A 103,722-nucleotide genomic window follows, 5' to 3' on the forward strand; every position below is an offset into this window, starting at 1 on the left:
ATTCGAATCCTTCATTTTATCAAGCATGTATTTGGTTTCGTCATCACTCAGAAAGTGTTTTGCTGCGTCTCGCGGCAACGCTGCTCACTTATTTCCGGTCTGTTTTTACACATGCACGGACTGAGAAATCCGAAAGAAATCCTTGTAAGAGTTCACATGCAATGAGAAATCTGATTACTGAGCTAAAATCCAGCTCTCTTTATCAGATTTCTTAATCAGATTTCTAGACCTTACACCGATGTAAGAAGTCAGAGTGTGCTGTTTGCATGACAATTTGAATAATCAGATAACTGCAGAAATCTGATTGTGATCGGATTATTGAGTGCATGTAAACACACTCAGTATCTAAATGAGGGGCTCAGTAAAGACTTTAGGAGGCCCGGTCACCACAGTCGGTCTCCCTGCATTCAGTTTGTTTCAAATTAAATAAAGAAGCTGCTGTTGTTCTCAGAACAATGGACTGACCACCCCAGAGTCCAGACCTCATCATCACTGAATTTGTTTGATTACTTCAGAAAATGATCAACCAACTTCTAAGACTTCTAAAACTGAAAGCAGGTCTTCTGAAAAGAATGGAAGCTGTAATAAAGGAAAAGAGCGACACACTAAATACTAAATATTTGATATTATAATTAGTTGTTGAGGTTTCTGTGTAATTTTGTGTTAAATAGGTTTTCTGCTTTTTTTATGCTGAAACATGAATAACTTAATGGTTGTTTTGACTGGAATTAAATTAATAAATGGTGGTCTCTGACTTTTGCACAGCACAGTACATTCAAAAAGACTAACACACTAGAAGACACACACACACAACACGTACATTTAAAACAAACACACACAGCGTGCCGCCCCCTCCCCCTCGCTGCCGCTCAAGTGTTCTTCACTTTCAAAAAAAGTGTCACCTAAAAAATTGCTGTCACCATGGCAACGGCACACTCATTATCATTAATCCACTAATTGCCAGCTAGAGCCGTGATTGGTCGTAATTACCTCTGTGGTGGTGGGTGGGTGTGTGTGGGGGGGGTTAACCCTTCGTTCAGTGTACTGTACCCACACACACACACACACACACATGCACACACTGCTGATTTAACCCCCTCTAAACCCCTCCAAATCGCCCCCAACAGCCACACACACCCCTGCTCCACATACTCCAAACCCCATCAAGCATTTTGCAATTAAAGGGCTGGTTGCCATGGTGATTAATCGTCCCATTTTTCCATCACTGTTTTCCATGAGCAGGACGTCGCCTGCTTGTTTGTTTGTTTGTTGATGAAGCGTAAATAGTCCAGTAGATCCACCTTAACAACAAAAAGGGTTTTGCTTTTGAATATTACAGACTTTACAGACTCATGTAGGCACACTTATTTATTCCTAGACCACTTTGACCTAATTGTCCTACATAAGCTCCACCCACAAATGTGTTCTTTCACAGCCACTGTTACTAGATTGTGTTTATATCACAGTACCTACATTTAGAGCCAGTTATTCATTCAACCTAATGAGAAAATCAAGCTGCTTCAGATCTGAAAACGACTCAGCGCTGTGGGTCTGAAAGGATGTGTAGCTGTCAGGAAGAACCTCACTGAGAAAAGGAGACGGACACATCAAACAAAGAAGCTGAACAATGGACTGACCACCCCAGAGTCCAGACCTCAACACCACTGAATGTGTTTGATTACTACAGAAAATGATCAACCAGCTTCTAAGACTGAACTTTGGAGGTGTGTCTGCAGATTTCTTTAAGAAACTGACAGTGAGTCTCCTGAAAAGAGTGGAAGCTGTAATAAAGGTAAAGAGTGTCTCACTGAACACTCAAACATGTTATATTTAGATGTTGAGGCTTCTGTGTGTTTTTCCGTTAAATATTTTTTGCTGAAAAATTAGTAACTTGCACTTAATGGTTGTTTTCACAATAAATTAAATAGATGAAGAGGGGGCTCTGACTTTTGCACATACTGTACACACACATAACACATCTGACGGTAGTGAAGAGTGTGTTATTAGCCTTCATGATTGCAACCCCCCCAACGCAATCAGGAGCAGTGTGTCCATGATTGGAGATACACACAGTGTTCACCTGTGCGTGTGTGTGTGTTATTTAGAGAGTGTGTGAGTTTGAGAGATAGAGTGTTAATGCTGTCACACACCAAATGTGACACAAATCAACGGCATTAAAAAGCTAAATATTCTGACGCGATTTTTCTCCCAAAACTATACACACCGGAGGCGATGTAAATTTGAATTTTTCCGAATGTGCTATGTTTAGTTCAATCATCCAATCCCAAGCTCCACCTTATTTTCTCAGTCCTCCAATCACAGCTTAGCAACTGTTTCTTTTTGTCATTGCCTCAAGCCTTCGGTTCTTTATTAGTGCACCAGTATTTGAATATGAAGCCCCAGCTGCAGATTTTATTATTTGTGGCCTGACACTACATATTCCTGACCAATCAAAGGACAGTCACAAGTAACCAAACCAAAGTAAAAAGACAATGTCACAAGAACTCCAGTGCAAACTTTAGCAAACAAAACAACATAAATCTGATGAAATATGTCTCCATGCTAATACGTCATAAAAGGCATGCATGTTAAATCAGCTAAAATATGCATATCGATGATGCACATATGCAGTACAACTACAATCAGGGGGTGCAGATCAGGCACAACATGTCATCAGTTATATATGTTTTTGAATTCATTTATTGACGTCTGAATAAATGAGTGTGTAAAAACCTTTAGAGAATATAAGTGTATTTGTCTGTGTGTGTATGTGTGTGTGCCTTTTTGAAGCTCACACACACACACACACACACACACACACACACACACACATACACACACACACACACGGAAAATAGCCCTGAACCCAGAAGAGCACAATTTGGGTCCCATCTGTTCAGACACTTCCTATTAGAGAGAGAAAGAGAGAAAGAGATAGGAGAGAGAGAGAAAGAGAGAGTGAGAGAGAGAGAGGGGGGGAGAGAGAGAGATAGAGAAGCGAGAGAGAGAGGGAGATAAAGAAGAAGGAGAGAGAGAGGCTGAGGGCTGAATTGCTGTGATTTGCTTTTTTTGTGGGAACTCTTTGAACTCCAGGATTCAGCTCCAAATTCAATTATTTTATGGTGCTGCTGTGTTTTTCTATCTAAGGGCTGGCCTGCGTTTTTTTTCCCTTCTATCTTTCTGTCTCACTCTCAAGAGTGAACATCCTAAAGAGAGAGAAGACGAATGGCCGTGCTGTGATTCTGTAAACTCCGTCCAGCCAGCGCAAACTGGGCCAGATAGTCCATACAGGTGAATAGAAAAAGAAAGACTTCCTTGATGTTAAAAAGCCTTGATTCAACCATTATTAAGGGGAAATGCTATGATAAGTCACAGAGAACAAACATAGGGAGGAAAATTTAGTGTCATCTTAAACATCCAGCAAAGTTTGAAAGATATATAAGAAAACACTTGCTCAGACCAATCTGGACATTGTCTGGGCGTGGCCCAGTGTGTCCAAACTGGTAACTTTTCAGCAGAAGGAAAAAACCCACTTTACTTTTAATGTAAGTCAATGGAACCAGACTTTTTTCCAAGTAATTTTGGGCTGTTTCTTTTGGTCCATTTATCATGAGATTTATACACAGTGTAAAGGCCAACAGGCATTTTCAAATTATGTCAAGAACTGAAAAATGACAAAAAAGGAGATATGAGGTTTAATTCAGACAGCAGCGATATACAGGTGGCGTTGTAGGCCCTGCTGTGTCTGTTCACTTAAGACATTATCTAGATTTTATGTAGAAACATCTAACAGAAATTAAGGCTTGTATTCACTTCACTGCTGGACATGCATTGAGTGAATGTACATACATGCAACCTACAGACCAACAGACAGACATTAATAGCTCAGTTAGGCCTGCTTGGATAGCTTTCGCTTGGTTGTTAGCCTTTTTTCTGTTTCTCTGACTGTAAGAGATTACAGAACGAGCCACATCAGCCTTATGATGGGTGAGGGTAGGGGGGGGGTCACAACCCAAATGTTAAGAATAGCCATTTTGTCCTTTCAAAAAAAAAATAAAACCACCTTGGGAGCCACAACATTTTATGTCCATTTTATAGAAGTAACATTTTACCATCTTGGCTAAAAATATATCTTAATATGTGCTAATGTCCTATTATACACTAAAAAATCTAAATGAAAATGCAGACTTGCTTTGCTCTGCTTCAGCTCAGCTATAGCCAATTTTCTCGCATCTCCGGCAGGAAACTTTCCCTAAAAGTAGAACAGTTTCTTGTAAAATGTCTCTCAATGTTCGATTTTTACGAGGTTGAAGTCTCTTCTCATTCACCAGCTTCTTGTTTGAATTTTCCCGTTTCATCTTAACTGGTGCCTGAGGCGGCAGAATGTATCTGCTGCACCATTTTAGGTGGAACAGGACAATTAGAACAAGAAGCTGGCAAATAAGAAGTGACATCAGCTTCGCGTCTTTAGTGACAGTTACTCGTTGCAGATTAAACGTATCAAGAAACCAGCCGGAGTGATTATAAATGCAAATAAGTCCATTTGTCTCCAAACTATCGATGTTCGCCTTAAATCTTTCTCTTTGCCTTTTCGTTAGCTACTACCTAGGCGAGATTGTTGCTGTCTGCATTGCTATGGTGACCAGCAGTCTGTGCGCCAACCTTCAGAGTTAAATGGTGAATTAGCAGTTCTACATTAACTCCAGCGTTTAAGACCATTTATTGTTAAAACTGTGTTGAACGATCAGCAGAGATTTATTTTACTGCAAAGGAGGATTATTTTATTTTTACCTAAAAATCTAATTCTGCTGTGGAGCTGCATGTCGCTGACCCCTGGGGTAGGGCTTACGTAAGTGCTACGCAAGACTAGGCCCAACCAGTTTACATCAACGCTGGAGAATGCTGGTGAAATCCTTTCATTCTCAGTCCGGTTGATACGGTCCTCGTTTAATTTTGTTAAAGTTCATGCGTGGAAGGAGCTAGAGGAGCCCACCTGGCACAGACGCAAAAAAATAGGCATGAGTGAAACAGGCCTGCGGTATCATGTTCATAACAGAATTCACGAAGTGATGAAACAGTCAAGTTTCATTCATATTCTCTCTCTTTCTCTCTCTCTGTCATGCGCTGGTCTGAAATGGCTCTGCTTTCTTAACTTTTCACCTTTTTTTCTCTCCTCTGTGAATTAACATACCGCTGGCCAGGAGGGAAGTGGGTTGCCTGGGCAACAGATTGCCTCCATTCGCAGTTGGAGCAGAGGTGTTAATAGTGCTGACTGAAACTGTTAACATCGGGAAATAGCACAGGCCCAAAAGACCTGGTACTTGTTAGCCATTTGCATTAGCTTTGAGACGAGCCCAGGAGGCCTACTGCGCATTGGCCTTTAGCATCATATTAGAAACCAGCACAAAACTCCTAATGCTTACCTGTTAACCACCACTAATGTTTTAGCCCAAAAAGCCTGGCATCTCTCTTTTTGACATTTTAGGTTCCATGAAGTTGAACTAAGTTGGTCTAATGCAAAGATGATAGATCTATTCTTTTTAAATATTAAAAAATTAGACACATATTGGAGTTTTTCATGTATGCTAGCTAAACTGTCAGAAGCTGCTAATGAGTAAAGGTGACCCAGAGTCTTGTCAGCACCAACAGAGTGACCTTAAACAGGGCTGGAAGTATCTGAAGGGCTGAAACTCACCATTTTAGCACCTTCAGTTATTTTAGCGACAGTGACAGCACTGCCAGAATCCCGTGGGCTCCGAGTGTTCACAGCTTTTCTGACAGAAACATCAAAAACAGAAAGTCCATTAAGACCATCCTGGGTGAGTGTTGAGTGAATGTTGGGTAGATTCCTTCACAGCATCTTCACTGTTGAAAATCACTTATTAATTTATGGATGCTGTGTGGAAAAATGTAGACTGTTTTGAATTTAAAGAGCAATGCTAACATTAGCTAGTCTAGCAAGCACCTAGCAAAGTACCAGTGACAGCGATACTAGTGACACTTCCAAAATGGGCTCAACTGTTCAAACATCTAAGATAAATAACATTAGCTAGCTAACTCATGACACTAGCATGACGCTAACTCAACTCTGAGTTCAATGTCTGGTACTGAATTAACATGGCTGCTCAAAGCATCAATACTAGTAAAGAACAACTTTCATTTTAAATAAGATTTCAGATCCATCAACATACAGACACAGTACTTCATTAAATCTATAACACTGAACGCACAGTTAGCTGTTCTGAGCAGCTAAATACACCATGAAGGTTAAGTCTCTCATATCGCGAAGATTAGCTGGCTAGCCTGTTTCTAATAATACTCTCTTTCATCCCTGCTAGAAAAAACAGCATAGATTAGCATAGCTGTAATCGAGCTTATGTTGTGTTTTGGATGCTGGTATGCTTGTCAACTGGCTAAACCAGCACCAGACCATCATAAGCCAGCTGTTTTTTCAGTGGGGATGGTGCCCATGTTTTTTTGTACTTGAACATGGAGGTTGAAAATTATATAATTCGACTATAAATATATATATATATATATATATATGTATATATATATATATATATATTAAACACGACTTCCCACTTCCAATTGTGTGGTAGAAATAATAATAATAACTAATAACAAGTTAACTAATAACCAGTTAGCTACTACAATTAGCTAAAAGAACAAACTGATGCCTAACTAGTATTAGCAAGTTAGCTAAAGAAACATGATAGCTAAACCTAAAGTAGACCTAAAATTTCTAGTATATTTTAAACATATTAATGCTACATTAAAGTCTAACGCCACCCAAAAATGTTTTACAGAGATAGTCTGATGAAAGACATTATTAGACATACCAATCTATGCTTCAAATGATAAAAAATGACCAGATTGTGTTTTTGCTGCATTTTCCTGTAATGTCACTGCTAACGCTCTTTAACATTAGCAGTAAAATTACGGGAATTAGGACAGGAAAGTGAGTCATCTTGTGCTGCTGAGAAGAACTGGTCACTGATGCAGTGATCTGATGATGTCATGGGTCATCGCAATGCCCTCACGTCTGTTAGGGCCCAAATAGCAGAAGCTTATTCACTGTCCAGTTAGCATAGCATGACAGCATACCCCAACCAGCTTCCCCTCCAAATGACAGTGCGTTTGTGTCTGAGTGTGTGTGGCCTCTGTGTAAACCCAATTAAAGAGTGTGGATTGGGATGAGAGCAGGGCAGAGGCCCCCCGGCCCCACCTCCTCGCCCCCTGCCGCATTAGCGAATGATAATAGCGACAGAGAGAGGGACGCCACTCCTGACAAATTGATTTCTAGGTGTTAAACAGACAGAGGCCTCTGAGGCTGTGACACCTCCGCACCTCCTCAGGAAAGGAGACAGAAAGAGAGAGAGGGAGTTTTTTTTCTGTCAGAGATGCTAAACCAGAAACTAGGCTACTCGCTAAGATGCCACAGCATCTGGATTCTAAAGCTGGCTTGATAGAATCTACTGATATTTGTACAGATATAAGTGTGTATCGTAGAGTTGAACAGTTTGGTATGTAAAAAAGATGTATTTAAAAAAAAAACAGTTGTGAAATGAGGAGTACAAGACGCTAAAAGCTAAAGTTAGCAAGCTGGCTAGCTTTCTAGATGCACTACCTTGGTTTAGCTCCTTTTCTCTGGCTGAAGGAATAAAATCTTGGGGCTGGTGTTCATTCTGGGCTGAATAAAGATAGAAACACTGTTTTCCTTGCAGTTTTGTTTGAAGTCCAGGGTAAGAGTTACACTAATGCTAGCTTTGTTGTATTTAGTAGCCTGTAGATCAAGCTAGGCTAGCAGCCAGGATTGGTTGACACCACAGGGATTAGCAATGGTGGTACGCTGTGTTTGTGTAAAGCTTGCTGGGTATTGAGAGAAGATTAATGAAGGAAACACATGAAAATGATAAAAAAAAAACAATCAACTCTAGTTTTAGGCAAGAACGCTCCTTTAAAACCCTCCTTGCGCTGCGAGGCATGTCTGCTCTTCTGCCACTGGAATGGTAAAAGGTCTGATTAATTGTACAGTGCTTCATGGCATAAGCTCGCTAATTACACTCTATTTCCTTCAGCCGGGGTCTCCTCGGCCACTGATTGCACGCTTCGCCCCTGCAGAGACAGACGTGTGAGTGATTGTAGACTGCCCTCTTTTCTCTGCGGCCTTTTGAAAAGCCACATCCAGAGACTGAACGGTTTCCAAGATCATCTGTTAAATATAAATGTCGGGTATTTCTCATTATAGCCACTTTATTAGAAACCTCTCTCTTGTAGCTCCACCTTGCTCATGTGTGGTCAGTGTCTGATGACAGAGCTGCTCTTGGCTGGCTATTTTTGAGTGGTCAAGCTAGCAGTGACACTGACGTGTTTAAAAACTCCAGCAACACTGCTGGGTCTGATACACTTCTACCAGCACCAGCACCGTGTCAGCGTCACTGTTGTGCTGAGAATGAACCACCACCCAAATAATCTCTGGACAACAGTGATCCTGTGGTCAGAGACTGACCAGTGATTTAGACGGTAGAGGGGGCTGATAAACTGAGCAGCAACAGATGGACTACAGTCTGTAATTGTACACCCACTCAGGTAGGTGCTTACAGTGCTGTTTCAGCTTTTCTTGATTGGAGTTTGAATATAATAAGAATTCAGTTATTTATACAACATATATTATATTGTTTTAATTAGGGCTGTGATATGATTGAAATAATCAGAAAAATCTATAATCTATATCTACTTCTATATCTATCTATTCCTTTAAAAATCTAAAGAAATAAGCTTATCAGAATGTATTTACTACTTTCAGTAATTCAAAAACACTATTTTGTACAGGGTTCTCATAAACCTGACCTCGAAACATTGAGTGTATATATCATATATATAATATATATGCAAGAAGTGAATATATCGTATGTATTATGTAAATCATATACAGTAAATAAAAATATATTTCATATATACAGTTAATGAGTGTATATATCATGTATATACATCATATATACAGTTATTGAATATCATATGTATAATATAGCATATCATATAGAGTTAATGAGTGTATATGTTGTATATATCATATGGAGTCAATGAGTATATATATATATATATATATATATATATATATATATATATATGTATAGTATAGTATAGTGTAGTATAGACATAGTCAATGAGTGTATATATCATACGTCATATATACAATCAATAATTGCATATCTCATGTATATCATACATACAGTCAATGAGTTCTTACAGTGGAGATCGTCAAGGGGAACTGGAGCTCCACTTTGCTGTTGCTTTTGTTAGTTTGCTACTCGTTGATTTATCCATAGTTCTCCTGCCCAGCAAAGTCTGCTGAGTGTGTCCTCCGGTGCTAACGTTACTGATACTGCAGCATCAGCACTGCTAGTAAATGATACTTCAGACTTGATGTACCTCAGTGATAAACAAACAGACAGCCCCTGGAAGTAGCTTTTCCATCATCTCACCGAGCCATCAGTGAAACCTGCCAAATGAAAGTTTAACGAGTTGAAGCCCAACTGCAGCTGGGCTTCAGCCTGCACTACTACGAATTGGTCAAAGGGTCAAACTAGGAAAATGTGTTAACCACATGAAAAAAACTAATGGCATTAATAATTTGTGTTAACGTCTTATTGGCTCATTAACTACTTTTAACATAAAATAGCCAATACGCTATCATAAAGTGTAGGATTGTAACATAATGTCATATCACGTTGGCCATAATGACATTTCAGAGTTGTCTTTTCAGTCGTGATGCAGTGCGAAGAGGGTCTAGTGAAGCTGTCAGAGGCACCAGTGTGTCAGCGTCAGTTTGAAAGCTCAGCTCTATTGTAGAGTGGAGTGTGATGCTGACACCATCTCACACTGTGAATAAGGTCACAGGCGTGTGTCTGGCAGCCCTGTCCACCCCAGCTGCTGCTGAGAGCCCAGAACGACAAAGACATAACCACTCATTCAGTCATGGCTTATGATCAGAAGTAGAAAGTAACAAATTAACTAGCTCATTATGGTTATTACCACTACAATATGTGTACATATTTTCCTGTTAGTGTACTTTTCTTAGTGTAATTTAATTATAATACTTTTATTTGGGTTTATATAGTACAGTGTTGTCAGTTTTTTTAAGCCAGAATAACTTAAATATATATATATATATTGCTGTTGTCAGAGGAAAACCTCGTAGCTCCAAAATGGTAACTTTACAGGAAAAAGAAAAAGCCTACTTTCATAGCCTTCCATATATATATGTTAAATTCAACAAATAAACAGTTTATTGCAGATTAAATGTGTATTCTCTGTACTTATTTTCACTTAGAAAATCAACAAATACATGTGATTTGACCAGGGTTTTTGCACACAAAAGTACAGAGCTCAGAAGTGGTCGTAGGACACTCTGAATATAACTTATGTCATGTTTATTTGGTAACACCTTACCTACTATGGGAAATGGACACTCAACTCCGTCGCGCATAGTTCGGGTTCGGATTGGTAATCGTGTAGCGCTGTAACCGGCTAATGCCCGGTGGAAAAATGTCACCAGTGACCAACTAATTCATAAAATGAATTGTGAGAATGCTAAACTGGGCCATGCTGTGGTCTTCCACGGCTGAGCGCCAGGAAACCAAAAGATTTAGAACTAGTTGAAGACGTAAATGCAGGTGTTTCGGTCTTTTGTGAAGATCTCAGTGCCTGCTGAAGGGTACAGATGGAGCCTTGTGATTCCTCTCAGGAGTTCAAATGTTAATTAGTATTTTTCAAGTCTATCTCCAAACCGTGTGGCCACAGTTCCTCCTACATTCAGAGATTAAGTAAATCCAAGATGAGGTTTGAGTCGCCTCTTGACACCAGGTAGACTTATCTCACCTGCGTCTATTGTCAGGCAAATAAGGAGTGTGAAGAACAAATCTGGCTAACACACAGAGGGGCTCCCGAGATAAGAGCTAAGCTCAGGTGGGCCTCTGTAGATTTCACACCATCATCCAATGGGTTTTATGGACCCGAGCCACTAGGGGGCCCCCATGAGTAAATCTAAAACAAGTGTTTTGACTCGTAGTGGGGGATGAGAGCAAGAACAACAAAACCAAAACACTTTCATTATAGTCAGTGATGATACCTACAGTAGCTGCGAGCGGCAGAGTCCGATGCGATGCGCCATTTTTGACAGACGTTTTCTATTTTTATCGCATGTTGTTGCTCTGTGGCTGATCAAAATCTACGTCTTTCCTAAATGTCAGCTTAATTTTTTCCTCCCATCACTGCTTAGCGACCGTTACACGATCCACCATTACCTCAGTGAAGCTTTCAGGGTGTCAGCAGTGAGCTTGTGTTCCTTTGAATGTATGTTGATTTTGAAGCTCCAGATATTCAAAAAATCTTTCTGGGGACAGAGCAGAAGACGCCCATTTCCAAGGCCAAATATAAAATACATGTCACCATGTGGTGCTCCACAGACTTTGTGAAACCCACCGTGATATCATAAAATCACTGACCACCCAAAAAAGGCAGCCACATAGGCACCCACCAAACATTTGTGCCCAGGGGCTACTAACTTGATGATCTGGGCCTGGCCTACAATCAGCACCTTAGAGAGGTAGATTAATATATTGCTTCATATAAAAATATTCTTGCTAATGAAGAATGAAAGCTGTTGGGAAAGCAGTTGGCATTAATGACCTCATGCTGACTGCTGTTGGCTAAGATTTGCTAATCACCATTAGCCACATTAGCCTTTTCCTCTTGGCCACATATCAGGTTGTTGCTAATAAAGTATAAAAGGTACTGGACATGCTGTGTGACACAAATGAGATCATGCTGACTGATCTCCATTGGTCTTTCTATGTTAGCATGTTTAGCATGTGTCCACCATTATTGCAGATGAAACTGCTGGAGAAGTTCTACAGAATATTTCTCAATTCTGCTAATGTTTTTTTCTCCTCAGGACTTGGGAAACTGCTTTCTCACTGAGGAAAGAGATGAGACAAGAAGATAATGTGATAATAGATGATGTTTGCTGAAAGTATTTGGTCACTTCTGTGGGTTAATTTAACAAAGGACTACGGAAAATTGCATAGCATTGCAGTTGCGTAGAGAGTTTCATCATTCATGTAGGGCCTGGTTACAGGTTCACAGCGCCAGCTATGTGGGGAAGCATTATGTCCCATTGCTATAGTGAAGATGACAATCAACTAGCCTACCTCACTGTAGCCATGTCAGTAGAAAAGTACCATAACCAGAGTTAACAGCTCACAGCACAATGGTGGGTAAAGGCTAATCAACCTCGGGCCTAACTTTTACTAAGCTAGGACCGGATGTCTTGTTAAATTTTTAACAGTACTGAACTTTGTTTTCTTCCCACAGTGAACTTTATTACTCAGCTAGCACACTAGCTAGGTTAAGCACTCACTTACCCAAGGAGCTAGCACAACTCAGCTAAGCTCCCACAGCCTGCAGAAACAGTCCTGTGGGCTAATACTGTGTTTCTATGTTGAAAAACAAGGGTCATTTCATGCCTTCCTGATGAATAAAACAGCGACGGTATGTGACCAATGATAGCATGCAGCCATGCAAATGCCATCTTGGTGATGAATGCCTGTTTTAAAGTGAGAATGGTAGCGTTAAACCCAGTGTGGATGTAACTGAGTGACTGTAAGTGACTGTAAACTATTAGTGAGGCTCTTATATAAAAAAAAACTGCATAAGGGCGCTAGTGAAAATTAGCATTATTGCAGCAAAAGCTGTATATAAAATGACACAAAATGCTGCCATAGAAGTATTATAATGTGGAGCAGTTGCTTGCTTGTAAGACAAAAAGTCAAACACTTCATGAAATGACTGGCTCTAAGCCCCAGTGGGCCCCACTTGACCTTTATTAGCTATATATATAAAGAGAAACAGGATTGAGCCCATGTGGGGCCAGTAGATAATGACTTACATGGGCCCCACTTGCAGCCACTTGTACATTAGTGGCCCATAATAATAACACACATGGATCCAATGGACAAATCTTTGTGGACCCTACCTGGGCTGCCCAACTGCCAGTCTATTTTTAACCCATGTGGGGCTGACATTGACATACTGGCTGGGACCTGCTGAGAATTTGGTAACAGGAAAGCTTTAATGGTCACTTTATTTTGTTTAAGGCACAAGGAAACAAGAAATCAGCATCTTTGGATTCATCTAGTATTATAAGAACATGAAATTAACATTTTTATTGGCACTGGATGTTTGTTTTATTTTGAGCAGTCAGAAATGTGTGGAAACCTGGCTTTCATTTGAGACAGCCTAGGCCCTCCAGCACCCCCCATAGCTACACATCTGCTGCATTATTAAACACGTTGCTAATGCTAAGCTAGAGCGCTAAACTCAAAGTATGAACATTCTGCCTCAGCAAAACTTTGAGATGAGGTGGTTGCCACATTTTCCAAAGAGCTGAGCAAGAGAGAAGTCGATTGTGTTTCATTAATGCTGAAAGCTCCGGGCTTCACTTTTAATCACGGCTAATATTGGCCCTGAACGTCTGGCACTAGCTACGCTAGCAATACTGATGACCGCACCGGGGTGTTCACGGCATTTTTGACCTTCATTGCTGGGCCCCGGGCCAGGCAGCTAGAACTGCTGTAACCCCAAACCTGACTCCTATCTCCACAGTCTCATCAGATCACATCCACACCTCGTTTTTTTCCTCTCCCTTTCATATCTTTCTGCGTCCCCTGTGCCCTCCACTGCCACTTCCCCTGCTCTCCGTCATGCTTTATCTCCCCCTCTCTCCATCTTTCTCTGCCTGTCTCCCTCTCACTCTTTCTCTCTTTCTCTCCATGTCCTCTACCCACTTGACACTTCGCAGCGGCTCCCCCTCGCCGACTTTGGCAGACAGCACACGTTCCACCCGCGGGCTCGGAGACAGGGATCCGGCCCTATCGATGGCAGATAAATCAATGTTATCTCTTTTTCCCATGCCTCCGCCGCCATCGATTTCCTCGCCTGTTACCTTGCTGTTTGCGAAGGCCTGAACTCCGCTCAATTAAACGCGCCTCGCTCTGGCCTGGGAGCCAATTGAAATAGGACACGGCTCAGGGCTTCGGAGAAGACAGAGCGCATATTAGCCTGAGACAGATGAGCACTTCTTATGAAGCTGTCGGTGAAAGAAAGGGAAATTGTGGGCGAGAGAGCAAGGGAGGGAGCAAAAGTGAGCGAGAGAGAGACAAGTGCCTCTAATTCAGCGTCTGCATCGAGAGCCTCATTTTCCCGTAAGTGCTGGCAGGGCTTCGGCGAGCAGCACCGGTGCAGCCAGCATCGGGCTTTCAAGTGCCAGTTTAGCTCGGAATTAGCGTTTCATCCTCACCGCAGATGAACCAGCCCGTTATTATGTGTCTTGGAACCCGATGCATCGTGTTAAACTGCGATTGCGGAGACGCCGGGCCAGTTCTTGTAAAAAGCCAACAAAACCCAAAGCAGCAGTGCTTAGAGAAGACCAATGCAATCTCACACAGCAGATGTCTCAGAAGAAGCAGAGCGATATCATCTATACAGAAACCGAGCACTTCGGCCAAAAAGCTAATCCACTCATTTTTCGCCTTTACTCCGAATGTGGCTGATCAAGACGTGTTTGGTGTCTGAAGTTTGCGTCTTTAGTTTTGCACCGGAGCAATGAGGCTAACATTGCTAACAAGCTTATGTGGTTTCTGACTCTGTCCCAGGTAGCAATAAACTCAGTCTATCTCCAAAGACTTTAATAAAATCTGTATTTAAAATATCTCCTCAGTACAGGGCAATCAGGTTTCTCGCAGGGCAGGTGCTGCTAAAATTAGCACTTCAACTTTTTTGGCTCTTCAATGCTGCCATGTGAAGCCCCGCCCCCTCTGAGATCAATGCACGACAATGCAATGAGGCCACGAGTTAAGTTTCTCATAGCCACAAATTAACATATTAAGGCCACGAGTTAAGTTTCTTGTGGCCACAAATTAACGTATTGAGGCCGCGAGTTAAGTTTCTTGTGGCCACAAATTAACATATTAAGGCCACAAGTCAAGTTTCTCATGGCGACATGCATTAATTTGTGGCCTCAAGAAACTTACCTCATGGCCTTAATATATTATATAATATATATTATGTATTCACTCGTGGCTTCAATATGTTAACTTGTGACCTCAATAAACTTAACTAATGGCCTTGATATATAAATTTGTGGCCTCAATATGTTCATTTGTGGCCACAAGAAACTTAACTCATGACCACAATATATTAATTCGTCACCACAAGAAACTTAACTTGTGGCCTCAACATATTAACTTGTGGCCTCAATATATTAATTTGTGGCCTTATTAAAAAATAATCACAGTGTCACCATGTCAGGGGCTCTGTAGTTGATACGTATCAAACTGATAAGTTATCTTCAAGATCTGATTCTGTGTTATTTCTCATGATTAAATATGATGAAATATCCTGACACCTATTATTACTTTGTAAATGCTGTATCTGTGAATCACAGGATACAACACAAACACACAAACAGCTGAAACCATATGATTAATTGTCTGTGTAAAGGTGAGTGATATTCTGTTTATCAGCTACACTATCAAACGCCATTGTGATCATAAAAGCGAGTAATAGCTCTGTATCAACGTTTGCAGGGGTTAATCAGTGTTAGTTTGACATTAGCTTAAGTTAATGAGCCCAGCTATACTAAACGATCACAATAACTATGATAATTTCAATTTAATATAAAATATCTAAAACCTAGTGTAACTAGATCTGTAGAAGTAGCCCTAAAGCGGTCATTCAGAAGCCTCTACTGGTGAAGGCCTGCCTGGTTGGAGTTTTGACCAGCGTTTCTGTATTATTGGTCTTCTGAAATCTTTCTTCGCTGTAGCAAACCTTTAGCTGAATCATTTCTGCTGCAGGGCACGAGCTGGTCATAATCCTTCGACGGGCGGCGAGCGCTGCTGTGTTGGTCTTCCATTAGCTGGCCTGATAGGAAGTGGAGGAGCATTAGCCAGAGCAGCAGCCTGCAGCCGCAGATCCGTCTTAAGCCACATCATCAATTCCTCCTATCTGATCCTCCTGCTTCCTGCATCTCCGCTCACACAGCTGCTCCATTCACACGCCTCGCGCTCCGCAGGCTTCAGAACTCAACTGTGCGCGTGTAATAAATTGGAGGATTCAGGAGGCTTAAAATAAAACGATTATGAAAATTACAACAAGGCATAAGCATGAATGTATATGCGGTACTGTGTACACATTTCATTTATATATTATAGTATCAGAAAAAAGCAAAATAAACATGATCAGCATAAAACTAAAGAGAAGTAAGTACAATATCATATTATAAGACCAAAGTTCAGTCTTTTTGCCTTTGCTGATCCAAGTAATCCCAAACACATTCAGTGAGGTAGAGGTCTGGACTCTAGGGTGGTCAGTCCATCATTATGGGAACATTCATTAGTGTGCGTTGTGCTGGTGCGAGTGGATCAGACACAGCAGTGCTGCTGGAGTTTTTAAACACTGTGTCCACTCACTGTCCACTCTATTAGACACTCCTACCTTGTCAGTCCACCTTGTAGATGTAAAGTCAGAGACGATGGCTCATCTGCTGCTGCACGGTTTGTGTTGGTCATCCTCTAGTCCTTCATCAGTGGTCACAGGACGCTGCCCACAGGACACTGTTGGCTGGATATTTTTGGTTGGTGGACTATTCTCAGTCCAGCAGTGACACTGAGGTGTTTAAAAACTCCAGCAGCACTGCTGTGTCTGATCCACTCAGACCAGCACAACACACTAACACACCTCCACCACGTCAGTGTTACTGCAGTGCTGAGAATGATCCACTGCCCAAATAGTACCTGCTCTGTGGGGGTCCATGGGGGTCCTGACCACTGAAGAACAGGGTAAAAGGGGGCTAACAAAGTATGCAGAGAAACAGATGGACTACAGTCTGTAATTGTAGAACTACAAAGTGCACCTATATAGTAAGTGGAGCTGATAAAATGGACAATGAGCATAGAGACAAGGAGATGGTGACAATGTTATGCCTGATCGGTGTATATGTACGTATTTTGTGTGTGTGTACATATAATATATATATATATATATATATATATATATATATATATATATATATATATATATAAAGCAGTTTAAGCTGCTACATGTATGAATGTATTAATATAGATATATAAATGTATATTATAAATATTTGATGATGAAAATGGCCTGTGCAAATATAAAATGGCACATTTTATGTTATATACTTTTTTTTACAATTTATTTCTAACATGTCAACCTTAGCAAACAAATAGGAATTATGCTCTCTAAGTTGCACAAAAGTGCAATATTTAAGGTTATTTCCTGTAGAGGATAAAATTATTCTCATTTTAATTATTTCTTTCAAAACTACATACGAATACCAAATAACCATTAAATATTTTTATATTAAATAATGTAATAACTATAAAAAGAACATACAGAAGTACAACACATGAGCTGTGAAGTGCCGAGATAGAGAGGCCTTCAGACAGACTGCTACTTCACAGAGCTGCTTTAGGTCTGGATGAGGATCAGGCTCAGTTTGGCAGATCTAAAGGTGCAGATTTGCACCTCAAAGAGTGTACAGTCGGAGTGTGAAAGGAGCCGAGGGCGGAACAGGGCTGGAGCTTTTTACCCCTGAGTGCTGTCGTTTTGTTTGATTCCGTTCACAGTCCATTCGGCTCCATCTGCGCCGCTGCTTTTCTGGTTAATTCAGCAGAACGTGTGATCTAGGTCCTCACGGATGGTGCTTTAGGTGATCTGATTTGATAAACAGGCGCCTGCTACGCCTGTTTATCCAGCTCTGATTGGAGTGGACTGGGTTTGTGGAGAGATCGGAGACTCTGCGGTGGTGAATTCTCTGCGGGCAGCGCAAAGGTTCACGAAACTCATGCATTATGTACTAGACTAAACAAATGTGTCAAATGCAATATCACACTGGGTAATTTCCCCTGGGCTGAGCTGGAGAGGCGACTGGGGGCCTTTAAAGGTGTGATAAGTAATATCTTGACTTTGTGTGAGACTCACTGTTTGTCACGAGCCTGGTCATCACAGCACTGTAGTAGGAAATGACCTTACCACTTTCACACCTAACGCGTGCTTCTAAGACCTACGGCTACTACTGCCATTTTTATCTTGATACTATAATGGAGCCTAAAATAACTTAGAAGTTTAAAAAAGTAACGTATAGACTTGGACTTATGGATGGCTGTGGCATCATCAAAAAAGCGAGAACTGAACTTGTATTTGTGGTTTGATTTGATTTTGATTAGTGGTATTGACAGCATGTTGAGACGGTTCCCAAATGTTAATGTTAAATGTTCCCAAAAAACTTCAGTGCTGTTGAAGTCTGGTGACAGCTTTCTCAAAAAAGACTTCTCAAACACTTCAGAAAAAAAACAAACAAAAAAGAAAATCAATGATAATTCAATATTTTTTACACTGCTGTATCATATGCCCATAATCTATAATACTTTCACCTCCAAATGACATTCCTGTAGTTCTGTTTTATAGTCATCTATTAAAAACTGCAATAATTCTTGTAGTGGTGCTATAGATACTCTGTAGAATTTCTCTAGGAATTCCTATCATAGTACTATAGATCTAATGTAATAAATTCTGTAAAATTTCTTTAGAAATTACACTAGATTTACAATAGATCCTATGTAGACATTCTGTATAAATTATGTAAAAAAAATCCTGTAGTATTACTATAAATCTACTGTTGAAATTCTGTAGAATTTCTGTACAAATTTCTCTAGTATTACTGTAGACATTCACTAGAAATTCTGTAGAATATCTTTAACAATTCATGCAATATTACTATAGCTTAGTTGTAGAAATTCTGTAGAATTTCTGTAAAAATTCCCATAGTATTACTACCGATTATCTGTAGAAATTCTAGAAATTCCTATAGTAATACTATAGATCTTCTGTGAAACTTTCTGCAAACATTCATGCAGTATTACTACAGATTATCTGTAGAAATTCTGTAAAAAAATTTTTGGATATATCTTCGGTAGAATTTCTGTAGAGTTTCTGTTGAAGTTCCTGTAGTATTAGTATAAAACATCTGTATAAATTCTGTGGAATCATAGAATCTTGTAGTTGTACTATAGATCTTCTGTAAAATTTCTGTAGAAATTCCTGTAGTAGTACTATAGTTCTTCTATAGAAATTTTGCAGAATTTCCTGTAGTATTACTACCAATTATCTGTAGAAATTCTGTAGATTTTTTTTTTTAGAAATTCCTATAGTAATGCTATAGATTTTACTGCAAAAATTCATGCAGTATTGTTACAGATTATCTGTAGAAATTCTGTAAAAAATTCTGGATATATGTTCAGTAGAATTTCTGTAGAGTTTCTGTTGAAACACCTGTAATATTAGTATAGATCTTCTGTAAAAATTCTGCAAAATTTCTGTTTTAATTCCAATATCCATATCTACTGTAGAATTTCCATAGAATTTCTGTAGAAATTCCTGTAGTATTACTATAGGTCTTCTGTAGAAGTTTTGCAGAATTTCTTTAAAAATTCCTGTAATATTACCATAGCACCTTCTGTATGAATTGTGTAGAATTGTAGAATCCTGTAGTTGTGCTATAGATCTTCTGTAGAAATGCTGTAACCTTTCTGTAAGAATTCCCATATTACTATAGATCATCTGTAGAGTCTCTGTAGAAATGATTGTAGTATCACTGTAGATCTTCTGTAGACATTTTGCAGAATTTTTGCAATATTACTATAAATCTCCTATAGAAATTCCTGTTAATTAATAATACTGCATTAAATTTATAAAAAGAGGAAACTATGTTACTATTTGCTTTTTGTTTTTGATAATCACCACAAATTAACAATTAAATCAATCGATAATGGATTTTTTTCATTTTTGTTCATATAATCATGAACGAAGCCAAGGACTTCATTAACTAGTATATTTTTGAATAGATTTGAATGTATTTTTCTAGTGCATACCCTCATTTTCTCCTAGTAATTTTGCTCTGGAACATTTGGAAGCTCGTTTCCAACAGATAGAGAGGACTTTTTCTCTGTTTCTGGCAGCAGTGTGTCAAAAATTTTGACTTAACATCTTGAACCGATGGCTTACTCTCTCAAAATACTGACCTACTATCCCAAAATAATTACCTACTTTTTGAAACATAATAATTCACTACCTGGACATTTTTTCAAAAGCATGAGAAAATAAGTGATTGTTTTGAGAAATGTCAATATTTTGATGAAATAAGTCTTTATTTTCTTAGATTAAGTCAATATTGTGAGAACATTAGTCATTTTTTTAATTTTAAGACAATATTTCAAGGTACAACATCAACATTTTGATTTAAAAATTCATTATTTTTTGAAAATGCTAAGCCATAAAAAGAAAAAGGGGGGAAAAGCAGACGATTTTCCCTGCTCTGTCTGGTGGGAATGAACTTCCACAGGCAAAAAATGATAAACCACAAGAGAAATCCAGGATATGAGCCCTTTAAATCCCCCTGCGCCCTGATTGGTCGGTGGGCGGGGCCCGGAGCAGCGAGACTCGGCTGCGCTCGGTCTTTATTGTCAGTGTGTCGCGAGGACGGACGGAGCGCGGGTGGAAGCTGCGCGCGCCCTACACTGTACTGCAACTGCGCTCGCGGACGGAACGCTCGCGAGCAGATTCGAGTCGGTTAACCTAAACAGCGGACAGCAGGTCCCGCTCTGGAGCGGAGGATCTCATTTCTACAGAAACAGTAACCGGGCCGCGGAGTTTGATGTTTGTTTTTGAAAAATAACTGAGTCTCGCGCGGCGGTTATTTTTTTTGAACAGCCGTTGGGAAAGTGAAGAAGCCCAACGGTCGATTCTCCTCAGGATTACAGCGGAGCGGGCGGAGAAAAACGCCTGAAAAGCCCTCAGAACCGGAGGATACTGTTGTTTTGGGGTGTGTGCGGTGAGTTACGGCCGGCTGAAGCCACTTTAGTTCGGCGCTGTCTCGGGTAACGGCTATACCGGCGGACGGAGAGCAGATCTCCGGACAGGAACGCTTTTCTCTCTCTTTTCCAGGATTATCCGGGGTTTTCTGTCGGATTGGACTCTTTCTAAGCGGAGTAAAGTGAGAATTGTGGAGGAATTAAACGGTTATTTGTGCGGAATGAGAGGTGTCGGTCCCTCGCAGTGACGGAGCTGGATGTAATCGGCAATTTATGGTGAGTAAATGGCTTTTTTGTGTACGTTTTACCTTCATACACACACGAAGCTGAAGTCAGCTCTCTGTTCGCCAGCTTCTTGTTCGAATGACCCCGTTCCACCTTAAACGGTGCAGCAGTTGGGCGCCTGAATGTAACTGCTGCACCATTCAAGGTGGAACGGGAATATTCGAACAGGAACCCAACTTCGCTCGTATATATATGCTGAGTTCGTACATTTACACTTGTCTCGCGCACGCGCACGCTCATACACCGAGTACGACCACCGCACACGCGCGCGCCCGCGCTCTGTTGTGTGTAAACCAGAGGTGCGGGTGCTCGAATGGAGAACCAGCTCAGCGCGAGACGAATCGGTCGCGAGGGTCAGATAATGAATAAATAACAGGACACAAGATGACCGTTACGGCAGCGCGTGCTTAAAAAGCGCCGCGCATCTGTCCTCGCGCGGCCTCTGCGCGCGGGGATTATCAGAGCGGCTCCGTCTGCGCGCGCCATACGCAGCTGTGAGCGGCTTTACATCAGCGAACTGACACTTTTAACCCCTTTATTTTAGTCTCCCTCACCAAGTCTCAGACTTCCCTGTTCTTTTAAACGCTTCAGACTGTTTTGGGGCATAAACACTTAGTACAGTACTAGATACTACACTCTTATAAAAGATGGTTCTTCAAGGGTTCTTTAGTAACGAAAGTGGTTCTGTATAGAACCATGAATACTCAAAGAAGGCTTTGCTGAATAAAGGGTTCTTTGCATGGTAAAATGGTTCTTCAGTTTGATATTCTGTAAGGTTCTACATGGAACCTTTTTGAAAATGGTTCTATACAGCACCAAAAAGGCTTCTTCTATCTTTACAAGCTTGTCGTGGTAACAGTAGAAGACCCCTTTATGGTGCTATATAGAACTGTTTTCAAAAAGGTTCTATATAGAACTATATACAACATGTTCTTCATCAAATCGAAGAACTCTTTACTCATGTAGATGGTTCTTTAAGTGTTCATGGTGCTCATGCATGCTTAAAAGGTTCTTTGCATGGTTAAATTGTTCTTCAGATTGAAGGTCTATATGGTTCTACATAGAACCTTTTCCAAAATAGTTCTGTATAGCATCAAAAGGGGTTCTTCTATTTTTACATGCTTGACCTTATAACAATAGAAGAGCCCTTTTTAGTGCTATATAGAACCCGTTTCGAAAAGGTTCTAAATAGAACTATAGACAACATGTTCTCCATCGATCTGAAGAACACTTTACTAATGCAGAGGGTTCTTTGAGTATTCATGGTGCTCATGCATGCTTAAAAGGTTCTTTGCATTGTTAAATTGTTGTTTTGATTGATGGTCTATATGTTTCTATATAGAACCTTTTTCAAAATGGTTCTATATAGCACCAAAAAGGATTCTTCTGTTTTTACAAGCTTGACTTCGTAACAATAGAAGAACCCTTTTTGGTGCTATATAGAACCCTTTTCAAAAAGGTTCTAAATAGAACTATATAAATTACATTCTCCATCAAACTGAAGAACACTTTACTTGTGCAGAGGATTCTTGGTGCTCAGTCGTGCTTAAAAGGTTCTTTGCATGGTGAAATGGTTCTTCGGATTGAAGTTGTATATGGTTCTACATGGAACCTTTTTGAGAATGGTTCTATATAACACCAAAAAGGGTTCTGTATTTACAAGCTTGACATCTTAACAATAGAAGAACCCTTTTTGGTTCTATATAGAACTGTTTTCAAAAAGGTTCTAAATAGAACCATATACAACACATTCTCCATCAATCTGAAGAACGCTTTACTCATGCAGAGGGTTCTTTAAGTGTTCATGGTGCTCATGCATGCTTAAAAGGTTCTTTGCATGGTGAAATGGTTCTTCAGATTGATGTTGTACATGGTTCTACATAGAACCTTTTTCAAAATGGTTCTATATAACTCCAAAAAGGGTTATCCTATTTTTACAAGCTTGACATCTTAACAATAGTAGAACCCTTTTTTGGTGCTATGTAGAATAACACATTCCCCATCAATCTGAAGAACCATTTCACAATGTAAAGAACCCTTTAATCTTGCAAATCAGTGTTTATTGTTCTATATAGAACCATTTTCTGTACTAGAGGACTGATCTTTTTTAAGAGTGTAGTGTTTAAGCGTACTACACACTTGTTAGAGTGCTGTGTACAAAGTATGCACTTCATGTTACACAGTTAAGTGTGTTCTAAGTGTGTTACACGTTTTATTTTTAAAGTTACATTATCAGATGCTACGTTAATGTTTGCCTTGTCTTCTATGAAGGTTTTGTATTTCTGAGATATGAGGTTCTATTATGATGGAATATGTGAAGTGTGGAACGCCTTGCTGGGTCATTTCCCACAGACTCGGAGAGAACAGACTGTTATTAAAAGTGTCACACATCACCTGCTATGGGATACGTGGTCACATGCAGCCCTGACCAATGTAGACACTGTCAACACATTTCTGTACCTGCTGCCATTATGCAGCATATGTACTGCACTAATTTGACCACTACACATCTACTATGCTGTAATTTGATTACTGCACATCTGCTGTGGGCTTATTTGACTACTGTGCATCTACCACTCACTTACTTGACTACTGCACATTTATTTGACTGCTGCATATCTACCATGCACTTATTTGACCGCTGCGTATCTACTCTGCACTTATTTGGCTACTATGTATCTCCCATGCTCTTATTTGACTACTATGTGTCTACTGCGCTCTTATTTGATGACTGTGAATTTACTACTACTACCTATTTCATTACTAGGTGTTTACTACACATTTACTACAAATCTACAGTACATGTATCTGTCCACTGCAAACCTACCATTCTTTTAATTGACTAGTACATATTTACTATGCATTTATCTCACTACTATGAACCATTTAACCATTTTTTTATTGCTACGTATCAATCATGGATTTATTTGATCACAGTGTAGCTTTTAGGCACTAAGACTGAAAGATTAATCTGTTTTTTATGTCTAAATGGTTTTGAAAGTGTGCAGATTTCACATTGCAAGAGAAAAACATCTTGAGTTTGGATATTAAACCTAATGATAAGAAGCTTGTGACTTGACTGTAGATGAGTTGGACCAATCAGAAGCAACCAAACACCAGTGTTCTGTGTACGTGACAATACAACCACAGCTAACTGGCGGGCAGAAGTGGATTTTTTGGCCCTAATACTAGGCTTGGATCCTTAGTTTATTAAAAATATTTGCCTTTGTATTGATTGAAAAATTGCAGTTGGATGTTTTCACTTTAACTCTGTGTGTGCACTTTTGTACTTATTCAGGTGTTACGTTTATTATACATTCTGCACCTGCATAACGCCAATTTGCAATGCAAATAACCAAGTTTATGACATGGAGTATAATAATATATGTTAAGTTAGTAAAACCACTACCATATTCTCAAAGTTGACTGCGTACTGTGGTACACAGTACAGGATACAGGTACTCTCTGTGTCTTATGTGGTGAATATTGTGGCTGCAGAGTTCTGTTTCTGGCTCTGTATATGTAGATTTCGGACACAGCCCCTGACTCTCTATCCCAGATTTTTGCCTTAAATTAATGTGTTCGCATGTGTAACCGGCTCATGACCCCCAGCAGAGTTCCTCCTCTCGAGCCCCTCTGAGACAGCACCTGTCGAGCAGTAATGCTCGCTCACCGTTCTGCTGAATAAAACATCTCGTGATGCATGAGCGCAGGGGGCCTTCCGTGACCCGCTGAGCTAACTGGCCCAGTATTAGCTGTGTGCTCAACAAACAGGGCGTCTTGCATAATGCTAGCCTTAGCTCAACCTGTGTGTGTGTTAGCGGAGGAGATACGGCATGAGTTAATATGAAGGTCACTGAATTACCTTTTTCCTATCTTGTCCCTTGTCAGTCTCGCGTTTTTAAAACTCCTCCCCTCATACATTTCAGTTTCACCACTGACTCTGCCCTGAGCAATATAGTGAGGATGACCTACATGTTGGCTTTTTCTGGCCATTTGAGAGAAACACCACTGAAATTATAGAAAAGCAGAAACTGGAGTTTAAACATGTGTAGACCAAAAAAAAACTTTGAAAAAGGAAACGTGCACTGATGTTAGGCTAAAGTAAGGAAGAAGGCTAGCTAGACACTATTTCTACCACACTAGAATTAAATTAGCTAATATTAATGCTAGCCGAGCTAGTGTTACATCTTTCCACGATTGTATTGCCACGTCCAGTAGATGTTAACTCCAAAAGAGAGAGGTGGGGGGGGGGGGTTTCAAAAGATGATGTTTGTATTTTTCTTCAAAAGGAAGCTTTGTACTAAAATCTAGAGCTACAAGATCTTTTTCAAGAAAGAAAATGTGAAGAAACAAATCCCCAGACCAAGATTCCTGTATGATCCCTCAGCAGTTCAGCAGCATATGATGGTTGAGCTCAACTTAAATGCTAATATTGCACCAAAGCTAGCCCCGTTAGAATTATCCGAATGAGAGGATGTCAGCTGGTCTCCCTAAGTTTTATTGATTGCTGGCCGCATTAGCAAGTTTGAGTGAAGTGTTCCAAGTTTATGGAAATTGTCCTATTAATGCTGCAAGACGGGGAATGAGTAGGACAGCTAAAATCGAAGCTAATGATTGAATTTCCTGAGGTGAACGTCCTTTTTTCAGGATTTTCCTGCCTCTCTGGCAGCTATTGATGGATAGTTTAATTTTAGGAGGATATTATTAAAGAAGCTTCATTTGAATAGAGTGATAAATTCTCAGATTGATTGATTGATAGGCCTGGGGCGGATTCCACGCTTACTCTTCCCTTATTAAACTCCGAGCTGTAACTGGGGCAGAACGAGACGACTTCTCTCATGAATATCATTTATGGTGGTAAAACTCTAATTTCCTGCACTGCGTATTAATCTACATTTTTTTCCCCCTCGCTTTAATATTGAACCCACCATAGACTTACAGAGACGTATCAATGAACCTGACGGAGTGAGAAAATGTGCTTGTTCAAAAATAGCAGAATATTGTACATCCGAAATCAATAAGCACAGTGAGGGGGAAAATAAAAGTGCTACCATGCACTGGCCCCAAAGCCGGTCATTGTTTTTCAATTCCACGGCAGCTGGCCGTGATAAAAACAATCCGTTTTCTGGGCGCTTTTGGAGAGAACCTCACCAAGGTCAAACACAAGGCCTTCTTATCTGCTTGCTCCGCCTGGACCCCTCCACTGGATGGATGGATTGGGATGCGGTCCTTGAACTGATCGCTCTGAAGGGGGCTATCAGTGGGTAATTAGGTTCAGTGCCTGTCAGCCCTCACTCTGTCCCACAATGCACTTGGCCTCTACCTGAGAATGACTGTAATCAGTTTAAAGATCTACATCGTAATATTTTAACTCATCAAATTTGGCCGTATCATACCTCATCATTTTTTCTGTATTTTTACCCCTTTTAAATATGCAGCCTTTTTTCATGAAGAATGGACCAATAGACATTTCCAAAGCCATCCAGGTTGTTAAAGTTGCGTTAACAGATGCAGAGTTAATAGTGTTTGCTCTTTCTTCTATAAAGTTTTTATATTTCTGAGATACGAGGTTTTATTACAATGGAACGTGTGAAGTGCTGAGGGCCTTGCTTGGTCATTTCCAATGGACTCAGAGAGAACTGTGTTTTTTTTAAGTGCAATAGAGACATCTTTTACTTATAAGTCACATATTACTAGCTGGGGGTTGGTGACATGCTGTCCTGACCAATGTAGAGACTGTCCAGATATTTCTCTACCTACTGCTTGACTGTAGAGCATTGTTTACTTTGTGATACTGCACTGCAGGTTTTTTCTATAAGAACTCTACTGGTAGAAAGAGGCCTCTTTTTCGGACACAGATCAGGCCAGGTCCTGAACTAAATTACTCTGTCTACAGGGATTCTCCTTTTTAGTGTACGTCCAGAGTTGAAAGTGTGTCAGGGAAGATAAGTAGGAAGAATCTCCCCAAGAGTTTTTGAGGGTCAGCTGAACTTCAGCAGAGCTGATAAGGGGGGGGATAAAAAAGTGTTTAATGTTGACCTTGTCCTGAAGGCTGTTTTCCATTGTGTTACTCTGAACCTACCTGCCACCGTTTTCTCCCATTGGAGTAGCCAGTTTCTTTTGCCCTGTAATGCTTTAGATGGAAGTGGATTTGGCTCAATCCAGAGTCAATGAAAAGTATTGTTGCTTTATTACATTAAACGATGGTTCAAGTAACCGTAAAAGTAGCGTAGCAAAAACAACTCAGATCAGAGAGACATTTATGTACTGAGTGTACGGCAGTAGAACTGCATCCAGCATTAATCAGCATAGAAACTGAAGTTTGTTAGGTTCTATTGTTCTCTTTTTGGATCACACTGGTCTAGAATAAAATGCTAAAGCTCCAGTGTGAGAGGTGTGAGCAACAGTAGATCAGTCCAGGAGCTGAACCAACACCACAGAATGAAATTAAACCTAAAATAGAGAATTAGGAACTCAGTTTGAATGAGTAGAGAAGTACAAAACCATCGAAACTGAACTTGAGTACTTGTAACTGAGTGATTGTAGCTAGTTTCTACCCACATCTGGACTGACTGCGCTGATTACTTGCCTAATTGATTAGCTGGCTTCACTTTTTTCCAAACCTATAATAAATGGTTCCTAAGAAATCCTTTCATGTAGGGGGTTAAGAGGCGAGAGAATGGCTCCCAGCTGGGGTCTGTCTGCTCTGCTTTAAGAAGGTTGGAGTTTGTGGCCGGCAGGAGATTATCAGCTAGGTATATTGTCAGCATGTGAAAGGGTCTTAATGGCTAGCAGGTCCATTTCTGTACACATTTCTGTTTTTTCTTAATGCATTACAGAAATGGTCACCTTTGATTTTTTTTATCAAATGAGTTTAATGTAGTATGTAAAAGCTACAAAACCAGCCACAAAAAACACATTTGCGCACGTCCTCCTACCTGACAGCAGTTTAGCTCCACTCATTCAGACTGAAGTTATAAGAAGTGTTTCAGCCTGGACTGTTATTTTAAAAGAGGCATATCACAGGGCAGCCAGGGCAGGATATGGTCCCTTTAACTTAAGTCACGCAGACGAATGCTCAAAGGCTGCATGGGCTCGTTTAAAAAGTTTAAAAAGATTTCTCCCATGAAACACAAACAGGCGGTAGATTCTCTGTGGTTAAACAGAAGCCGAGCGAGAGAACAGAGCGAGCGAGAGAAATAGAGGGAGAGAGAAACAGCTCTGCTGGTTGTGAAAGTGGCAGTAAATGGATTACAGCTCTGCTCTCTCAGCCCCCCTGCGGAGCTCCTCCTGTAAGCGTGACACGGCGAGGCAGTGCCATTGTTCGGGAAGTGTTATTATTATTTCTGTGCCCCTGCTAATCCTGCACACCCCCCCACCCCACACCCCCTCCTTTCCACACAGCTCGGCCCTGGAGCCATGGGTACAATGCCAGCCGTGCCTGCAGCATCTGTTAACACGCTGCACCTGCACCAGGAGCTGTTTGATTTTTCCCTCTTTATGGCTTTCCTCATTCCCCCGTCACCACATAAAAGACCATGAGTGTGTGCACATCTGTGTGTGTGTGTGTGTGTGTGTGTCAGCTTTTGTATGTATGTATGTGTTTGTATATCCAGCTCAACTCAATTTATTTGTATAGTGCTTTTTATAACGGCAGCTTTACAAATTCAGGCCCCAAATGAGCAAGCCAAGGGCGACAGTGGCAAAAAGGGGGTCAACACTGGATAACAAAACAATAATACAAGAGCAATATGAATAAAAAGTGAAGAATATACAGTAGAAAAAAATGAGAAATGTCAGTGGACAGAAGTATTTAAGTAAACCAGTGATAACTGATCAAAGAAGTATGTTTGAATGGTGCCTTCATGGCTGTTTGTGCGGTTCTTCAGGGGAAGATTGATTAGAATTGTCGCAGTGAAGTTCTAAGCAGGGAAGCAGATGGTAGCAGCTGGTGTATGTTGGCGTTTTGGGGTAGTGAGGTCGTGCCGCATTTAAAACGATAGTCTGGCTTTTGTAGTTTTGTGCTGAAGCTATGAGGTTAATGAAGCTAACAAGTGATGGAAGCTTACGTACACCAATTAGCCCTGTCATCACATGCTTGACATAAAAAAATGCTGTCGAGTTGTTGAGCAATCTCTAGTAGACTTGTTAGTGCATTCTGTAGTATGCTGTCTTCTACAAACAAGGGCAAAAGTCAAGCTTCTAGATGGCTGCTGATACTGCATTTAGATATGTGATGTACTTTTCTGTGTTTGTGTCGATAAAGGCGCCAACATGTCTGACTGACCACATTTGAAGCAGCGGAAAGAGTACATTTCGTTTTTTGGCCAAGCTGTTGCACAAAGGTCACTGACACCCTGCTGTTTTTGCAGGTCATGATCTGTCAAAGGAGCTTATCAGTGGAGTTTTGTGGTTATCAATGCTTGATTACTTCTGTGTTGTTTTTGTATTTATTTGAATGGTTTAATTTAAGTCAACCTGAATGGGTGGTAACATTCTTTCCTTCAGTACTGTAACATGGACACGAGACAGAGTTGAATTTCAGATTGAATTCAGTGACGGTGTGAGGATTTGCAGGTTTGATGGTACAACTGTACGGAGAAAGGCTACTGAATTATGGCCACTTTTAAAACGTACAGGCTGTATGATTACCATGCTTTCCGTTATTCATAATCCAATACACTTTAGGCTCTTTTCGATTAGAGCTCCTCGTTTGACTACGCTGTGCTTCTGTAGCTTCAGAACCTCTGGTAAAGATGACAGAAGGAAACCTAACCTGCAAGTAGAAAAGATCCAGCCGGCAGTGACGGGTAATTCACAGGTCACAGTTATTTTACAGGTTAATTACTCCGCTAGCAGCCGTATTTCTATGGTGATACCATTCATCATGTCTGCCATGCGTGGCAATTTACGTGTGCAAACAAGATAATTGCCCGGGTTTTTTTTTACATTATGCCAGTGCTCAGTGTAGCACCCCTGTTTTATCTGAGTTACTACCTCATTTGTTTAATGTACACAGATCAGTCCAGTTTGTACCTGCTTTATGATGACGGGCAGAAACGCTGCTGCTCAGAAACCCATCAAGCTGTCCACAAGCAGCCTTGTGTGTGTGTGTGTGTGTGTGTTTGTGTGTGTGTGTGTGTGTGTGTGTGTGTGTTTGTGTGTGTGTGGTGTGCAGGATCTGCGTGAGCTGCAGATTAAATGGCATATGAGTTAAACTCCACTTGTGACGAGCAATAAGACACGTTGGCGGCTTTATGGCTAATGGGCCGAGAGGGGAAAGAGAGAGCATGAGCGAGCGAGCCTCATTTGAAGGACAGATTGCTCTCTCTATCTCTCAAAACAAACGCTTGGGTAACCGGCGTCCTGTCCTCATTGATTTACTGGTTGTGACTGTCTTGCATGCTGGGAAGGAGTCCCAGCTGGCTGCCATTGATCCAGCGGAGCTGCTGACAAGTCCGACTCTGTGCTAACCTTACGGCATTGTGGGAAATATTAGTCTGGTGATCATTTCCTCATAATGCACTAGTATGACCACACGGCATTATATTAGGTCTCACTTAGTCTTATGGGAAATGCTGGACCATGACGACACAACTTTATGGGAATTTAACATTTGGCTCAGCTAAAGCCACACGGAATTATGGGAAACGTTCAGCTGTGGCTAAAAAGCATTATGGGAAATTAATGTTTACCTTAACCATGACCTTGCTTTGTTATGGGAAGTGTAGGCAAGGCCATACAGTGCGACAGCACAAATTTGCAGTTAGGAAATATTGTTCAACCATAAATAGTGTGTGCAGTGATGAATACTAACTCACATGTGCAGTCCTTTGAATTGCTATCATTGAATTTTGATAAATATGCAACAGCAAACTTTATGAATATTGTCGACAGAGTTTCTACAAGCATCGAGATTGCTGTAGGATGTTACCTTTCTACTACAAAACACTTAATGAGAGTGCATGACCAAGGACAAGTTGTCAAGGAGCAACTGAGAAGTTTAAGGTGCAGCTGTATTGATAGCCTAGTTGTGATAGCTGGCGTAGCTAGTGAGGGCCAAAAACAATGCAAAGATATTTCTGCGTTCTCATGTTTACCTCAGAAAGGCAACATGTTGGCACATCATCTACTGAGGAGAGGAGCTCTTGTGTAGATTTTGAGTTCCTCTGACTGTCTAACGTTGCTTCATCTAGTATTAGCTTTGTGCATCTAGTGTTAGTTTTAGTGTCATCTCTGGTGTTAGCTTTAATGTTAGCTCTGCTGTTAGCTTTAGCGTTAGCTATGAGGTTACTTAGCTCATCTGAAGGCCTAACCCTCAATGAGTAAAACCCACAGGGGCTAATGTAATGTTCTAGTGGCAACACATGAATGGAAATTGAAATATTGAATAGTCATATTTATTATAAGATTAGCTTACCAAAAAGGCTTCTGCATTTTCTGTGTTGTGCTGTACTGTTCAGTATAAATGTTTCTCTGTGCTAATGATTGTTTTAGCCTGCTAGCACCAGTGCTATTACCGAAGAAAGCAACCGAACAGCTCTTATTCAGGCTTGTTCTGTTGAGAGTTTGTGTGCGGTGGGTACAATGATGAGACCCCATTGCCTCATTTGGACCAGAGCTCTTGATGTTTGTCTGTGTCTTTCTTCTGAGTTCTTTGACTGTCGTTTCAGACTAGTTCATCACTTCCTGCCTGCCGCTCTTTCCTCCAGTTCTGCAAGAGATTTCGCCAGTGTTTCATCACTAGCACTCTCCAGTGGAGCCAGCATTGCAGCCTAAAGTTGAGAAAGCAGGCTTGGGCGATTGTGATCGTCTGACTTTCATTGTTCATTGTGATTGTTCTGCGTTTATGCCCTGATCCGATTCAAACAGCAACTTCGTTTAGGCATTCAGCTCAGGCTTCGTAATCCTGTTCGGGATCATTATCAAGCAGAGGCCACAGCTGATTCTTAAATTACAACAAATTCCTCCTTACAGGCAACAGCGTTTGTTGTTTCAACACTCTGACCTTTCCAGCAGGACACATTACGTTCTTAAAACTGCACAGCACAAACCAGATTATGTCCACTGTGTTCTCAGTCAGCTGAACGATTGCTTCTCCAATTTCTCATGACCTTTGGTTTTTGTTCTGTATTGGAGAACACAAATAAGTTAAATGACCATTGAAAATCTAGCCAAGCTTTAAATATAAAGCATGTAACTAATGCACAAGTCCTGGAATATTTCCTGCTTTAGTCAGTAATGAGGTTTCTCTGCATAACTGTGGCTTCCAGACGTTATTTATTAGCGTCATATTGAACTAAGTGAACAAGTGTGTGCTTGCTGTTCTGTTGCAGGGTGTTAAGGCCAGAGCGTCTCTCAGTGAAAAGCTATAGTCTGTGACCTGTTTACAGCACTGCTGCTTCCTTTACTGCCAGGAACAATGAGCTTTGACACGCACCATGGTGCAAAGTTTACTGCATTTAATTGCGTTCTCGTACATGGCCAGAGAAACAACTGCAGGGTCACTTTGTTCTTTCCTTTTTTGCAGCTCATTCAGAACCACACGGCTGGAGGTTTCTGTGCGTATCAGCTTAGACTGCACAGTCTATGTGGTGCTGGACAGCTTTGATAATATTCTCAAATATTGTGTAGTATCATTGTTTCAGGTGAGCTGAAAGTTAGCATTAATTAAGTTAATACATTAGCATCAATTAATGAGCTCATGCTTTCTAGGTGCTGCTGCTCTGCTACTGCTGAAAATGTCTTACAAATCTGATACCTGTTTTGATTGGACTGTTTTTTTGTTTTCTTCTCTTACAACTACACCAAAAGAAACCTTACATGTTCTGAGAAATTAATCAAGACATTTCTAGAAAGGAAACTCATTATATACTATATTTTAGACTTTTTTTTAAATACATACATGCAAACTCATTGCCTGTCATCAAAACTCTACCACTTCGTTTTTGTCTGAAATTCATTTAGTTGAGTTGAGTTTGTGTGGACGTTCTTACCTGCAGTTAGAGTTTATCGACTGTCTACAAATTACATTGCGAATAGCAATTTTCAGGGTCCAAGCATGACATGCCATTTTGAAGCTAGCAGAACACAAATGATGGGCAAAGTGGTCTTAGAAGTGGGGTCCCAAAAGACATCTGCCAGTTTTTTTACACATTGAAGTTTTGACTTTGGCATGGGAAGGAAGAGATTTTTAACAAACAAGTTTACCTCGTTTACGAAATACCTGGCAAACAGTGCACGACTTGTATTTGCATAGCTGTTGAATTCCTCGAACTAAATAATTCCGCTGGAATTACCCCTGTTTCATAGTTTCCCGAATTTCCATAAAAAGACAACATTTTTTTCCTGGAAACAACTGCACTGTACCTGTATGCAGGGGATTGGTTTCGTAACTTGTCACCTTTGTTGCTGCTCATGAGATTTCATGTCTGAAAACAATCTGAAGCAACCAATAAATGACACTGCAGTTAGTTATGTTTTTATTAATTATACTATTCAAATTGAAATTCAGTAAAATCAATAACAGAATACTGGTATAGATTATGGTATTATATAATATAAGCTATAATAAGCATATGAGCACTTTAACCAATTACAGTGGTTTTTACTGTGCGCTGTGGTCATCCTGACCAGTCATGGTTCCAGATGAGTGTTTATGTTGTTGTTTTGATGAATTGAGGCAGTCGTGAAATCCAACAAAAGTCAAGTTTGGTCAAAATAATGCAGGATAATTTATAACCATGTCACGTTAATAATTCTCTATATATGGCAGTCGCAATATATAGCAGTATAATCGCAAAAGGGTATTTTGTCCATGTCATGATGCTCTAATCTCTGCCACAGCAGCAAAAGGCAACAAGGCCAACTCCGATGACTCAGATGGGGGGTGACATATGCACACAATGCACACACACACACAGTTGGTATTAGCTGTGCCTCACTGATGCTCTTTCCCAATCCTGGTCACTGTGCTGTAATGGAATTTCTACTGGCTGGTGAAACAATGGGTCCAGACTGAGTTATGGATGGTGTCTGCACCCCTCCTCCAAAACTCTGCCTAGTGAAAACAGTGCAGCAGGCTTATGACAAACTCTAAAGCCCTTTAGCCAGGAGCCAGAAAATCACCACGAAGCCCTGCAAGCTTAGATTAGACCGCTGGCCCTAGTCTACCACTGCCCGGCACATTTTAGCATTTTTGTGCTGTAAACACACACTGTAAACAAGATCTGTTATAATGAAAAGAAAAGTAATCTGGCTGCCTTAGAATTCTTAGTTCACTGAAATCTTGACACTGAAGAGTTTTATTCGTTATGTAAACATTCTTAAAATGTCCATACGGTCACATGCGGCAAAAACAGCCTGTTTTAAAGTTATTGTGTTTGTGATATCACAAAAACAACACATTTGCATGTCCACCTATTCAGCGGACCGCACTTTCACATTGAAGTTCTGCAACAGCTTAAAAACAAGCATACAAAATCTTAGGGACCAGATGTCCACGCTCCCACGCAGACAGTTATTATACGAAATTGTGAATACACCGCTTGATGACTGAGACACTGTTTTATGATCGATTTTTCAGATTTCCCACTATGTTACCCTCAGTATTCCATATAAAGCTCAGAAGACGTGTGTAGGTTGACTGGTGGTTTTGGATAGTAGATAAAATGTCTGTATTTGTGTTGTAGACATTGTGACCCCTGGTTCCTTTCACCACCACTGTAAAGAAATTTGAGTCTCTACAATCAACCATTTCACACCAAACCACTCTGAATGACTCTGTTTACATCTTAAACACTGAATTACGCAGAAACATCTGTGCATTTACTAAGTCATTAGTTATTACTGTAAACCTGCATCTGTGGAGAACAAGGCTTTTATGACAATAATGCTGATTTTGGTTTTGTTGGAGGGCGAGTGTGTTGCAGAGAGAGAGTGTAAATGGGTAGAGGCACACACACACACACAAACACAGGCACTCACAGTTTATTGACCTGGCTGTAGTGAGGAATGTGTCACTGCCGGTCAGTGTTAGAGCTCCTGTCAGCGGCTCCAAACCCCACTGATCCTCCACCCTCAGGCACCACCGCACACTCTGCTGCTCACATACAGACAAAACACACACTCTCAGGTGCAAATACACACCAATACATAAACATTTATGAAAATCTACGGCATCGTATAGAAATATAACATTTATGCCTGTAGGTTTACAAATATATTAAAATGAATAAAATGCAGACATTTTAACACCGGTGAACCCAGCATCCTCCAAACATTCTGCTCTGACAGACTACAGTAAATCAGATCTCCAGGTTTTTCGTCATATAGCCAATCATTGGACACCCTCTCCCCGCCAAAGTGTATTGACACCCTACCAAATATATTTGCGCTGTTTTAACAATATCTAATTACAACAGGTTCCAAAAAGAGAATATTGTATATTGTTATGTATAAACAAAGGTACATAGTGTCACTGAAGTTACTCCAGCACCCTCTGCGACCCAGAAGGAGAAGCGGCTTAGAAGCTGTGTGTGTGTGTGTGTGTGTGTGTGTGTGTGTGAATAATTCATAGCAGTTACTGAATAGTTCATAATAGTTATTGGGTGATTTTCAGTAGTTACTGAAAGATTCACAATAGTTACTGGATAGTTTGTGGTAGTTACTGAATAATACATAATGATTACTGAATAATGTATAGTAGTTATTGAATAATTCATAATAGTTACTGATTTTGTAGTAGTTACCTAATAGTTCATAATAGATACTAAATAATTTATAGTAGTTACTGAATGATTCATGATAGTTACTGGATAATTTATAATAGTTACTAAATAATTTGTAATGGTTACTGAATAATGTCTAGTAGTTATTGAATAATTCATAATAGTTACTGAATAATTTATAGCAGTTACTGAATAATTCATAATAGTTACTGAATAATTCATAATAGTTACTGAATAATTTATAATACTGATTAATTTTCACTTTAGCCAAGTCTATGAAGAGCCTCACATCTCAAAACCAAAGAGGACGTGAACGATGGAAGGTTGGAAGGGTTAACAGTCGCTCATTTGAAGCCTTAATAAGTGAACAAATACCTACATTACAATAACCTGGACTCCTTCAGCAGTGGAGTGAGACAAGCCTGGACTGTGGACTGTATGTGTGTGTGTTGGGTGGGGGGGGTCGGGGTGTAGACGGTCACTTCGTTGCTCTCTGTGGGATAATGACTGGTTGCTAAGTGATTTTAGCCCCACCCCATAACACCCCTTCATCTGTCTGATTTAATATCACTCTGAGGCGGAGTGTGTAATTACAGCCATCAGCTGAACACACACTAATGTGTGCGTGTTAATGGACTCTTCATTTGTATTGTACATGCCGGGAGGTGGACAGCATGAGTGTGCGTTTGGGGTATGAAGAGGAGGAGGGGGTCTAACATTCCTAGATTACCCAGCAAACCCTGTGCTGAAATACCCTGTGACTGCCTCTGTGTGCTGGTATTATCTGCTTTACTGAGTTGAGCGGATGCAGCAGGTCAGCTCAGATTATCCCTCGTTTCCTCTCTCTCTCTCTCTCTCTCTCTCTCTCTCTCTCTCTCAGGGGTTGAAAGTAAGTGATTGGGTTGGTTGTAATTGCTGTATGTAAGGACATAGGCACAGAGGGAGGGCACTTTTGGAGCAAATTAATGTACTTTTATTTGAGTTTCACTTCTCCCTCCTGTCAACAGCTATAAATGTTGCATACACTTGAGAGATTATGCTAATTTAAGATGATTCTTAATTCTTCTCTGAAGTAGATACTGAATAATTGATAGTAGTTACTGAATAATTTATAACAGATACTGAACAGTTTGTAGTAGGAATTGAATATATTGCAGTAGATATGAGCAGTGTCCAACACTATGTGCCATAAGCCAAGCACTGTGCAACTTAAGGCCGGATTTCATCAGAGACGACTGAATTTCTTGATCGGGCCGAGTTTCAGCTTCATCGGCCGTTGTTTGGCTTGCAGTGCGAGAGTGGAAACGATGCCCGATCAACTGCCTAAACGAGCTTCGATTGAGGAGACAGACGATCCGATTGATTTTGGACATGTCTGAGCAGCCTCATGAACCGTTTTCTAGTTTCAGTGCACAGTGTGGCACAAGTTAGCAAATCTGTTGTCATTGGCTGAATCTTAAACAGCTCACTCCTTTCAGTGTAGCGCAGTATGTACGTTCTGGCTTCTACGTCAAAATAGTGCACTGTTTGTCCAGTACGGAAACAAATTGCGGAGGATCCAGCAGTTCTAGTGGATTGGTGACATCACACTTATAGTGTTTAGACGACAGAATCGGCTGTCGCACAGTAATGAGAACACCCACATGACGTAGTGTCCATAATCATTCACTACCATCACAAATTCTGTACCCAGTAACAATGTTCTATTTAATGTTCCCGACTCTGCAATAAGGTATAGTGATGGATTCTGTTGACTGTAGCTGCAAGCTGTGAACGATGATTCAGTTCCAGTCAAGCATTTAGCAAACAATTCAGTACTTTAGTCTCAAATTTTACCATCATCCCTTTCCACCATTCTAAGAAGTGACTGAAATTAAATTTCTTTAGGTACCTATAATACAAAACACACAATACACTTAGCCTTGTTTCATTCATTTTATTTTGGCAAAAGAAAAATATAATATTGTGATTAATTAGATCTGATTGTAAGAAAATTCTAAAATGAATGCAGTTGAATCACCACTTTACATTTTATATGCCTTTTTAGTTCCTTAATTAGCTTTTAAAGAGAAACTCAAGAGTGCAGCTGCATCTGCATAACCCAGTTTAGTGTCTGTCTGTCCGTCTGTCTGTGATGTAGCGTTAGTGAAGTCTTTGTGGGAGTGGGGGGTGTTTGGGGGGGTGTTTTGGAGCATCTGTACTGTGTTTGTTTAATGTGCTCAGTGCTCAGCTGTGACACACACTCTGTTTTGGGCTCCTGGAAGAAAACACACTGAAAACACTCCGCGCATGGCAGCCTCTGTACGACGGAGTCTGGGGAACATCTGTCCAGCTGTCAGCCAATCAGGAGCTCTCATGGGCAGCAGCTGTGGAAATGGAGCGGGGACGGTGTGTGTGTGCACCGTGCTCTGTTGGGAATAAGCGAGTGTGTGGGAACATCATGCTGCTCTTTTGTCTCAGAGATGCACACACATCCTTCAGAGCTGACGTGGAAATGTATCAGAGCAGTGGTCACCAACCTGGTCCTGGAGATCTACCGTCCTGTGGACTGTAGTTCCAACCCCAGTCTGCCACACCTGCTCCAGCTGATTAACATCTAATGAAGTTCCTGAATGCGTTAATGTTAGGTAAGGAGACGGGCAGCATTTTAGATGCAGGTTGGAACTAAACTCTGCAGGAAAGTAGATCTCCAGGAAGAAGGTTAGTGACCACTGCCTCTATATAAAGACCCATTCACTGAAAAAAAACAGATATGATTTGTAACGTAGTCTGACCTTCACAACAATTCCAATGTTGAATGGAGAAGATGAAAGAGGAAGAAGAAGTGGATTCCTTGAGAAGCAGCGACGATGAATTCATATTTCCTTTAAGCTCTGCAACTAAATGATGAACACACTGAATTCACCCTATTCTGTTCAAGGTTCTGCTTCTCCTTGTTGCTCCTCTCATTAAAAGGAACATTCATTAGCAAGAGAAGCATATAGTTTGCGGTTCTTCATGGGTATGAACAGACTAGGATACACCTAGATAAACTAAAAAATTGGCTATATACAGTCACTGTAAGGTACTCATCATCATAACCCAGCCTTTCAGCTCTGGTGCACCATATTTTCTTTAACCACATTTTATAGTCATTATAGTATAAGCTTTAGTCCAAGATGTACCATTCTGCCAACATCCATGCATACATCCATGAGCTCTGACTGGTTAGCCTGAGTTTTAATGCAGCATCGCAGTCCGTCACTTATAGACCCATGTGTGAATAGGCCTTAATTCAATGTTTGAGATGCAAACAGAGTCATTCAGAGTGGTTTGGTGTGAAATGGTTGATTGTAGAGACTCGCATTTCTTAACAGTGGTGATGATAGGAACCAGGGGTCACCATGACTACAATACGAAGATAGGCATTTTATCTACTATCCTGTTTTCTATCACTGTATAAAAGATGCAGGAGGCTTCCTTGATTGGTGGATGTAGCGAACGAGTGCACGAGCTCACTAAGCACCTAGTATTGATTTGTTTAACCAGATTAATGATCAAACACTACTGATGTAGGATTAATATTCCTGGTAAGAGTTTTCTTGTTCAAAAAGGTAGTTTGTGAGATAAACCAAATAAAAATCTACAAATGTCAGATGTCTGGTTCCTATCACCACCACCGTAAAGAAGTTTGGGTCTCTACAATGAACGAGTTCACCCCGAACCACTCTGAATGACTGAATGAAGAGTTGTTGAATTCTCATTTAATAAGCACCCCGACTCTCACACTCGAGCATTAACTCATGTGTGAACACACACAGGGCCCCACCTATCAGTGTTGTAGTGAGAGTCGGAGGTGGGTGTAATTCCCTCCTTTCACAGCGGTGAATGTGAAAGAACAAGAAGTGCAAGCAGTGCTGCTCATTATTAAAAAGTATTTTTCTTAAAGGGGATTATTGCTTATTATTACCAAAGCTTTAATGGAAGACTTGAAGCAAGAGCTGTAAATCCAGCCTGAATACACAGGAAGAAGAAGAAAAAGGGTGTTTTAGAAAAGCGCTCTGTAATATTTTGAACTGAAAGAGCAAAACAGTTTATTTTTGGTTCCTAAGGTTAACATATATGTTAACATATATGTATATATATATATGTATATACATATAGAACATAAGATTACATTTGTAGATACATAACACACAAAGAAAAGAAAAACAGAGAAACGGATGAAGATAGGTTTTGTTTCAACAGCGACGATATATTTAAAATGGCAGATTACTATTATATGTATTTTAATATAGATCCTTAAATATTTAATACATATGGGACGTGTTATTACATATAAATACTTACACATGTAATACACCTGGGATGTGTTATTACATATAAATGCTTACATATGTAATACACCTGGGATGTGTTATTACATATAAATATTACACATGTAATACATAAGGGATGTATTACTTGGCACTATTGGCCCATTCACACATGTAATACTTATACAGGTAATACACCTGGGATGTGTTATTACATATAGATACTAACATATATAATACATATGAGACATGTTATTACATATAAATATTTACACATGAAAGATATAAGGGAGGTGATATTACATATAAATTCTTACACATGTAATACATAAGGGACATGTTATTACATATAGGACTTATAGGTACTTGAACATATAATACAAATAGACATGTTATTAATATGTATATATATATACACCCTTTTTGATTAGGAACACATATTTGTGGTAATTCTGACAGCAGATGAAGGCAGTATTAGTTCAGAGTGGAGCTGATGGTGAAGGGAATTCTGGGATATTGTATCTGGCAGTAAACACTAAACGCGCTCCCTGAGAGAGACACACAGCTAATGGCCCAGAACTGAAGAACTCTACAGGGAACAACATTCCTCTCTCTCTTTTTCTATCTCTCTCTCTCTCTTCATCTGTCCCTCTTTCTGTTTCTCTCTCTCTCTCTATGGAGCTGTAGGAAGTTCTTATCTGATGCACTAGGGACTAATGACACAGAGAGAGACAGAGATCGAGAAAGAGAGAGGGGGGAGAGAGAAAAGGAAAGAGAAGATAGAGAAAGAATGAGACAGCGAAAGAAAGAAGAAAGAGAGAAGGAAAAGAAAGGGCAGGAGAGGAAGAATAGACAGACAGAGAGGAAATAGAAAGAACAGAGAGACAGAAAGAAAAGACAGAAAAGAAAAGAAAGAAAAGAGTGTGGTGATATGTTTTGAAGCAGGATGTGAGAAGAGAGGAGAGAAGGTTTCTCGAGGGAGGATGAGTGCGCACGCCGAAAACAGCTGTTCAGCATGTTCTCCCCTGTGTGTGTGTGTGTGTGTTTCATGTTTCATTTTTTTCAATCATGTAACAGTGTGTGTGTAACAGTGGAAGAGTGTGTGGAAGAGTGTGTTTAACAGTGTAACAGTATAAGAGTGTTTGTGTGTGTAACAGTGTAAGAGTGTGTGTGTAGCAGTGTATGAGTGTGTATAACAATGTAAGAGTGTGTGTAAGAGTGTAAGATTGTGTGTATAACAGTGTAAGATTGTGTGTGTGAGAGTGTAACAGTGTACGGTTGTGTGTGTAAGAGTGTGTAACTGTAAGACTGTGTGTGTAAGAGTGTAAGATTGTGTGTGTAACAGTGTAAGAGTGTGTGACAGTGTAAGAGTGTGTGCAACAGTGTAAGTGTTAGAGTGAATGTGTGTGTAACTGTAACAGTGTGTGTGTAACAGTGTATGATTGTGTGTAAGAGTGTGTGTGTAACAGTGTAAGAGTGTGTGACAGTGTAAGAGTGTGTGTGCAACAGTGTAAGGGTGTAACAGTGTGTGTGTAACAGTGTAAGAGTGTTACAGTGTAAGGGTGTAACTGTGTGTAACAGTGTAAGGGTGTAACAGTGTAACGGTGTAACAGTGTGTGTGTAACAGTGTAAGAGTGTAACAGTGTAAGGGTGTAACAGTGTGTGTGTAACAGTGTGTGTGTAACAGTGTGTGTTTAACACTGTAAGGGTGTAACAGTGTGTGTGTAACAGTGTAAGGATGTAACAGTGTGTTTGTAACCATGTAAGTGTGTAACAGTGTAAGGGTGTAACTGTAAGGGTGTAACTGTAAGGGTGTAACAGTGTAAGGGTGTAACAGTGTAAGAGTGTAAGAGTGTAACAGTGCATGTGTAACAGTGTAAGGGTGTAACAGTGTAAGAGTGTAACAGTGTGTTTGTAACTGTGTAACAGTGTGTTTGTAACCATGTAAGTGTGTAACAGTGTAAGGGTGTAACTGTAAGAGTGTAACAGTGTAAGAGTGTAACAGTGTAAGGGTGTAACAGTGTAAGAGTGTTACAGTGTAAGGGTGTAACAGTGTAAGGGTGTAACAGTGTGTGTGTAACTGTGTAACAGTGTAAGAGTGTTACAGTGTAAGGGTGTTACAGTGTAAGAGTGTTACAGTGTAAGGGTGTAACAGTGTAAGGGTGTAACAGTGTGTGTGTAACTGTGTAACAGTGTAAGAGTGTTACAGTGTAAGGGTGTTACAGTGTAAGAGTGTTACAGTGTAAGGGTGTTACAGTGTAAGGGTGTAACAGTGTGTGTGTAACTGTGTAACAGTGTAAGAGTGTTACAGTGTAAGGGTGTTACAGTGTAAGGGTGTAACTGTAAGAGTGTAACAGTGTAAGGGTGTAACAGTGTAAGGGTGTAACAGTGTAAGAGTGTTACAGTGTAAGGGTGTAACAGTGTAAGGGTGTAACAGTGTAAGAGTGTTACAGTGTAAGGGTGTAAGTGTGTGTGTGTAACAGTGTAAAAGTGTTACAGTGTAAGGGTGTAAGAGTGTAACAGTGCGTGTGTAACAGTGTAAGGGTGTTACAGTGTAAGGGTGTAACAGTGTAAGAGTGTTACAGTGTAAGGGTGTAAGAGTGTGTGTGTAACAGTGTAAAAGTGTTACAGTGTAAGGGTGTAAGAGTGTAACGGTGTAAGAGTGTAACAGTGCAGGTGTAACAGTGTAAGAGTGTAAGGGTGTTACAGTGTAAGGGTGTTACAGTGTAAGGGTGTAACAGTGTAAGAGTGTGTGATTTGTGTGAACTGTGTTGTTAAACTGAACTGAATCTGACTGGATATGAGCACTGATGACAGAACAGAGGGAAACAGGCCTGTTAATGTACAGATGAATAAACGAATGAGTAAAGTGTCTTAATTTGAACTGGTCCCAGATGGATGCGGTGTGTTTGTGCTCATTTGCTTCATACACACTCGTTTGTTCAGATTAATTACCGTCTTTATTTAGAAGTGTGACTGTTGATTGACGTTTTCTCCACACTGACAGCTGCTGTGAACTCTGTGGATTTTCCTGGAAACTCTGATTGATCCAGACTGACGGAGCAGAGAAACGACAAGAAGCAGTTCACATCTCTCTCTCTCTCTCTCTGTGTATCTCTCTCTCTCTCTCTCTGTATTTCTCTCTTTCTTTTCTTCTCTTTTTTCAGTTTCCATCTCTGTCTCTCATTCTCTCTTTTTCTCTTTTACTGTTTTCTTTTCCCATTCCCTCATTCTTTTTTCCCTTGCTCTCTTTCTTCACCTCACTTTTCCTGTTTCTACTTCCCTTTGTCTCTTTTCTCTCTCTTGCTCTCTTTCTTGTCCTCTTTCTCACCTCTCTCACCCCTCTCTGACTCGCTCTCACTCTTTTTCTTTCTCCATCTCTGTCTCATTCGCTCTTTCTTTTTCCATCTTTTACTTTCTTGTTTTCCATTCCCTCATTCTCTCTTTTCTATCACTCTCTTTCTTGCCCTCTCTTTCTTTCTCTCCCCCTCTCTCACTCCTTTCTCTCTTTCTCTCTTGTTCTCTTTTTTGCTTTCTTTCTCTTTTTATTAGTCTCCATCTCTCTATCTCTCACTCTTTTTCTCGCTCCGTCTCTCACTCGCTCTCTTTTCCTTTCTCCTTTTCTCTGTCGCTCTCCTTATTTTTTCTTTCTCCATGACTTTCTGTCTCCCTCTTTTACATCTCTCTCTTCTTCTTGCCCTCCCTTTCTGTCTCTTTTTTTCTTTCTCTTTCTTGTGCTTTCTTTCTTTCCCTCTCTTTTTCTCCTCCTTACCTCTCTCTCTCTCTCTGTCAGGTTTCTGAGCTCGTCTCTTTATCGTTTTATCATTTAAATTCCCTCCATTGACGCTGCTGCCTGTGATTGACAGGACGATGTGAAGGAGTGGTGATAGTAATCGGCATTCATCAGCAGCGTTTGTGAAGCAGGACAATAGATTCCTCTCTTCTTCTCCTCCCCTCGTTTTCACACTCGTTTTTCCTCCCCCCCCCCTCCACTGGCTGTCACTGAAAGCTCCGGCGATTGCGTTTCTGTCCTATTAATCTTTTAACTGGGCGCTGGAGCGGGGCGTGTATTGTGGAGAGAAAGCTGAGAGTGGGTCGAGGAGAACCCACTCTGTATGGAGGAAAAGAACGAGGGAGCGCAACCTTCTCGTTTTCATTGTGGGAGCAGAAATCTGAGCTTCCTGAACACACTCACTGTTAGAAATCCAATCCAGCAGCAAAACACTCACACACTCAGACACGGCCACTTTATTGGAAACACCTACTTTGTGCTTCCACTCACTGGCCACTTAGTTAGAAACACCTACCTTGTACTTCCACTTACTGGCCACTTTATTAGAAACACCTACTTTGTACTTCCATTTACTGGCCACTTTATTAGAAACACCCACCTTGTGCCTCCACTCACTGGCCACTTTATTAGAAACACCCACCTTGTGCCTCCACTCACTGGCCACTTTATTAGAAACACCTACCTTGTGCTTCCACTCACTGGACACTTTATTAGAAACACCCACCTTGTGCTTCCACTCACTGGTCGCTTTATTAGAAACACCTACCTTGTGCTTCCACTCACTGACTACTTTGTTAGAAACACCTACCTGGTACCTTCACTCACTGGCTGCTTTAGCATGGTGGCTAATTTGTTCACGTCTTCAACCTTCCTAGTTTTGATTAGCTTGTCGAGCTCTGTAGCGTAGATTTAAAATGTCATTGTAGTCCATATTGCCCACTCCTAGTAAGTTGGGTAGTTCTTAGCTTTATTTTTTGTTTATTTTAAGGTGGAGTTGCTCATATCAGAATGGCTTGCTCTGCCAAACTCACCTTTACCCTCTGCTAACGCAGAAAAGCTAGCAAAACCTTCACCACTAATAAACTGTGCTGTAATAATGTATGTACTATTCGCCAACTAGCTGTGAGTCAGATGGAGCTGGTTGGGGGTGGGTTATTGTGTGTGAAAGCAGACCTATTAGGCCCACTTTGGAATGCTGCTTACATTGGAGCTTTAATTGCCTTAGTCAAAAGTAATTGGTGTCTGATTTCACATAAAAAATAATGCTCCATTTCCTCACTTTTATTTGCCTTTGTAAATTGCTTTGTGTCATGAAAAACTGCAGGGAAACAGATCATTCTCGTTTACAGCTGGGTAAACATTTCCTCCAACAAGAACTCCCAGACCTGAGTCTAAACAAGCTGTCCTGTTCTGCCCTGTTGGCCTCTTTCCTCCAGTTAGCCTGAGCTGTTTAGGTTCATGCTTAGAGAAACCTGATCAGACCAGAATTACTCAACAGGGGGTGGGAGGGGGTCTCCTGAGGCTCTAAAGCTCATTCATTCCTTCATTTATATCAACAGTTATGGGAGCTCTGAGGCCCTCTTAACAAAGACCCAACCCCTTAGAATATGGACAATAACATTTTGATGGGAGCTCTGAGTACAAGACTCAGGGCCTTGTACCCAAACCCAACCCTTTAGACTTGTAGACTTGGTAGAAAGAAAATTGCAAGGAGCTGTGACGTCTAGGCAAGGTAGGTCTGCACCATTTAGCTTTGAAAGAAAAAAACTTGAGATGGGAGATTTGAGGCCCAAGCCTAGAATTATCTTACAGAGAGTCTAGGGTCTGGTACTCCAAACCAAGCCCTTTGTACTGGGTAAAAAAGAAATTCCAGTGAAAGCTCTGAGGCAGAGGCAAGAGTCCATTACCAATACCCAGCCATTTTGTCTGGAAAGAATAAAGTGCTCAACATAAAGTTCGGGAGGGTTACGCAAGGCTGAAAGCGCCTTTGCAAACTTACAAGCTCTCATACTTTCTCTGGTTTTGTTTTGCCTGTCGCCTACCACTACATACCACTACTGTGACATTTTATAAGTGATCCATGACTACTGGAAAATGATTCTATCACAGGTGTAGCTATGGCGACGTGCGAATCAGAATGCAGCACCATTTAAGGTGGAACTGGAAACTTCCTGGTGAATAGGAGGCCAACTTTAGCCTCGTCCTTTGGTGAACCTAAATACATGATAACCTGTATGTTTTGGTGCTTGATATGAGTACTACCAAATAACAGACCTAACGTCTTACATGTAGGGAGTATTCATTGTTTATTTAACAGTTGCGCATTTAACAGTAAAATATTGGTGTCTCTGCCGAGGCACTCAGCACACTTCTTGTGAAACGAAGCTCCTCAAAGTCATCCATCTTTGTTTCATGGCACACCCCTTTTTTACCGACCAATCACAGGCTTTGTTGCATAGTGTCTTTGTCCATGGAGTTTCTCAGAGTTGCCATGTGCAAGACATGGCAAGCAAAGCCTCAACGCGACGTCTGCTGTTGTTCGTTTTGGCCGCAGTTGTGTCATATTGTTCGCGAGTGTTGGCGAAAGTCGACTCTGCAAGAAGTATTCTGAGGCCTTAAGGTTTTGATGGGAGCTCTGAGGCCCAGGCCAAAGATTCTCTAACCAAGACCCACCCACTTAAAATAGGAAATTTGGATGGAAGCTCTGACGCCCAGAGTCTACTGCCCACCACTCAGCCATTTTGCCTTGAAGTATAAACTAACTTGATGAAACAAACTCAGATGGTCCTCTAGGTGAAGTTCTACCTGAAAGTGGTAGTTTTGAAAATGAAATGTACACAGCTCCCCCAGCACTTACTCCATGTGTAGCCAATTGGCCTGTTTAGTGTCTGTGGTTTTACACTGGAGCAACAAGGCTAATGTAGCTAATTTGGTAATCTCTGACTTGCTTATGTAGTTTCTGATGCTATATAACAAGTTGTTCTCTATGAAAATAGACTAAAGCATGTTAGCATGGCTAAAAACAGTAGCAGCAGCTTATTGAAGCCTGAATTCTGCTTAAACTTCTGTCCGTGTTTATAGACAATATAGACAAAATGAAGCTGAATTGATTTTCCTCAACAAATATTTGCTAATACTTCTCTAAAAATGTGTTTTAATACAAAATGAATAAATGTGAGATTGCATCTGCTCATTATAAGGCAGGTGTTTGGTTTTCTTCATCCGTTTACACATTCACATGTCCACTCTTTAAACAGCTGTTTGCTTTACTGATTGTCTTTTTGACATGTTTATATTGTCTGTCTCTGACTCCAGATGGTGCTTTAGACGCTGGTATGCTTTAGCTGTTGTTGTGGTTGTTGAGAGGTTTGAGGACACGTTGATTTCTTTTGAAATTGAATTTTACGGCAAACACAAGAAAACAGTTACTTTTGTCAGTTAATGTAAGTCGCTAGTAAACAACATGATCTAACAAATCAAACATTTGTAAAATTTTATTTTATTTGTGTCTTTTTGATTATGTAAACACATGAATATGAATATACTCTTCAGTGGCCTTGTTACTTGTTACTCTGATGAAACAAATCAATAGTAAGCGGTTCCGTAGCGATGTAGCATTTTGAAATTGTGCACACACTTTATCGTTATCGTACTGCTTACAGCATGGAGCTTCTTTTGTACAGTCATAGAAAACACAGTAGGCACTGATGTTTGATTAGAAGGTCTGGCTCGCAATCAATGTTCTAGTTCATCCCAAAGGTCTTCAGTAGGGTTGAGGTCAGGGGTTCTTTGCAGACCACTGGAGTTCCTCCACTTCAGACTCATGTGCTTGTGGAGCTCGCCTTGTGCACAGGGCAACAGTCATGCTGGAACAAACTGCTGCCACAAAGTTGGAAGCAGTATAATTGTCTAAAATGTTTTCCTCTAAATAAACTTAAATAGTCTTCAATATTATTGTAAAATGACAAAGAAAACATGATCATTTCTATTAAGGCATACTGGAAAGCTTGGTGTCTGCTAGATTTACATGCTTGCTGCATAGCTGCACTCTTTGTCCTAATATGTGTGCTGTCTCGACTTCAGCGGCCTCTGTAGTGCTGTGTCGGGGGGTCTTATAAAGGGGACATGTTGCTTAAGTGGGGGGAAAAGGGCTTTAGGAAGAACACTGAACACTTTCACACCCCTGTCTCATTCCTCTAGCAGCTAGCAGAGATTCAGCCAGCTGGCATGTGTGTGTGTGTGTGTGTGTGTGCATGTCTGGGTCTCTGTGGATTCTATTGTAGTTGTTCAGAGACCCCCAGGAGACGGGGGTCACCTTGTCTCTAAACAAACGTGTGTGCGTGTGTGTAGGATTGTCCTTCTTTCAGTCTATAGAGGCAGCCTGTCTGAGGTCAGAGATGTTTTCACTCGTCGTCATTTTTCTTGTCAGACACAATGAAGCTGGAGCTGTGGGAGAAATGCAGCTAAAACCATGGAGAGAATGGGAGTCAATGCTATCCAACAATATGAGAATAGTGGGACATTATATCCATATCCATTATGTGCATATCTGTATATCTGCTGTTGGTGACATGATCCATGATCCACTGATGCTGCTGCTTCTGCTGCATGAACTGAACTATTCAAATTAATTGTTTCCTTCACGTTTTACCCTGTTTTTTGTACTATAATACTTTATACTAACAATGTTTACTATCCGGTGTCGACCAGAGGAGGATGGGTTCCCCTTCTGAGTCCTGGTTCCTCTCAAGGTTTCTTCCTGTTTCTCTTAGGGAGTTTTTCCTTGCCACTGTCGCCACTGGCTTGCTCATGGGGGCTCGGACCCGGACTTCTTTTTGTAATGCTCATTTCCTTGTAAAGCTGCTTTGTGACAACACCTGTTGTAAAAAGCGCTATATAAATAAACTTTACTTACTTACTTACTTACATCTGGAATAGCATGATGGAAATGTGTAGCATTTATTTGTATAGTGTTACAACCAGTCTGATCATTTTTAGAAGCAGTTAACTGCTAATACCAGTATCACTGTGCATCCTTACTAGTTTGCTAGTAAGCCATAACTTGACAACCACAAATGAGCGTTCTGTAATTTTGGTAACATTGTTATTGGCCCATTATATCTCTGCTTATCTGTTTTATAGCTCTGACTCATGGGTAGCTACAATAACTTAATAATATACTTTAGCTATTAGCCATTGCTTGGTTGAGACAGTGAGTGTGTTTACATGCACTCAAAAATCCAATCATAATCAGATTTCTGTAGTTAGCTGTTTATTCAAATGTTAACGGCACACTACGATTTCTTAGGTCCGGTGTGAGGTCTGGAAATCTGATAAAGAGAGCTGGATTTTAGTTCAGTAATCGGATTTCTCAGTGCATGTAAACTCTTATTTCTCATGTCTGTGCATGTGCGAAAACAGACGGCGGTACCGGAAATAAGCGAGCAGCGTTGGCGTGAGAGTGCAAAACACTTTTGGAGCGACGCTGAAACCAAATTACTTGTTTGACGAGATGAAGGATTTAAATATTCTTCATCTTCTAGATGATGTATGTTCATATTTCCAGGTAAAGTGACGTAAAAAAAAACCAAAAAAAAACGCAGCATGAAGTTTGAGTTTTTCGTTACGTTTATGTCTCATCTTCTTCTGTGAGTTTATTGGCTGGTTGCAAAGCAGAAATCTGATTACTGTCTGACTCATGTAGACCTGGAGTTTCCCCATTATCTGATTACTCAAGTGCATGTAAACGCATTGATCGGATTACTGACAAAATCTGATTTTCTGCAGTTATCAGACTATTACGTGTATGTTTTCTCGTGAACAGGTAAGCATTGAGCTTCAGCTAAGGTTAGCTAGGAGCTACCAGTAGGGATGGGCTTTTGTTTTTGGGATAAGAGGCATAGCTTTGGCCAGCATTTAACACCTGCTGGCCGAAGGTGTTAAAGACGCAGAAGCATTGAAAGCGTTCAGCTTGTTTTGAGTCAAGTTGAGCACACGCTGTTTGAAGTGGAACAGGGTGGAAGTGTTTCTGAGGTTTGAATGAATGTAAAACATTGCTTTTGTTCAGCTAACCTGTTTCTTTGCTGGGCATCGTTTAATTCCAAGTATTTATTTGAAAAGCTTGCTGGCCCAGAATCTGAGATACATTCACATTAGGTCTTGTCATCACATGTATGATTCATACATATATTCTAGTGTCCTTATGCGTAGGACATCTGAAGTGCTACAAGATGCAATGTTTGGATCTGTGCTGCCGTGGCGACATGTCATTTAAATCTCAATTAACTGCGGCCGCAGCCATCAGAGCTGGCAGCGTCTTTAAATAACTCGTTATTACCTCGTAACGAAGTGCCAAGCTTGTTAAAGACGCAGGTAATTAATGCGAGGAACTAGGACATCATATCCTGTGGCAGGACGACGTGACACTCTGCTCAAATCAGGAACTTACTTCACTGTATGAGTGTGGGCTTATGGGTAATATGGTGTGTGAGCTCTAAAACTGCATAGTTAAACACTAACCAGCAGTGTGATAAACACACTGAAGATTCGGTTTAAGCAGTGGAGCACTGGAGAATAAGATCATGACTGTGATTTGGTCCCAGCAGATCAGCTGTATGATATTTTTCACCAAAAAAATACGGCTGAGCAATTATTTAAATTCATTTAAATTTAAATTCAGTGACGATTTCGTCTTGCAACAATTATGAAAACAAGATAATCGAGATAAAACAATTACTGTGCCACATTCCATTTCGCATGCGCCTTTGCCCCTCCCCAAACTCATCTAATTTGTCTTTATTTATTATTGTTATATATGTTTAGTAGTTTTCAGTAGGTTGTGGTAGTGCTCCATATTATTGATATAGATTTATATATTATAGGGGCGCGAATCACCAAAGGCTCTGCGATACTATGTTATCACGATATTTAAATCACAATATGATATTATTGCAATTTGAAACATTTTGCGATATGCTAAGCATTGCGATAACGAATATAGCAATATAGCGAATAAACTGCGATTTATTATCTTTCCACTGCAAATTATGTCTCTAAAGGAAATCTTTTTCAACATGTTTTATCTAATAACCTAGTTATAGTAATAATCTAGTAACAAAAAGTTGAATTTGTATTTGCAGTTTATTTAATAAAATATCAGTACTTGGCATCTGTGTATCAATACAATATTGCCACAGAAAATATTGTGATAATATGATAATATGTATCGATTTTTCCCAATATATGTTCTATTTACTGTTTCTTTTAACATTTTTAAATTTGATTTTCAGTTGAATATTTGAATATTTAAAGTTAAAGGAAATCCACTGTTAAAAAGGGAATTTTTTTAAGTACAGTACATGCATGGCTTTCAAAGCCAATGAGTAATCGTGTTCAATAATCGTGAACCCAGTATTGCTTAGCATTCTCCACCTGGAACATTACATAACAAAAACAATAAAACAAATTAATCTGCTGTCGACCCTGAAGAGACAATTACACATCGTACCCGTATCTCATCTCCGTCAGAGACGCTCAGCAGAGGCACATCCTGACCAAATTCTGGCTGAGTGACCACAGCCTGGCCATAGAGCTGGGCAGACAGAGAAAAACCTGGCTGCCCAGAGAAGAGAGGCTGTGTAGTCACCTCCTTGCATACGACGTAACCAGCAAGCTGATTGGCTCTTTTTCTTGAAGGGCGAGACTTTATCCGCAATCATACACCATGTTGAGCATTATGAGCTCACCCATTCATATTTCAACCATATTTCGACCTCCTTCTTATAACAAGAGCTCAGTTTTGCCAGCTTATGCCATCAACTACAGTGGTGAAATAAACTAGACATTTACAAACCTTGGTGTGTGTTCAAAACACACTTTAGGCTAAAATAGTGGCTAACACGGTCACTCCGCGCACAGGCAGGAATGCCGCTGTTATTCTAGTAACGCTAGCACCAAGATGCCGCTTCTGGTTGCATACAGTCGCTGAGTACCCAGCACCAACATGCTAATGCAACATGAGTTCGACTGGTCAAACAGGACTCCAGTTCTCTCTTTCTTTGACCGAGGCAGGTAGTGCTGCTAAAGAGCCTGTCCTGTTTCTCGCGGTTTGTATTTGTGTTTGTGTTTTGTGAGGAGTTCCATGACTATCTGCTCTAACCAGACCTAAAGAGTTAGGAGAATGCACTGAGGCCTGCTCTCTCACTCTCTCTCTCTCTCTCTCTCTCTCTCCCTCTCTCTCCATTCACAGTTTTATCACATTTCTCCAGCAGTAGACTCAGGGGAGGGGGCGGATCTCCTCGTGTCTCCGCCCCCTGTGTCTCCCTCTTCAATTAAGAAGATTTAAGCTGCTAGTGTTTGCTTTGCGCTATGCTAAATAGAGTGCCTCAGCAGGTGTGTGTCTGGTTTTGTGTGTGTGTGTGTGTGTGTGTGTGTGCGTGTGTGTGTGTGTGTTAAGGGGTAAGACAAACTGCGGTGAGAGCAGGATGAATAAATTAAAGTGGGTTTGTGCTATAAATCGTCTGTGTTTGCGGTGTATAAGCAGCCTGTCTGTGCTCTGCTTGCCCCCAGACTTGGTCTAACTCTTAAAGCGATAGTTTGAGGAAACATCAAATGTACAGTTTCCACTTTTATTTCAGATGTATTCAATCAGCCAAGACTTGTTTGGTGTCTGAAGTTTGTCCGGAGCTACAAGGCTAATGTTGCTAACAATTACTGGAACTTTATAACGAAGCAATTATCATGTATGATATACTGTAATCTATAAAGATAGACAGAAGTTCATTACACAGCGAAAGACAGTAGCAGCATCTTAAAGCCTGACATTTGTCCGTGTTCATAGATAAGATAGAGAGGATGCTAGGTTTCTTCATGTCTTTCTACATAAAAGCTCTCTTCTTCCCTGAGCTAATAGAAAGGGATTTCTGGGAAATGTAGTTTCTCAGAGGCTGATCTGTTTTCATGAAACTGGAGCAGCTGTGTTGAAGCAACAGTTTAGTGAAAAATCGAATTTACACACTTCTCCTCTTAGCCCAAACATAGTCCATCAGCCAAGACATGTTTGGTGTCTGAAGTTGGCTCCTTTAGTTTTGAGCCACCAGGCTAATGTAGCTAATAAGTAAAGGAAGCTGATATGTTAGCCCATCAAAGCACTTACTGTCCATGTTTATAGATCATCATATCATATCAGTATATCATACAGCACCTTCCCTCACCTCACATGGTTTGAGGGAAGCATGTGATGACTTAGGCATACAGTTAGCACTGAGGTAATTGGCTAATTCCATTATTTGTTAGGTATATTAGCCTCATAGCTGCAGTGCACAACTAAAGAGGCAAACGTCAGATTTGTAGAATTGCTGCCTTTGGAATTGTGTGGCATTAAGAGCTGTTCTGAATGGCTGATCATAAGTGGCTGGCATACTAAGGACAGGTATGAATGAGGCCTGTGAACATTAGGGCTGGTTTTCTAGACCCAGATTAAGCCTAAATTTAGATTAAATTGATTTTTGCTGGTGAATCACCATTTGGCATATGGATCACTTTCACAGTGTTCTGTTGTTTTTTCTATGTGTTTATCTTCACTGTGAAAATTCAAGATTAAACAGTTTAGATTTGGGTGACTATTGACTTCTAGTACAAAGTAAGTGGATAACTGTAAATTCGATATTTTGCTGAACCATTCATACTCAGCAGAAGTAAGTTTTTGGTATGTGTTAAAATCTGGCTTGTGCAGTGTTGGGCAAACTACAATCCAAAGCTCCTTTGCAGACCATTAGATGAATACAGTTTAATTGAACCAGTTAAAGAGTGAATAGCTTTATACCGACACTTGTTAAGCATAGAAAACAGCTAATGCTGTATAAATGTGCATTGCATGTGTTTGTGTGTATGAGTGCCTGGGTATATTGGTGGGGTTGGGCGGGGCGGTGTGTGATTTGTATACACAAATACACACACACATACAGCTCCTCTCTCCTTTTTTTCCCAGACAAGCTGTTTCAGTGGTGTCTGGGTCCGGCTGCCAATTATACAAACTATTAAAAATGTAAAGAGTTCCGTCTTTTATAATTTAATCCTTAAAAAATAGATTCTATTAAACATTCATGAGCTGAGCTTTATAGATATAACTGGAATTAAAGAGTCTATCAGAAAGAGAGAGAGAGGGAGAATAGGAAAAGTGGTAGAGAGACTAAAGGAGACAGAGATAGAGAAACAAACAGATGGAAGAAAAGAAAGAAAAGGAAAGAGACCAGAGAGAAAAAGACAGATTAGCTCAAACACAGTGTGGTTCAGTAGCGTAGCATTTTAAACTGTGTACTCAGCATTAAAGAGCTGCTCACTACAGCTTCTCATTAGACCGAATGGGATTTTCATCAGCTTGTCCAGCCTAGCAACAGTAACTGTAAAAGGACGGCCTTCGTGGGCGGAGCGGCAGACATGATTTTAGCCGTTAAAGTAGCCGTTTCAGAAGCTGTGGTTACTGAAAGCTGATCTGCTTTCCTTCAGCTCCTGAGCTCAGGACGGAGCTGAGTGTGTGTGTGTGTGTGTGTGTGTATGTGTGGTTGTGTATGAGTGTGTGTGTGTGTGTGTATGTGTGGATGTGGATGTGTGTGTGAGGAGTTAAGCGGTGTGTGTCCAGAGGTTAAACCTGAGCGATCACAGAGGGAGTCGTGTGTCTGCGGACGAAACCCTCTCACCCGGAACCTACACACTCCGTCTGTCTGATCTGCTTACTGCACACACACACACACACACACGGAGAGAGAAAGTTCAGCCAGTATCTAGTGTCCATCATGCAGTGTGCTACAGTTACCCCTATAGAAGTTAATGTTGTTTTCCTATACTGTTCAAACAGATTTAACAGAGAGAAAGTCTAAGGCCCAATCCCATTTCTTATTTTTACCCCTACCCCTTGTTTTTGAGTGTCCCCTTGAGTTACAAGGTGTAGTGGTCGAAATCTTCCGTATGAAATGGGACCCTCAAATAAAAAAGAACATCACTCCATTAACAGGCTACTAGCAGTGCTCTGTAGAAGAAATGGACCATAGTGCATTGAAACGACATTAAACTAAGATAATACGGTGGTTAGCGTAATTTTTTAACAGAGAAAATTCTCACGTTTGTGGGCTTCTTTGGTCTCTCGCGCAGCCGTCTTGCCGTCTGTTTGGAGTGTCTCTGAAAATAATCGGTTTGGAGGGCCAGGTAGCCCTAACACTTCGCCGTACCCCTCTATCTCAACAAATATCGAGACACCCTACCCCTAGATGTGAATACACAAAACAGAGGGATAAGGGCTAAGTGGGAGGGGTAAGAGGTGAAATGGGATTGGGCCTAAGAGAGAGAGAAAGAGAGAGAGAGAGACATGGTCTTAGAGCTCACACACAGCTACCTTCGACAAGCCTTAGAGCTCAGACCACATCTGCTGAACAAATTCAGTAAATAATGAATCAAACACACCATTCTTATCTGGAACATTACATAACAAAAACAATAAAACAAATTAATCTGCTGTCGACCCTGAAGAGACAATTACACATCGTACCCGTATCTCATCTCCGTCAGAGGCGCTCAGCAGAGGCACATCCTGACCAAATTCTGGCTGAGTGACCACAGCCTGGCCATAGAGCTGGGCAGAGAAAAACCTGGCTGCCCAGAGAAGAGAGGCTGTGAGGTCACTGAGAGTCGGGAAGGTGGAGTCAGAGACGCACTTTCTCTTTAACTGTAAAAATACAAACATATCAAAGATAAATACCACAATAAATTCACTAATGGAGTCCCTGAGTTCAGTGAACTCCCTGAATGAGAGAAGCTGAAAGGGCTTTTAGGAGAGGACCAAAAGCTGCTCTGGTGGGCAGATATGTAGAGGAGTGCCACAGCCTGAGGGAGACAGGGTCAGCACAGTGAGGGGGGGGCACCATCGGTGAAAAGCAGTGAAATATACAAAGTTAAATATGTCTAATATTTAATAATATAGTGTATATAATATCATTAATGTATCTTTATGAATTGTATGTGTATAAATTGTCTTTGTGTGTGTGGGTGTGGGTGTGGGTGTGTGTGTGTGTGTGTGAGAGTGTATATAACCTGTGAGTTTCTCATTAGGTTAAATGAATAACTGACTCTAAATGTAGGTATTGAGACATAAACTGAGTCTGTTCTACAGTTTCTCGTTAGGTTGAATGAATAACCGACTCTAAATGTAGGTATTGAGACATAAACTGAGTCTGTTCTACAGTTTCTCGTTAGGTTGAATGAATAACTGACTCTATTTTGATATAAATGTAAAAATGAGTTTCTCATTTGTACCAATGTTCTGTATACCTTGTTTAACGTAGCAACAGTAGCTATGAAAGAACACATTTGTGGGTGGAGCTTGGACAGGACAATCACAATTACTTATTTGATTGGGATAAACAGTGAAAATCACAGTCCTGCTTCAGAAAGGGTGAGAGACTGAAGGTTAAAACGGGATCTCTCTCTCTCTCTCTCTCTCTCTCTCTCTCTCTCTCTCTCTCTCTCTCTCTCTCTCTGAGCTGTGCGGATGGAGGGATTTAATCTGCGAGGGGAAGAGTGACCGGCGGGGGTGATTACAGAAGGAGAGGGTGACCGGGGGGCGTGATTTTGGGATATCTAAACCCTCTCTAATACACACACTCACGCTCACTCAGTTAAAGCCTCTCTAAGCTCTCTGGCCGAGTCCCAATCCACATTTTCAACAGAAATGCATATTAATAGATTAGAGGGAGGAATTTTACTCTTTAACTGCTCGCTGGGGTCAGAGCGGAGGGGGCTTTATCTCTCTCTCTCTCTCTCTCTCTCACTCTCTCTCACTCTCTCTCTTTCTCTGCCTCAGCTTTCTTTCTCTCCTATTTCTTCTCTCTTCTCTCTCTCTTTTTCTGTTTCTCTCTCTCCTCCCTCTCTCATTCTCTCCCTTTCCTGTTCTCTACTGCTCTCACTCCTCCCTCTCTCCTCCATCTCTCTTCTTTTTTGTCTTCTCTCTTTCTCTTTGCCCTCTCTGTCTTTTTCTCTTTTTCCTCTATCATCTTTCTCTATTTTTGTCTTCTTTTTCATTCTCATTTCTCTCTCCCCCTCTTTTCCACTCTCTCTTCCTTTCTCTCTCAGCGTTGCTTTATTGGCATGACAAATATTAGCACTTGTATTGACAAAATTCTACCTCTCTTTCTTTCTCATTCTTCCCTCTTCTCTCTCTACCTCCCTCCTCTCTCTCTTCTCTGTCTCTTCTCATTCGTTTGTCTTTCTCTCATATTCTCTCCTTTCTCTTTCCTTTTTTTCCCTTTTTCCTCTTCTCTCTCCCTTTTTCTCTTTACACTCTCTCTTTCTCTCTTTGAGCTTTGCAATCTTTTCTTTTTTTAAAACTTTTTAAATATTAATCCTGTTTTTCTGTCTGTTTTGCTCTGTCCACAGAGCAAAGACAATTAACGTTCTAATACAGTGACTGGGTAATCTTACTGTAACAGAGAGAGAGAGGTAGAGAGAGAGAGGTGAAGTAAGAATATTGTGAAATTAGAGTGTAGTATGGGCGTTTTTACATTTAATTATTAAGAGATTCTGAGCAGTGCAGTGAGGGTCAGTACAGGGTCAGCACAGAGAGAAATCACCACCACACTAATATAAAAGACTCTGTGTGTGTGTGTGTGTGTGTGTGTGTGTGTGTGTGTGCTCGCTAACATTGTCCTGCAGTCAGCAGCTTATAGTAAGTGTGCTGTAGACCTTTAGCTACTGCTACCGTTCACCTTAATGACAAATTAATATTTACACACAGCTCTATGCAAAACTGAGAGACGCTCTGAGAGACCACCCTGCACTTTCTAATTTCCAGTCAATTACAGGTTACTTATGCTTCAGAAAACAGAAAACAAACTGAACAGAAAATTCCACAAAAGCATCAACAACTAAAGTTCAGTCCCATAAGAATCCCATATTTCTGTACATTTATTGAGTTCTGGACTCCGGGGGGGTCAGTCCAGCAGCTTTTCTTTTCTCAGTGAGGGCTTTTTGCGAAGCCTGGCTCACAAGACTATTACCACAATAACTGACGCCTTCAAACAACAGGGCAGAGTCCTGTGTCCATATCTCAGATGTGTTATGTCCGTTCGTGACCTCAGCACAGTCTAGATTAGACGGGTGGAGTCCTCTGTGGCCCCCCCTGAGAGATCTGCCCAGGGCGGTTGGATGGTCATTTGATTACAGGAGTGTGTTTAGAGTGTGGGAATGGAGCGTGTGGTCGGGGATGCACCTGGTTTGCATCTGCTTTTGCAAAGCAGCTCGTCTTATCTGAGGCTAAGCCTTTTGCTGCAGGTCGACCACACACACACACAATGTGCTGAGATAATGATCAAATGAGCTGCTCCTGAACTGGCGACCTCACTGAGCCTCGAGACACGTCTAGTATGTGGGCTTGGAGTATCTGAGCATCTAGTTCTTTCTCTACAGCCAGAATTTGTTGGGTAAAGTTTGTTCACGCCTTCTTAAAATCCCAAGGAATAAAATATTAAAAATGTTTGTATGATACTAAACTTGTGTTATATTAAACATCCAGCAAAGCTTGAGCGAATAATAGAAGATATAAATATGATAAAACACGCTTAAAAAATGCTGATCAGACCTGTCTGAGAACTGTGTGGGCGTGGCTAATGAGCAGCTTGATTGACAGCTCTCTGTCCAACACTTCTAACCTGCTCCACCTCTCATATAGAACTAAAATCATTATCCAGTGTTTACGTTGATGACAGTTGGACGGAAAAAGTTGCAGACAGACAGACGGACAAAAGAACAAACGATGAAGGAACAACAAACAAACAACGTTTGTGTATGTATAAACGAACACACAGGCGACAGGCAGCTACAGACAGGTGGTCAGGCCTGCTAGCTTTTGTCTGTGCTGAGTTAGGTTTAGCCTGATAAGTTTCTGAAACTGTTTTGTTGGGCTCAGCAAGCGATATCAGCCTTGTGATTGGTCAGGGAGATGCTTACGGAAGCATTTCCCACAATTAGGACTGCCCAGTTTACATAGGGAACAGAGACGTGTGGTGAAATATATTGGTCATTTATTGGTCACTGGACTGTTATTCAGAGGGTTTACTTAGTACATGTTTACTGTTTGCCTGCAAGAACAAGATTAACCTAATTTGAGTCTTTAATAAATTGAACAAATGTACTTTGTGTTTCCTTCACAGCCCCCGCGAAGCTGTTTAGATCATTTGATTTCTTCTACAAGATTTATATCTTTAGCTAAAAAGTTATATTTTAGAACAATTAATATGCCCACCAAGTTAACATGATCATTCTAGCATTAGCTTGCTAAGGGTTCAAGTGTGTGGGGCACTGAACTGTAATTAGCTTGCTAATGGTAGCGTTGTTAGCCTTATAAGATGCCTACAACACTAGCGAAGTGTTGCACGCTTGATGTAGCTTATCAGTTAAATGGTATATCCTTTGTGAGGTGTGGTGGAAAACTTTGTTGGGAAGCTGTGTAGCGCGTCTGTCGGAGAAGCCCATCTAGTTATGTTCTCCTGTGCTTTGTCTTCAACGTTAGCAGTCAAAAATTTTCACAACACTGTGTAACCAAACATGGATGACATTAGGACGAGGACGAGAGTCAACATTGGATAATAAAGCTAAAAGTAGCCAGTTGGACTGAATCTTCAGCTAGCTATTTTAAGCATTACCTTTAACTTATAGTGGGACTTGTAATGTTTGTCATAGGCGACTTCACAACTTCACAACTTATAGTTCTTATGTCCAACTCAATTGCTTTATTTAGTAAATGGTTAGTCATTCTGTGAAGGTCTGGTTGTGGCTATGGAAAGGAATTCATGCCAGATGGAAAAGCAGTCACTACCATGAAAAAAGGTGAAATGCAGACTACATCCCAAAATTAAAAAAAAACAAAATTTCTGTTACATTGTTTTCACGTCGCTTCAGCTCTTTACTGAAAACAGTGCGTGAAGATTTGCATTTAAAGAATGAAATGCTGAATTCTTGCCAGAATTGAATACAAGCTGTTCTGAACTGTAATGAACGGTGAATGGTATTCCTTTTTACCGTGCAGTGCGTAAAAAACAATGTTAAATCAATGTTATGAATCTTTTACTTTTCATTTTGGCACATTTTTCACATTACTGTTTAAAAGCAATCTCACATGCATCGCATTTCACTGTTTGGGTTGCATTTCAATGAGGCAAATCCATTTGAATACAAAAAATGCGAAAACATTGTAGTGGGGGTTCTGCTTTTCATTTAGGCCCCTATTCTGCATGTCATCAGTGGAAAAATAATGTCATTTGTGCATTGCATTTCACTGTTTTCACTGTAATGTTTGCACTTCAGTGAGGAAAATGAGTTAAAATACCGCATAAAGGAAAGAAATAGAGTCGCATCCTCATTACATTATCATCCACTTAGTGGACTGTATTCAATTCTGACATAAATTCACCATTTAAAATGCATTGTTTTTCAGTAAAGAGGTAAAACGGTGTAATAGAGGGTTTGTTTTTCATTTTGGCACATATTCTTCATGTCGCTATGGAACAGTAACGTCATGTGTGCAGTGCATTTCACGTTTTTCCACTGTACTGACTGCTTTTCAATTTGGCACAAGTTCCTCTCTGTAGTGGCAGCCAGCTAGTCTTGTCATGCACTATTTCATACTTCCAGTACATCCAAAACCACATTGCACTACACTTTATGTACCAGGGATGCACAGTGTCAGTATCATATCAGTATCGACAACTATTTGCTTAAAAAAATGTTGCCTTGGACAAATTAAGATTAGTTTTGACTGATATTTCAAACCAATATTTGATGATGTGTTTATTGTACTCTGGAAGAGCTTAATGTTTAGACTATGCTGGGCTACTGCTGTGAAATATTCTTAATTTCAGTCATTACACTGCATTTATGAACTTATACAAATAAATTGAGGTACATTTCTTCATAATGCTAAATCCATTTTATAATTGTTTACATATATATCAGTATCAGCATCAGCATATACATGAAAAATATCAGGATCGGCCCAGAGTTTCCATATCGGTGCAGCCCTAATGAGTACAGTACTAATGACCGCACTGTTAATGGTGGTGTACTGTTGTTATAAATAGCCTTATGCAATAGTTTGGGTGCACTTCTGCACATTTTAATGCACCAATTATTAATTCCTTTTCATGAGTTTAACATATGTCGGGGGGGTTGAACATAAAATGTGGCCTGTGCAAAAGTTACGGCACATTTTATACTTTATGTTATACTTTTTTCCAGTGTGTTAAACTCAGCAAATAAATAGAAATTGTGCACAAAAATTTGCAGATAAACATCGTATTTAAGTTTGGTCTTTCTAGAGGATGTGTTTAAACGTTCGCATATGACTATCATTTGGTATCCGATATTGGACGCCACTGTTGATTCTCTTTTGTTTAGGGGAATATAAGGTCGGCTGATCCACTGGTGCCTTGTGGGATGCTGGAATGTAGAAATATCGTGAACTAGGCACTCAAATATTTGTAGATGTATTCATTCGGTATTTTAAGTATTTTGGGGAAAACAATGGGTTGTACCATTATAGATAATGTACTGTAATTATGTAGAGTCAATAATATACTTATTATATATCTATATTAATTTTGTGTCATTTTTGTCCATTTTTTGTGTGAGTGAATGAGTGTTTCCCTCAGTTCTGGATGTATTTAACTCGATTCGTTCCTTTTTTTGTCACCTGCAGCTTCACTCTGCGATAAAGACGGCACAGCAAACACAGAACAAAGCGCAGAGAGAGAGAAAGCGCAGCGTTTGAATATTCAAACCCGGGCATGAATGGACAGGGACGGGTGTGTGTGTAGAAAAGAGCTTTGTTGTATTGTCTCATTGTTGCATTGTGGCGTATTTAAGGGGAGTTTTTGTAGCGTGTGATGAATTTGAAACGCTCGACCCTGTTAGACAAGGCTAAACGCTGTTCCTGTGATTTTAAAAGGGCATTCTTTCAGAGACGGCTGCTCTTTATCCCTTTATCCCTTCTTTTATCAGCTGCTCTGCTCTGTATAGACAACAGCAAGTCTTATGCTTCATCATTTGCTAACAAACATTCAAACACTGTGGTCTGTAGTTTGTGAACATAGAGGCGAACACTAATCCCAGGTTAGGGGGAACATAAAGGAAACCATTGAGTTTGATAATGAAGCTTCCAGGAACATCAGACAGGTCGTGTTGGGTTTCTGTATTCGGTTTCAGAGATGGATTGTTTTATTGGCTTGTTTGTATTACTTGTTTAACTTAGGGAAGAATCTAGGACAAGAACAGGTGACAGAATAGACAGTACTTTTGCCCTCAGGTAGTGTTACGTATGCTTTGAATTGCATTGAACATATGCAGTTGTTTATGTATTTTTTAATAAAACTAACTTTTACACAGGAGTTCAATTAAATTAAACAGGGAGGGATTAAGTTGTTAATGAAAACCAGTGTTGAAACTGGCGCAATAAATTTACCTGCAACTGTGTGAACAAAAGCCAATACATTATCACTGAATTTTGTTTTCACAAGTGGAAAATGTCATTGAAGTGTAGTTTGTATGGTTGTAGTAGGGATGTTGATGGGAACATGAGTACTTGGTTAACCATTCAGTGTGTCAGTATTCAAATACCGAACTCACTTTTCTCAGTATTCGAGCATGTCATTAAGAAGACCACGTCGGCATTTTGGTAGGCAAGCTGTAACTCTGACTGCACTCAGGGCTCGTCTCATCACTGTTGCTGCAGCTACAGTCCTGCAGGTGGATAAAAATCAAGCAAAATAGACCAGCCTGACCACAAAAACATGAAAAGATGTGTGAACACTTTAGATGCAGTCTCCATTAAACACTATGAGGAGAAGATTAGCATTAGCTTTTTATTTGAATTTTCCGTTCCACCTTAAATGGTGCTGCAGTTACATTGAGGTTCCTTGAACATAAAATGAATTTCAGAAAAGAAGCCGATAAAGTTTGTGGTCCCGCAATATGCAGCCCGCTCCCACCTGCTCTCGGAGAAAATCTGAATCATGTGTCCCGCTCCCGCCCACAACCAAAACGTTTTGGCCCGCTCCCGCCCGCTTTTCCGTCAAGCCGAATTGACATCCAATATTTGACACAGTGTATTCGCAAATGCATTATCCTCTGCTGAAATAACATGGCAGTCATGGCCTTCAGGCTCACTGTGAAGTAACTTCATCATACGCCATTTATTCCCAATGACAACAAAGCAAGAATTAAAGCAAAAGAATTAAAGTATTTGCGGTCGAGTTTTCGTGTTTAATGAGAGAAAACTGCCACAAGAGTGTATTTTGTACATGACTCAGAAATAAGAGCTGTTGGCTCTTCATGATGGGAAATATAATTGATCACACCTCTAGTGTGAACATTCCTGAAAACTCAGATTGGTTCCTGTAACCTCACGATCCACTAACATTTAGGCACTGTAGCTCGGAAAACTCACAGAAAAATAAACATGGAAAACTCTGGGAAAATAATAGCGGATGCTGATACTGTGAAACGTCCATCTGCTCACTAAAGCAACAATGGCTGACCGCTGAGTGACCCGTCCACTGAGGCGGAATACTGAATATTTAGAGCTGAATGATAATACTGTTTATGCAGAGCATCTATAAATACAGTGTAATATGTGTTTAGCTGATGGTTGTGTGTTTGGGGGGCATTGTGTTTGTCCTGATGATCTGAATGTGTTTCTTTTATACTAGCTTGCATTGTATTATGTGTGTGTTTGTGTGTATGAGTGTGTGTGTGTGTGTGTGTGTGTGTGTGTGTAGCCTCATTAACAATGGTTAGATTTATGCGTGTGTGTCTGTCCTCTATAAAGCGTTGCTAGGCTTGTTTGTTAGTGTGTGCTATGAGAGTGTGTATAATTTGTGTCTGCCATTGTCTTTGTATGTTTGTGTGTGTACTTGTTTTGCTAACATTGTGAGAACCAAACATAGGACAACATGATATTTTGGAGAAGTGAGGACCTCACTTGAGCATGTGCTGTTTTTTCACCACAAAACGTTTTTTGGGAAAAACTAAAAATGCAGAGAGATTGACTTTCAGATACCAAGGTTAAGATTAGGTGTAGGTGTAGGTGTAGTGTTACTTGGGTACAGTAATCAACTGTAAAATCACAGAAATCAACGGAGGTCTTTCCAAGAAATGTAAGACAAATGCGTGTGTGTGTAAGTGTGAAATAAATAGCTCATTTGAGTTTCAGATACAGGCCCAGTGGCAGGATAAAACTGAGGCCCAATCACATTAGCATGTGCTAGCAAATTTCAAAAGCAAAATAATATTATTTTCAGTGGAATTCATCACTACGGCTTCCAGAGCAGATAAAAACATTTTTTTTAATATGCTTTTTCTTTATAAAACCTTTTGATTTCTAGTGTTAACAAAATGCTTCTTGTCGCTAGCGCCTCTATGGGAATCATAATATTATGAAGCTAACTGAGATATTATTGAAGGAGCATCTTAGCCTGTTAGCCGTCTGCCTACTGAGGTGGTCAGTCGGGAGCCGAACACAAGCACATTCTTGCATGAACATAATTAGTCGTTTTCATATATTTTGTTTTACATACAAGTTGCCCTCCGGCCCCCCTGGCTTTTTATTACACTTCGTTACCTACTATATGCTTGTGTGCACGTTTTAAGGGGCTTTCTCTGCCTCTGCTAATGAGCTTTCTCATTGGTCCCATTCAGTCCAGGAGTGTGTGTGAGGATTATATGTATGTGTATGTGTGTGTACCAGGTTTGCGCCACATTGTGGGGACCAGAACCTGTTATACACATTGTGGGGACCATTCTTCCTTAAAACATAAATCTTTGCATTTTAATTCCATTTTAAGGTGAAGACGTGTTAAGGTTAAGGTTAGGCTAAGGCTAGTAGTAGTTCTGGTTACGGTTTGATTTCTCCCAGAAAGTGAATGGAAGTCTATGTAATGTCCCGCAATTCACAGAAACACACATGGGTGTGCGTGTGCATGTGTGGATTAGGAGTGGTGCTCGTTAAAGACGAGGAGAAGCGTGAGGGTGTGTCGATTGGATTATCTTGTTTGGGCTTATTAAAGAGAAGACACGCACTGACCTTTTAAAAGCACACACACACAGGGCTGACAGGTCAGCGTCCACTCAGATAAAACATCCCGGGTCTGATCTCACAGACACACACAACACACACACACACATTCATTTACACTTAGTGTACGTTGCTACTGCTATTGTTCCATGTGCTAGGAGAACCTAATATTGCATGAATAGAAAAAAGATCACATGCATGCAAGAGAACCAGTACACTACGTGTGTAACATCGACCAGCTGCCCAAGCTGTCCTCTCAGCGTAGCCTTATATTTTGAAATAAACATTTTTAATCGATTATATTATTAAAAATATCCAAGTCGATTTCCATTCTGCCAGTGGAATGGTCACTAGGAGGCCTGCAGGGGTTAAATAACACTGAGCATTAACTTCAGATATCTCTCGCTCTCTCTCCCTCTCTCTCCGTATTTCGCTGTATTGATCGTCCACCCCCTGCGCTCTGATCTTGTGGAAGGAGCTTAATTCCCCCAGAGTGAATCTCACAGTGTGTGTGTACGAGGTGGTCCTCAGGTTTGTTTTTGTTGTTGTTGTTTGTTTTTTTCAGCAGCAGATTATATATTACTAAACAACACCCTTCAGAGAGAGAGAAGAGCTAAGAGTGAGAGAAGGAAAAAGAGAAGAGTGAGAAAAGGCAGAGAAGAAAAAGAGAGAAGGAGTATTAATAGTGAGCGAATAGAGAATTGATTTTAGAAATGAAACAGAAAGAAGATTCCAGTATGCAGTCCGTGTGCAGTCTGCTGTGGGTGGGTGAGCTGTAATAGAGACTGATGGAGGTATTTTTCTTGGAGGATGAGTAAAAATGAGGATATTTGGGGACATTTGGGGCACTGAGACCCTCACAGCTGAAAACAGAGGTGTGAAATTACTGTCCTTACATTCTACAGACAAAAGCCAACCTCAGTGAGCCAAAGCAGAGCTCTCTGTTTCTCCTGAGTGAGTGATGCTCAATGTGGGGCTGCTACGATGACCATATTCAGCTTGATTAGTCTATAAAATAATCAGCCGAAAGTGAACATACCTGCAAACTCACTGCCTTTTCAGTTTTGAGTGCTCAATTTACCATTCATATCAATTGTGCAGTTTCAGGAAGGGGGACCTGCTGCAATTGAATTGATGTGAGAAATAAGAAATCAGTACACAGCTTGACCGCTCACATTTCGTGGGTGGTCTTTCTTCAGCAGCTTTTGAATGGTGGGTGCGAAAAGGTGCATAATATCGTTAGCAACAAAGACGATCAGCACAGTTGATGCGCAAATTACTGTGCTTTATTAACCGGCTGTAGACAGCCACAGTCCCGCCATACAGTAAGCAAGGCTTTTGGCTAACAGCTTACTCTACACTCAGCTCAGGTCTGCACTCTGTCAGCACTCAGCTCCGTATAACCCTGTTCTATAGCGTAACTACAGCCAGCGGGCTAGCACCACCTTTCAGAATAAGAGTCCTGAAATGAACATGCCACACATTTCTTGAACATGCTATCATATATAGACACACACACACATATTTTTTTTTTCTTTTTAATAACATGTATATATTGTCACTGTCCAAAAAAAAATCTGTCATGATTGGACCAATAAAATGCCTTAAAATCACTTAGAATAAAATCTCTTACATTTACAGTTAAGGGCGTTTTTGCCCTCTCCTGTAAAGTTACTATTTTGAACATCGACAATATATAAAACATATATATACATATACATATGTATATATGTTTACATATCTATCCATCTATATATGTTGGGAGTAAACTTCATAAAGACCGGCCTCGCTGTTGTAAGGAACAGATTGTCAACACATTAATTCAGATGGCTAGAAAACAGTCAAATATTTGGACGTGATTTGTATTTGCAAAGTTGTTGAACCCAATGAACTAAACCAGTTGCCCTGTACTTTATTCTTAGAGTGCACCAGAATTTCACGTTAAAATCACTAAGCTTAAGTTTTTATGTCCGATAGTGATGACACAGTACCACGTTTTCTTTTCTTATGCTGATATCAAAACCTTTAATATTTGCCGATAGCGATACCAATCCATTATGTCCACAATAATCAGTAGATTACCAGATTACTAATATAACAGATAGTGACGGCTCTAAATGTAATGTATAGTGGTATTCTTCTCTGAACGGCGTTGAATAATGGATTAGCAGGTGTGCTATTTGCTATAAGTTATGCCTGACTGCTTTCATGTGTGTGTTGGGGGGAGTTGGCGGAGGAGTAGGGGGGGTGACATTGTCTCCAGGACCTGAAGGAGACACAGTTAACTCCTAATTACTGTAATGAATCTGCTTTTGTGTCTCTTGTGATCTCCATCAGTTACTCTGAGTAACGACCTCGCTGACTGAACACATCCACACCTGCACATAGATCACACCGCATCACAGTTAGGACTGGCCTTTCGCTATGCTTTTAAAATAGAATTACATGATTGATTAATCGATTACAGTGTCATTCATTACACAGAAGTATTCACATTCTCATTTGAATCTTCATCTCCGACTGCTTTTCTGTTTGTTGCAACGTCAAAACATGGCAAAAATGTAAAGGATGCTTATTGATCGATCGAAAGTTTTCGTATCTGCTCTTTCCACAAAATTTCCCCACTTGTTTCAATAAGTTACGAGTCATAAATCATTCATATTGTATTGTTTGCTGCTGTTGTTTTCCTCTGCAGAAGCTCCATCTCCTCCTTTTAGGCCCCTGTGTGTTCTCCCTAAGCTAATAGAAAGGGATTTCTGGGAAATGTAGTTCCTGAGAGGCTAATCTGTTTCCACGAAGCAGAAGCTGCTGTGTTTCCGTAAGGATTTAAGCAGTAGTTTAGTAAAACCAAATGTACGAAAGAGTCATGATGTCCTTACTCCAAACATAGTCCATCAGCCAAGACATGTTTGGTGTCTGAAGTTTGCTTCTTTAGTTTTGAGCCACGAGGCTAATGTAACTAACAAGTAATGCAATTTTACACCAAAGTCCTTATAGGAAATTCTGTTCACTTGGCAGCCATTTTTCCAACGCTGGGAGGCAGTTATTTTGAGCTATACAAGACAATCTGTTTGAATGAGGAGAGACCAAAATATTCGTAACAGAAGGTCAAATTAGTGTTTCAGAAACATATTTGAAGGCATCAGTAATATCTGACAAAAACCTCATAAATGGTTTGTAGCGTTTGGCTCAATAATGCACAAAAAAACATGATTTTTCAGGTTTTTCGGGCTACTGCACTTACACAGAACTTCACAAAGAGGTGGGGCCGTCCCCACTAGCGCCACAATATCGTCCACTCGCAGCGTAACCAGCAAGCTGACTGGCTCTTTTTCTTGAAAGGCGGGACTTTCTCTTTGAACAGATGCCATGTTTAGTGTTACAGGTGTTCACATTCATATTCCAACTAGTGACCAGTCTCTTCATTTATCATTTTTCTGGTTGTGCTCATCAGGTTAGCTAGCATTGTACCTACATCATTACATACCTGCCTCAAAGCTAATACCGTCCTTGTTTACAGATAACAGTGTGCCGTACAGTGTCAAAAACCACATAATTAAGGCTGTTAGAGATACTGAACAGCTCCACACAGTGTGATTTATTTAGGCAAACAGCATGATGCTATTTGGTGTAATACAAGCTTCCAGTTAAGGATGTAACAATACAACATATCGTATTGTATCAAACTGTATCATATTGGGCCAACAAATTGGCTTGAGACTAGATTAAATCAGGACGCTATAAAGCACAGTTTTGGTTTCCTGGTTTTTGATTTGGTTATAATGTGCATAATAATGTGTATAAAGCTGTGCTTCATAGTGTCCTGATTTTATCTAGCCCCAAGCTAATATGTTGGCCCCTAACTAACACAGTAGCCACAATCTAACATGCAGTTAGCATGGTGCTATTTGGTATGATATAAGCTTCCATTTAGGGATGTAACAATACAGCATCTCGTATCATATTGTATCATATTGTTGAACCGTAACTAGCAAGTTAGTTAGTGGCTAATGTGTTAGCTTGGGGCCAATATATGAGCTTGTGGATAGATTAAATCAGGACACTATAAAGCACAGTTTTTGTTTTGAATATTGTACTTGTATGATGTTAAATGCTCTAATAAACTGAAAATGGAAACATTAGACACATTTTCCGCCACTCCTTATTTTTGCTGTGTTGAAAAAAATATTGAATGTAATGTTATTTTGTTATTTGTTAGCTACATTTGCCTCATATTTTCAACTCGAAAAAGCATAAAGCACCTCAAAATGAAGAGAACGTTTCTCAAAATAATGACTTAGCATCTCAGAATAATGAGGTAGTATCTCAAAATAATGGGATAGTATCTAAAAATGATCACTTAGTATCACAAAAATGCAATTAATTTAAAAAAAAAAATAGGTGTTTATTTATTTTAAGTGGCGGTAATGGGTTTCCATACTTTGGTGTGAAGGACCAAAGGAGAGATGGGGGAACAAATGAAAAGATGAAATGTACAATGAAACATGCAATGTGCAAGTGACAGAGAGGAAGAGGAGTGGATGAAGAGGGGATGAAAGAGGAAGAGATGATGGATATGTGGATGGAGAAAGAGGGACGGAAGGATGATTGAGGAGTGCAGCAGAGATGTATGACCTGAGGAGAGATTGATTAGAGCTGTCACTGCACACACACGTACAGTACTGTGCATTAATTTATTTTATTTCCAGTTAAAATGCCCATTAAGTACTAGTTAATCATCTTTCAGCAGAAAAAAAATATTCAGCAGAAACTTAAACAGAAACCTCAACCATGAAATATAATATTACAGCTTTCATTCTTTTCACGAGGCTCACTTTCAGCTTTTCAAAGGAATCTGCAGGAATATTTTTCTACATCTTCAAAGCTGTCTTGGTGGTCTGCTAGCTGTTCCAGGTGGTTGCCAGGAGTCCGATTTTCTGTGTAGCTTTTAATCCTTTTTTGAACGTTTTGACCACCCCTGCTTTTCACTTATTTTGCTTTCCTTTTCCTTTCTTACACAAGCGGATTATCTTATATCTAACCACTCTTATCTTATATCATCTCCTTCAGCTGCATCTCTGTTTGTTTTGTTTATTTATGGTGCTGTTGTGTTTTGTTTTCCTGCAGGTCGGCCTGGGTAGCTCGGCGGCTGTAGAATCGCCCGTTTGCGTGCGAGAGGAGTGCGTGTGTGTGTGCAGAGATGCTGGCGTGTCTGCAGCGGAGGCAGAACCCGGCCCAGCACGGCCTGACCGGGCCTCAGCACGCCCTCCAGCCCTGCAGCACCAAGAGCCTGGACACACCTCAGCCCAGCACACGCAAATGTGAGTACACATATAATTGCTAATTCAAATATGACTTTTATTGTTTCATTTAAAAGCACTCTATAATGTTCATATGGTCCACACAGTCACTCTGACAGACTGTAATACACTACAGGAAGTGTAGGGGGCGATATGGCGTCTGTTGATTCATTTAAAAAGTGCTCTAATGTTCATATGATCCACACAGTCATTCTGACAGACTGAAATACACTACAGGAAATGTAGGGGGCGATATGGCTTCTACTGTTTCATTTAAAAAGCCTCTATAATGTTCATATGATCCACACAGTCATTCTGACAGACTGTAATACACTACAGGAAGTGTAGGGGGCGATATGGCTTCTACTGTTTCATTTAAAAAGTGCTCTATAATGTTCATATGATCCACACAGTCATTCTGACAGACTTTAATACACTACAGGAAGTGTAGGGGGCGATATGGCTTCTACTGTTTCATTTAAAAAGCATTCTGTGATGCACTTGACATGCATAGGATCATTCTGAATTTTTGACCTTGTATGGCATTTTTCCAGACATCCAGAGTCTTGGATGTGGAGACTTACTTTAATTTCACCCTCACCCTCAACTAATCATATCAGATCTATTTTATGGACATAACTTGAAGACACCGCCTTCCCTTTATGTTGTTTGAACATTTAATGACAAATGCACCGATAGAAATAGTCCTAAACCTTACAATAAAATCTCATTATATCAACATACATTGAAGATGTTTCATTCATTCTACTGTAAACTTTTCAGAGCCTTTCACAGATATGAAACTTCATGATACGGACACTATTTTTTACGTTGTGTTGCTTTAGGCTGCCAGATCCGAACTAACAATGTTTTGTTTTCTGAGAGGTGCGCGTCCTTGTCCCACAGCATGTGGGGGGTTCGGAGGGTTTATTTGTGCGTCCTTGTTGACTGGCGGTGTGGAGCGGACAGAGTGTGTTCAAGGTTTCTGCCCAGCTATGACCTTAAAGTTCAGTAAACATTTGCGGTACACAGACACATACACATATCCACCCACACCGTGTTCCACAGCAGATGCTAGCTGATCTGTGCTGGCTGTGTCTGGCGGTAAAATAAAGTACATCTCCCTGATCTTTTCTGAGAGGTTTCTTTCAAGTTAGAGAGAGCAAATATAAGAGTTTCGTGCTGTTAGAAAGCTCAGTCAGTTTACAGCAGGAGAAAGCTGATTAGCCTCAGGACAACCAGAATGCTAACGGCTGACAGCCAAAGTTGAACCTACAGTCTGTATCAGTAAGCAGGTAATAGAACGCTCTGCAGGTTGTTTCTGATTGGAAATGCATGTGGCACTTTATGGTGTGCTGATGGTCATTTGGCCATACTGGAAGTGGGTTTGCTTGTGATTGGTCTAGTAAAGCAAAGTATACTGAATTAGTTTACACTTTATCTGTAACATACATCATCCACTATACAGTCTGTTCTTGTAGCTCCACTTTGCTGGTGTGCTGTTATCTTCAACACTGGAAAAGGGCCACCATAGGATCAATTAGCTGGAAACTTAGTGTGTATAGTGGACCCATAAGGTAAACTTTACTTTTAGAATGGCCAGTTAGTGGAAGCACGAGGTGGGTGTTTCTAATAAAGTGGCCATTTAGTGGAAGTACAAGGTGGGTGTTTCTAATAAAGTGGCCAGTGAGTGGAAGCACAAAGTAGGTGTTTGTAATAAAGTGGCCAGTTAGTGGAGGCACAAAGTAGGTGTTTCTAATAAAGTGGCCAGTGAGTGGAAGCACAAAGTTGGTGTTTCTAATAAAGTGACCATTTAGTGGAAGTACAAGGTAAGTGTTTCTAATAAAGTGGCCAGTGCTGTAAGAAGGGCCTGATCCAAGAATCAGTTCATTTGTGAAGCATAATTTGAATCAGGTTGAATTGAGTTGATTTAGGTAAGTTTGAACTGAATTGAGTTGAATCAGGTTAGTTAGAGCAGGTTAGACTCTAAACTCAGCACTGCTGCAGCCCTGAGGCTCAGCTTCACACAGCTCCCTGCTAAACTGATGGAGAGGGATTAAGACTGATGGATGGATGGACGGATGGATGAAAGGCATGACAGATGATGATTGAATGAGACAGATGAGAAGTGCAGAGGGAGAGAGAGTGGTGGGCTGGTTGCCATGGCTAATTGAATCGATTCCCTCCCTCCAGTCTGAACAGGATTACAGCCACTTCCTCTCTGAGCTTTTATTGAGAGGCAGCCAGGAGGAGCCGGAATCGATAAAGAAAAGGAAAAAGAACAGAACTCTCTCTCCTCTCTATCCTTCCTCACTCTCTTTCTTTCTCTCTCCCTCTCATTTCTCCTTTCATCCGTCTTTCTTTTCAACTTTAACTACCCAGTTGTGTAAGGGATTTGATGGTGATGTTTTTGGGGCTTATGATCTCTGAGAATCACTGCCATATATTTGAGTTTAATATGTGATGAATTAAATACTGCCCACATCTTCAAGACACGCCCCCTCATTATCATATAAGCAGAGAAGTAGGAGAGATTAAACATGCTAGAAGTAAGAAAATAGGAAAAGTGAGACGGGGAAAAGTAACCCGAGCTGATAATTCATCACTTTAGTGGTATTTGTTATTTTTGGGACCTCACAATTTTGGATATTTATCTGAACACCCAGCTTTTAGTGTGGAGTAATTATTAACACTGATATACGTTCATTTTCCCTGATAAACACAGACACACACCCACACACACACACACACACTGTGACAGTCCTCATTAGGCAGTGTGTTAGCAGGCTAACAGCACTAATGGTCTGATCCGGATGTGAATACAGTGAGTGGAGCTGCTGACCTCACCTGACCTCAGTAACACTGTTCAATAGTTTGGAGTCACTGTTTTTAATGATATAAAAACTAGTCTGCCAGAAAAATGTGTAAAATGATTCTAATGCGCTGACCTGGACAAACACACCGACTTCAAATAATTAGTCTGATATAGAGACGCACCAATATGAGGATGACGATATCTGATATCAGTCATGGACGTATCTGTCAAAACCGATACATCAGATGATTTAAATATCTGTCAAATCAAAGAGAGGGAGCGAGAGATAAAGATAGAGAGGAGTAGAGAGAGAGACAGAAATAGAGAAGTAGAGAGAGACAGAAAGAGAGGAGTGGAGAGAGAGCAAGAGATAAAGACAGAGAGAGAGAACGAGAGGTAGAGGTACAGAGAAGTAAAGAGAGCGAGAACGAGAGATAAAGAGAAGTAGAGAGAGAGAACAAGAGACAAAGACAGACGTAGAGAGAGAGAACGAGAGGTAGAGGTACAGAGAAGTAGAGAGAGAGAACAAGAGACAAAGATAGAGAGACGTAGAGAGAGAGAACGAGAGGTAGAGGTACAGAGAAGTAGAGAGAGAGAGAATGAGAGATAAAGATAGAGACAGAAATAGAGAGGAAACGAAAGATAAAGATAGAGAGACGTAGAGAGAGAGAACGAGAGATAAAGATAGAGAGACGTGGAGAGAGAGAACGAGAGATAGAAATACAGAGAAGTGGAGAGAGAGAACGAGAGATAAAGATAGAGAGACGTAGAGAGAGAGAACGAGAGATAAAGATTGAGAGAGAGTGAGAGATAAAGATAGAGGAAGAGAGAGTGAGAGATAAAGATAGAGACAGAAAGAGAGAGAGAATGAGAGATAAAGATAGAGGGAGAGAGAGAGGAAGAGACAGTACGGGAGATAAAAATAGAAAGAGAGAAATAGAGAGAGACAGGAAAAAGAAAGAGGGAGAGAGAGACAGAGAGAGAATGTGAAATAGAGGGAGAGAGACAGAGGAAGAGAAATACAGATAGAGGGAGTGCAGCAGATAAAGATAGAAAGAGAGAGACAGTGAGAAAGAAGGAAGGGAACAGACAGAGTGTGAGAAAGGAGAGAGAGAGAATCAGAAATAAAAACAGAGGGAGAGTGAGAGAGAAAGAGAAATAAAGATAGAGAGTGCAGGAGATAAACATTGAAAAGAGAAGTAGAGAGAGACAGAGAGAGTGAGAAAGAAGGAGGGAGAGAGAGACAGAGTGTGATAAAGGAGAGAGAGAGGGGTGCTGTGGTCTTTGTGCTGTTAAAGAGGTGATATCAGACGATCTTCAGCAGGCCGGTCTGTGTGATATGCGCGTTTCCTGTGGAGGGACGAGGAGTTTAATCTGAATTATAAATCACACCACTCAGCTTTCAGCTCTCAGCATGAGCAGAACTCATACAGAACCACAGCCTGTCACTACTGCTTACGTCTGACCCCACAAACCCCACCACAGCGGCCTGACAGCGGCCTACATTACTGATGCGGAAAGCCCAGGACACCCCCACCCGAGAGAGAGAGAGAGAGAGAGAGAGAGAGAGAGAGAGAGAGAGACCCTGTGATATCTTGACCTATCTATTCTCCACCCACATGTACTTCTTCGATGGCTACGAGGGGAGTCAACGATAAATTGCCAGCCAAAACAGCCATGAAGTTCTTCAGTTGTGGGGAGATTAGATATAAGATAATTCACATGCATATAAGAAAGGAGAGAGTCAAAAAACAGGAGTTTCTAAAACTGGAGTTTTACGATTAGAAGCTGCAGAGAAAATGTGCCTCCTAACAACCACCTGGAAGACCTGGTAGACACCAAAACTGCCCCCATCAGATAAACAGCACTTAAAGCTTTCATCTTTGAGAGAGAGGAGAAAATCAAACTGCTTCAGATCTGAAAACATCCACAGGTGTTTCTGTCCATCCTTCCACTGTGAGAAGACGACTCAGCGCTGTGGATCTGAAAGGATGTGTAGCTGATCAAGAAGAACCTCACTGAGAAAAGGAGACGGACACATCAAACAAAGAAGCTGAACGATGGACTGACCACCCCAGAGTCCAGACCTCAACATCACAGAATGTGTTTGATTACTTCAAAAAATCATCAACCAGCTTCTAAGACTGAACTTTGGAGGTGTGTCTGTAGATTCTTTGAGAAACTGAAAGTGAGGCTCCTGAAAACAATGGAAGCTTTAATAGAGGAAAAGTAAATACAGTAAATGCTGACAATGTTGATATCATATTTAATCGTTTACGCTTCTATGTATATGTTATATATATTAATGGGCCTTTTGTACAGCACTGTATATGTGCTAGTTCACATCTATATGAGTGTAGTTCGTTCTCTCTCTCTCTCTCTCTTTCTCTTTCTCTCTCTGTCTCTGTCTCTCTCTCTCTTTCTCTCTCCGTGTCCTGAGCCTCAGCAGTTTCTGGCACCCAATCAGCTGCGCATATGGCACTATGACATCACTCACCGACTCACAGGAACCAATCGAGGAGAGACAGATTATCACCTTCAGGGGCATGCTGGGATACCCTGGAGCCTTATGTACAGGGCTGAGAAAGACATCAGGCATGGCCAAACGAGCCCAGAGTTTGTGCAGCTCTGTCACTTTCATGCATGTTTGACTACAGGCTGCGATTAGCAGATAGCATTAGCAGTTTGATATATGTATACATTTACACTTCATACTTCAGACGTCACAGTAGTTGCTCTAGCTAACAAAAGCATGCTGTAGTTTTAAATCGACCTTTTAAGGCCGAAGTAAATACATCCAGTTAATCTACTGTCATCACTACAAAAATGTGATCTTCGCGAGTGAAACCACCTTAAATCTAGTCAGTATATTTAATATTTGTCTTAATCCGATTGTTGTTAAAATATTATGAGATTAATCAGCCGATTTCAAACACTTTTTACTTGAGTTAATTCATCTAGTCAGACTGTCTTTCATTTGCTGGTAGTTTTGCTTATTTCAGGAAAAAATGTTTGAAATTATCTGTCAAAGGAATAAGACACTTTCTCTAGTAAGATTTACATAAAAATAGGGAAAGAGTTCATATTCACTCGTAACTCGTTAAAACAAGCAGCAAAACTGTGTAGAAAGTGCAGATTGTTAATTGTGTTTGTGAGTAGAAAAGGAGGTATTTTATTATGATTTGATTTGTTGAAACGTTATTGTCCCGTCACAAGTGCAGACTTGAACCTGACAATGCAAAGCATGAACAAATATGTCATTTATGTAAAATGAAAGTAATAACTTGTGAAGGTTAAAACTCTGGCAGTCTTTGTGATTTAGGCCAAACTGAAAGATCCTCATAAGTGAAACCAGGCACGTATCCAAGTGAAATATTTAAATGGGGTCATAAGTGGCAGCTATAATTACAGCCTTCAGCCCTTATTGCCTCTTAGTACTGCAGCAGTGGAGAAAGTGCATTAGAGGTAAAGATCCAGGAGGTGCCTCTCATTGCTGATTGAGTGGTGTTTGCTCTGCTGTGGATTTCCTGCTGTGTCCAATCATACGGTCCTGTTTTTCTACACTTGATTGACAGCTGTGCTCCGCCCCCTTTCTCCCTGTGCCTGTAGAGATTTTGATTAACGTCCACACATCTTTCTCTTGCCCTCTCTCTCTCTGTCGTTCTGTGCTGTCGGTTAGGGCCGTAACGGGAGGTTTGTATCGCGGTTGACTCCTGTAGTGCACGACTTAAGTTTCTGGGTCAGTGATGGGCTGATTGAATAGCACCTCCTCTCAGTAGGCCACTGTAAATCCTCCTGAAGCTCATTTCCGAACTTTGCAGGCAGCCGTGACTCCGCCCACGTGCTGCCTGTTAGTGCGCAGGTTGCTGGGTGAGTTGCCAGGGTGGTTGCCAGGGCGTTAGCCAGCAGGGCTGTAGTGGCTCAGGGCTGTTACTGTGGATAGATTTGGCAGGAGGAAGGATTGAGGGCCAAGAGCTTATAGAGGAATTACAGAGAGAGAGAGAGACAGACAGAGATAGTCCCATTGGTTCCAGTCATTGTCCCCATCCATGCCCACAACTCTATCACTTCCCCTTACAATACAAACAGCCCCACCCATAATATAAGCAGCCTCACCCACAATACAAACTGACCCAACCCACAATATAAGCAGCCTCCCCCAAAAATTCAGACTGACACATCCACAGTACAAACAGCCCCACCCACAATATAAATCGCCTCACCCACAATATAAACAGTCGCTCCCACAATATAAACAGCCCACCTACAATATAAGCAGCCTCACCCACAATATAAACAGCCCCACCTACAATATAAGCAGTCCCTCCCAAAATATAAACAGCCCCACCCACATTATAACAGGCTCACCCACAATATAAACAGCGCCACCCACAATGTAAACCGACCCACCTACAATATAAACAGTACCTCCCACAATATAAACAGGCCCACCGACCAATATAAGCAGCCTCACCCACAATATAAACAGCTCCACCCATAATAAAAAGAGTCCCACCCATAATATAAACAGTCCCTCCCACAATACAAACAGCCCCACTGACAATATTAACAACCCCACCCACAATACAAACAGCCCCACCCACAATATAAATTGCGTCACCCACAATATAAACAGTCCCTCCCACAATATAAACAGCCCACCTACAATATAAGCAGCCTCACCCACAATATAAACAGCCCCACCTACAATATAAGCAGTCCCTCCCAAAATATAAACAGCCCCACCCACATTATAACAGGCTCACCCACAATATAAACAGCGCCACCCACAATGTAAACCGACCCACCTACAATATAAACAGTACCTCCCACAATATAAACAGGCCCACCGACCAATATAAGCAGCCTCACCCACAATATAAACAGCTCCACCCATAATAAAAACAGTCCCACCCATAATATAAACAGTCCCTCCCACAATACAAACAGCCCCACTGACAATATTAACAACCCCACCCACAATACAAACAGTCCCACCCACAATACAGGCAGCTCCACCCACAATATAAGCAGCCCCACCCACAGTATAAGCAGCCCCACCCATAATGCGAACAGACCTACCCACAATATGAACAGTCGCCCCAGAACAATTATCATTACGTCACTGGGATGCTAATTTTACAGGAAAAGATGAAAATGATAAATTTTGTTGTACATTAATATAAAAACATTTTATTAATTTGAGATCATTTCCATTGGTCCATTATTCATGAAGTGTTCAATATAAAGAACAGCTGGTTTTAAGATTTGTTCAAAACACTAAAAAACAAAATTAGGAATTACAAGAAATGTATTAATGAAGTTTTGTTATAATGTTGACTTATAAATTGTATTATTTATTTCTCTGGTATGTTGGTACAGATATCGATACAGTCCTGAAACTGTAAAATATTGTGATAGAAACTGTGAAATATGCATAGACACACATAGAGGTGTCTGAATTGCAGCCCCTCACTGATGTAATCTTTAATCAGGATTTAGGGCTGCGATCAGAGTGACATCATGCCTTCATCTCTCATTACACTAATATCTCTGCTAGCAAATCCTCACTGACACACGCAGACACAATGCAGCGTTTGTTAAGCATGTCATCTTTAAGTGCTGTAGAGAAGCTTCCTTTAAAAGACTCTTTACTCTGCTGTCAGTCACTTCTGTTCCTACTGAGAAAACGCTTTGCTTTGCTTTCTTCTTCAAATCAGGCTTTAAAAGAGAGTGTAGAAAAAGAAAAGAGAGTGAGTTGATGGCTGAGTCAGAAGAGAACGCACACATCCTTCTGATCAGCGTCCATGAAATTATTTGCAGCTCATCTGCAGTGTGGATCTTTAAGAGATCAATAGGATGTTCCTGCAGAACAGTGGGAGATATGGAATGTGTTCAGAAGAAACTGGTTGTGTCAGACCTTTAGCATTAGCATCATTTAGCATGCCGTGTCACAGGGTTCCATACATGAGACGTACGTCTTTGTGCATCGCAAAGCAACAAAAGGGCGTATGCCCCACCAATTAGCATCAAGCTGTGGAGTATCTCTAATAGACTTGCTTATGCTGTTTGATGTACTGTTATCCATGAAAATGGACAAAAGTATACACATTTAGAGTCAGTTATTCATTCAACCTAACGAGAAACTGTAGAACAGACTCAGTTTATATCACAATACCTACATTTAGAGCCAGTTATTCATTCAACCTAATGAGAAACTGTAGAACAGACTCAGTTTATAACACAATACCTACATTTAGAGTCAGTTATTCATTCAACCTAATGAGAAACTGTAGAACAGACTCAGTTTATATCACAATACCTACATTTAGAGTCAGTTATTCATTCAACCTAATGAGAAACTGTAGAACAGACTCAGTTTATATCACAATACCTACATTTAGAGCTGGTTATTCATTCAACCTAATGAGAAACTGTAGAACAGACTCAGTTTATATCACAATACCTACATTTAGAGCTGGTTATTCATTCAACCTAATGAGAAACTGTAGAACAGACTCAGTTTATATCACAATACCTACATTTAGAGTCGGTTATTCATTCAACCTAATGAGAAACTGTAGAAAAGACTCAGTTTATAACACAATACCTACATTTAGAGCCAGTTATTCATTCAGCCTAATGAGAAACTGTAGAACAGACTCAGTTTATATCACAATACCTACATTTAGAGTCGGTTATTCATTCAACCTATTTTGTTTAATGTTATGCAGGTGAGTTTGTCACATTATTGATTCATGAATGCATTTTTATTGATTTGCAAGGCGTATTGCATTTACTGTATATTACAACATAATGACAGCAGACGAATGATCCATACTGTGCAGCCCTACTGTCTGTTTGTGTGTAGTGTTTAATATTAATGGTAGAACAGTGTAGGTCTTGTCTTCTAAATGATGGAGCAGACGCTTTGAGTTGCTCCAGGCAGTCCTACAGGCAACACACACACACACTCACACACACACACACACACACACATACCTGCCTTGTCCTGTCAGGACACACTCACATATCGTCCCTGTCAGATGAAAACCAATTTTTTCCTTTTTTACACCATGTGAAAAGCTGCTCTATACATTGAGCGAACACTGTGTGATAAATGGGCCGATGGAAATGATAAAAATGGACATAATAGGATAATCTTGCATAATTAAGAAAAAACACAAGTTCAAAAAATGAGCAAAAGAGAAAATGGGACTCCTAACAACCACCTGGGACCCTTACAAACAAATTCACATCTGAATAAACATGATTTCTGCACACCTCCCACGTTAAAAAAATTGTTCTCGCCTGAGAAATAAATGTTTTCACATTTGAAAACATATTCACGTGTGAAAAAACACGATTGCTTGTAAACACGTGTGGTTTTTGCACACTTCACATGTGGACACGTTTTTCAGGTCTGGTAGATCACCACAACTGTGCCCATCAGATAAACAGCACTTAAAGCTTTCATCTTTGAGAGAGAGGAGAAAATCAAGCTGCTTCAGATCTGAAAACATCCACAGGTGTTTCTGTCCATCCTTCCACTGTGAGAAGACGACTCAGCGCTACGGGTCTGAAAGGATGTGTAGCTGTCAAGAAGAACCTCACTGAGAAAAGGAGATGGACACATCAAAGATATATATATATATGTATATATATGTATGCAAATTATCTAAATTAAGTCTCGAACAGATCTACATAAACACACACACACACACACACACACACAGCTCTTCATGACTCTTCCTCTGGGTGTGTTATCTGTTCCTCTGAGATGCTGTTTATTCTCATAATCTCAAACCCTCATCTCTGCTCTCTCCTCCACATTCATCAGCGTGAGCGCAAGTGTGCTTTCTCGATAGTAATCGCTCGAATGGGAAATGGGTCATCGTTTTAATCCCACAGTATTATAAATTGGGGTTTTTTTGTTTTGTTTGCTTCTTCAGTTCTAGGCTTTCAGTCAGTGAATGTCTTCTATCAGTGCTTTCCCACAAAGCCAAGTACGTTGTTTATTATTCATTATCACAATATTGGCCTCTTTAGTGTAATTACTGTAGTCCTCGGTGATGAAACGATAACAGTAATTATCGAAATCAACATTTTTCCAATGCTGATACACTTAGAGATGATGATTATGGTATTGCGTTTGTCAGTCCAGCATTAGCAACTTGGAACAGTTTTTACCTCTGTGCACTAGAGGGCGATGTGCACTAGCTAGCTCTTTTCAGTGTTGAACATGGTGTTTAAATAATGGACTATTTCTGTATTACAGAATTAGTGCAATGTATAATCTGTCAGCCATATTGTAGAGCTCTAATTCTCAGTGGTGGGTGTTTTATTGTTGTGGTTATTCTCTAGGTAGTTAACTATGTAGTAAACATTAAGTGGAGAATAGTGAATGAGTGGCATGTTGTCGGAAAACTCGCCAGGAAACGTCGTGGAATTGGTTGTCTTTTTAGATGATGTGTGTTGTGTTTTTTAGGTTCAAAACACTATGCAGACTAAAAATTGAATTTTCCGAATAATAAATAATCTTAGCAAGACCTACTTCAGCTTTACTACTGAGTGATACTAGAAAAGTGTATTTCCTGAAGATGGTTGCTAAGGTGCTACCTAATGTTACTATGGTATTTTAGGTGGTCCCAAAGGTGTTGATAAAGCTTTTTGTTACTGTATAACAGATGGTTGCTAGGTGGTTGCCGTGGTATCAAATGGTTGCTATGGTGTTGCCAGGTGGTTGCTAGGGTGTTGCTAGGTCTGTTTTGTTGCTATGGTACCCCAAAAATGTACTAAGTTGTTTCTAATGGACTTGGAGTCATTGTGATTTAAGCTGGGTAAATAAACTTTCCTACGGGGAAAAATTGTACTTTAACTATGACAGTACAAAAACCGTACATCCAATCAAAAAGCTCTACACAAGCACACCATTTTTGATCAAATGGAACATTCTGGAGTTGGAACGGTGTTGATATTTAAAAAACTGCAGGACGAGTTAGCGGTCAGAAATCTGGCAGAATAAGAACAATATATCGTTGGATGACAGTATAATATTGAATGAACAAATAATTGTGATATAACTATGACTTTTACCGTGAAAGGTCATAACGTAATGTGAACCAACATAGAGAAGCCCAGCCATCGGGACGATGGGTGTCCTGATGAATCACAGAGTCAGAGGGAGGGAGAGAGAGAGAGAAAGGGAGGGAGGGAGAGAGAGAGAGAGAGAGAGAGAGAGGGGGAGAGAGAGAGAGAGAAGGATGAGATGCAAGTGGATGTTGTGATTTGGTGATTTATTTGCCGGGGGTGCTGTGTTTCAGACTCACAGATGTAATCCCTCACGACATCACGGCTGGTGCTGCAGTCACAGAGCTGTCTCTGCAATCTGCTGATGCAGGAATTCACCCATAACGCTTTCTACAGCAGAGCGAGAAAGAGAGGATAACTGAAAAGCAAAAGTGTGGGGGGAGCGCTGAGCTAGGCCTATAACCCTGCGATGACTGAGGAAAGCCTTGGATAAACTACACAACTTAAAATTTAAAGCTAGTTTTATATCCCTGCTTTCGGAAGAAAACCTCATATCTCCATTTTTGTCATGTTTCAGTTTTTGACATATTTTGAAAATGCCTTTTGCTCTTTACATTGAATGTAAATCTCATGAAGAATGGACCAAAAGAAACGGCCCAGAATGACTTGGATAAATTCTGGTTCCATTGACTTAAAAGTAAAAAGCAGGTTATAAAGCAGGTTTTTTCCTTCTCCTTTGAAGTCATTTTGGAGATACGAGGTTTTCTTCTGACGACAGCGATATGTTGAAACTGTAGCAGTCTACGAGTTCCATGAAAAATTATTTGCGTGCTAATTGGCAGTAACATAAACACACTCAGCAGCAGTTTCTGGAGTGGCTCATTTGTCTAAAAATTAGCAGTTAGCAATTTTCAAAATCACACTTTCTAATCACTTAGCATGGAGCTAGCCAACGTCTGTTAGCTGACGTAGCAGAAGCAGTCACCATTTTCTTCCGAGCATGTTGAGCTGAACAATGACGTTGTTAGCTTGGTAGCATCCTGTGATTAGCAGGCAATGACTAAAATTGGGCAGAGAAAAAGATTTACAGCATATTAGAGCATTCCACTGGTTAGCATGATTAGTAGCTAGCATTTAAAACCATCTGCACTGTCTTATTTACATCAACAATATTTTCCAGAATCTTCACTGAGTCCAAAAAAGCCTCTAGATAGATAGATAAAAATAATTTATCTATGTAGATTGTAAAACAGCAAGCTAGCAAAGCAGAAGAAGCTAGCAAGAGCAGTTTAAATAGCTGTCATGTTAACATCAGCTAGCTAGCTAGTTAATCTCACTGACAGCTAGCAAATAAGCAATGTCATTTCTTAACTCATTAGCTTAATAAATAAGTTCATAAACGTTACAATGCTCATGTGCTTTTGTTGTCAGTATTACGTGAAAGTTTCACCATGTGAAACTTATTTTAGCCTGAGCTACAAAACTGTGAACTGATAAATTTACTGCACGACACAACGGTATGCATGACAGTGGCTTATCCAATTCAAGTTCTAATAAATTATTTCCTCTTCTACTTACAAACTCAAGCGTTTTATGGATTGAAATTTTAGAACCTGCGCTTTAAACACAATTTCTCCAGTGAGCTCTGAGTCAGAAATAATTCATAGAAAATTTCTACATTACCTAAGGCTTGTCAGCATAAAGAAAATGGCATATACAGACATCATTTTGAACAGCACACGCACATGTTCTTTGTTCTCCATCTCCTCTTTTTACTGTCCTCTCTCTCTCTTTCTCTTTCTCCTCAGGGCTATAGCTCTTTATTGTCTGTAGTCAAAGCGTCGCCGCTAATATGCTTCTACACACACTTCTACACACGCGCGTCAGCTTCCATTTATCTGCTCACTGTGAGCACCACACACACACACACACTCACACATTCAATAGCACTGATTCCACCCTCATATCACTGCAGGTAATAATAAAGAAAATGGATATACCAATATACCAAAAAATCTGCAGCATTTTGTAATAAGAGGCCCCTATAAACTGCATTATAATCATGATTTAATACTTTGTTACTGATAATTGATAGTTAATAATCATATAGTAGTTATTATTAAACATTTACAACGTGACATACGATAATTAAAGCACTATAAATGGATTTTAAAAATTTATTATGCAGGAATTAAGTGTAATAAATAAAATTACATGCAGTCAAATGCAAAATAGGCTTCTGGTCTATTAAATTTAAAAATAAAAACTATACAACAAAAGTTTGAAGTGGTACCGAAGTTAAGATTAGCATGATTAGACTAGTGTAGTGATATTTGGCTACAGTAGTACAGAAATCAGTGGAAATCAATAGAGGTCCTCACAAGTAATGTGAGGCAAATGTGTGTGTGTGTGTGAAGATCGTGTCTTGGTGAGTAAACATCTGAGCTGTTGTCCACTCTGTGTCCTGTCAGGGCCACCATACTGATGACTCTTTATTTACCCTACGCCTTGCAGCCTGCTGACAAACAAAAACAAACAACAGATCAAACAAAGGCCAGGCGAATCACACTCTCCATGAACTCACACACACACACACACACACACATGCACATACACACACTATTCTGTGTTTGCAGCTGTTCAGGACACTTTTTGAACAATAAAAGCCATTTTCAAAAGCAAGTGATGGGAGATGTTAGACTTAATTCCCTAAAAAACTCCTTATGATGATGCACGTTTGTTGTGACAGCAGCATTAATGCTTCATACATTTTTACCATAAAGTCTACACATTTTAAACACTGAGAGTGAGAATAGTCATTACGTTTTAAGCATTTTTACAGAGTTCAGGAAAGTGACGTTTTTGACCTGCACACGTGTTTTGCAGTTGTCTTTTCAGCTGAATGGATAATAATTGCTTTCTCCGCAGTGTCTACTGCAAAGCACTTGTTGGGCTTATAATGCTACGTTTCAACCAACCTGATTATGTCACTTTGGAACTGTGTGAGTGAGGTTGTGTCATCACATTATAACGATGTGTTTATCGTGGAAACTCATATCGCGATAACGATAACGATATAATTTATCGTGCAGCCCTAGAAGTATAACAACTGTAGGGTGGAATCCAACAATAAATGGAGACACTGCAACTTTCTGATGTCTTAGTCATTGTGGAAAAGCATTTACATATTGATCAGGGCTGAGTGGACAGGAAGTAGGCTACAAATTACAGGAAGTGCAGCAGGGCCGGTTGTGTCCAGGCAACGGTCACCAGGATGAAGTGGACTGGGCAAGAAAACAGAGAGGTAGAGAGATTGATCATGCAGGAAGAAAGCTCAGTGATATTTTATTACAGCTCAAGAAACAACAGATGAGAGTAAATATAATCGTATTACTCTTTCAGTCCCTTCATTGTCTTTGATTATGATTAACAACTTTCATTCCTTTCTTTCTTAATGAAGAACAGTTCATCTTGATTAATTGGTTATAACATCGCTGTATGTGCGTTTAATCTGGTCGCTTTGGCAGTTTACGACTTTCAATTCCAATGAAGCGCTGCTGAGTTGATTGTAGTAGACTCGAGGGAAAAGATGTGTGTTTACATAGTGTCTTTATGTAGTGCATTTTCTCTGGAATTTAACAAGTCCATTTAATGAGCTTCCATTAGTCAGTGATGTAAGCAGCAGAGACATGAGGCCTATTTTAAATATTAATTATTAACACAGCTTCTGTCAGGACTGGAAACCTGCAGAAACGGAACATTTGCAAAGCATCCGCAGGATGAAAGTGTGGAGCAGTTTTATTAGCGGGCTTTCACTACTCGTTGTTATAGTCTCAAACACATACACAGGCCCAATCCCATTTCTTATTTTTACCTCTATCCATTGTTTTCGAGTGTCACCTTGCCCCTTGGATCTGAGTTACAAGTTGTAGTGGTTGAAATGGGACCCTCAAATAAAAAGAGCATTACTTCATTAACAGCTACTAGTGCTGCTCTGTAGGCGACCCTGCCAGTCTGCAGTGATACCAGAGGAGGGTAAAGTTCAGCTCCTCACTGCTGGGCTTTAGTTACATTTAGGGCATCATATGCCTTCAAAAAGGGGGGATGCAATAATTATTATCGCCCTCCCCTAATTCTTCAGTGATATGAAGCTGAAGTCAGCTAATTGCCAGATTCTTGTTCAAATTTTCCTGTTCCACCTTAAATGGTGCAGCAGATACATTCTGGCGTTTTAGCTATCTAGCTACCAAGACATCAGCACACTACTAGTGATTTTGCCTGTTATGAAATAAATGACCATAATACACTGAAGTGATATTAAACTGAGATGAAACAATAGTTATAATTTTTTAACAGAGAAAATTCTCACATTTATGGGTTTCTTTGGTCTCTTGCACAGCATCTTTCTGGTTTTTCTTTTTTTCTCATAACACTCAGTTTAGAGTGTGTCTCTGAAAAACCTCTGTTTGGAGGGTCATGCAGCCCCAACACTTCACCCTGGCCCTCTATCTCAACAAAAATCATAACACCCTACCACTAGACGTGAACGTGTAACCCGGGGGGTAGGGGTGAGGTGTGGCATGGGATTGGGCCTTACAAACACAAATGTGATATCAATTGAAAGACTGCACCTTTCAGAACATAAAGAACTACATGTTTGATGTTGAAGTTTAGCTGGAGCTACAAGGCTAATGTTGCAACAAACACTGGAGGTCAATAGTCACCCAAATCTTTTTCTGTAAGTACATCCCTAAAACTTCTCTTAGCGTGCTCACACTGCATCCAGGTCTTCATAAATGTGGCACAGACTTGTCGATGTGGTTTAGGACACAGTGTAACTCACTGTGAGCTGTAAAAATGACTTTTTTAACAAGACTTTACCATGTAGCTGAACACCACACTCCACAAAATATGATTCCCCTTATATGAACTCATGTCACGTAGCCATATGAACTAGATCACGTTCAGAATTTTTGTTGTTTCTGTTTATATTTATATATCTTTGGTTTGAAAAGTCAAAATCAACTGTTATTTGTGAACAGAAACAAATCATGAATATAATCTGTAGTGTCCATATGTGTGTGTGACATGCTGCGCACAAAGAGGAGTCAGAATTCAGCACAAAACTTGTCTAAAGTGACTTTAAACTTGTAAACTAAAGAAGTGAAATTTGGACACCAAACTGTGTTTTTTGCCAGTATTTCAACAGAATAATTACAAATAAACATATAGTGACGTTCAAAAGTTTGAACACCCCTGTTCAAATTACAAGGTTTTTTTTTAATACAGAAAACAAACATAAAAATAACATTTTTCTGCAAATTTTAGTGCACAATTTCTATTTATCTACTTATGTTTGATGCTCATACATGCACACATACATAAAGTGGGTTCAAATAGACACACGTATACACTCTAGACCACAATGCATGTACACACGCACGTATATACACACCTGAATAGTGCATCTCCCACACACACTCACAAACAGAGCACGTGCTGCTCTCAATAGTAACACAGAGACAGAAACACACACACCGCACCGTACTGTGTCTGACCTCGCACACGCGCATGTGTGTGTTTCTCAGAATTGGTTCCTGTTGTTTATCTGTGTCTTGCCACAGCCGGTGTGTGTATTGAGATCAAGCCGATGTGGTTTAGTCTTTACTCCACTCTGAGAACAGACACCTGCAGTTAACCCTCACTTTACACTCACACAGACACAACATCCACACATATATATATATATATTGTGCAAAAGACATCTTCCATTTGTTTCATTTCCAGTCATAAACAGCCATTAGCATTAGGGGAAATAACTGATTTATGTATGCATAATTTGCTCAAACTACAGTCCCACAGCAAAAAAAATATTTAAAAAACAGTTAGGTATTCAGACATTAAATGTTTATACAGATAATTTTATAATCTATTTAAACCCAAGGAATTAATATAGTTAGTAATAAGCTAAATATATTCAAAATCATAATTTATTGGGTAATTTCTATTGAGAGGGGTTTGTCCCAAATTATTGAGGTTAATTTTTAAACAAAAAAAAACTTCATTCAAAAAATGCTGTCCCATGTTTTCATGTCACTAAAGAAAGAGTTTCGGGCTGTAGGCGGAGGCTTATTTTAGCCACATGGTGAGCAGTTAGATCCCATTGTTTTGTCCCAAAGTCTATAAATCAGTTTGAAACATTAAGAACTGTCACTACTGAAATACACATTTTCTGCAATTACCTAAACATTTTTGTGTTTTAATGAAAAATGTGATGATTTTAAGTGTGTACAGCTGTTCAGAGCTGTGTTTGTTAATCATGTACTGGCTGTGTTTTTTCTGCTCAAAATGAGCTGAAATTGTGATTCCTGAACAGTCTAACCCAAAACATGTGTTAATGTTTCAGTAGTGTTATGATTGTTTTGGTGACCAAATGGAATCTTCAGTCATTTATTTTAATAAAATAAACATAATTAAGGTACAGCCTCACTCAAGTCAGTTAAAAGCCCCAAATGTGTTTTCAACTCTAAAACAATTCAGCAGAACAGTCCATAGACACAGTGCCATGCAGAAGTCAAAGACAACTTTTTATCATCGGAATGCATATATTCACAACTAAATATAACAATTTTAGTATATAGTGTGTCTAATTTTTACCTTCATTACATCGTCCATCCTTTTCAGCAGATTTACTTTCAGTGTCTGCAGATTTACAAAGAAATCTGCAGAAACACCTCCAAAGTTCAGTCAAGAGAAATTTGAAGGCAGCCGAGCTGAGTTTGGGTAGCTTCTTGTGTGAATGTTAGTATCTTTTTGAAAGGGAGGAAACATCCTTGGCATTTTTGCCATGTTTTCATCATTTTTTGACATTGAAACAAGTAAAAACTGCAGGCTCGAGACGGTCAATACAAAATAAATTTAATGTAAATGTACCTAATTGCAAAAGTCGTTATGTAATGACATAATTATGCAGTTGTATTTGAGAAGTTTAGCAAAATGAAGGCAATTAACAGACTCACATAAAAATACATAGCTGTATTCTCACTGTGACACAGATAAAAGTGAAAGAGCCCCTTTGCACTCACTGTCGAAGCCTCACTCTGTTTTGTAATAGTCAGTGTGGTTGTATATATGAGACCGCAGCAAGTTTTTCTCAGCTGCACTGATGGTGTGAGATGGTTTACACACAGGGCTCTATATCCTGCACCTTTAAGAGTCAGCACCACTACAGCAATGGGAAAATATATGTGTAAACACAGCGCACTGTGAACTCACTCTAACACCTACAACCCCTCAGAAACAACAGGAAAATAAGACAACATGTAAGAGTAAAACTACACCGTGGCTGTTTTTCCGCTGCACATTCAGAAACAACTTACTAGACTTGGACAGAGTTCTAGTTGTAGTTTTCTCCACCCGATTGAGAGACAGATGGAAACATCATAACAGCAAATGATTTAATTGTCTTTCTGGTCATTTTAAGCAATCTAAAGCAGCCCCTGCTGAAAAAAACACCACAGACCAGCATGCATTCCATGCTGGTCTTGTGCTGGTTTAGTTGGTTACCCAGCATGGTCATACTGGTTGATCAGGCATACCAGCATCCAAAACATATGCTGGTGACCAACTTAATCACTTCCATTGCTGCTGACCAAAATACCAGCGACGAAACACAACATTTAACTTACATTAGCAAACTCTTTATAAATTCATAACTTTTGAAATGATCAATCATACACTCCTAGGTTCTGTTGATACCAATATAGAGCACCAAAAAACATAAAAACTGGAACCTTCAGTACTGGAAAACACGGTTCTAGGTATTAATAGGGAGTTTTGCTGCTGTAACAGCCTCTACTCTTCTGAAAAGGCTTCACACTATATGTTGGAACATTGCTGTGAGGATTTGATTGCATTCAACCATGAGAGCATTAGTGAGGTCAGGTACTGATGTTGGATGATCAGTTTTTGATCACAAACGCCAAAAATACTGAGCACAAAATGTTTTTGTTGAACACGTGAGCTTATTTGCTTTTAAGCATCAATGATTTCATGAAAATCTTTAATGAAATAGCACATTAAAAAACAAAAAAAAGATTCACATCTAAAAATGACTTATTTCGGATGTTGACTGCAGACAAATGCAGCTGTGAGCTCCTGCTGGTGTGGGTTCACAACGTTTTCTTCTTTAAATGAAGTGCACCAATGTAACTTGTGTGTTAGCAGCTTATAATAGTATAATAGTATAAATTCACTACCTGGCCAAAAGTATGAGGACACCTACACATTGCACCCATATGAACTTATTGGACTTCCCATCCAAAAAACATTGGAGATTAGGATGGAGTTGCCCCACCTTTGCAGCCATAACAACCTCCACTATTCTGAGAAGGCTTTCCGCAACATTTTGGAGTGTGTCTGTGGGAATTGGTGCCCATTTAGTCAAAAGAGCATTTCCGCATTTGTGAGGTCAGGCACTGATGTTCGATTAGAAGGCCTGGCTTGCAATTCATCCCAAAGGTGTTGAGTGGGGTTGAGGTCAGGGCTCTGTGCAGGCCACTGGAGTTCCACAGGGGCTCAGTCATGCTGGAACAGGAAAGGGTCTTCCCTAAACTTCTGCCACAAAGGAAGCATATAATTGTCTAAAATGTCTTTGTATGCTGTAGCATTAACATCACCCTTCACTGGAACTAAGGGGCCCAAACCCTGAAAAACAGCCCCTGCTCATTATCCCTCCTCCACCAAACTTTACTGTTGGCACCATGCATTCCGGCAGGTAGCGTTCTCCTCGCATTGGTAAAACCCTGGTTCATCCGTCAGACAGCCATATAGTGAAGCTCTCATTCCAGAGAACGTTTCCACTGCTCCAGAGTCCAGTTGCGGTGTACTTTACACCACTCCAGCCGATGCTTGGAATTGCACATGGTGATCTTAGGCTTGTGTGCTGCTGCTCAGCCATGGAAATCCATTTCATGACTTGGGGTGTAACTGTAAGTGATTTTTCATTGAACTATCACTTTAGCATCTGTACTTCTGTGAAACATTTACACTGATGATGTAAAGTCAGTTCATCTGTGTATGGTGTATAATGTGCTCTGTAACTCCAGTTTGACAGTAGTTTGCTGTCTGGTAGCTCCAGTAAGTTGAACTGAAATATTAAACTGCTCTGTGAAGTCTGTTTCTTTGATCTCTCCACACACATACACCCATCTGTTCTCTCTCACTTTTTATGAATTACTTTTTAACAATTCAGGCCCATTTTTTAAACTCTCTGTTACACATTTATGCTCAGAGCCGCCACCATCTTTGATCTTCACACATACACAGATTGTGTGTTACAGCAGTTGATTAGAGGAGGCAATTAAGTGCTGTGTGTTCGGCCCAGACTGACCCAGCCTGCTCCCAGTTTATATCTCTCAGCCTGAGAGAGAAAGAGAGAGAGAGAGAGTTCTTCTATATATACCTGCCTTTCACTCCACTAGCTGGTTATTGTAGAAGAAACACCTACACTGTGTTTCCATTCACTGGCCACTTTGTTAGAAACATCTACATTGTGCTTTCACTTACTAGCCACTTTAATAGGAACATCCACCTCTTACTTCCACTAAGTGGCCACTTTATCAGAAACACTTAGCTTGTATGTCCACTCACTGGCCACTTTATTAAAATACCCACCTTGCACTTCCACTTTATTAGAAACACCCAACTTTTACTTCCACTAACTGGCCACTTCGTTAGAAACACCTAGCTTGTACTTCCACTCACCGGCCACTTTATTAGGAATATCCACCTTTTACCTCCACTGAGTGGCAACTTTATCAGAAACACCCACCTTTTACTTCCACTAACTGGCCACTTTATTACAAACACCTACCTCGTATGTCTACTTACTGGCCACTTTATCAGAAACACCTTACAGCTGTACTGAGTTGTTGCACAGCTACAAACTTTAGCCCATCTGTTGCTGAACAGTTTACCAGCCCCCCTCTACACCATTTATCATTGGTCAGTTTGGTCGTGGTAGTAAACTGTGCATCAACAAATGAACTGAACACCAGCAAGGTGGAGCCATAAGAGAACGGTTTTCTCAACCTTTCTTCCTTGTTTTGCTATATAACATTGCAGATTATATATTTTTTCTGGTTGCACTTTAGATTTTTTTGATCCTTTGTGTTTCAGCATGTGTTTGTTTTTGGTGGGTGTTTGTGTGTCTGTTTAGTGGGTGGGGACCACTGTGCTCCTCTCGGGAAGTAATTAAGGTGTGCGTATGTGTTTGTGTGGAAGTGCCATGTGCATGTGACGTGAGTGTGAAGCGTTTAGCCCAGGAGGCACCCGATAAACAGCCCACTCCAGCCAGACCACATGGGTGTTTGTGTTGCATCAGCGTATCTGCTCACTTGTATCTCCGTGAGTAGGTCTGTGTTCGTTCACGAAGGCGCAAACAGCTCAGTTTGTGTGCGTGTGAAAGCGAGCCATCTGCACTGTGCACGTAAACATGATCTGTAAGGACTGATTAGCCTTGTAGCTCCAGTGCAAAACTAAAGAAGCAAACTTCAGACACGATCGGCTGGTGGAATACATTTAGGTTAATGGGGGGGAACTGGGTAAATTTGACTTTTTTGCTGAACTATCGCTTTAATCTTTCTCTCTCTCTCTGTTTCTGCTGGTGGTAGCAATACTAGCTGGGGGTTTTTGTTGGCTGGAGCGGCTCTCTGCAGCCCCCGCTGGCCTGAAAGCCCTCTAATCCCTGTGCTCTGTGAAGTGTGAAGCTCTTTGATGCCAGGGCGGGTGCCAGGGGGTCTCGCCCTGTTGACAAACAATGAGAGAGTGTCGGAGAAAAAGAGAGAGAGCAGGGTTTTTGCCATACGGGTGGGGGGGGGGATTCAGCAGTTCATTTGTGGCGTAGAAAATACGGCCTGTGTCACCGACCAAAACACGCGCTGGCAGCGGGGTGAGCTTTAGTGGAGGATTTCTTCTGGAATCCTCACGGCAGCAATTAGCCCACTGGCACGGAAATATGCGCACGTGGGTAATTGGGCGCCCGCGACATATGCTTGTTGTGTCTGTGGAATATGGTCGAAAATGAATTAGCTTTTGTAAAAATGAACAGATATCCAAGTTACTTTTAAAACTAAAACCATTTATTTAAGCCAGAACTTTGCCATGTCAGGGTAACGTGCCTCTTTACATACTGTCTTTTTGAACTGAAGCTTTAGCATTAGCAAAAAAAGTAGCTAAATTAGCTTTATACTTACTTATACTAGATTTTAAGCTACTTGATTGTCAGCCTCCTCAACATAGTCGTGTACAATTCTCACTCACCAGCTAATTTGAAGTTAGCAGGCTGGGAGGGTGAAGGCTCCACTGCATCTTTTCAAACTGATGCTAACACAACATCTTCGAAGCAAAACACGCTTGGAGGAAAATGCTAACTGCAAATTCTTGTACATTAGCTAACAGATACCTGCGTTGGTTAGCGTTGCGTGTGATGGGGCATCATTCTACCCACCCAGAAAGAGAGGTCAGTCATAATGTCTTGGATTCCAGGCCACAAGTACATTTGATTTGTCCCACCAGAAGGTTTCTCTGACTTCGCCACCCAACCTCACGCAATGACTGAACAAACGTTAGATCTGTAACCTTGACGTCCACCACACAGTCGTCACCGTAACATAGATGTAACAACACATATGTAGACACCAGATATGAGCTAATGAAAGAAATGGACAGTGGTTATAACGAAGAGTGGCACGCAGATAAGATCACTGGTGTTAGGAATCTTTGCAGTGAACTTAAAGAATACAGCATTCGTCAACATTATGAAAGCATACATGCCTCACATTTTTTCATATAAAAACATTGGGCTAGCATGCTAGTTAGCTCTTTTGTATTTTTGGTCCTTGCCAAAAAGACAAAACATTACACCCTAAGAAAGTTTGGGCCCCCCTGGCTTAGACAGTTGCACCTCTCGGGGGCCTGACAAGTTTTATTTTACACAGTGACTTTAGGCTCATAGACTTTGGCATGTAAACAGTAGCAGTGTAGGCTCATGGTGCTATGTTCAGTGATTATGTCTGAATGCTCCTGGCAAATGCTCAAAATGTGATGTGAGATAAAACTTAGATTCATTTCCTTATGGGTTATTATTCTTCATTTGATGATGACTAACCTCATCTGTGTCAGTCTGTGCTACAGTTTCTCAGAAAAGTGAGTGTATTGCTGATAATACGTGGAGTTCAGGTGTAGATTGCTAGCTAATATTAGCTAACACATGATTTTACATATAACTGTAAATGTACCAGACCCTTTTAGTTTGATTTCTGGCAAGTAAGTAATACACATCAGGATTTTTTACTTCACATTTTGCTTACTAGTATCATGATTGTTGTGTTTAAACTCTGCAAGTGTTGTAGTAATACTCTTATTTCATTGTTTGAATATTGTCCAGTCAGGATGCTTTTTTTTGGCTCTGTGGTATCTAGGTAGATACTGCCAAGCAATCTCTCCCATTGGTTAGGACTTCAGGAGCTGAACTGAAGACCTTGCATGTTAGATTAACTACCAACATAATTAGAAAGTGACAGAGCCGTATATGTCCATATATTGCATATATTTAAAATGAAATGTCTTTTACAAGCTTCAAATGCTTATGTTTAATCTACAAGAAATGTTCATTTGCACCAACGTTAGCATAGCGCTAATGTACTATTGGAAATCCCATAGGGAGCTAGCAGAAATTAGCGTTCTTGTAGAGGTGTTTTTTGTTTGTTTGTTTGTTTGTTTTTTACTTTTATTACCCTAGCCCTGCGCTGCATATGAAATGAGTAAATTCTTCTCTAGGTATAAAAAGTTTGTTCTGTTATTTAACAGTACACTGTAAAATTTGATGACTTTATTTTTAAACCTACTTGCCAGTCTAATTTCTGTTTTTTTACAGAATGTTTTTTCACAGTGTAGGCTATTAAAGACAGCACTAATTAACGTGGAAAAGCCCTAATGATTTCCTGTCAGATGAGGACATGGCTGAGGTTGTGCTGGTTGGAAAAACATTCTAAAATATTTCATGAACCTCCAAATGATACTGATGATCAAGGAGCGATGAGGAGAGACAAAGACGAGAGGGAAGAGAAGATGGAACGGCGTGTCACGGCTTTGTTTTTTTGCGCTGGTTGAAAACACACACACTGATCAGAGAGATTTCCTCTCGCTCCTTCATGTAGCGTAGATCAGAAAGTTTTTTCTGCTCTGCATCTGGACCAGCCACACTGCTTTGAAATGTTCCCTCTCTCTCCAGAGCAAATAAAATCAGTCTGCTGTCAGTCTGCTCGTAAAACACACACACATACACACTGCGCTCTCTGCCCACCCCTTCTGCCCTGGAATTTGCTTGTCGGGGAACATCAAAGGCTGGTGGCTCTGCTGTCACCGAGGGGCAGGAGTGTGTGTGAGTGTGTGGAGGCCCAGTGCAGGCTGTGTGTGTGTGGGCTGGACAGCTGTGTGACAGCCCCTGCTCTGTCTGACCCATTTAGACCACCTCCAATTAGGCAGTGACAGCGCAGTGTAGATCAGAGCCTTTTCATCAACCTCAGAGACCCCCCACACACCCCCCGCTCAGGGGTACACACCGCATCTGCCATCTGCGCTAACTTGCTCACTGCTAGCACAACTAGCAATGAACAAACTAACAAACGAGTCACTCTTTTAAGTGGTTGGTTTCAATAAAACTAGTGAAACCTTTTTAATAAACTAGACTGTTTCAATAGACCAAATCAGTAAACCCATACAGTAAACAGAGCCAACAGACCAGTCAAACCATTTCAATAGAATGACTGATTCAGTAGACCGCTCATACCGTTTCAGCAGACCGATTCAGTAAACCAGTTCAGTCAACACAATTTAATAGGCCAGTCGATCCGTTTCAAAAGACAGATTCAATAAACTGATTCAGTAAACCAATTCAGTGGACTGGTCAAACCGGTTCAATAGACAGATTCAGTGAACCAGTTGAATAAATCAAATACTTTCAGTTTACCAGTTCAGTAAACTGATTCAGTAAACTAATTCAAAAGATCTGTCAAATGGTTTTAATAGACTGGTTCAATAAATTGATTCACTACAGCAACAAACCGTTTAAACAGCCAATTCAAACTGATTCAGTAAACAAGTTCAGTAGACCAGCAAACTGCTTTAATAGACTGATTTAATAAACTGATTCAAAAGACCAGTACAATGGTTTTAATACCCTGATTCAACAAACCGATTCAATACAGTGGCGAACCGTTTCAAAGCGCAATTCAATACACTGATTCAGTAAACCAGTTCAGTAGACCAGCTGAACCATTGAATTCCAAAAACCAATTCAATAGACCGTTTTAATAGAAACTGTTTTAATAGACCAATTCAGCAAACTGATTCAGTAGATCAGTGGAATTGTTTCAGTGTACTGATTCAAGAAACCGATTCACTAAACCAGTTCAGTAGGCCTACAAACTGTTTCAGTAGACCAGTTCCATAAACTGACTCTACAAACTGGTTCAGTAGATCAGTTCCATAAACTGACTCTACAAACTGGTTCAGTAGATCAGTTGAACCATTTCAGTAGACCAATTCAGCAAACTAAGCAAATCAATAAACTGGTCCAACCAAATTCACTGAACCTGTTTCTGAATCTTTTCGGGTTCTTTTATAACGTCTGTTCTTTACAGCTTGACAGGGTCTAGCGGGAAATTGTTGTCTGTGTTGTTTGGAGGGTTTTGTGTAGTGGGTCTGTGTACTACAACTGCTATCAGTGCCTGCTGCTTTGTTCGTGATGAGTTCTTTTAAATATTTATTGTTTACTGTTTACATAGGGAGTATCATGAGACAGTGTGTGTGTAGGGCTGTTTATGTGGTTTGATTACCTGGCTCAGTTGGTTTGGAAGCTGTTTGGAGGACTTCAGGAACTGGGTGAAATAAGATTGATACAGAACAGTCTGGTTTTCAGACAGGCTTCAAACTGGAGCTTAATTTTGGGTTAAAATAGTGGAGCATAGTTATTTCACCTCTTCCATGGCTTTTACACAACACTAACATGCAACAATAAAATACTGTACACCAGTGTTCAAAAAATAATTGAATTTGTTATTAATATTAATTGCAATAAACCATCCCTCCACTAGGAAATGTGGTTTGTTAGCAGTAGTCTGTGGATGCCAAGCAACATAATGTTTTTTTCTTGTCTACATAAGGAGTTTTTGTTTTTAATAACTTGATGCATTAATACAGAACTCAGTTAATGCGTATGGTCATATGTGTATATGTTGAGTATCTTACATTCATCATTGGATAAAGGTGATCAGTCACAATAACTTTGTATTGGGGACAAGGGGATACAAAACCATGCTAGCAGAATGCCCACTAATGGACTAATGCTAATGGACCACTTTGCTGTAGAGGCCAAGCATTTAGGCCTGTACTGTTCTCTTGTTCTATTGATGCACATGCACTCTCCCACTTGTGGAGAACATGGTGAAGGATCACTCATCTGACCATATCCTTGTTTTCCACATCTCTAAAGATCCACCGATGATTCCTATACCACTGAACTTGCAGAAAGTCATTCATCTTTGTAATGAGGGGTTTATGCACTGCAGTCCTACTATATCCTTTTATATGTAGTTGTGGACAGTCTGATCAGTCTCTGTGACTGAAGCTCCTGACATCCATGCCCCAATACTGTACCCTCTTTCCTAGCATGCAGTTAATGATCTACGTTGCTTGATGGAAAAATTGTTTATTGAGATTATACATTACAACCTGACTAAAGGCTGTTTTGTAGCGTGACTCTGACAGGCGGTCCCCAGTGACTTGTTCCATTCGAATGGCATTTTTTTCTGCCTCCAGAATAACTTATTCCACTTTTGAGGGGTTTGGTAATGAGCTGCTGAGTTGAATTAACTGTGTTAGAGCAAAGAAAAGCACTGTAGTCGCAGCTGGAGTAGGACACGTTGGCTTGAAGTATGTGCGCCACAGACTGAATTAGCTGTGCCGTCGTTTGAGGCAGCATTAATAGATGCTAAAATGTGTGTGGGCCTGTTAAAAAGACACATCAGGAATATTACAGCTTCCTCTCGCTCTTCTCTCCCATCACTAGCTCAAGGGCACCCTGACATTTGCTGACTGCATCGTTCGCACCGGTTTAATTTTAAGACTTTTTTTTTTTTAAACGCTTTTGCATAAAAATGTCATTTTTGAGGAGGTTGCAAGTCATTTGTGGCAGTTGATTTATCACTGCTAAATGAAGTGCTTTCCCCTGCGCCTCCGCCCCTGCTGCTCCTTTCTGGGCCCGAGCTAAGCAGCCGTGAAATTGCCTGAATAATGTCGTTTAAATCCAATCTTACCGCGGCCCTTCACCTCCGCTGTTTAACGCTGCCTCTGCTGGGTGTGTTGGGAGAGCGTGTGCGCGAGTCTGTGCGAGTGTTTCCCTGTCCACATCATCTTTGCTGACCACTCAGACTCTATAGAACAATTTCCTGGACAGAGATTAATACTAAATTTGGATCCATCTGTCAGTTGAGGTTTTTCCATTGGAAATCGCTTCTCCATTAGCAATTTGCCCTCTGATGAGTTTATCAAAGGTCTTTATGCAGTCCTTTATACAGCAGTCTAGAACACAGTCCTTTATACAAGAGTCTAGAACACAGTCCTTTATACAACAGTCTAGAACACAGTCCTTTATACAGTGGTCTAGAATGCAGTAGTCTAGAACATTTTCCTTTATGGAGTAGTTCAGAATGCAGTCCTTTATACAGCAGTCTGAAACACAGTCCTTTATACAGCAGTCTAGAATACAGTCTTTAATACAGTGGTCTAGAATGCAGTCCATTATACAGTAGTCTAGTTTGCAGTAGTCTAGAATACAGCCCTTTATGGAGTAGCCTAGAATACAGTCCTTTATACAGCAGTCTAGAATACAGTCCTTTATACAGTAGTCTAGAATACAGCCCTTTATGGAGTAGTCTAGAATGAGGTCCTTTATACAGTAGTCTGGAATACAGTCTTTAATACAGTAGTCTAGAATACAGTCCATTATACAGTAGTCTAGTTTGCAGTAGTCTAGAATACAGCCCTTTATGGAGTAGCCTAGAATGAGGTCCTTTATACAGTAGTCTGGAATACAGTCTTTAATACAGTAGTCTAGAATACAGTCCATTATACAGTAGTCTAGTTTGCAGTAGCCTAGAATACAGTCCTTTATACAGCAGTCTGAAATACAGTCCTTTATACAGCAGTCTAGAATACAGTCCTTTGTGCAGTGGTCTATAATGCTGTCATCTACAATAGTTAGTTTAGATTACAGTCCTTTGTGCAGCAGTCTAGAATACAGTCCTTTGTGCAGTGGTCTATAATGCTGTCATCTACAATAGTTAGTTTAGATTACAGTCCTTTGTGCAGCAGTCTAGAATACAGTCCTTTGTGCAGTGGTCTATAATGCTGTCGTCTACAATAGTTAGTTTAGATTACAGTCCTTTGTGCAGCAGTCTAGAATACAGTCCTTTGTGCAGTGGTCTATAATGCTGTCGTCTACAATAGTTAGTCTAGAATACAGTCTGTTGTACAGCAGTCTAGAATACAGCCCTTTATGGAGTAGTCTAGAATACAGTCCTTTATACAGTGGTTGACAATACAATCCTTAATCAGAAGTCTGCAATAATCTAAAATGCAGTTCCTTTATACAGTAGGCTATAATGCAGTAGTCTAGAATACAGTCCTTTATACAGTGGTCTACTGTACAGTCCTTAATCAGTAGTCGACAGTAGAGTAGTCTAGAATACAGTAATTTATGCAGTAGTAATCTGTTGGGTTTTGAAACAGTGGATTGGTAATTGTGCATGAATGTCATACCAGGTAATGTGTCCATTTTAAAAATCTATCTGTAGTTCAGTCTTTTGTTAACTAACACATGCCTGTATCTGTGGTATCAGTGCCTGTTTCCCGCTGATGTCTCAATCACCTTGCGAGACAAAATGCTCATTGGTATGTCGTGTTTGCAACCCTCCCTCGACACCCCCCCTTCTTTTCATTTCCATTAGATAAAGCAACCCGGTTAGGAATTCCCGGACGGCCGTCGTTGTGGGGGTTTGTGGGAGGCCAGTGAGCGACGTGGCTCCGTTTAGCGATGGACTGATTGAATAATTGAGGAATTCGTCTGGCTGAGCCTGAGCCCCACTGCTGCTGCTGCTACTTATAAATCTCAACTGTGTCACTGCAATTAAAAAGCGCTTTCCTCCCCCCCTCTCGCTTCTCTCTCGCGCGCCCCTCTGCTGGTTTCCGGGGGTAACCCAGTTCTGCGGCACTGAATTAATTTCGCAAAGCACTGATTTAATAGTGCCTAAGGTGAAGGCTTTCCACAGATTGAGTTTTTTAAAAAAAAAAGATCCACCCATTTGGTCCAGGATGAACTTACAGTGAGAGAGAGGAGAGGGAGAGATAAAGAGAGAGAGAAAGAGATGGGTGATGATGGACGGAAGGAGATTATGAAGCGTTCATCAAATTCTCGTCCCTGGCTGCTAACAGCATCGCCTGCAGTTTGTATGATTCCGTTCACGTGCAGGACAATGCGTCGGCGGGTAATTGTATTATTGAACGTTTTCTGTTGTGACTGGGTTGAATGGAAAATGGATAACGCAGCAGCCATTCTCTCCTGTGAATCGAGCCAATGCGCACTGGCCGTCTGGTCCGAAGAGCAGGCTCTTTTTAATGGATTAGCTTGTGCAAGCAAACCAAGTCACACCAAAAGCCCACGTCAGCCACAAAGAACATTCTAGAATTCTTTCTCATGGAGCTCTGAACTCCCCACGGCTCACAGCTCTAGAACTCAAATCGAATCTAGATAGTTTGGTTTGACTTTCAGACAGATTTAGCATTAAGGCTTCTAACAAGTTATCTGTTTCTTTTTTTACTGCATTCAGATTCACACAGCTTGCCACAACTGTAAAATGCCTGTAGCAATTTTTGCAAACTTTTTAAATATATATATTCCACCACTTTCCAGAAATTTGTGATCTTCTATAAAAATGGAAACCATGGTTGAAGGACAATCGATGTAACAGCTCTTTGTCGTAGCGCAGTGGTTCCCAGTCAGTTACTACTCTGGGCAGTTTAGTATTTTCCGTGGTGTTGTAGGTGTTGTAGTTGAGACCATTAGATTTGAGACCAAGAGTTGGACAAATTGAGTCTGAGTCAAGGCTTAGTAGTTTCCAAGACCGGAAGTGTTTACGAAGAGTATAACTACTTAATAAGAACAAGAACTGCAACACTAACACACCCACTTCAATTCAAGAACTGTTTGTTAAAGCAAGGTAGTTGTCTCCAGGACCAGAATAAGGGAGCTACTTTTATCTTGGACCGATTTATAACTGTAACATATCTCTCTTTCTTTCTCTCAGGTGAACTGAGCATGCCTGTTCACTCACCACGCTACCCCAGCACGGCAGAGCTGGACGCCTACGCGCAGAAGACAGCCAATAACCCACTGTCCATCAAAATCTTCCCCACCAACATCAGGGTCCCACAACACAAGCACCTTAACCGGACTGTGAACGGCTATGACACCACGGGCCAGCGCTACAGCCCATACCCCCACCTTCATTCGGGGGGCTACCAGGGTCTGCTGGCCATTGTCAAAGTCTCCTCATCCTCTTCAGCCTCATCTTCATCATCATCGTTCGTGGCCTCCGCGAAGGCTGTGGTCAAGAATGCCGAGGGCAGGCGGACTAAGCTCTCCCCCGCCCAGGTAGCGGTGGCCCCCTACCCACCCCCCAGCAACAGCAGCAGCACTTTAGCCCACTGCCATGGCCAGACACTAGCTGTGCCTCCAAATGTGACAGTGGCTGGGTCTGTGATTCCCCTGGCTGGTGGCAGAGGAGGGCTGAATCTGCCCCCTCAGTCCAACCTGCCCTCCATCCAGAGCATTATCTACCAGATAAACCAACACTGCCAAGCTCAGGCCCTGCAGCAGGTCTCCACAGCACCCCCTAACCCCAGCCCCTGCAAGCAGGGAGCCACTGTAGTTGGAGTTTCCTCTAGTTCCTCCGGAGGGAGTTACATTGGTAACCTGGGATACTCCGGAACGGGACTACCTGGGCACAATGGGGATGCGATGAAGGTGTATTCTGAGGGTGTGGACTACATCTTGTGGCAGAAACAGCAGCAGCAGCAGTCCGTGCTGAGGATGTACAGTGGTGGGAGCGGTGGGGGAGGGGCGATTAGCAAGTCACCTGAGTCCTGTGCCCCAGGGAATAGTATCCTAGTGGCTGGAGCCCAGATATCTTCCTCTTCCCGGGCGTACCCAATGACAGCCAGCATGAGTGGAGGAGGAGGCGGGCTGGAGAAGGTGAGCTCTTCCCCTTTGAACTGTGCAGGCATGCAGGGAAATTTTGCAGTTGGGCAGTACTTTGGGCCACCCTGGAACAGCATCCTGGTCACCCCGGACAGCGACTGCTACAACCCTCAGGAGTTGCCAGGGACCACAGCCACCGCCGGGCACAGGGAGCTGAGCTTCCCGCCCCATCATCATCATCACCTTCATCATCACCACCACCATCATCACCACCCACCTTTAGACAGTGCAGGAGGCGTGTGCTGTAGCCTGCCGAGCAAAAGCCTGTGCAACGCTTCGGTCCTCAGCAGCAGCCTGCAGTCTCTGGAATACCTGATCAACGACATCCACCCCCCGTGCATTAAGGAGCAGATGCTGGGCAAAGGCTACGAGACCGTCTCAGTACCGCGACTGCTGGATCATCAACATGCACACATTCGACTGCCTGTTTACAGATAGAGTCCAGACTCTGATTCCCGGGAAAGCGTCTAGGCAGGTCCAGTGTGAAGGGATGGAAATCTGAGATCTTTTCAATCAAAAATAGAGGATGTTCAAGATTGTTCCGTAGTTAAGTGTGGCGACTTTGCCGTTAGCAGACTGGGAAGACATGGATCACCATTGGCCAATTGCCTGGAAAGCCAAGGGGTGCATTTGAGCTGATGGTTGGGAGAGAATGCTCTGCTGGGAAATAGAATGTTAAAGGATTCCATTTGAGGATTCTGTGATTCTGCCAACAGGGATTTTTAGTTTTTTTGTCCGATTGTTGCTTTGTTTTTAATTTCTTTCTCCGAGTTATCTGGACTAAACTTTGTGGTGAAAATAATCGCTTTGTACGAGGAGGAAGCAGCTTCCCTTGCTTATAACCAAGCGTGTGGCTTCATATGGTGGAAGAAGATGGTCTCAAAGGACCAAAGTTTAGGGCTTCAGATCATACATACATCTCCAAACACAGCCCTACATGTCTACACATCAGATGTTACAAATACAGAAGAATCCTACAGGATCAGTGCTTTCAAGTGTTGTTTGAAGATTGCGTAAAATTAC

At 40.7% G+C, this 103,722-nt stretch overlaps 1 protein-coding gene across 1 annotated transcript; it reads left to right on the top strand.

Moving 5' to 3' along the window:
• The first annotated feature begins 20,626 nt into the window (after window positions 1-20,626).
• Window positions 20,627-103,401, top strand: fam222a (family with sequence similarity 222 member A). The gene is made up of 3 exons (XM_036599246.1): window positions 20,627-21,233; window positions 70,302-70,495; window positions 101,747-103,401. The coding sequence occupies exons 2-3, from the start codon at window positions 70,375-70,377 to the stop codon at window positions 103,135-103,137; spliced, it is 1,512 nt and encodes a 503-aa protein (XP_036455139.1). The 5' UTR covers window positions 20,627-21,233; window positions 70,302-70,374; the 3' UTR covers window positions 103,138-103,401.
• The last annotated feature ends 321 nt before the right edge of the window (window positions 103,402-103,722 follow it).

This window comes from Colossoma macropomum, unplaced genomic scaffold (assembly GCF_904425465.1).
Source record: "Colossoma macropomum unplaced genomic scaffold, Colossoma_macropomum, whole genome shotgun sequence".
NCBI lineage: Eukaryota > Metazoa > Chordata > Actinopteri > Characiformes > Serrasalmidae > Colossoma > Colossoma macropomum.

Coding starts and splice junctions, on each gene's coding strand:
- fam222a (XM_036599246.1), top strand. CDS start 70,375: ATGCTGGCGTGTCTGCAGCGGAGGCAGAACCCGGCCCAGCACGGCCTG. Junction 70,496..101,746: donor TCAGCCCAGCACACGCAAAT/GTGAGTACACAT, acceptor TCTTTCTCTCAG/GTGAACTGAGCATGCCTGTT.